Source organism: Saccopteryx bilineata, chromosome 6 (genome assembly GCF_036850765.1).
Source record: "Saccopteryx bilineata isolate mSacBil1 chromosome 6, mSacBil1_pri_phased_curated, whole genome shotgun sequence".
In the NCBI taxonomy this organism is placed as follows: domain Eukaryota; kingdom Metazoa; phylum Chordata; class Mammalia; order Chiroptera; family Emballonuridae; genus Saccopteryx; species Saccopteryx bilineata.
In genome coordinates this window covers 25,691,564-25,835,422 of record NC_089495.1, presented here as the reverse complement: position 1 = coordinate 25,835,422, position 143,859 = coordinate 25,691,564, and the positions used below count along the sequence as shown (strand labels likewise).

Below are 143,859 nucleotides of genomic sequence, written 5' to 3'. Positions count from 1 at the left end.
TGTATGGAGCCAGCGCAGGCAGAAAACAAAGGGGTCACAAAAGGGTTTGGAGAAGTGCTCATGCGAGGGCCCAGGAAGCCTGCTAGGCACGACCTCTACAGGGAGGATGGTCACACCACTCCGTGCCAGATTTCAGCTACTTTCCCCATGTTCAGACCCCTTGTCTTGGTTTTTCACAGAAGAAAAGAAGGCCCTTTTACCCTTGGGTATACTCTCTGAGCTGGCAGACGATGGATCTGACAGGTGTACCCCTCAGCACTGACTCTAGCAATAGGCCATTCCTATTCCTTTCCCACCTGTGCCTTCAAGGTCACCTAACCCATATTCCAAGGCCACCTTCCATAGCCACAGACCCTCCTCAAGAGTGTGTTTGTGGCTGTCTGCAGTACAGAGAACCACAGATATCACTGGACACAAGACTACCTAGAAATGGCTGCATTTTGTCCCTGTTGATGATATCTGTTATTATATCGTAGCAAGTTCAGACGTTTCCTAAGCCCACCTCTACAAGAGTAATTCAGTTGAGATAGAGGGGGTTGTATATATGGACAAAAGGCTAGATTTAAAGAGTGCAACTGACCACATACACCATTCCCTCACCCTTACTTCCAGCACTGATATCTGTCACCTTGCCAAGTGCATTAGGCTAGAATGGGTTAAAACACATTCTTCAAGAACGGCACTGCCCAGAGGACATTTCTGTGATTATAGCAGTGTTTAGGTCTGCACTGTGCAATTGGGGGCGGGGGGGCCTAGCCTTTGAGCAATTAATTAAAAAGCGGTAAATACAACTGAAGTACTAAATGTTTAATTTCATGTTATTTTTGGTTAAATTTAAATAGTCACACGTGGTTAATTACTACCATACTTTTATGTTTTTATAAAATAGAGTGGTACCTTGAGATACAAACAGACCAACATACAAATTTTTTTTTTTTTAAATTACGAGCTGCAACTTGTTCCATATTTTTGTTCGAGAACTGAGCAAAATTCCGAGATACGAGTTGTGATTCGGGACGCTGCCACTAGTTGGCGCGTTGGTGCAAGGGTCCAGTATCGGCAGGTTGATATACGAGTTGACTGACTTACAAGCTCGGTTATAGAATGAATTAAATTCATATCTCAAGGTACCACTGTATGACGTTTCTCTGAATGGTAAAGAAACCGCTAGAACTTCATTTTCTTAGAGTCTAGATCACATTGTGTGTTCAGGGTGGATGAGGGGGGTCCTGCCCTATCTCCTCACACTGCCCCTTTCTTTCCACAGCAGACCTGTGCAGTCTGTCTGGAGGACTTCAAGGGGAAGGATGAGTTAGGTGTGCTGCCATGCCAGCATGCTTTTCATCGGAAGTAAGTGTCCCCAGGGGGGATGTGTGTCCAGGGTGCCTTTTAAAAGAAATAAGCAGGAAGCCCTGGCCAGCTAGCTCGCTTGGTTAGAGCATCATCCCAAAGTGCAGAGGTTGCCGGTGAGATCCCTGGTCAGGACACCTACAGGAACAGACTGAGGTTCCTGTCTTTCTCTCTCCCTCCCCCTCTCTCCCTTTCTCTCACACTAACATGAGTAAATAAAAATTAAAAAAAGGAAAGAAAAATAGGCAGAAAGCATCTTCTAGAACAGGGGTCCCCAAACTTTTTACACAGGGGGCCAGTTCACTGTCCCTCAGACTGTTGGAGGGCCGGACTATAAAAAAAAAAAAAACTATGACCAAATCCCTATGCACACTGCACATATCTTATTTTAAATTAAAAAAACAAAAAGGGAACAAATACAATATTTAAAATAAAGAACAAGTAAATTTAAATTAACAAACTGACCAGTATTTCCATGGGAACTATGCTCCTCTCACTGACTACCAATGAAAGAGGTGCCCCTTCCAGAAGTGCAGCGGGGGCCGGATAAATGGCCTCAGGGGGCCGCATGTGGCCCGCGGGCCATAGTTTGGGGACCCTTGTTCTAGAACCTCCAGTCCCTGTCCCCTCCCATCTACCCATAGTCAGCGATGTCCTGCATCTTATCGGGACAGCAGGCAAGCTGGAGGGGTTAGCTCGGGCAGTGACAGGGGTGGTCTGGTTCTCAGAAGCAGCTGGGCTCTGAATGACAGACCGCCGGAGCCGGCTGGGGTGGCTCAGGCCTTCTTCTGCCCGCAGGTGTCTGGTGAAGTGGCTGGAGGTGCGCTGTGTCTGCCCTATGTGTAACAAGCCCATCGCCGGCCCCACAGAGGCCAACCAGAGCCTCGGGATCCTCCTGGACGAACTGGTGTGAGTGCTGCCTTACCACGAGGCCCGGGGAAGACCGCTTGCCTCGTGGTGCCTGGTCCATCTGCAGAGCCGCAATGAGCACGACGTTGGGTGTTAGTGGTCATGCGTACCTGAAGGGGGGGGAGGTAGGACAGGGCTGGTCTCCCACCGTCAGGGTGAGACCAGACTTGCCCCACCTCCCTGCCTCCTGCAGTCTTCTTCCCTGCCACTCAGTACTGCAGTCACTGTCCGTCAAGACCGATGTTCCTGGTACTGGATGATTTACCTGCCTGTCCCTGCTCTGGGGAAAGAAATCCACCGCTATCTGGCCAACATCTTGGGAGTACACAGTAGAGATAGAGACTGAATGACCCACAGAGCCCTAGAAGAAGGGATGAGATGGGCTCTGTTCTCCTCTCCTCCCCACTCTTTCCATAGGAAGGTTAGGGAAGGAAGGAAGGAAAGATCGGGAAACCAAGTGCCTCCAGTGGAAGTAAGGAGGCTCTGTAGGAAATTAGGAAGAGCAGGGACATATGAAAGCAAAGTCAATGTTTACACGGGACCTATGGAAACAAAGGCTGGCTGGCCAGCCCGCTGGCTGCAGGGTGAGGGAGGGCCGTTCCCTTCCCTGCTAGGACATGAGGTGCTATCGACTGCTCTTCCTCAGTCAGTCCCAGAGCTTCCTGTTCCTGGTGGGGTCTGATCACCCCTCCCGAGGAAGGGCTTGTTCTGCACTCAGATGCATTTCCAGGGGCTTTTTCTAAAGGAGCAAAAGGGGCCTGGGAATGGGGGTGTCTGAAGGTTAAGATAGCAACAGATACCTTCTTCCCATTTGTAAATAGTATTTTTGTACTTCATCCTCCCCATCTCAGGATTTATATATGGAACGGAGGGGGTGGGGGTTTCCGTTCCTCCCGGAGTGGGTGAGGGTGGGAGAAGGTGTGTATTTAAAGAAAATTAAATTTAATAACAAGTTTCTCTACCCTTCTGCCTGTGGTTGTGGCCTGCGTCTGTTGGCTCTTTTCCACCGACAGGGAACAAAAGTTCTATAACCGCCTCTTCTCAACTTCCCAACATTCAAGGAAAACACGCACCCAATTTCCTAATCCTTACAAAGACAATTCGGTAATAGAGTAAGGAGTACCTGGGCAGGGTGGGTTAGGACTGATGTCAGTGTGCTTCAGTACCTGACTAAGCTAGGCTTGTTCATTGTGTTTCTAAAAATATTTTTAAGAAAGTTGGAACATCACCGCAGTGTTCTCTCGACTAAGAATTAATAGAGCTCTACTTGTAATCTAAGTATAATTGTGCACTTAACACAACTGAAAAGGTTTAGGTTGCTTCCGTAAAGGCTTGACCTCTTTTCCCGTATACTTTCTTACCTACCAGCTGATGCCACAGAAGTGGGACTTCACATTTTCTGCCCCTGTGTGTACTCAGACCTTGGACACCCTGTCTTCTAACTTTGCTCTGTTCGTGTCCCAAGGGGATGCTGGTTCAGTAATGGATTGCAGAACGGAATGAGTGCCAGGAACAGCTTGGCTGCAGTCACTCCCTGCGTGGTGGCAGAGGGCCATGCAGTGGTCGCCGGGTTCAGCCCTGGGTGCTGTGCGCAGGAAGAGCATTTTAAAGCCCTTATACCCTTTGCCTATTGCTGCCAGGTTTTTCTTCATTGGGGCACCACTTCTAGTCCCGGCCTCTTGCTTTAGCGTGGGGAATAAAATGCATTTCCTAAGCCAAACTGCCCTCCCGCTGGTGCCTGCCTGCTCCAGTGGGGACACCTGTGGACTGCAGAATGGCTTCACCATCTACTCTTCCCTCGAGGGAGAGTTGTCAGCATTGGCAATAAAATGTCTGTTTCTCCTGGAATCAAAAGACAGTAAAAATGCCTTGGATTGCTCTCCGTGCTTTAGGACAGCAAGGCAGAATGGTACTAAGAGCACAGAGAAAGGAACACTAGATAGATGTTTGCCTGATCAGACATGAGCTGTCAGCAAGCAATCACAAGTTAAATAGTAACGAGTCCCGAATCTGTAGTCACTGGTGTCGTCTTAGTACTCAGGTCAGCGTTCCTAGAGCTGCTGTCCCCTGGGCCAGGCACCGTAAGATGGAGAAGCCTTGCTTGGCTGAGCAAACTTGTGGCAGACACCCTCAGCTCACCTGGTGTGGGAATGACAGTAGGGTGTCTGCAGGGAGATGATACCTGAGCTGAGTCCCGAGAGACTGACATGGACAAAACTCCAGTGTGAGGTTGTGGTGAGAGGCTGGAAACCTGGGACTTGGTAGGATGAGAATCCTCAAGTTTCTATAGATCAGGCTTTTTAAAGTTCTGGGGCACCATTAGGGAGCTAATCCAAAGCTTGCCTTCTCTACACAAAAAACTCATGGGCAACTACAGTACACCAGGTACGATTCCTGTTACCAAAGAATTTGCGCACTAAATGTGTCTCAAGGGGGGAAGAAACTGAAGGAAGCCGGGTGATAATCTTGTGCCAGGATTCCAGTGATGGATGTCAAACACCATTCAGTCAAGAGACAATGAGCCTTGCCCTGGCTGGTTGGCTCAGTGGTAGAGCATTGGCCTGGCGTGCAAAAGTCGGTTTGATTCCCGGCCAGGGCACACAGGAGAAGCGCCCATCTGCTTCTCCACCCCTCCCCCTCTCCTTCCTCTCTGTCTCTCTCTTCCCCTCCCGTAGCGAGGCTCCATTGGAGCAAAGATGGCCCGGGAACTGGGGATGGCTCCTTGGCCTCTGCCCCAGGCGCTAGAGTGGCTCTGGTCACAATAGAGCGACGCCCCGGAGGGGCAGAGCATCGCCCCCCGGTGGGCGTGCCGGGTGGATCCCGGTCGGGCACATGCAGGAGTCTGTCTGACTGTCTCTCCCCGTTTCCAGCTTCAGAAAAATACAAAAAAAAAAAAAAAAAAGACAATGAGCCTCAGCCACCATGCCTTCCACAAAGTACTACTTGCTCTCCTTTCTGTATATTTCCCTCTGCATTTAAGGTTAGGAAAAGAGCGTTGACAAAAGTAAACGCCTTACTCGTAATTACACAGATAAGCATCAGGACCAAGGCACAAACATTGTACAGATGTAAGTCCAACATTGGCTTCACTGACCCACGATAGCTTGGGAGGCAGACTGCTTGAAGACTCGAAGTAGCCGGTACTATTATCTCCTGGGTAGATGCAGTCATGGAAGGCAAAAATCCCAGATAATTGTCAATGATTTTTATGCTTGCCATTATCTACAACCACAGACTCTTTAAAAAAAAATTCCGCGGTGGATTACTTCTTTTAAAGAAACTTATGTGAATCAACCACTTCCAAAGTGGGTGATTGAAGTAAAGGTGAGAAGCTCAAAGCAGATTTTGAAAAATCACTGACTTTTATAGGTTGGCACAATGGGTGCCTTGAGGAATTGTGCCCTCCTGCTCCCCAGTCTCCTGTCACTTTTTCCATTCCAATTTGAGGCCAACCATTCCTCATCAAGACTTTTCCCATTCTCACAGGGGCCTGTTATGCCTCCCCAGTTTTGCCATGATTGACCCCGAACTCTGCCCTCCATTCCGCCACCCTCTACTGTCTGGGTGTCAATATCTGGGATGACCCTGACCATATCACTCATTCACAGGTGAATTCTCTTAAAACCATATGCACAGATTCAGAGCAATAGATAGCAATTTGGAAACAAGAACAAATGGATGACCAGTCATACAGGCATATACAAAAATGCTGTTAGTTAAAACAAAACTTGTCACACCTCAGACCATCAACAACAACACTGAGTCCTCTTTTTTCCCCCTTCACAAATCATGCTCACTTAATTCCTCCTTTGATGAATTGGCATACTATGTATATAGACAGGACGTGACCAATGTCACCTTCGTGTCTTGCCGTGGTTTTTGATTCTGCCTGTTAGTGACCGTCTCAACAACAGAAAAGGGCTTGTGCTCTGTAGACGAAGGGGAAACTTGCCGGCACCAGGTGGCTGTTTCAGTGGCTCCTGAGCACTCTTCAGTCTCCCCCTCCCCCCCCCCCGAAGTGAGAAGCGGGGAGGCAGACAGACAGACAGGCTCCCGCATGCGTCCCACTGGGATCCACCCAGCATGCCCACCAGGGGGCGATGCTCTACCCATCTGGGCCGTTGCTCCATTGCAACTGGAGCCATTCCAGCACCTGAGGTGGAGGCCATGGCGCTTTGCTGGTGTGCCCTGGCCGGAAATCAAACCCGGGACTTCCCCACGCCAGGCCGATGCTCAACCACTGAGCCAACGTGCCAGGGCCCACTCTTCAGTCATCATCACCTTGTCCCCAGGGTTGTACCACAGTACGTTATCTTCTCTCCTTTCTCGTTCCTTTTTTCTCCCTCTTCATTTCTTTACCTTGTTTTTTCTTCTTCCCAGCCTGTTCTCTAATGTTACTGAGAGCACCAAGGTTATTGCAGAACCCTCCTGATGGGCCAGGACTGTCATGAATGGTTCAATTAATGATACACCAATTACTAAGAGCTTCTATACCCAAACAATGCTGTGAGCTTCCCCAAGGGCCAGCTCTGAGTTTCTAAATGAGAAGAAGGCCAATGTCCTCAAAGACAGGAAAAGGATTCTTGGTGACCAATACATTAAAGACATAATGCAAAGTGAGCGAAGCCAATAAATCCTAGCCCCAAAGAAGGAAAGTCCGGATTTGCATTGGTGTGGGAGATATCAATCCCAGAGCACAGTGGACATTAAGTTAGGCTTAAGTCAGAAAAATCCAAACAAACCCACCTTCCTAGCCACAGAATCATCCTCTGCCTTCTTCAGCGTAGACCAAAATTCTTGGATTATTTTACTCAGATTTTATGTCTTCAGAGAAACAGACAAGCTATAAAAAGTCCCTGGAGGATTTGGAGGCAAACAAATTAGTGGGGATCTTCAGTATTATGTTGTTGTGACCATGAATCTCCATTACAAACTCAAATGTTCCAGAAGTGTCTTGTTTTCTTCCCTTTTAAATTGCCCTTGTTTCTGAGCCACCAACTTTCTCCTATCCGCGGTGCTTTCTTTCCTTCCAAAATAATTCACAAGCATCAGAGTCACACAGACGAACCTTCCCCACACTTCCGTGTACACTGTTTAACCACTGAGCTGTCTGTTCTCTGAGTCCCCATAGACTACATGGATCGTCCTGTCCCAGCTTGGTGTGAGAAGCTTGTTTAGGTGTCAAGAGAACAGGTTGCCCTGGTCCCACACAGTTCCCTGTACTGGCAGCATCTCAGACTGCTAACTGGAAGCAAAGCTGCAGGTTGAAGTTGTAGCATGAGCCACCTGCATCCTGTAGTGGACATTTTGCAATATTTATTTTATTGCGTATCTATCCATCTAGCTTTAATCAAAGTATTTTTTTAAACCACTAGATTTTAGAGACAGAAAAGCATCAACTCATTGTTCCACTTAGTTGTTCCATTTCATTTGGTGCTCATTGATTGCTCTTGAACATGCCCTGATGGGATTGAACCCATGACCTCATTTTGCCGGGTTGACGCGTCAGCCAGTGAGACACCCGGTCGGGTGTAATTAGTGCATTTTTCAATGCACTTCAAAGTAAGCTTCAAATACCAGTATACTTTTAATGTCATTTTTCTTTTTACCACTACACTTCTTATATTAAATGTTATAGCTAACATCTTGTTTTGCAAGTGAACTGAGAATGACCAGGAGTTAGCCTTGAATATGAAGAAAAACGTTTTCTGATAATTTGCTGATATATTTTGAAAAGTAGCTCTGATTTCAGGGTGGTTTTAGAAATCATTCAGGTATGAAATCATTTTACATTTAAAATGTGGTGCTGATGGTGAAGTGTTCCTCACTGCCTCTGGTGACTTCACCTTGCTAAATTATATGTTGTATGTCAAGGCAGAGAAAGAGAGAGAGAGAGAGAGAGAGAGAGAGAGAGAGAGATGTATCAAGAGTGTAGAACGTCCTTCCCTTACTGCACATATTTACATTCCTTGCACAATTAGCCATGGGATATTCTTGTTTTGCACTTTCTCCACACCCTAAATTGAGCCAGCTAGAATTATCTTTTAGAAACCACTTTAGGCAAACTTTTTTTAAAAGAAAAGTGCCCACAGAAACAAATTTGCATTTCTCAGTGGTTAGAATGCAATGTTCTCAACTTAATTGTTCTGCAAAAAAGCAAGTTCTTTATTATATTGAGGATATAGAAAAGATTGTAATTCAGTAAATTCATTATAGGTTGTTCTTTTTTTATTTTTCTTCTTTTCCAAGTGAGACGAGAGGATATAGACTTCCACATGTGCCCTGACAGGGATCCACCTATCAACCCCTGTCTGGGGCCAGTGCTCTGCCCATCTGGGGCCATGCTTGCAATTGAGCTGTTTTTAGCACCATGAGCGATGTGCTCTCAAACCAATAGGGGAAAGAATTGAGCCATGGCTCAGGGAGGGGAAGAGAGGGAGAGAGAGAGAGAGAGGAGGGGAAGGGGTAGAGAGGCAGATGGTGGCTTCTCCTTGTTCCCTGACCAGAAATCGAACCCAGTACATCCACACACTGGATTGACACTCTACCACAGAGCCAACTGGCCAGGGCTCATTACAGGTTTGTAAGGTTAAAAATGTCTATATTCAGCCTGACTAGGTGGTGGTGCAGTGCATAGAGTGTCAGACTGGGACACAGAGGACTGAGGTTTGAAGCCCACGGGTCACTGGCTTGGGCATGGGATCATAGACATGACCCCATGGTCACTGGCTTGAGCCCAAAGGTTGCTGGCTTGAAGCCCAAGGTGCTGGCTTGAGCCCAAGGTCACTGGCTTGAAGCCCAAGGTCACTGGCTTAAGCCCAAAGGTTACTGGCTTAAAGCCCAAGGTTGCTGGCTTAAGCCTAAGGTCACTGGCTTGAGCAAGGGTTCACTCAGTCTGCTGTAGCCCCCAGGTCAAGGTACATATGAGAAAGCAATCAACAAACAACTAAGGTCCCCCAACGAAGAATTGATGCTTCTCATCTCTCTCCTTTCCTGTCTGTCCCTATCTGTCCCTCTCTCTGTCTCCATCACCAAAAATAAAACAAAAATAAAAACACACACAAAAGACAAACAAAAAAACCCACTGCTGTATTCAGACTGAGAACAGGCAGCGCATTTCAGGCATTCCTGCTGCATGTGTCTGGCAGAGGTGAACATTGAGTTGTGTGCCTTAAATGTGCCAGCCAGGAGAATTTCAGTATTAGAAAACATTCTGTTGAATTCTTAAATGAGACCTTAAGAACTTGTTCGATTTTAAATTTATCTTAAAAAATCGGTTTTCTTTAAGTCAGACGCACCCATAAACTACAACAGAAGCAATTTCTTTAGTCTGGCCTAAATTGAGAAATGCAGAAAGCTGTTTAGAGTCATTTCTGTTCATAGTTATTAGTTTTAAGAAAGGGGGAAAGCTCAGTATTTGAAAGTATGTTGACTGGCAAGTCAGTGATGAATTGTGGCTGTGTTGTGGGAGATCGTGGTTACTTTCCCTTCTGCTCTTCATTTTGAGGTTAATTTGTATGGTGGAATAAACAAAACTAGCATTGGAATTCAAAGAGAGGGTTTTAAACCCAGCTCTGCCTCTAATTAGCTGGGAGACCCCAGCCTTGTTCCATGGTATCTGTGCCTCACTTTTCTCCTCTGTAACATGGAGACCTAGTGGCTGCCTCAGAGTGTGATGAAAAAGCGTATAGAAATAAATATTTTATTTTATTTATTTATTTTAGTGAGAGAAAGGGAGGCAGAGAGACAGACTCCCAATATGTGCCCAGACTGGGATCCATCCAGCAAACCCGCTAGGGGTGATGCTCTGCCCATTTGGGGCTGTTGCTCCATTGCTCAACAGTGGAGCCATTTTTTAGTGCCTGAGGCAAGAGGCCACAGAGCAATCCTCAGCACCAGAGACCAACTCTCTCATACAAATAGAACCATGGCTGCGGGAGTAAAGAGAGAGTGAGAAAGAGAGAGAGAGAGAGAGAGAGAGAGAGAGAAGGAGGAGGGTTAGGGTGGAGAAGCAGATGGTTGCTTCTCCTGTGTGCCCTGACTAGGGGTTGAACCTGAGACATCCACACGCGGAGCTGATGCTCTACCACTGAGCCAACCAGCCGGGGCCAGAAAAGAATGTTTTATAAAAATTCAAGGCCTGACAAGATAACTCAGTTAGTTGGAACATGGTCTTGAAGCACAGAGGGTTTGGGTTGGATCCCAGGTAAGGTCACATACAGAAACAGATCGATGTTCCTGTCTCTCTCTCTCTCTCTCTCTCTCTCTTTCTCTCTCTCCCTCTTTCCCTGCTTCTCTCTACAATCAATAAAATAAACATTTAAAAGAATCAAAGTGATAGTCAAAAATAAGCGATTTTTGTTTCTAAAGCCCTTCCCTTAAGGGGCCTAAATGAAGCCTGTAAGTAAGCTTGTATATTTCCCTGATCGTCCTAATTCACACAGTGTTTGTTCTTTAGTGAACATACATTGTCATGGGTGCTGCAGTCAGAATGTGATTTGCTTTACTTCACTGCGCAAAGCTGATATCCACTCAACATGCCATTTGCACAGAAGCCACATATGAATCATTGTGCTAGAGTCAAATACCGAGGAATACATAGTTCTTCTAACTTGCCTCTAGACTTGTTAATAGCTTGCATGTGGGGAAGGAGGGAACAGCAAGAATGACAGTTAGATTTCTGGCCCAATGACTTGGTGGATGGAATTCAGTAAGAATGGTTATTTGGTAAGAATGAAATTGTAGAAAGAAAAGCTTTGGAAGCTTTTTCAAAGATTTAAATTTTAGCTCAGAAATATAAAACTTGCTCATAAGACATACAAAAGAAGATACTAGATAGGAATTTGAATGTGTGGTTCTGAAGGTTAGCCATGGGCATGGGCTGGAGGGTCATAGCAGCGGCTGAACACTTCGGTGGTTGAAGGATGCGGGAAGCACAGGATCACCTCCAGAGGGAATGCTGGCCATGACAAAAGGCTCAAGGCAAGTCCTAAGGAATTCCAGCCTTTCAAGACCAGGAGAAAGTGGAGGATGTGGGAACGGAGAACCAGGAGGGATGAGCTCACCACAAGCAAGATAAGAAGGTTTTTAGGAAAAGAAAGGTCAAGAGTAAAATGTTCTTTAGAGATAAAAGAAGAGGGATAGAAAAGTGTCCCCTGAATTCAGCAATGAGGGCCTATGGGTGGCCTGAATAAGAACAATTTTGCTGATTGGTAGGGTGGAGGCAGAGTTGAGTGGGTTGAAAAGTGAATGGGGAGAAAGAATAAGTCATTCCTACAAGACTGAAAAGAAACAAAGGTAAATGAATCTAACTGTATATCAAATTGGTAACACAGCCATATATATATATATTTCATTCTTACCAAATAACCATTCTTACTGAATTCCATCCACCAAGTCATTGGGCCAGAAATCTAACTGTCATTCTTGCTGTTCCCTCCTTCCCCACATGCAAGCTATTAACAAGTCTAGAGGCAAGTTAGAAGAACTATGTATTCCTCGGTATTTGACTCTAGCACAATGATTCATATGTGGCTTCTGTGCAAATGGCATGTTGAGTGGATATCAGCTTTGCGCAGTGAAGTAAAGCAAATCACACAATATATATATATATATATATATATATTGTGTGTGTGTGTGTGACAGAGAGAGAAAGAGACAGGGACAGACAGAAAGGGAGAGAGATGAGAAGCATTAATTCTTCATTGTGGCACCTTAGTTGTTCATTGATTGGTTTTCTCATATGTGCCTTGACTAGGGGACTACAGCAGACCGAGTGACCCCTTGCTCGAGCCAGCAACCTTGGGCTCAAGTTGGTGAGCCTTGTTCAAATCAGGTGAGCCTGCACTCAAGCTGGCGACCTTGGGTCTTGAACCTGGGTTCTCCGTGTCCCAGTTTGATGCTCTATCCACTGTGCCACTGCCTGGTCAGAGAAAAATAATTTTTTAAGTGACTTGAAACATAGAACTTGATTGTAATTATTTACCAGATCTATCCTAAAGGCAAAAAAGAACAGCAAAGAGGCCCTGGCCGGTTGGCTCAGTGGTAGAGCATCGGCCTGGCGTGCAGAAGTCCCGGGTTTGATTTCCGGCCAGGGCACACAGGAGAAGCGTCCATCTGCTTCTCCACCCCTCCCCCTCTCCTTCCTCTCTGTCTCTCTCTTCCTCTCCCGCAGCTAAGGCTCCATTGGAGCAAAGATGGCCCGGGCGCTGGGGATGGCTCCTTGGCCTCTGCCCCAGGCGCTAGAGTGGCTCTGGTCACAACAGAGTGACGCCCCTGAGGGGCAGAGCATCACCCCCTGGTGGGCAGAGCGTCCCCCCCTGGTGGGCGTGCTGGGTGGATCCCGGTCGGGCGCATGCGGGAGTCTGTGTGACTGTCTCTCCCCGTTTCCAGCTTCAGAAAAATACAAAAAAAAAAAAAAAAAAGAATTTTGCTATTTTAATACCTTTATGTGTATATTTAGTACAAAGCAAATAACTAATGATGTTGATGTTATTCGGAACTAAAGTTTCCAGTGAAAAGAAGAGATATATGCCTCATATTAAAAAGTAGAAGCCTGGAATCTTTCATTTGAATTACAAATATTAATATGAACTCATGATTTATTTTCTCTTTCTAAAGAACATATAATATTTCTTAGATGTGTCTGCTGAACCTGGAAGCCTAAAATTAATAACCGTTCAGGAGTAATGGTGTCCCACTGTTTGGATTATAGCCTTGGGAAAATAGTTGATTCAACCTTGCCATTCTAGAAAACAAGGAAGAAATCCAAGATGACTGAGTCATGTCAAAAATGGCATAGCCAAAGTGAAAAGACTCCCATTGTTCCATGGCTGGTTGGTTCAGTGGTAGAGTATCATTCTGGCATGTGGATGTCCCGGGTTCGATTCTGGTCAAGGTAAACAAGGGAAGTGATCATCTACTTCTCCACACTTTCCCCTCCCCCTTCTCTCTCTCCCTCTCTCAATTCCTCTCCCACAGCCATAGCTCGATTGACTCATTCAATTGCAGTGGCCCTGGTTGCTGAGCATGGCCCCGTGGAGCCTCTGTCTCAGGCACTAAAAATAGCTTGGTTGTGAGCATGGCCCCAGATGGGAGTTGCAAAGTGGATCCCAGTGGGAGTGCATGTGGCAGTCTGTCTCTGTATCTCCCCTTCTCTCACTTGGAAAAGGAAGGGAAAAAAAATAAAAGACTCCCATTGGACTAAGCATGTGTGGGAGCAGGGAAATGTGGAAAACCTCTGTGCCTCCCACTAAATATTGCTAAAACTCTTCTAAAAAATAAAGTATGTATCTTAAAAAAAAAATTTTAGACTCCCTCTGGCAAAAGGTAAGACAATTTGAGTATGAAAAGAATAATGACAATGCAAGAAAACTATCAAAGCTATACAATTCTTTGAGATTGAAAAACAACAACAATAAAATAGGTTTTCATGGAAGGCTGGTTGGGAACAAAACTCATTATTCTGAAAATTAGTGAAGGGGAAGGGTCAAGCACTTATCCAGCTTTTCTTGAACAAACTATTTCAGGGCGATCAAGTAACTATTATAGTTGAGGGAAAAGTCCTATAAAAAGTAGAGTTTCAGCCTGACCTGTGGTGGCGCAGTGGATAAAGCGTCGACCTAGAAATGCTGAGGTTGCCAGTTCGAAACCCTGGGCTTGCCTGGTCAAGGCACATATGGGAGTTGATGCTTCCAGCTCCTCCCCCCTTCTCTCTCTCTGTCTCTCTCTCTCCCTCTCTCTCTGTCTTTCCCTCTCCTCTCTAAAATGAATAAATAAAAAAAATTTTTAAAAAGTAGAGTTTCAGGTAAAACACCCTTAATGAACTACAAGAATTAAGCAATGATCATCCATGGCTGCTATGTCACCAAGGGAGAAAATGATGGGTAACTTTATATCAGAGAAATCTCTCTTATCATCAATAAAAGTGGAACATTACATGCCTCCTGTGATACAGCCAGGAGTATTCAGCCCCGCCCCGCCCCGCCCCCCCCTCCCCCCCCCCCCCCCCCCCCGCCAGACACATCTGAATAATCCTGTCTCTAGATCGAACTAACTAGAGAAATTAGGGGAGATAGAGGGACAAATTAAATGACATCAAGAAACAGCAATCTGCCAGACCCAGCGTTTCAATCCTTTTACAGCACGAGTGGCCTTGTTCTTCGATAGCATTTTAAAGAGAGGAGGCTTGTTAGAGCTTTGAAACTTACACAGTATAACCAGGTACAAACTTTCCATAATAAAAAATTAATAATTAAGTGAATGACGGGTAGGGAACTGAGGTCATGTGCGAGTTTGTTTTGTTTTTTGTTTTAAGACATTTTGCTGAGCAGAGAATAGGGGGTGTTGCTGAGAAATATGGCATCAGAATAAATTTTTTTTTTTAGTGTTTAGTTATTAATTTTAGAGAGAGAGGAAGAGGGAGAGAGAAAAATATGAATTTGTTGTTCCATTTATTTATGCATTCCTTGTTTGATTCTTGGATGTGTCCTGACCGGGGACCGAACTCGTAATCTGGTATACTGTATACGGACAATGCTCTAACCATCTGAGCTCCACAGCCAGGGTCAAGAAGAACATTTTCATGGTGGAACAGAGTGAGCACTTTGGAGCACTAACAGGAGTAACCGAAAAGTGAGCATAGAAAGGGAAGGCCACTGGAATGAGGTCCTCGAGGGAAACGAGGCAGGAGTCCTGTAAGCAGGACGCCCCCCCACACACACCGCCCGCCACCTCGATGTAGAAGGAGCAGTCCTTGGGTTAGATGTACTCAGATCATATACTACCTTATTAAAAACTAAAAAAATTTAAAAAATTAAAAACAAAAACTCTTGGAAATTAAACTAATGGCACAGGCACGGAAAGGGAACTGGGGGAGCTTAGCCTTTCGGAAAGAGAAAGGTATACTAGCAATGTAATTCTCTTAACCGCAGGAAGAGCCCACATGTTTAGTCAGATTTTCAATGTTGTTATGACTTTTTTTTTTTTACAGAGATAGAGAGAGTAGAGAGAGTTAGAGAGAGGGATAGTTAGGGACAGATGGAAACGGAGAGAGATGAGAAGCATCAATCATCAGTTTTTCGTTGTGACACCTGAGTTGTACATTGATTGCTTTCTCATATGTGTCTTGACCATGGGGATACAGCAGATCGAGTAACCCCTTGCTCAACCAATGACCTTGGGTCCAAGCTGGTGAGCTTTTGCTCAAACCAGATGAGCCCGCGCTTAAGCTGGCGGACTCGGGGTCTCGAACCTGGGTCTTCCGCATCCCAGTCTGATGCTCTATACACTGCGCCACCACCTAGTTAGGCTTGTTATGACTTTTTAAATTTTGATGGATGTGGCATGTTTGTGAGATTCTTTTGTTTATAGCTCTTTACACTATTTCAAACTATTTTGGCTCATGAATAGTGACCATTCAATGCTTGTTCTACATGTCTTATAAAAACGTGAACCTTCAAAGCAATTAGTATGCTCTTTAGCCCATACCAGTCGTTATAATCAATGTTAAAATGTTGTTTCATATGCAAATGAATAGAGTGGCTGCCTCATTCTCCTCAGTCATTCAAGGGTTGTAAATATTGTACTATCTTTTTTTCCATTTGGCCTGTAATCAGAAAAGTAGCTCTGCTGCAAGCAGTGATTATCTTACAATGTGTTTCAAGATCCTATTATTAACCACACTTAGACCATATGAACCTGGCGAGACTAGTTGGCATGCTGTCAGGCTGAACTCACATCAGCTGTTGCTCTCACTAGGGTGAAGGGGTGCAAATACTTCTTTACTTTCTCTCAATTTTGCTTTTTCTTAGCAGGAGGTTTTCAACCCAAATTGTTAAGCATATGGTCTTTGAAAAACTGAGAGACATTGCTAGATGTTTAGCCACAAAATCTCTGGAATTTATTGCATTCTTCCATTTCTCCTTAAAGGAAATACTTTACAATTTAATCTTGTTATACATAACCACACTCATACTTAATTTTCCATATATATATTTTATATATACATATGTGCATATATACTTTGTAAAAGGGTGTGGTTATTTCTTTTTCTTCTCATTCTTTTTGTTTGGCTTGGCTCCTCCATCTCCCTCTCTTTCTCTTTTCCTCCACTTCAGTGCCTGTAAAGCCAGTAGCCACGGCCACCATCACAGCCGCCTGGCCCGTGCAGGTTCGCATTTGATTTGGACAGATGGTAATGAAACAACAGAGCCAAGAACTAAGAACTGGTGGGCCATTACCTTTAATCCTAGCTCACACCCGGCGGGCGAGAAATACACACAGTGGGAAAATACTTCCCCTTCCATTCAGGGCTCCCAAAGCCACTGACTCATTTGAGTTTCCTAGAATCAAAGGTTTCTACCTCACCAGCTTTATTCACCTCTGTTCCCCATCTCCTTCTCTCTGCACAAACTAGCTTCTGCTTCAGCACTCCGCCATCTTGGCTGCTTCTCCTCTCTAATGCTAATTTCAGGAACCGAGAGAGAGCAAGTCCCCCATCTGCCCTATTTTATAGTGTAGAAATCAAAACCTCTAAGCCAATATACAAATAAGGAAGTCTCTGATACAAAATCACTTATCTGAGGCATAAATGGGATTCCTCATGGAGTGCACCACCCCACATCATGCAACAGTCAAGGATGTGGGGAAAAGCTTAGTTTTGAAAAGATCTTAGTATTAACAGGGCATGAAAGGCTTAGTCTTAAAACTAAGCCTTAGGCTATAATGACTTTGCTGGCTTACAACCTGTCTCCCACACCCAATGCAAACTATAAGCGAGCAAACCTATATACCATATTTACAAACTTATTTGACCCACAATGCCCAAGGTCACCTATGCTGAGAACCTGAGATAGCCTCCCGTGTTTTCTCCTTACTTAAGTATTCTTAGACCTACACGAAAGTATGTATCTCTAAACGGGATCACAGCATCTCCTACATTTCCCATTCACCGTGGACCAGCACCTGGTGGCAACCCCTCCCAGGCCTCCTGTTAAGCTCCACTTCTTTCACTAAATGGCTGGAAGGTTCCCTAGTGTGGCTGTGCCCTTGATAAGCCTTCCCTTTGTCGGGTTTTGCCCTATGAACAGCAGTGCCACAGTGAGTCTCCTTGTTTATCTGAGTGGTCTTGAACCCATATCCTTACTTATGGTTATTCGTATTTGATAAATTCTCAGTAGGAGAGCTGCCACTAAATTTATTCATTCTTTTAAGAGATGTTGTCCAAGTACTTTCCAAAAAGGAAAGAGAAAGTCAAGGAGAGGAAGATGAATGTGGATAAAACATTTCCTCCCTGACTTTAAATTGTGTAAATTGAAGGAGGGGACAGTGCTGTGTAAAGACCAACCCAGCCCAGCTGACATTATTAGTAATTCTTCTAAAGACCCCGGATTTCCCTAGGTCACTGCCTGCGACTCTGTGGATGGGGGCCTTCCCGAGATGTGCATTGAGTGACATTCTGGGACTGTGTACTTGGAAAGATTAGAAAGGAAGGGTCATGTTGTGAAAAACACAGGTTTGGGGAGCGGAAGGGACTTAACTTTATGTCGCAGCTTTATCACTGTCTGCTGAGATCTTGGGCAAGTGACTCAACTTTCAGACTTCACTTTTCTCATCTGCAGTATAGCGATGGTGACACCAGCCTGCAAGCGTGGCTATGAGAGGAGGGCCTGGCACTCATTAAAAGTGACAATACTTCTCAGATGCCTTCATTATAACTCTTTCCCCCAGCAGTTGAAAACTTGTTGAAGCAAGAAACGGTATTGAATTCATCCTTTCTTCGATATATAGCCAATCTCTAATTTGGTTTTCCCTCCTACTGTCTCAAGGTCTTTTGCTCAGTTAAACCAGCATTGATTAAAAATAAAGGCAAGCCTGACCAGGCGGGCAGCACAGTGGATAGAGCATTGGACTGGGACGCAGAGGACCCGGATTAGAAACCCCGAGGTCGCCGGCTTGAGCCGCTTGAGTGCAGGCTCACCGGGCCTGAGCACAGAGTCACTGGCTTGAGCGTGAGATCATAGACATGACCCCAAGGTCGCTGGCTTGAGCCCAAAAGTCGCTGGCTTGAGCAAGGGGTCACTCGGTCTGCTGTAGCCCCACGGTCAAGGCACATATGAGAAAGCAATCAATGAACAACTAAGGAGCCCCAATGAAGAATTGATGTTTCTTATCTCTCTCCCTTCCTGTCTGTTGTCCCTATCTGCCCCTCTCTCTGTCTCTGTAAAATAATAATAATAAATAAAGGTAAAAACAAGAATTTCTTATTCTGGAAAGTTTTGGATTTAAAGTAAAACAGAGTGATCTAAAGAACCACCAGGATCCACTACATAGACTCAACAGGGTCAGCAGGTTGATGATCTTTATTCATCCATTTCACAGTCACTCCTTTCCACCAACCACCCTTCCCATGGAGTATTTTAAAGTGAAACCCAGAAATTATGTCAATTGTTAATACTCACGTGTATTTCTTTTTTTTTTTTTTTTTATGTTTTTTTATTTTTTTTTATTTTTTTATTTCTGAAGCTGGAAACAGGGAGAGACAGTCAGACAGACTCCCGCATGCGCCCGACCGGGATCCACCCGGCACGCCCACCATGGGGCGACGCTCTGCCCACCAGGGGGCGATGCTCTGCCCATCCTGGGCGTCGCCATGTTGCGACCAGAGCCACTCTAGCGCCTGGGGCGGAGGCCACAGAGCCATCCCCAGCGCCCGGGCCATATTTGCTCCAATGGAGCCTTGGCTGCGGGAAGGGAAGAGAGAGACAGAGAGGAAGGTGCGGCAGAGGGGTGGAGAAACAAATGGGCGCTTCTCCTGTGTGCCCTGGCCGGGAATCGAACCTGGGTCCTCTGCACGCTAGGCCGACGCTCTACCGCTGAGCCAACCGGCCAGGGCCTCACGTGTATTTCTAATAGTAGTTCTCAAAACGCGAGCCGGAAACCTCTGAGGGTCTCCAGCACTCTGTCAGGAGATCAGTCAGTCAACACAATTTTGTTGTTGTTGTTGTTTTGTTGTTATTTTTTTACAGAGACAGAGAGAGAGTCAGAGAGAGGGATAGACACAGACAGGCAGACAGGAACGAATTGATGAGAAGCATCAATCATTAGTTTTTCGTTGTGCATTGTGACACCTTAGTTGTTCATTGATTGCTTTCTCTTATGTGCCTTGATGCGGGCTTACAGCAGACCGAGTAACCCCTTGCTCGAGGCAGCAACCTTGGGTCCAAGCTGGTGAGCTTTTGCTCAAACCAGATGAGCCTGAGCTCAAGCTGGTGACCTCGAGGTCTCAAACCTGGGTCCTTGACATCCCAGTCCAACGCTCTATCCACTGCGCCACCGCCTGGTCAGGCTCAACACGATATTTTTCATAACGATAGTAGCATTTTGCTTGTCTTTTTCACTTTCATTCTCTCATGAAAACACAGTGGAGTATTTCAACACAGACTGAATGCTACAGCAGGTCTGAGAGTCCAGCTGTCTCCGACTAAACCAGATTTTAGAGTTGCCATTTTTTTTTTTACAATCTGTTTACAAAGTGTTAAACAATGTCACTGTTCTCTATTTTTTGTCTGGAAAAATAAAATTATTCTTTTACATAAAAATAAGTACTTAATATGTGGTGGGTTTATGTTTTGCTATTTTATAAAGAATTTAATGGAAGCCTGATCTGTGGTTGCACAGTGAGTAGGGTGTTGACTTGGAATACTTAGGTCGCCAGTTCAAGGCCCTGGGTTTGCCTGGTCAAGGCACCTGTGGGAGTGGATGCTTCCTGCTCCTCTACTCCCTCTCTCTCTCTCTTTCTCTCTCTCTCTCTCCTCTCTAAAATAAATAAATAAAATCTTAAAAAAAAGAATTTAATGGATATTTTAAAAGTTTATCAGTTTTACTTTCTAATATAGAATAAAATACAAAGCAAAGCTTTTTGAGGTCTTTAATACTTTCTTAAACTAGTTTTTAAATTGAGATTCAATTCACATACCATAGGATTCACTGTTTTTTAAGTATATAATTCAGTAGGTTGTAGTATACTTACAAGGTTGGGTAACCATCACCAGCAGCTAATTCCAGAACATTCTTATCACTCTAAATTGAAACCCCATGCCCTCTAGCTGTCACTCCCAGTTCTTTGTCACCACCCCCTGAGAACCACTAATCTACTCTCTGACTCTATTGACTTGTCTGTTTTGGACATTTCGTATATATGGGCTCTTTTGTGTCTGGCTTATTTCATTTGTCATAATGTCTTTAAAGTTCATCCATATTGTGACATATATCAGAACCTCATTCCTTTTTATGGTGGAACAATCGTCCACTGTACCCATATACCCCATTTGGTTTACTCATTCATCAGCTGATAGACTTTTATGTTGTTTCCGCTTTGGTATACTATAAATAATGCTGCTGTGAACATTTGTGTCCAAGTTTTGTATGTTTTTAGTTCTCTTGGCTATATCCCTAGGAATAGCATTGCTGGGTCATATGTTCAACTCTATGTTACTCTGTTTTTTGAGAAACTGTCAGACTGTTTTCCACAGCAGCTGCACCATTTTATATTTGAATCACCAGTATGTAAGCATTCCAATTTCTCCACATTCTTGCCAAAATTTATTTTCAGTGTTCTTTAGTCTAGCCATCCTTGTATGATTCAGTAATTTTTAAGAGTGTAAAAGATTCTGAGACTAAAATGTTTGAAGGTTGATTTTCTAACAAATAGTTTTTAAAAACACTAAAAGAAAACCCCCCCACACAACAATTCATAGACACAGGACCGATTAGGGGTTTCCAGATGTAGGGTGCTGGGGAGCGGGCAAAACGCCTGAAGGTAGTTTCAAGGTACAAATGTCCAGTTATAAAACAAACATCCTGGGGATATAATGAACAGTATGGTGAATATAGTTAATAACACTGTATTGTATATTGTAAAGTTGCTAAGAGAGTAGGTCTTAAAAATTCTTATCACAATCCCTGGCTGGCTAGTTCGGCTGGTTGAAGCATCATTCTGAAACACATTCCCTACCCCAGTTCTGAAACCAATCATTTCCTAAGGAAGTGCTGGTTCCTCTTAATGAGAGGTGGCATTTAGATTATGAATTTGGGCACTAGGGTTGCTCACAGCCATTAGATTGTTACTGCTTCTTGGCTTTTTCAGTGAACACAGCTAGGACATATGTAATTTGTACAAAGATAAAACGCAATCATAAATTTATACTATGATTGCCAATTCACGTTTTCTTTATAAAAAATTTTTATTGTATTTTAGAAAAAAGAAAGGAGAGAAACATTAATTTGTTGTTTCAGTTATTTATGCATTCATTGGTTGTTTCTTATATGTTCCCTGATCGAAAATCAAACCCACAACCCTGGCATACCGGGATGATGCTCTGATTGACGGAGCTATCCTACCAGGGCTGCCAATTCAAGTGTTCGGTTTTGTTTGTTTGTTTGTTGTTGTTTTTTACAGGGACAGAGAGAGAATCAGAGAGAGGGATAGACAGGGACAGACAGACAGGAATGGAGAGAGATGAGAAGCATCAATCATCAGTTTTTCGTTGCGACACCTTAGTTGTTCATTGATTGCTTTCTCATATGCCCCTTGACCGTGGGCCTTCAGCAGACTAGTAACCCCTTGCTCGAGCCAGCGACCTTGGGTCCAAGCTGGTGAGCTTTTTGCTCAAACCAGATGAGCCCACGCTCAAGCTGGCAACCTTGGGGTCTCGAACCTGGGTCCTCGGCATTCCAGTTCGAGGCTCTATCCACTGCGCCACTGCCTGGTCAGGCCAATTCAAGTTTTCAATTACAGAATTTACTCCCGACTTTACTGATTTATCTTTTACTGAAGACTCTAACAACATTAGAGTTCTAAGAACATTAAGACACTTATTTGCTATTTTATATACATATATGTACAATATACATAATGTACACAATAGCATCTATTAATAAATAAAAATACCACTATGATTGCTAACAAATATTATACCTAAATGCAGTTTGGTTTCTTTGCGATTCTTTTTTGTCACTGGGCTATGTCACAGTAAGGTCATATAGTAAAAAGAATGAGTTTTAAAATCAGCTTCATATCGTTCTGTGTGGTTAGAGGAGTAACTCCATTAACACTTGGATTAATGGCTTTTTTCCTTTTAAAAAATGCTTTGTTATTTTCTTTTTAAAATTATGTAAAACATATAGTCAAACTATAAAATACAATATATAAAGTCTAGCTTCCACCTCCATTTCTCTCACCCTGTTCTTCTATGTGTTACCATTTTTAAGTTTGTAATTTATACTTCCATTGCCTCTTCTATGAAATGTGAGCAAATCACACTTCAAAGAAGACAGGCAACATAGTCTCAGCCTTGCTTTCTTCACTGAATGTGTATGAGAGTTCCATGGTCTTCCACAGAGATGGTCTTCATTCGTTTGTGCAGCTGCGCAGAACGGCATTGTGAGGATGTAGCATGGTTTATTCAGCCAGTTCTCTTTGATGGTCATATGGGGTTCAACAAACATTTATTGCACAACTGAAATTGTGCCAGGCACTGAGAATAACTACATGGTCTCTGGCCTCAGGAAACTCTGAGTGTAGAGGGGAGATCTCTGCAGTACAAGACTTTCCTCATAAGGGAGATCTTGGATCAACTTAGCACAACGGGCCCCTGGAACAGGGAAGGCAGGCTCCTACACAGGACAGCAATACTTGTCTGTGGGTTGGTGTCTTTCTGGCACACAGACCTTACTTAGTATAGGAGAATCCCCTTTGGAGGAAAATAATTTTTATCCATGTTATAAATTGCTTAGAAAATCATGAGTGCCACCAATTGGTCAAAAAAGGCAAGGCCAAGTGAAAAAAGGCAGAGAAGGGTCCTAACCACAAAAATCCCCCCCCCCCCCCAAAAAGGAGGAAAGGTAAATTAATACGAAAGCTGTGGTTTCACAAGCTAACACTTGTGTATAACTTATCACTGAACAGAGAGTTCTCTAAGTAGTTTACATGTATATATTTAACTCCTTTTTTTTTTTCTCATAACAAGCCTAGGAAATAGGGACTATTATTACCCGCATTTCACTGTTATGGAAATGACCTAAGTTTTGCCCAAGGTCACACAGCGAGGGAGGGAGTTAGCAAGGAAGGAATCACTTGAACTTGCAGAGTGCCTTCTCCAAGGTAGAAGTATAATACTGTACTTCTCTCTGCACCGTAACCACTCCCTGGGGAAAACAGACTCGCGATCGCGCGCGCGCGCACACACGCACGCGCGCGCGCACACACACACACACACACACACACACACACACAGCTTTTTCTGGACTCTTGAGTGCTGAGGCTGGAAGAATCCCAAAGCCAGTCAGCGACCTGTTGGGTGACGGGCGGAGGCTGAACCCGCGGCGCCCGTGCACCCAGCAGCACAGGTCTGCGTCCGACGCCCACCACTCTGCGCCGCTGCCCACAACTTGGCACCACGAAGTTTGCTATCCAAGGCTGCTCCTGTATAGCTTCATTTAGGAAGCTGTATGAAGTCACGGACGAATTTCCTCGTTTGGCCAGGCACCCTGACAGGCCCTGGGGAACCCAAAGTGAATTGGACATAATCCTATTCCCAGAGGCAGAGCGGGGCACAAGCAATGCCGACGCGGTGTGAGACCCGCTCTGACAAAGGATGGCGCGGGCCCGTGGCTCTTTTTCCCATTCAAAACCGAACCCAAGTCTTGCTGCTGAGTGAAGCTGCCCGCTCGCTCAGGCTGGCTCGCGGTGCCTCCTGCTGTCCAGAACCGGCGGCGCGCTCCGCTGCCCGAGCGAGATTGTTCCCAACTTGGGACGTGACATTGGCATTAGTCCTCCCAAAAGCCAACACCTTTGAATAGCCCGTTGCAAAGGAAATGCTCAAGTGTGCTCAAAACTTCGCCACAACCTGAAAGCCAGACAGCGCGGGAGTGACACTCATCATCCCTAAAACATAAAGTACAAAGTAACAACCCTGAGATCATCTTCAAACAAATAGATCCTCCAAGTTCACGTCAGACGGGTAATGTGCCGACGTCGTAACAAGTTTTGAGGGAGGCACATGTCACACAAGAGTGTGAACACCCAATCATCACACTTATGAACCGAAAAAGGATCGTCAAAAAGAGTTGGATAAAAGTTCTTTAAGACAAACCACTAACTTTACAGAAAGGGTGATATACAGAGCCCATATGTATTCGACCCTGACACACAATATCCTCTATATTTTCAAATATCACCGATATTCCGGGACTTTTCCTTTGTTTCTACCTAATAAGCGAAAACAGATGCAAAACTAGTGATCGGGTCACTCTCTATGCAAATATTTCACCATAGCTCCACCTCTTTATTACACCTGACTCTCCTGCTTTACGACAATTGGTCGTGAAATGACGAGGCGTGGACGCCGTATTGGCGGATGCTAGCCCTGTGCTTTGCGGCAACGACGTTAGCGAGGTCCGTGTCCTGATAGGCTCGGGATGTGCTGGAGGGGTTGCAGGTACCGGTCGCCGTTTTCCTGTCATGCTTTGGGGTTTATACATTAAACTCTGAGTTTCTTTGGTTTTTGCTTTGAGTTTTCACGTAGGCAAGAGTAGTTTCTCCACGTCCCCGTTGGGAGTCTGAGACTCGGTTCTTACCCCCGAGAGGCCCGATCCCTTTCGTGCATCTTGCCCTTCACGCACTCTTGACTCTGCGGGTCCGACCTGCCCTCCCTCCGCCTGGATGCCTCTCCGTCTGGTCGGGCTTTAGAGCTGTGTTTGCGGGACGGCATCTCCCGGGGACCGTCCGGCCCTCTTTAGCGGGTCCCCTCCCGCCCCCGTCTCCGTCCTCCGGGGGGACCGGCCGTCCCCGGGCCGCAGGCGGGAATGGAGCCGGGCGGCGCTCGGGCATCGGCCCCGCAGGCGGGCTCCTGCGGGCCGGGAGGGCGGCCTTCCGCCCTGGGACAGGCCTTCTCCCGGGTCCTGAGCCGTCTCAGCGGCCAAGAGTCCCGACGGGGCCCGGCCGGCAGCGCGGCTCTTCGAGACCTGGGCGCCCTGCTGGACGCCACCGAGTGGGAGCGGCTCTGTGACGGGGGTGGCGCGGCGGCCGGCGGCGGGCCCGCGCTGCTGGGGGCGGTGGCCGAGGCGCTGCGGAGCCATGCCGCCCCCGCCGCGGAGCCGGACGGCAGAGGGGACGAGTCCCCCGCGGTGGCGGAGAGGGCGGCCGCCGTCGGGCTCCTCTTGATGAAGCTGTTGAGGAAGGCCGAGGCAGCCAAGCCTTCCTGGGCCCTGCCTGCGTGGAGGACAGCCCTGCGCCCCCTGGCCGGACCCGTCTACCTGTTCGCCGCCACACACCGCCTGGAGCAGCCGTGGACCGGGCCGAGCTCCCGGGAGGCCGCCGGAGAGGTGCTCGCCTCCCTGCTGCGCGTCACCGAGTGCGGGTCTGTGGCCGGGTTCCTGCGCGGCGAGAGCGAGGACGAGCCCGGCAGCTTTCCTGTGATCCTGGGGCTCCTCCAGCCCGACTTGGATAAGTGAGTACCCCGCCATGAACCGAGCCTCAGCCTGTTCCAGAATGCTGGAGCTCGGAGGGACCTGGGTTTCTTCATCCGGAAGATCAAGGTGTGGAAATAGCAGATCTCTTAAGACCTGGAAGGGTCGGGACTTGCTCTAAATAACGTGACTGGAGAGCAGTCAATTTGACTTGAGCACCCGGGTCTTCAGACTCGTCTTCTAGGCTCCTTCCCGTCCTCGGGAGGACTCCCTGGAGATGGGAAGGTCTGTCTCATTTCTTTAGACTGAACTCGGGTAAGGTAGGCGAGGGTGGGCACTTGGAGAGGATTTAAACTTACGGTTTGAAGTTTAACTGAGGGATCTTGACACTCATCGCTCGTAGATATAGTTACCAGATATGGAAGCAGTGTTTGGAATGAAAAATAAAAACTTTAGATTGTTATTAGATAACGTACTTTTGCGAGTGTTCACTTGCTACTGTGTATGATTAGCGGACATTTGTTCCTGTCCAAAACAACTGGGGAGACATCTGATTCAGCCAAAGGTCCTTGAAATTTGGTCCTGTCCAAAACTTCCACGAAGACATGTGAATCGTGCCAACCCACCTACTTAACCCCATGTGCCATTACCGGTGAGGCTATCCAGTTTACAAGGGTTGGCAATACAGTTACAACATAATTATTGGACTCTGTATTGATCCTGTGAAATAGTATAAATAAATGCGATGGCCTCTTTGAGCTCAGGGACATTTCCTAAGCGTGGACATTGTTAACAGGACCAAATGTCAAGGACCGTTTGTCATAGATCAGATATGCTTATGGATGCTTTGCACAGGACCAGATTTCAAGAACCTTTTGTGTGAACAAATTCTCTACAGATATTTTTGACAGGACCAAATAAATGTCCTGCAAAGTTATCTGTAACTGTGGAATTGGGGAAAAATATGTATATAACTGTCATTTTACTAGGAAGTTGGAATTAAAAGGCTTAGTTTTGAGGCCGATGGGGCTTTCTTTTATTGCTTCTGAGTAGGACCAGGCCAGATAATCTCTCTGAACCTGTTTCATTATTTGTAATATAAAGATAACATTACCTATTACATTTATTTTGAAGATTAGTTGAGTAATGTATGTAAACTCATAAGCTACAAATTGCTGTTCAAATATTGATTCATTTGTTCCCTTCTAATAATAGTAATAATAATTTCAAGACATCTCTGTTACTCATCTAAGTTATTTTGATCCAGATCTTAACATGTATGTTAATAACATAAGGAGTTACCTTATGTGGGATCTATTTTTTTTTCAAAGACAAGGAAATACTCTGTTTAGCTTAATTTTTGTTGCTAGTTACCACCGTGCCACTTTACTTAACTTGGTTTCACATTCCCATTTAGGGAGTCCTGGAAGAATAATCCTGCCACCAAACACGTTTTCTCATGGACTCTGCAACAGGTCACTCGACCCTGGCTGAACCAGCATTTGGAAAAGATACTTCCCCCATCATTGCTCATCTCAGATGACTATCAAACTGAGAACAAAGTCCTGGGGGTGCAGTGCCTCCATCACATTGTGCTTAACGTGGTGAGCAACCTCTCCTCTGTCGTCTGCATTGCTGGGGCAGACCGAATCATGGCTGTTCCCCAGTCCTGATACCAGTGTTATTGTTACCGATGTTTATATCTTTTATTAACTGGCTTTCTGTTAATGCTGTTTTGTGACTATATTCACTTATATTTTTGCTCTTTATACTGATTCCATCTGCTAACCTCGTAGAGGTTGTATCTCATAGGTAATAAATGTAGGAAACATTCTACTGTCGAATTGAATAGCCAGAGTTTGGGTAATAAACGGTTGATTTTCAAGGAGAAAAAAGAAAAATCAAACCGAGCGGGATTACACCCACATGTTTAAGCAATTACTCGAGGAAGTTTGTTTGTTTCTTTCTTGGCTGCATATCATGGAGCTTTTGAAATATACACAGTAGTAGAGTAGGATAACGAATCCCGTAACTCAGGTTTTAAGATGATCAACACTGTGCCAACCTTGGCTCACCTTAACTGGGTCACTTGTCCGGTTGCAGCCAGCCGCGGACTTGCTGCAGTACAACCGGGCCCAGGTCCTCTACCACGCCCTCTTCAACCATCTCTACCTGCCGGAGCACGGCCTCATCCAGGTACTGGGCAGGGTTGCTGGTAACTGTGAGTCTTGAGTTCTCAGCTTTGAGTGGAATGTGGCATTATGTGAATAAGAAGAGTTGGGAGATGTTTTCTTGGAAAGTGAGAATGATAACAATTGGAAATGACTGAGGTAACAACGATCAGTGAGAACACCTTGATACCAGGCAGGCATGCACCTTCTTCAGTAGCCACAGAAAAACCAGTTTTGTCTTCCCTTGGGGCAGCTTTATCTCTGAAAAAGTTGTTTTTATTAAGTGTCCTTCCTTCTGTGCTGCTTTATCAACACTCACACCTGACACCCCTTGTATGCTGGATACGCTGTATCATTTATTCTTGCCTCCAGGAGACAGGGCCAGTAACCGCTGTCGGCCCAAGAGTGAGTGAATCCGACAGGGCTTCTGGCCCCAAGAGACCCTTTGGGTGATGTTTATGTAAACATATGAATATCTATACATAGGCCTACAGTACACGGTGACAAATCTGTTAAAAGAGGTTTGAATGGACCCTGGCCAGTTAGCTCAGCCAGTTAGATGTCATTGCAAAACACCAAGGTTGTGGATTCGATTCCCAGTCAGGGCACATAGAGGAAGTGGTCAATTAATGTACAACTGAGTGGAACAACAAATGAATGCTTGCTTCTGTTTGTCTCTATAAAAGCAATCAATTAAACAAAAAAGATGTTTGTATGAAGTAGAGTGAATGTCCAGCAATAGGCAACTAACCAGGTTTGGTGGCGTTGGGTGATTGTAGGGTTCCAGAGCAGGTGGTACTTGCTTTTTTTTTTGTATTTTTCTGAAGCTGGAAATGGGGAGAGACAGACTCCCGCATGCGCCCAACCGGGATCCACCCCGCACGCCCACCAGGGGGCGACGCTCTGCCCACTAGGGGGCGATGCTCTGCCCCTCCAGGCGTTGTTCTTTTGCGACCAGAGCCACTCTAGCGCCTGGGGCAGAGGCCAAGGAGCCATCCCCAGCGCCCTGGCCATCCTTGCTCCAATGGAGCCTCACTGCGGGAGGGGAAGAGAGAGACAGAGCGGAAGGAGAGGGGGAGGGGTGGAGAAGTGGATGGGCGCCTCTCCTGTGTGCCCTGGCCGGGAATCAAACCCGGGACCTCTGCACGCCAGGCCGACGCTCTACCACTGAGCCAACCGGCCAGGGCCGGTACTTGCTTTTAAAAGATCAATGAGTTTCTTATGAGAGGGAAGAATATTTGCAAGACGGGAGAAACAAGCTCATATTTTATCACTACCCACCACTAACCCCTCCCTTTGCCACCTTTTTTATTTTTATTTGTTTTTAGTGAGAGGAGGGGAGACACAGAGACAGACTGCCACATGCACCCCAACCAGGGTCCACTGGCAACCCCACTAGGGGGCAATGCTCTGACCATCTGGGGCCCTTGCTTTCTTGCATCTGGGGCCATTTTATTAGTACCTGAGGTGGAAGCCATGGAGCCATCCTCAGCTACCCCGGCCAACTCCCCCAATTGAGCCCTGGCTGCAGGAGTGGAAGAGAGAGGAGGGGTGGAGAAGCAGATGGTCACTTCTCCTGTGTGCCCTGGCCAGGAATTGAACCTGGGACTTCCACCTGCTGGGCCAACACTTTACCGCAGAGCCAACTGGCCTGGGCCTGCCTTTCTTTTTTAAGTGTTGTAAGGCATTGAGAATCCAGGTTCTAATGGCCAAAACATGTAAGTATCAGACTCAGTAGTTTAGTGACAATAGACTCAGACTCCTAAAATTTGGGTTCAAGTCCTAGTTCTTTCTTCCCATTTTATAGTTTTAGCAGAGAACAGTGCTGAGGAGAAAGTATTAACTTATTTGAGACCATTAGATGGAGATAATGTAAAGGAAAATACAATATAAAGTAACATACACTTAATGTATTTCTGCTAGTACGTTGTGGAATTCTGTGACATAGGCGTCAAGACTAGATTACTGAAGTGGCTGGAAACCTCGGTGCAGATGGGTGACTGCAGTTCCTCCCCATGACTTTCTCCTAGGCTGTGCTCCTGTGTCTGCTGGACTTGTTTCCGGTCCTGGAGAAAGCCCTGCAGTGGCAGGGAGGTGCGGCCCGGCCCACCACGCACTGTGAGGAGGTCCTGCAGCTGGTCCTGACCCACATGGAGCCAGAGCACCGCATCCTCTTACGCAGGACCTACGCCAGAAACCTGCCGGCCTTTGTGAAGAGGCGAGTGCCGGGGCTGCGGAGCTGACCATTCTCTCGACCGCCTCGCTGTGGGCTCACAGCTCCTCTTTCGTTTGTAGGCTGGGGATCCTAACTGTCCGGCACATGAAGAGGCTGGAGCGAGTCATCCTTGGTTATCTGGAGGTTTATGATGGCCCAGAGGAAGAGGCTAGACTGAAGATCCTGGAAACCCTAAAACTTCTCATGCAGTACACTTGGCCCAGGTACAACAGCCGAGCGGATGAGTGTGGTAGGAGGTGCAAAACCCAGACTTCCTCTCCAGAACCTGCCCGGGGCACATGCTGTGCAGAGTAGTAAGGACGTGCCATAGATACATTCTGACCTGAGAAAACAGCATTGAAAAGATCAAGTACACCCACTGTTGCTTCAGGTATACATCTCCCTAGATTAATAACACGTTCAACTATAAACGTCCATTTAGAAGTGCTACAATAAAGGCATGCCTGACTTTGTTCATCCTAATGTTTTCTTACATCCAGTTGAGACCAGAGCACTTCATAGCATTGTTGAACACTAATCAGGAGAATACTAATTTAGGACATAATTGCTTAGAAAGCATTTCAGCTCGGGCTAGGCAGGTGTGAGGAGCAATCACTGGTACTCAAACGTGTTAAGGCAACAAAAGGCTTTTGTGCATGAGACAACCAAGTTTAATCCATGTGGAGTCCAGTGCCTCAATGAGTGTTACCTTCTTTAAATGTATCCCAGTCCTTCCCTACATCCTGCTTGTAGCCAGGTTGCAGTTGTTGACTTTCTCCCCTACTGACCTGTAAACCCCAGGAGGACGGAGGAGCCCTTTGGTAGACCGAGCACACCAACGTTTACTCATATCTGTATTAACGACACAAATACTGAAGAATAAGTGGACTAAAGTAAAATAGATGAGTGGAACTGAATCAGATGAATACTGTCAGGCCTTACAAGGGCAGGGATGAGGATTCCAAGAAGAGCCAGGCGAGCACACACGGGTTAGAAAATGCATGGGATGTACTGCGGAGGGCGGCTCGGGAAACATATACCGAGCCAGGACAGGCGGAAGACTGAGCAGCACACATTATAGGAAACCATTTAATACCTGTTTTGTCAGGGTAGGGATGCAAACTTTTCCCAGTCATATTTCCCCAGAAATACGTTTTTTTAATGCACATTTTCACACTACAAAACTATTTTCTAGCTCCCATTAAGGCTTTTTAGTTTTAATGGTGGCTAAAAAAACCATGCAATTTGTTAATTTTAAATGTACAGTTCAGTGGCATTAAGTATATTCCAAATTTTGTGCAGCAATCACCACTGTCCATTTCTAGAATAATTATTTATTTTTAATCAAGATAAAACCTTTGACAGGATCTTGGAGTCCAGCGCCTGCAGCCCCTCTGGTGTCTGTGCTGTACAGCAGCCCCAGGGAGGCTCTTGATGGAAGGGGTACAGAAATACGCAAACGAATTGATAAAAATAAAACCTTTGGGACAGGCTAATAAATATAAACAGACTGGGTTATAATTGACGGTAAGCTAGGATCTGGAGTGACATAAAATTCCATTTGACCCAACTCCGAGAAGCTAAGCTTTTCTCCCTCATTTGTTCACTCCCCGTACAAGTTCCAGGACTGTGGGCCAGCTCCTGTTCTCTGGCCGGAGGTGCAGGTCCCTAAGGGCAGTCCCAGCTCTCCCGGCAGGAGCAGACATTTCCTTAGAGTGGAACCAGGCTTCTGGAGGGGAACCAGGTACTCAGGCCAGTGTGTGTAGGTGGGCAGCATTCTGTGGGGAGAAACAGCCTGAAGTTAAGAAATCTTTAGTCTGGTCTCTAGTTGTGCTTCTAGCTCTGTGGTCTTTTAAGTCATTTGAGTTCCATTCCTTCATTTATGAAATGCGGGCTTAATACTTGATGGCCTCTGAAGTCTTGTTGACCATGCTGGTTTTGAGTACGAACAAAGATTTTCTTGATTCCAGAATTTCCTGTAGGCTCGTGGTCTTGTTGAAGGCGCTCCTGAAACTGATCTGTGATGTAGCCAGAGATCCAAACCTCACACCTGAGCCTGTGAAGAATGCCTTGCTGGAGGAGGCCACAGGCTGCCTGCTTGTCCTGGACCACTGCTCTCAAGGACAGGTGCAGGTGAGGGCCACTCTGCAGCTTAGTTTAAGCTAGGCCTCGTCACCCTGGACTGATCCCCAACATTGATTCTAGTTTGCTGTTCCCGTGCCTGACCGAGTCTGTAAGTGAATGTGGGGGTTCGGGTCTCCACCCCAGGACCCTCTGGCCGTCAGTAGAGTTTGAGCAGATGTATTCAGAACTGTTCAGATGAGAAAATCTCTGGGGCTAGGCCAGACAATGGGCAAAAGGATCACTGTCAGTTTGTAAAATTTAAGTTCTGTTCTAGACACTGAGTTTAATAAAAGGTGAAATAATGGGCTAAAGTCACCACGAAGTAATAATATAGGTCAAGTAATTCAGCTCCCAGAAACATTTCTCATCTTTCAGGGGCAACTGTTTTTCCATATTCTTATTTAGCCACATGACCAAAGAATTCTTTCTTTGTTCTCATATTCCACAGAAGTTAACTTCTCAAAGCCATTGCATGTAATAGCTGTATGAGTATTTATATATATTTCATAACTTGCCTCATTCCGTATCCCATTTAGAAATCTTTCGTTGAAAAGATATAGCATGAAAAAAATTTATATCCTAAAAATATTTAGAGATAGTGGTTTGTTGTTTCATTAGTTCATTAAGATTAGATTTCATCTTGGCTCTTTAACCTGAGGCAGCTTTCAAGCCCTAGCTCAACCTACTTTGCCTTGGCTGGTATTAAGCTGCTTCTTCGTGAGCCAGCAGGACATTTCCAAGTATGCTGACAGTTTTTACAGTTACTCGTTTTGTGAACTGTCCCCTAGTGTCATCCGTTCTTTGTGGCACCAAGAAAGAACCAAAGTAAAAGGGGAAAAAAATAACAAAATCAAAGCCTGTTTGGTTTCATATTTCAGGGTCTCCTGGCCAGAGTTCTCCAAAGCTGCGAAGACAAGAAGGTGGTGGACTGTCTCAGGAAAGTGCAGCTTTCCGAAGGCGCCCCCCTGCAGAGGGACGTAGGCTCTGTTTCACTCTCTTAAAGAGAAGAGGATTTTCTTTTTGTGTAAATGGAATTAAGGAAAAGGTATTTTTATACTGGACACTCTGTTTGCATTTTTTCTCCTTTCCTTTTACTCCCTTATTTGTAGGGAAAGAAGAAAGAACTGAAACCTGGATATTTCTGAACAGTTGTTGGGGCACCAAGGGTGGGTCACATTTACAATTCAGAAATATTCACAACAGTCTTGTCTGTTAAGTTTCCTGAGCTTGCTGTGCAGTCACTTCCACACATGCCAAAGCTATAAAAATACTCTGTTTACAACTTTAAAGATTTCTTCCATTCCCTCCCAGATTTCTTGCCCCACAGAAGTGGCATAAATATCAAAACCACAAATATTGTGTTAAATACAAGAGTAAAATCTAGAAGTGTGTATGTAATGAGGATAAAGTTCAAAATGTGCAGTCCTGTTGTACATGTCTGAACAGAGTCACGTGCTTTTGGCCTTGGCCACAGGCTCTGTCTCCTGCTCATACTCGATCTCCACATAAGCTCGTTTTCTCTGCAAGGGGCCTTTCAAGGGGGTTTTGCCTTTGTGTTGGGCATCAAGGGCCTCTTCCTCCTCCTGATCCTCGTCACTGCTGGCATCCAGTTTATCCATGTCCTAACACAGGAGGGAAAAGACAAGAGAGGAGATGCTAGATTCATTTCCCAAACCCTACAGTCCCCTCAATTTAGAACAAATTAGAGAATTGAGCTTCCTCTGTGTGTTTGGAAACTCTCTCACCTCAAAATCACTTATGTCACTCTCATCCACTCCATCGTCTTCCACAAACTCTCTTTTTCCCACATCCTAAAATAAAACATAACAGGTTTAAAAATACATCATGAAGGCCTGACCTGTGGTGGCGCAGTGGATAAAGCGTCGACCTGGAAACGCTGAGGTCGCCGGTTCGAAACCCTGGGCTTGCCTGGTCAAGGCACATATGGGAGTTGATGCTTCCAGCTCCTCCCCCCTTCTCTCTGTCTCTCTCCTCTCTCTCTCTCTCTGTCTGTCTCTCCCTCTCCTCTCTAAAATGAATAAATAAAAATTTAAAAAAAAACACAAAAAAACATCATGAAAATTCAACTTAGACATCTAGTTTATTCTCTGATAAGTAAATGCACAAATAACCAGAATCAGAATCTACTTACCGGCAACGAAAACCTACCTATTGCCAAGTTTAATACTTCTGGAATTAGTATGTAAGATTTGCAAACAATTCTTTACACGTGCAACTAAAATTATTACTTTCAAATAATAAAAAAAATAGTTTACTATACACTATGATTAAACATCTACTTGCTAAATCTGCTCTTCTCCTACAGACACTATCAAGTTCCTCCTGTGCTTAACAGTAAGGTTAAATCCTGTACATTTCAGTAGGTTTCAAAATGATATATTCTATCAGCTATGAGGGTTACTTGTCCTGCAGGAAAAGTGTTAGAATGCCCACCAATAAGATTAAAATCGTCAATGCAGAGTTAGCTGGACCTGAAGAACACAGCAGCCACTGCTGAACCAGAATTAATCTCATGATAGAAAAATAGGATCAATTAAGTACTTCTGGTTAGGGGACTGAAAATGACACCGTCTCTCCCGTCACATCAAAGCAGATCTGGTCCTATAGGTTACTGCTTGACAAAGCAAATATGCAGACAAGGCTTACTTCCTCATCATCTTCATCATCTTTTTCCTCCACATCTGAAGAGTCACTGTCTGCCTCCTGCTGTTCCAAGGCCCTGTCGAAGGCGTGAATGGGGAAGTTGTAGATGTCGCCATACTGAAGAACATGAACAGATTAGATTGGCTTTTAGTTTGCTTAGCTATTACACTTAAAGTCCACTGTCTGACAAGCATATGATTTTTTTCCTCAGTCAAATGAGAATACTTAATTTGATGAGCAATATTTCTACTTTGTTTTCAAGCATTGAGCTGGCAGTGTCTTTAAAAAGCCCATTTCGACATTTAAATAATCAGTGGTTAATACTGAACTGGTAACATCTATGAAGGGTGGAAGCAGATCACTTAAGACTTAGTAGTCTATAAAACCCATGGATTAGAACAAATGTTAAATTTTGCTGACAAAAAGGAAATAATAAGGAATAATAAATCTTATCCATATTGTCTCTATAAAAGACATTAAGTCATAAAAAGAGAATAAATAAAAGTTCATTTTAAAGAGCCTTAAAAGAGGAATATGCCCTGGCTGAGTAGCTCAGTTAGAGCATTATCCCCACTATACCAAGGCTGCAGGTTCAATACCTGGTCAGGCCACATCCAAAAACCAACCAACGAATGTATAAATAAAACGGAACAGCAAATTGATGTTTCCCTCTCCCGTTCCTCTTTAAAATCAATTTCAATTTTTTTAAAAAAAGGAGGTTAATAGGCAGGAGGATCAAAACTGTATGGCTGGGAGAGATCTGGAATTGCTGCCTTTTGGGAAGAGCTGGGAATAACAGTAAAGGCAAAGGCCTCTCTCATACTGAATGGAGGGTGAAGGACAACCAAGAGCAGCCAGGACCAATGTTATCTATTTGTATTAGGAATAAAATCAAGGTGAACATCTTTCTAGTATCTAACAATAAAACCCATTTCCCACTGTTCCCACATCTTCTTGCACGACAGTACCACCTAAGAAGTAGTGACCCCAAGCTCCTGGCTTTCTTACCGTCTCTTGCTTAAGCCTCTCTAGCAGCTCCTTTTCAATGGCGTTGTCCAGCTGAGCAGCTATTAGTGCCTTTTCCTGTGAGAGAGAGCAGAGCTGTTTACTTCATCAGCCTGTAGAAGTAGAAGAGACTATCAAGTTCTCATAAGATGCAATCACTTGACCCTCTTGCTATTACTAGGGCTTCTGCCTTTCAGCCTGATAGATTTCTTCTTTACCTCTCAAACCTTCTTGGGAACTTTTCAATTAAAGAAATCCCTAGAGTTTTTTTATAAATAGTATTCTATATTAAATTCTAAAGCCTCTGATATACAAAGCTGGTAGGTCATTATACGTTTAAGTATAATATTTTAGAAGATTAGCAGTCCTGAAGCAGACCTAAAAGGAACAGAGACCTTCACTCATTTGTTTTCTGAAAGCATCAGATCTCATGATAGACAAACTATCAGTTAACAGTTTATTGTGTTTTACATTGTTCTTTAAAGTGAGCAGGTGCTTATACCTCAAGAGTGAGCCACTGAGGTATAGGGAGAAAACACTCAAAACGAAAGTTACAGATCTATGCATAATAAAAGGACATTGTGTCTTGACTCTGTCCATAAATCAAATAGCTGTGTATCAGATACAGTGAACAAAGTATCCTAAGGGAAAATACTGCACAGGATTTGAAAGTAGTGATCTCACTCCTTGATTCAGATTATTACAACATATAGCTGTTTACGTTTACCTGGTTAAGGGGATTTAGAGATGATTCTGAATTGTTTGCAGTAAGATAGGCAGTAGTTATGAAGGTATGCTGATTATTTAATGGTTTAATACTTAAAAATTGAGTTATAGAACGTAACCATGCATTTTTCATAAGAAAAATGTCTCAAATTTGCCAGCCTTCTCTAAAATGAAAGAAGGCTGTCAGTATTTAACAGCAGTTTTAAAAAGTAAATTCACTGCCTGACCAGGCAGTGGCGCAGTGGATAAAGCGTCGGGCTGGGATGCGTAGGACCCAGGTTCAAGACCCTGAGATTGCCAGCTTGAGCGCAGGCTCATCTGGTTTGAGCAAAACTCACCAGCTTGGACCCAAGGTTGCTGGCTCGAGCAGGGGGTTACTAGGTCTGCTGAAGGCCCACAGTCAAGGCACATGTGAGAAAGCAATCAATGAACTAAGGTGTCGCAACAAAAAACTAATGATTAATGCTTCTCATCTTTTTCTGTTCCTGTCTGTCCCTATCTATCCCTCTCTCTGTAAAAAAAAAATTAAAAAAAGTAAATTCACTGCCCTGTGGTGGCACAGTGGATAAAGTGTTGACCTGGAATGTAGAAGTTACTGGTTTGAAACCCTGGGCTTGCCCAGTCAAGGCACATACAGGATGCAACTACTATGAGTTAATGCTTCCCGCTTCTCCCCCCTTCTAAAAACCAATAAATAAAATCTTAAAAAAAAAAAAAATATATATATATATATATATACACACACACACATATATAAAAATAAAAAGTAAATACACTTGCCCTGGCCAGTTGGCTCAGTGGTAGAGCGTCGGCCTGGTGTGCAGGGGACCAGGGTTCAATTCCTGGCCAGGGTACATAGGAGAAGCGCCCATTTGCTTCTCCACCCCCACCTTCCTCTCTGTCTCTCTCTTCCCCTCCTGCAGCCAAGGCTCCATTGGAGCAAAGATGGCCCGGGCGCTAGAGTGGCTCTGGTCACGGCAGAGCGACGCCCCAGAGGGGCAGAGCATTGCCCCTGGTGGGCGTGCCCGGTGGATCCCGGTCGGGCGCATGCGGGAGTCTGTCTGACTGTCTCTCCCCGTTTCCAGCTTCAGAAAAATACAAAAAAAAAAAAAAAAGTAAATACACTTAACTGTTCTTTCAAGAGGAAGTTTAAAATGAAAATCGTTCTGTAACTAAATAGAACCTTTTAAACAAAAAAGGGTTACATCTATAACTGACACTGCTGAAACACGTCTTCTATAAAAATGTCAATAACACACTTTAAAAATTTGGAGACATAATTTTTCAATCCATTAAAAAATCTTCCAAATTCACATTTCTAGAGAGATTCAAAATTATTTGGCAAAAACCCAAAAATTTAATTTCTTCTAAAAGGTTTGCATGAACACCTGTTTAACAATTGGTGAATGTAAAATAAAGAGCAAGTACTTAATGCAACCAATCCACAGTGCACTTCCCTAAGTATCTCTGACATAATACCAATTATGAGAGCCCCTGAAGACAAATTTATACTCAGCTAAGAGCCAGAACATCACAATTACACCTATGAGTGCAAGTATACATGTGTGATATTTACAAGTGATATACTGGGGAGTGTGCAAAATTTTATTGACAGGGTGAGTGATCAAAAAAGTTTAAAGGCCAATGATAAAATAGATTTGAGATACAGAGGTCTGTGACTAGTGCAAACATAAGCATCAAATCATTGTTTATTTCTTGTCAGGATATGACAAATGATCAGGTAAATGTCTATTGGCTAGAAGGGAGGTAAGCAAAGCATATACCTAGAATGAAAGAATATTTGAACTAGAACTTGACAGGAAAAGCTAACTCCTGGGTCTTGAACAGCAAGAGAAACAGCCTGAGTGAAGTACCAGGTGGAGAGGTACACTGCCCTGCGCCAGAGGCTGGAGGCTCCCGACCAGATGTTCCATGGAGAGCAGACTATTCACATCGCTACTCATTACTTTAATAACAAAGCTGCCTAGGTTACCGAGAAGAACAAGTACACTGTAGTCTCAATCAGTTCCTTACTAACAACTTCAACCATCCCCCCAAACAAAACCCCGAATATAACCCAAACTAATAAGTGTCTACTTAACAAACATTCTTCTATTTCACTGCAAAACTACTAGTGCATTTGATTAGAATGCTCAAACCCTGTGGAGGGTAATATGTAAAATCAGTGACGCAGCAAAATTCTGAATTCTAAAACATTTGACCTCAAGAATATCAGACAAGGAATTGTGGATCTCTATTTAAGGTCTTCTGTCTGTCCTCTATAAGCTAACTCCCTAAAGCACCCATATTTTAACTTTTGTTGTAAGTCATCACCTTAAAATATGGAGTATCATATCTTATTCAACCCTTATCTATTAGTGAACCATTATCCAAGGCCTGAACAATTCACAGACAATGACTGAATCTCTCATAAGCCCTACCTACACAGCCCTACCCTCAGTGAACATACAGACCTATACATATCAGAATAGTACGTTACCTCTCTTCTTTTTTCTCTCCGTTCCACCTTCTTACTCAAAGGAACAAGTTTCCTCCTATGGAGAACAAAACATTTTTAGAAAAACCAAGTAACATGTGCTGTGTTCCTTTAAAAAAAATAAGAAGGAAAAAAAGGACCAGAATTCATTTTGTAGGGTTCAACTCAATATAGCAATATACATGAAATTTTCTAGATAAATCTAATGCTATATAACCCCCCCCCCCGACATTTTTACATATTAATGTGGCTGTTTCTGTTTTCTTTAGGCGTTCTGAGGCCTCTAAGGACATTCACTATGCAAACAGGGATTCAGTGAACTAAGAAACAGGAAATATCTGTGGAAGACTGATGCAGGTCACAATTCAATTAAGTCTGTGGATTTCATATAATTTTTAAAAATGAGTTTTCATTGAATTCAGATTAAGTTCTTATATTCCTGTTTATTCACATTTTTTTTTAAGTGAGAGGAGTGGAGATGGTGAGATAAGACTCCAGCACGCACCGGATGGGATTCACCTGGCAACCCCATCAGGGGCAGATGCTTGAATCAGTCCACTGGCTGCGGGAGGAGGATAGGGAGAGAAAGAGGAGAGGGAGGGGAATAAGAAGATGGCTGCTTCTCCTGTGTCCTGACTGGAATCACACCTGGGACGTCCATATTCTGGGCCAATGCTCTATCCACTGAGACATCGGCCATTGCCTTAGTCACATTTTTTAGGTCATTATTAAATCCCTGATTTTAAGATTCCCTCTGGGAGTTAATAAACAAAATTTTCTGAAGCTGATTTTCAGATGGGGTGTATGCTGATGATCAAGTTGTACTATACTGCTTTTAAAATCATGCAAAATCAAAGGGCAGGCCTTTAATCTGAGGTCAAGTTTCTTCTTAGCTTATCACAAAAGGTTTTCCAAAGTTGAATTTTATAGAAAGCACTACTAGAGATTTCACAATCTCTCAGTTTGATAACATCCATGAAAAAATATATTTAAAAATAAATAAATGATCTAAATACTTACTGTCGCTTTAGTGTAAGTTTTCGAATTCGAATTAGGTACTGGGTGATTTTGGTGAATCTCTGCTTACACTTGTGGCGAATGAAACGGGGCCAGTAAATTAGATTTTCGTCTATTTGCTCCAGAGCTTTCTCATAGTTTTTATGAAGCCGGACCTAGCAAACAGGAAAAGGAAGCTTGAAGGGCAAGAGGAAACGATTAGATCTTCCTGTTAACACCACCTATGGCACCGAATGAGGATGGCTTCAAAAGCCTTGTCTAGATATGGTCAAGAGAGAGATAAACGTGGCATTTTTGCTCCTGATCAATGGTTTTTGTCATTTTATGTTCCAGGTCTTCTTACCCGTTCCCAGAGACGCCTAGGAAAAGCTGCTCGTTCTATAACCTTCATATACAAGTAGCACTGTCCTGCAGGATAAAGTAAATGCCTTTAATATCATGTAGATTTAACATCTCTTTAGAAGCTGCTGAGTAGTCTTCATGGAAGCTGAAATTGGGGAGTTACCTTTCTCTTCTTTGATAGTGGCATATTGACTGTTTGCCAAGGGACAGGACGACCGATTACACAGTCCAGTCAGGCTATATTCATTTCTGCAGAAGCCCTGTGTCTTGGTTCTAGAATGGGAGGGACAGCGTGTATTATAAGATGGGCCGCCAAGAGGGCAACTAAAGGAATCTTTGTTAGGTTAATAACTGTAAGGTTGCAAATCGAGACTCACCTTATTTTGAAGGAACAAAATTGCTTGTTTCCTAGTGTATCCCAGATGACCTGCAAGACAAAGTATAAGCCTATTTCAACTGCTCTGCCCCAGGACATGGCAAGGGAACCCAAGAAACAGTGCTCTGGGGCAGTGCACGGCTCTAGTGAGGGCAAGTCTTTGAGCAATGAGAGGAAAAATGCTTTGTAAAGTAGTTTGACTTCTTTTCTTTATACAAACAACAGATTCTTGGAGAAAAAATAAATACAAATTAACAATAACCATAACCCCATTATAAAATTTCATGAGTATTTTGTAAATACTTTCAAGTTTTTCTATATGTGTGTACATTTCAAGAACCAACATGCCTATATTTTCAATATAATGAGATATTATATATTTTGTAACTTTCCTTTTCTACTTAAAATATTCGCCATCAATTTTAAAAGGTTGCACAGTACTAGACTTTTGGATATACATACTATAATTTCATTTCATTGAGGGCAAAGAAAATCATCTACTGCCATCCTCCACTAACGGGTTCTTCATTCATTCAACACTTATTGTATACTTAATGTAAGTAAGGCACCAACATCCTTAAGTGCTGACACACAAGAGGCACTCAAGTATTTGCTGAATGAAGGAAGGTACAGTCTTTTTTTTTTTTTTTTTTTTGTATTTTTCTGAAGTTGGAAACGGGGAGGCAGTTAGACAGACTCCCGCATGCACCTGACTGGGATCCACCCGGCATGCCCACCAGGGGGCGATGCTCTGTCCATCTGGGGCCTTGCTCTGCCGCAACCAGAGCCATTCTAGTGCCTGAGGCAGAGGCCACAAAGCCATCATCAGCACCGGGCCAACTTTGCTCCAATGGAGCCTTGGCTGCGGGAAGGGAAGAGACAGAGAGGAAGGAGAGGGGGAGGGGTGGAGAAGCAGATGGGCACTTCTCCTGTGTGCCCTGGCCAGGAATCGAACCTGGGACTCCTACACGCCAGGCTGATGCTCTACCACTGAGCCAACCGGCCAGGGCCTTTTTTTTTTTTTTTTTTTTTGTATTTTTCTGAAGTTGGAAACCGGGAGGCAGTCAGACAGACTCCCGCATGCACCCGACTGGGATTCACCCGGCATGCCCACCAGGGGGCGTTGCTCTGCCGCAACCAGAGCCATTCTAGCGCCTGAGGCAGAGGCCATAGAGCCATCCTCAGCGCCTAGGCCAACTTTGCTCCAATGGAGCCTTGGCTGCAGGAAGGGAAGAGAGACAGAGAGGAAGGAGAGGGGGAGGGGTGGAGAAGTGCTTCTCCTGTGTGCCCTGGCCGGGAATTGAACCCCGGACTCCTGCATGCCAGGCCAACGCTCTACCTCTGCGTCAACCGGCCAGGGCCAAGAAGGTACAGTCCTTAAAGAGTGTTATCTAGCCAGTCAAGGAGGACAATATTGTACATACACAAAGCATCACAAAGCAGCAGACTAAGTACAAAAGAGGGATATAAGGGTACGAGAACTTCTAAGTGAGCTGCCTGGAGGATCCAGGAAAGGCTTTAAAGGGGAAAACGTAATTGTAAGGTATGGAACAATATTTTTGGAATTTTATACAAGGTTTTTGGCAGAGGATGGTAGGAAACAGGTCAGAGGAAATGAAACTGGAAAAGTAGGAGCTCAATCTGACTGATGGCCTCAAATATCATCTCTAAATTGATGACCACTAAATTGTTATTTCCTGGTCAAATTACAGTCCTGAGCATCAGGCCTGTATATACATGTAGCTGCCTACTTGACATCTCCACTTGGTTGTCTAAGGCATCAAACACATTAACATGTCAAACAGAGCTCTCAATTCCACACCTGTCAAAAGACTACTGTGCTTCTTCCCTAGTCTTTTCTATCTCCAGAAATAAAACCACCATTGAACCATTTGTTCAAATCCAAATATCCTTCATTTCTCCCTTTTTTTTCATTTACCCATCACCAAGTCTTGTCGATTAAACCGATAAGACATCTCAAATTTATCCACTTCTTTTCATATCCACAATGACTACCTTAGTTGAAGCTACTTTCATTATATTCTTTCTCCTTGCTTTCATTCTTTCTCTCCTTCAAAAATCTTTTATACAACTACACAACTTTTCACAAATGTAAACCTGATGCCATTTCCCATTAAAAGTCACAAAAACTTCATACAAGACTTGACATGATCTTAGTGTCCTTGAATACATTCCTTCTCTCCTACCTCCAAACTTTGTACTTTACTAGTAGTTTCTACTGCCTGGATTGACTGCTTTTCCCTCCAGCCATCCAGTAGCGGCTCATTCTCATCCTTGAGATCTCAGCTCACGTCTTCAGAGAAACCTCCCCGATCAGGCCTCTCAGTCTCCCCTAATTACTCTCGACTTCATCATCTCTGGTCTTTCTTTCATAGTATTGTTACACAGTGCTACTGCTTCTATTTGTTCACTTGTTCATTATGTCTCCCTTACCAGAATGCTCCAGGAAAGCAGAAGTCTTTGTTTGGCTTATTAACCAAATCTCTAGTAATTACCACAATGCCTGATACACTGTAAGCACTTGAAACATTTCTCCTACAAATTGCTAAATGAACGAATCCAGGATGCTTCCAAAATTATAACTTGGGCAGACAGTGGAACAAATGTAAAGAAAAATCTAAACACAGAAAAAGCAGGCTGAAAAGTAACGTGCACACACATGGAAATGATCGTTAAATTTGATGTCAAACTTCGTCTATCGCCCCCCTGCCGCCGACCGCCTCCTAAGTCCCCAGGTACCACGCGTGAAGCCCGTCACAGCCAGGCACCACGGGCTGGCCGGCCACCGACCCTTTGGATTGAGCTGATGGTGTCCTGGCTCCCGAACCCCGCTCGGACAGACACGTGAGAGCCCCACGCCCGGAAACCGGGTTCTGGGAGCCTCGCCTCCCGAGCCACACGAGGCAAATGGGCCAGCTTGCTATGCGGCCCTTATTCGCCTAAAGAGGGCGAGACACCCTGAATAAACCCCGGGTGGCTGAGCAACTGAGTACTCACATCATCAGACTGCATGGTGTCGCCAATTCAGTGTGCGAACCCGGCCACATTCCGGAAGCAGCCGTGCTACTTCCTGCGAACCACTTCCGGGATGCCCAGCATCACCCACCGCGAGAGCTCCAGTTTCTCAGACTTGCGCACAGCGCCGTCTGGCGGTCTACCTGGCGCCCGCGCTTTCACGTGCCCTGCTACGTCCGACGGTCCGGGCGCCCTCGCGAACGTGGATCTGGTCCTGGGGTCACCGAGGGACCGCGGACACGGCTAAGGGCCCGGTGCAGCCCCAGGCAGAGGTCTGCCGCGTCCGGGGCGCCCTTGTCCAACGTGCAGTTCAAGACTGGCCAGCCCCCGGGCCTCCCGTCTGCGCGGCGCGGCGCTCGGGAGAGGCGCGGACGGCTGCATTGCATTGCTTTTGCTCCTTCGCCTGTAGTTGGATCTCAAACTGCGTCCTTGTTAACGGTAGACCGCGCTCTGCACTTACCGCCGCTCACACCGCAGACACCCGTGTTTGGTGCGGCATAGGTGCTGACTTTTGAAATTCATGGATCTGATATTTCAAATTTTTTTGATGGCCTAACAACTTTTTTTGAAAGTCTTAACAGCCTATTTTGACGGGGGAGGAATAAAACTTTACTAGCTCACCGTTTTTCAGTAGAAAGACCATTTTAACACCAAAGGTGCAAGGGAGGCACAATCTCAGAATAAGAATGGGCCCTGACTTTGCATATCACATAAAATAATTCAGTGTATCATAAATAATGTAATTTTACTTCATGCAGGTGAAAACTATGAATTAGAACCACCCTGTTAGCGTTAGTTGTTGTTTGTTTGTTTTTGTAGCCAAACTTGTGCTATAAAAACCAACTAGCTGGCCTGACCTGTGGTGGCACAGTGGATAAAGCATCGACCTGGAAATGCTGAGGTCGCCAGTTCGAAACCCTGGGCTTGCCTGGTCAAGGCACATATGGGAGTTGATGCTTCCTGCTCCTCCCCCCTTCTCTCTCTCTCTCTCTCCTTTCTAAAGTGAATAAAAAATAAGAAAACAAACAAACAAAAAAACCGACTAGCGCAGTGGATAGAGCGTTTACCTGGAAATGCTGAGGTTGCTGGTTCGGAACCCTGGGCTTGCCTGGTCAGGGCATATGTGGGAGTTGATGCTTCCAGCTCCTCCCTCCTTCTCTCTCTCTGTCTCTCTCCCTCTCTCTCTCCTCTCTAAAAATGAATAAATTAAATAAATAAATAAATAAAAACCGACTAGCATTACCTAAATATCTTTGGGCAAGTCACTTAACTTTTACCATACTTTTCCACTTGAATAATAGGGCTATGTGAGGAATACCAGTATGTTATATTGATTCATAAAAAAAATTGTGATCTCACTGGCCTAGGGCCCTAGGCAAGGCTGGTTTCCAGACCTAGAGTAAAGGCATGCATACACAAGCCCTCTATGTTAGTAAAAGCAAGTTGAACACAATGTGGAAGAGTCAAAAGCTGGACCATACGCACCGCGTGTACCACACCACACTCGCAAACTGTTTCTAGGAGGGAAGTGGTGTATTTTTTCAGTTTATTTTAGGATAACACTCCTTTGCTGCCCCCTGCCCCCGCCCCAAACAGGTGAGTCCTGAGTCCTGAGAAGAATCTTTTTACTTTTTTTGATTGAGGTAAAATTGACATACAACTTTATATTAGCTTTAGTAAACAGCATGATTTGATACTTGCTTATATTGCAAAAGGTTCACCACAATAAGTCTAGCTAATATCCATTGCCATACATAGTTATTTATAACTTTTTTGTTGTGATGAGAATGTTTAAGATACATTCAACAACTTTGAAATACAAAGTACAGTATTAACTATAATCAACATGCTGTACATTATAGTTCCATGATTTTATTTATACTAGAACTAGAAATTTGTACCTTTTGACCCCTTCCCTATTTTGTGCATGCTCCCCCCACATGTTTTATCTTGAGTTCATTTGTTGTTTTTGTTGTTGTTTGTTTTAGATTCCACACGTAAATGAGGTCATATGGTACTTGTTCTCTGTATGACTTATTTTGAAACCAGGGCAATGACCTGAAGCTCCAGCTGCCCGTTACCAGAAAAACCTAACTCGTGAGACAAATGCTAGTGAGAAGGAAAGAAGTTAATTCAAGTGCTGGTAGCTTCAGAAGATGGGGGGACTCCTGTCCTCAAAAATCTTTTTTAACATCTCAGACTCCTTGGTCGGATTCTATGTGGGGATCACAGGGAAAAGGGGAACTGTGTAGTTCCTGCTCAGACCCATTCTTTCGTTCAGATGTTATCTTTCAGTGTGTGTCAACCAGGCACCTGCGGTTTGTTGCTGCCATCAACCTTCCTTATTCCTGGAACAGGCTATTTAACTGGAACAAGAGCTTGGTCAGAGGTGAAAGCGTAAGGTTGATTATATAATTTGTTTTTGTTTGTTTTTTGTTTATTTATTTTTAGAGAGAGAGACATAGGAAGGGAGAGAGAAAGAAAGGGGGAGATATGAGAAGCATTAGCTCGTAGTTGCGTCACTTGAAGTTCATTGATTGCTTTCTCATATGTGCCTTGACCGGAGGGCTCTAGTTGAGCCAGTGACCCCTTGCTCAAGCCAGAGACCTTGGGCTCATGACAATGATTCTGAGCTCAAGCCAGGTAAGCCTTTGCTCAAGCTGGCAACCTCGGGATTTTGAACCTGGAACGTCAGCATCCCACGTCAATGCTCTATCCACTGCATCAGGCTGATTATATATTTTTGATTTGTTACAGATTACATAACTTCTGTCACTACATTGGTAATATTAAGTCATGGTTACAAGAATAACAAGCTAGGTTTAACATTTAGGAAGACTTTGATAGTACATTCTCATTTAGCTCTATTCTATGGCTAGTCAGACTAATATGAGTAGTATAGCATATTTATTCATGCTTTATTCATATTTACCCTGTTACAAGTTCACATAGTATAATGCTCTCAAGGTCCATCCATGTTGTCATAAATGGCAAGATTTCATTATTTTTATGACTGTAGGAATCTGTGAACACCTGTTACAAGAAACAAAACCCCGAATTTATAAGTTACTTGCTAACTTCAGTTCTTGTAACAAGCAACAGAATGGACTCTGACCTTCAGATGCTCCAGCTCCAAGAGATATGTGGCCTTCAATCAGTTATCTGAACAAGCTGTGCTGAGTCCCCTCAGCAAAGAACTCTCAACCCCATCTTTTAGATTCCTTTGTTCTATCTCGGCCCCCCTTCCCCGGCCCTTCTCTCTCCTTAAAAAACCCGCGCCTGCCCCCAAAGAGCAAGATGTGTTTTTCTGAGGACAGAAACCTTACTGTCTTGTCAGGTGGCCGGCGCTTGAATAAACCTCTTTCCTTCTCATCAGCACCTGTGTCATGTAATTGGTTTTCCTGGAGACGGCTGCCAGACCTGTGGATCATTTTTCTGGTTTACCTTTGTTGAATCATAGATTATCAGTTAGTGGTTATGTCAGAAAGTTATGTATCATGTCCTATCTGACCTTGTGCATTAAGAAGCTTTACAACATCCACAATAAGTAGCCATCCAGGTTCTGATAAGAAAATTCTAGTGTCAGGAAAACTATTGATCTTGTCTTTGGTCTTCACACATGAAATTCAGGCAACTATACATCTCCACATGGAGCAGTTCCCTCTGCGGGCCATCCGGAAACTCAAAATGTCTTCCAAAGTGTACATTTCACATTCCCACCAGTAAGGAAGGAAAGCCTCTGTCATTCCACATTCTCATCAGCATTTGGGGCTGTCTTGTTATGTGTTTTGTCCATTCTAACAGGTGTTTAGTGGCATCTCAGGGTTGTTTTATTTAAAACATTTTTTTCAGGATTTTAATTTGCATCTTTTTCTGTGCTCATTTGCTGTCTGTGTATCTTTGGTGAAGTGCCTGTTTACATCTTTTGCTCATTTTTAAAAACAAAAAGGGTTGTTTGCTTTCTTATTGTTGAGTTTTAAGAGTTCTTTTTATATTTTGGATAATAGACCTTTATCAGATATTTCTTTTGCACAAAGGTGGATTAAGGTTGGTTAAGGCCCCGGGTGCAGAAGAATATATTGGGCTCCTTAAAAAAAGAGAGACAGGGAAAACAAAAATACATGTTAACCGTATTTTTAAATAAATAAAACATATATGTACTATTAATGTTAAAATTGTACATATGAAACCAAACTTAGTGTCATTAGAAAAAGGCATAAAGTTGGGGTTTTGCGGGGCCCTTCAGAAGTCGGGGCTCAGGGTGTGCCCGGTGCACCCGCTGTTAAATCCGCCTCTGCTTTTGCAAGTATATTGTACCATTTGTGGCTTGTAGTCTCATTCTCTGGACCTTTATTATTCTTTTAATGTCCATGGGGTCAGTAGTGATGGCCCCTCTTTTATTTCTGATATTAAATTTGTGTCTTCTCACTTTTTTATTGGTTAGCTAAGGATTTATCAATTTTATTGATATTTTTCCCAAAGAACCAGCTTTTGGTTTTATTAACTTTCTTTAATTCCCTGCTGTCAATTTTATTGATTTCTGCTCTAGTTTTTATTTCTTCTTTTTTTTTCTTTTTTTTTTTTTTTTTTTTTGTATTTCTCTGAAACTGAAAACAGGGAGAGACAGTCAGACAGACTCCCGCATGCGCTGGACCGGGATCCACCCGGCACGCCCACCAGGGGCGACGCTCTGCCCACCAGGGGGTGATGCTCTGCCCCTTCGGGGCGTCACTCTGCCGCGACCAGAGCCACTCCAGCGCCCGGGGCAGAGGCCAAGGAGCCATCCCCAGCGCCCGGGCCATCTTTGCTCCAATGGAGCCTTGGCTGCGGGAGGGGAAGAGAGACAGAGAGGAAGGAGGGGGTAGGGGGTGGAGAAGCAAATGGGCACCTCTGCTATGCGCCCTGGCCGGGAATTGAACCCGGGTCCCCCGCACGCCAGGCCGACGCTCTACCGCTGAGCCAACCGGCCAGGGCCTATTTCTTCTTTTCTGCTTGCTTTGGATTTAACTTGGTCCTCTTTCTCTAGTTTCCTACATTGGAAGCTTAGATAATTGATCTTAGATCTGCCTTCTTTTATAACATTCAATGCTATCATTTTCCCTCTAAGCACTGCTTTTATTGTATACCACAAATCTTGATTGGTTGGTATTTTTATTTTTATTTTGTTCAAAATATTCTTTAATTTCAAGAATTCTTCTCTGACTTATGTGTTATTTAGAGGTGTGTTGTTTAATCTCTAACTAATTTTGGAATATTATAAAATATTCCCAATATTTTGGGATCTTTCTGTTATGAATTTAATGTACTGATATAATCAGTTTAATTCCATTGTGGTCTGAGATAATATTTTGTATGATATCCATTCTTTTAAATTTGTTAAGGTGTGTATTATGGTCCAGTATACCTGTCTTTTTTTTTTTTCTGTATTTCTCTGAAGTTGGAAACGGAGAGGCAGTCAGATAGACTCCCATATGCGCCCGACCGGGATTTACCCGGCACGCCCATCAGGGGTCGATGCTCTCCCCATCTTGGGGTGTCTTGCTCTGCTGCAATCAGAGCCATTCTAGCGCCTGAGGCAGAGGCCACAGAGCCATCCTCAGCGCCCAGGCAAACGGTGCTCCATTGGAGCCTTGGCTGCGGGAGGGGAAGAGAGAGACAGAGAGGAAGGAGAGGAAGGAGAAGGGGAGGGGTGGAGAAGCAGATGGGTGCTTATCCTGTGTGCCCTGGCCGGGAATTGAACCCTGGACTCCTGCACGTCAGGCCGATGCTCTACCACTAAGCCAACCGGCCAGGGCGTATACCTGTTTTTTGATGTACATATACCTGTATGCTTATTAGGCATATACCTAGGAGTGGGGTTTGTGGGTCATAAAGCATGTATACAATTCTATTAGATACTGATAGGCAGCTTTCCAAAGGGGCTGTAACAAGTATTCTCCCACCAACAGCAGGTAAGAGTTCCAGGTGCTCTTTGGCTTTGCCTTTGCTCTGCATTGTCAGCTTTAAAATCCACAGCCAGCCTGACCTGTGGTGGCGCAGTGGTTAAAGCGTCGACCTGGAAATGCTGAGGTCGCCGGTTCGAAACTCTGGGCTTGCCTGGTCAAGGCGCATATGGGAATTGATGCTTCCAGCTCCTCCCCCCTGTCTCTCTCTCTCTGTGTCTCCCTCTCCCTCTCTGTCTCTCCCTCTCCCTCTCTCTCCTCTCTAAAATGAACAAATAAAATTAAAAAAAATAAAATATAAAATCCACAGCCATTTTGGTGGGTTCTTAGTAGTATAGCATTGTCTTATGAATTTGCATTTCTCTGATGCCTAAAGAAGTTAAGCATCTTTTCACACACCTAACAGCTCCTCAGATTCCTTCTTGGTGAAGTGCTGTGGAAGTCTTTGGCCCTTCCCTCTGCTTTTAATTGCATTCTCTCTTTATTACATTGTAGGACTTCTGGATATGAATTCTTTGTTAGATAAATGTATTGCAAATATCTTCTCCTACTTGGTGGATTGTTTTTCATTCTCTTACTAGTATATACTTTTTAAAAAATTCTATTATTTATTTATTTATTTATTTACAGGGACAGAGAGAGAGAGTCAGAGAGAGGGCTAGACAGGGACAGACAGGCAGGAACGGAGAGAGATGAGAAGCATCAATCATCAGTTTTTCATTGCGACACTTTAGTTGTTCATTGATTGCTTTCTCACATGTGCCTTGACTACGGGCCTTCAGCTGACCCAGTAACCCCTTGCTTGAGGCAGCAACCTTGGGTCCAAGCTGGTGAGCTTTTTTGCTCAAGACAGATGAGCCCGCACTCAAGCTGGTGACCTCGGGGTCTCGAACCTGGGTCTTCCGCATCCCAATCCGGTGCTCTATCCCCTGCGCCACCACCTGGTCAGGCACTAGTATATACTTTTGATGAACAGAATGTATTGCAAATATCTTCTCCTACTTGGTGGATTGTTTTTCATTCTCTTAATAGTGCTTTTGATTAACAGAATTTCTTACTTTTAATGATATCCAATTTATCAATATTTTCACTTGTATTTGGCGTTTTCCAGAAGTCGATACCATTATTGTCAACCCATTCATACAGCGAGGATGACTGAGGTACTTGGCACCGGAGCTCTGCAGGACCGGACTAGAGAGAGGCAGGCCTAGGGCAGCGATCACTCTCTAGTTCAGGCAGGTGCGCCCTGCCCTGGCCTGGCCCTGAGAGTCAGGGCCTCCTCAGCTTGTGAGCCCTGGACACCTCACTTGCCCTGAAACTATTCCCAGTCCTTCCGAGGTCTTTAATTACTTCCCTAGCTTAATCACTTCGTGTCTAAGACTAAGGCAAAATAATTTTAATTGGTTATCTAAATTTGGAACTCAATAGCTTGAAGTCAGTTTACCTTCACCAGCAAAAAAATAAATAAATAAAATAAAATAAAAAATCAAATGATCATCGTGCTCAGTCTACCAAACACTGGCACCTGACTGAAGGTACCCAGGCCTCTGCTTGGTTCTCAGTTTTCCGGAATAGGTGACTTTGATTTGAATGTGATCCACCCTTAGTTGAGTTTGAGAAGCAGAAAGTGCCCTGTGACTTGCTTTAGAAGAGAGTCTTAGGAGCCTCCCAGGACTTTCAAGAAGGTTTCCCGGGTTTCCTGGAACCAAGGTCCCACTTGCTTTTAAATGGGAGGCATCAGTGAAAACCTGGATGGAGGATCGCTGGGCCTGGACGCGCTGGGAGTTATCCCGCCGTCTTTCCCCAGTCTCCCTGCCGTGTCTGCATCCGAGCCCCGGGCAAACTGAAAGTGAAAAGCCCGGGATGGCTGCAGTGGGCAGAGCAGCCTCCTTCCCCGCGGAGAGGTGAGTGCGTGCGCCACTGGGTCCTGCTGGAGCGATGGCCGGGTGGGGGCAGGGTCGGGTGCCGAGAAACAGACTTTTCTGGTGCCCACGGAAGCTGGGACGCCGGGACTCGCAGCAGGAGGAAACCCCTTCTCTGTGTGTGTGAAAGACGGAGTTGTGTGCTGGAAAAGGCAGCGATTTCCTGAGACCTCGCCTGAGATTTAAACCCATCTGGCGGCTGAAAAGGCCCTGGTGGTAGACAGCTGACACGCAGGGGCCCCCCCGCCGGACTCCTACCTCCCATCTGCCACGATCCTCCCAGCCGCGCCAGTTCCAGACCCCGACTCTGCTACTGTGTGCTGGGAATCGCCCCCCCCCCCCACCCCACGTCTGCACTGAGAACCACTTGTTGCCAGAATCGTGTGCTGAAGTAGCTGTACAGAACGTTGTGCATTTGATGGAGGAAATGCCCAGGGAGAGCCCCCGGAACAGCAGGCTCTGGTGATCTGCTTGCAGGCCCTTTCCTGAATGCAGTTAGTGCCCTCAGAATAGAGAAATAACATTGTGTGAGATAGAGAAATAACATTGGTGGGATCTTTTAGTGGTTCTTGAATATATAGCAAATACCAAGCAAAATGACTTTTTCTTAGCGCCAGGGCTCCAACAGGCCGCTCCCTGCGCACCGCCAGGCTCCTGGAAGTAGTTCGGGGCAGTTAGTAAGTTGTGACTTGGATTGTTACGTCAATAATGGAATGCATTAGCACACTCTGCCTGGGCACGGTTTTTAATATGGCAAGTCGGGTGTTCTGGACTTCATCCCTCTTATATATCCTTCTTTCTCTCAGCATGAAACACCCCGAAACTCATGACCAGTCTTGGGCTTGCTAGTGATGTTGCACTACAACTAGGACACTATTTCTCCACGGTCCTTTGTGGTCTCAGACGGAGGGCTTTCAGATGGGGCCTGGCCATCGGCGTTGGATAAGCAGCCCGAGTATTTGCACACTCAGGTGGCCGAGCCGCCAGTGTAGACAGCACCCTAGCCTCAGTTTCAGAGCCTTCCTCTTCTGTCTGTAGCCAGAGGCAGTGTCCTAGCATCCGGGAGTCATTAGGGTCCGTTCCATTTTTTAAATTGCTGTGGTAACTACTCTTCACGTGCCAGCCGCCTGCTAGGTGGCACTGTCTGACAGTGAATTAAATGCCTCGTCTCAGCTGTTCCTGTGGTCATGGCTCATCTTTTATTCTTCAACTTAAAAAAAAAAAAAAGGAGGACGTTTTCTAGTTTTATCTTACAAAGAGAACATTTTTGAAAAATACTTGAACTATGGTTAAATTTAGGAAATAACAAAAAGTTTGGGCAAACAATATGTTATTGACATAAGTATAGTTCATGATATAGACATTTTCATGACATAAGTATAGTTCATGATATAGACATTTTCAACACATATTTAAATGCTTTCTAAATATGAACTATAAAGAGTTGATTTCAGTAGGAAATGGAGTACCTAATTCAGTTGCCAGCATTCTACAATAAACATTTGTTATAGTTCCTGAACATGGGTTTTTAAAAATGAAAAGAAACAACTTTTTATTTACAATGTTTTTCATATATTTATTTTTTGAGAATAGTATTCATGTTCTCAAAAGGTAACGTTGAATTACTAGAAAGGAGAATGAAGATCAAGTAACCCTAAACTTGTTATATTGAAATGTTTATTGAATGTTTCCAGGAGTCTCAGCTTATGTAGACACAAACTGTCTTGATCAGTGCCTGTTTCCTTGACCAGTCTTTTTTCTCCGGAGAGTTTCACCCCTGGACACCATTGACGGGATTAGAAAGCTTAATTTTGGGGTGAAACCTCAGGAGATCATCTGGTCCAGCCCTTGTGTTTAGGCATGTGAAGTATTCGCTGCCCTTGGTCAGTGTTAGTTAACCAGTTCCTCATTCATGATTACATAAATGATCAAAGCAGATGAGAGATTTTATTTACTTATTATTTAATTAACAGGGATGACATTGGTTCTTTTGTTTTTTTGTTTTTTGTTTTTTTACAGGTACAGAGAGAGGGATAGATAGGGACAGACAGAAAGGAACGGAAAGAAATGAGAAGCATCAATCATCAGTTTTTCATTGTGACACCTTAGTTGTTCATTGATTGCTTTCTCATATGTGCCTTGACTGCGTGCCTTCAGCAGACCAAGTAACCCCTTGCTCAAGCCAGCAACCTTGGGTCCAAGCTGGTGAGCTTTTTGCACAAGCCAGATGAGCCTGCACTCAAGCTGGCGACCTCAGGGTCTCGAACCTGGGTCCTCCGCATCCCAGTCCAAAGCTCTATCCACTGCGTCACTGCCTGGTCAGGCGACATTGGTTCTTAAAACCATTCAGGTTTCAAGTGCACAACTCAACAAATCACTCTCTGCCCACTGCATTGTACGCCTGCAAATGTGGCAGCATTGTGTGTGCCCCTAGCAGCGTCTCTTCCTGTCCTCATTTACCCCCCCCCCCCACCTTCACCTAACCTTCTGCACCCTCTCCCTCTGGCATCACCACGCTGTGGTCTGTGTCTGTGTGTTGTGTATGTATATTTTTTGGCTAATCCCTTCACCTTTCGCCTCGTCCCCTACCCACCTCCCCTCTGACAACGGTCAGACTGTTCCATGCATCCATGCCTCTTCTAGACGTTTTAGTTCAGACCTGACGGGTAGGAAAACTGTTACAGGGTATCCAATAAGCCCTTACTGGAGAAAGAACAGCAACTAAGACCTTATAAGGAAAACGATGAGAAAGAGTCCTGTGCTGGAGGAGCTGGCTCAGTTCTTCCTGAGGTACAGAATCTGCGGTCTTCTGCCCCTCCCTCATCTAAAAACTGGCTCCCTTTGAATGCTTCTATTCAGGGCCTTAGCTCAGTCCTTTGTTTTTGCTTTTTGGTATAGGTATGTATTTTTATTTCATTTCTATGATAAGTAGACCCACTAAGTGAGATTGTATTAATACTGAATAATTTGAGTACTTGGCTGTGTGCCTAGAATTTAAGAAAGGCATCACCTTCAGTTTCCTATAGGAATGTGAAGGTGGTTGGGCTACCACTTCTGCCCCCCCCAACCCCCCATTAATCACCTGTCTTGATTCACATGGCTACCAGTATCCCTTTCTCTCTCATTAGTCTTTGTTTGTCTTGCTGGAAATGTGTACTTGGCTGAAGAGGATGACCTTCTCAGATAGAAATCTGCAACCCAAAGCACTCTTTACATAAAAATAAATGCTCAGCAAAATACGAAGTCCATTAAAAAAAAGAGCAAGGAATACATGAACACAAATAAATGTTAATAAAGAAAATTGGGTGAGCCTGACCAGGCGGTGGCACAGTGGATAGAGCATCGGACTGGGATGCGGAAGGACCCAGGTTTGAGACCCCGAGGTCGCCAGCTTTTGCTGTGAGCAAAAGCCCACCAGCTTGAACCCAAGGTTACTGGCTCCAGCAAGGGCTTACTTGGTCTGCTGAAGGCCCACGGTCAAGGCACATATGAGAAAGCAATCAATGAACAACTAAGGTGTTGCAACGCGCAATGAAAAACTAATGATTAATGCTTCTCATCTCTCTTCGTTCCTGTCTGTCTGTCCCTGTCTAACCTTCTCTCTGACTCACTCTCTGTCTCTGTAAAAAGAAAAGAAAAGAAAAGAAAATTGGGTGAAAGTGAAAATTATGGAACCATCATCACATGTTTGTCAGGTGACCAAGGGACAGTTGCAGCACCAAGAAAGTCCTGTGCAAATTAACAGAATAGGTCAACTTTTCAATGTTCAACAGTTATTTTATAGGCACCCAATAAAGCAACATTAGAAAGTGTCCTGAAATCCCCCTGCTTCCTGCATCTGTCCACTGCTGCAATAGAAACAAGCATGCAATGATAGGGATCTAGGTCTCCAGACTTGGCATTGGGGAGGAGTAAGGCTTCCCACAGGCGGCCTTGAAAGTCTTGTAGAATGGCTAGGATAGCGAAAGAGGTTTGGATGTTGTAGGTAGGGAGCAGAGCACAGAACAGGAAGCTACATTCCAAGAATGCAGGACCAGAGGGCATGAGTGGTGGAGGAAAAGGTAAGGAAGCCAGAGGAGTGGGCTGAGGCCCAGGCAGTGTTGTTTTCTAGCCTAATGAGATTTATCTGTACCGTGAAATCTTTGGGAAGCCATTGAAGGATTGTATTAATCAGAGGAGAGAGAGCCAATCTGCATTCCAGAAGCAACTCTGCAGCTAAGTGGAGAGTGCAGGGGTCCGACTGGTGGAAACTAAGTTATCAGGCTTTGGGAGTAACCAGGTAGGAAGGAAGGACTGTTGGCAAGGACAAGTAGAGTTGGAGGGCAGTCGTTGAAAAGTGCCTGGGGAGCTGTCCAAAGGCCCTTCCACCCCTCCACCAAGCCTGCCCCATCATCTGTCTGTGCCAGACAGCCACCCTTGGAGGGGGGGGGGGGTTCTGAGAATTTATACATTATAAAATGAAAACATTTGGGGAGAGTCAAACCTAAGAAATTATACTTTAGTATGAATAATTTAAGTTTATTAGTTAGATACATGCCTTTTAAAGACTCCCTGGTAGCCCTGGGTGGGTAGCTCTGTTGGTTAGAACATTGTCCTGATACACCAAGGTTGTGGGTTCAATCCCTGGTGAGGGAACATATAAGAATCAACCAATGAATGCATAAATAAATGGAACAACAAATCAATATTTCTCTTTCTTTAAAATCAATTATTTTTAAAAAAGCCTCCTTGGTAGAACCTTAAGCTCAGTTAAGACAGTTGCTTATTCGCCCAGTTGACTCACCAGTTACAAGAGGAAAAGGGTCAAAGGAGTCTTCTCAGAACTCTGTGCCTCTTCCCGCACCTCTGTCCCTTGCCAGACACACAGACTGTCAGGGTAGGAGAACTTTGCATCCCTGAGGGTCAGTTTCTCATTTTACGCTCAGAGGTGCAAGGGCAGAGATCATTCCATGCTGAGACCCTTAACCTGCAACCTGGACTGGCCCTGCCTGGCGGAAATCTGAAGCTGACATTCTCAGGCTGCTAATTCAATTGAAGGTATTTAGTCTCACTTCTGTCTATTTTAATTCAAAATAAAGTGGAGAACTTTGAAATCATTTTAAGGTGCAAGTGTTGCTGGTTTGGATGGAGTAGCACTTGTTAGGAGTATGAGGTAGTCACGCCGGCTCCAACTCCCTCTCTGGGCAGCAGATGGCCAGCCCCAGGGTGTGCACGCCAGCTGCCCAATGCAGTTCGGCAGCTCAGCTCCAGGGTCTAGAGGGTGGGCCAGAGAGAAGCCATTTCACATGTTACCTACCATGGTTGTCTGAACAAACACACATTGCTCCACCCCGGAAAGGAGTGTTCGGGGGTGAGATTCACCCTGTGGGCAGTGATGAAACAGAAGGGAGCTTTCCTCTTGGCGTCCCACGGCATCGAAGCTTGTTGTCTTTGACAATGCCCTCTGCAAACCCATCTGTCCCACCAGGTGGGGGACCGCTGACTTGATAACAAACTCCTGGGTAATTAATACCATATATTAGATTGATATGCCTCAAGGCCTGGTTCATGGCTCCATGCTGTCAATCATAATACCATCTACATTAACTGGCTCTATTCTTTAGTCGTGGCTATTTAACCACAGCTTGGTCCCTGAGCCCCCATTCTACTTGTAGCTTTGAGACTATAATCAATTGAGATTCTTTGGCTGGAACAGCATTTGTAAACTTCAAATCCTCTGTCATAATTTGTATAGCCATGTAAAGACTTTAAAAGCCCCCAGGATAGGCCTGAGCTTTGCAGTAGCTATAAAAATATCCCAAGCTATGTTCTCACATTTCCTTTCCATATTGTGTTGTCCCACATTCCTGACTCTTGTACTCTTAACAAGCTGACACTGTGTTTCCTCTTTCTTTTCCACTGATCTTGCAGTCAGGTGACCTGATTTCTAGACCCACTGCAACCTTTAAAAACTATGATCTTGGACAAATCACGTAAACTCACCGAGGCTTGCTTTCCTTACTTGTGGGCACTGGGAATACTATGTACCTTGCCTACTTCACAGAATGGCTATCAGTAAGATTGAAGGGAGTGAAATATCTAAAAATCTTTTTTTTTAAATGATATAGTTTTCTGCCCATTTAAGATGGGTTACATTAACCGTAGCTCTAATAAATTGCTTTTGCACATAAAGTAATACTTGGATCTTTCTGTTATGCAAGGGAAACGATGATAGTTAGCATTTCTTGTTTACGGTAGGGAAATGGAGGCTTAGAAAGGTTTAGCAACTTGTCCAGAGGTGTGTTATGTAAAACGACAAAGGCAGGATTGGAACCCAAAGTGCTAGCTCCACATTTTGTGAAGTTAGAGCTACTAATGCCTGCTGAGCAGAAGGGGAGGTGCTTTTCAGGGTCTTACTGATGTTTACTGCTTTTATCTCTAGTGTATCAGCTGACAGAGCTATTCTGCATAGTTTTCCTTTCCCCCTGTGGTTCAGTCAGATAACCCTTGAGTGTTGGCATTATCTGGTAGGGATTTTATAGTCTTAGTGTTGAAGAATATAAAAGGATACATGAACTTCAGGCTCTGACTGGTTTCTGGTTGTAGTACTTATCAAAGTTATAGTCTTGGGCAAGTTACTTTACTGCCTTCAGTTCAGTTTTCTCACCCTTAAAGGTGAGGATAGTAGTCGCTACTTCGTGGAGTTGCTGGGAGGGTTGAATAAGCTGTGTGTGCTGTGTACTTAGGAAAGGCCTTGCTCACCATAGGTCACTCAGCAGATATTAGTGATCGCCTCTTTTGGCAAAGTGAGTATTTCCCCTTTTGGTGTTCCAGTTGATCGGGCAGCAGCATACTTTATATGAATGCAACTGTCTTTCCACTTAAAGATATAATAAAAATTATAATAATGTTTTAAAATAAGATAGCAAAGAGTTATTGGACATTTCTGTACCAGACTCTGAAACCAGTATTTTATCAATCTTACATAATTGTCACAATGCCTCTTGGATTAGGTAGCATTATTATCTACATTTTGGAAGTTCATTTATGGAGAGACTGGGTTAAACCAGCTGGGGCATTGAGTTTTGAATCCCTGGAGACTGTCTCTAGAGCTCATTCTCTTAGTCTCTGTGGGTTGCAGGAATTTGTGAAGAAGAGAAGAAAAATGTGCTTTTTGCAACTTTGAGACTAAGAGTCATTTAAAATTTTTTTTATTGAATTTATTGGGGTGACATTGGTTAATAAAATTATACAGGTTTAAGGTGCACAATTCTACAATACATCATCTGTATATTGCATTGTGTGTTCACCACCCCAAGTCAAGTCTCCTTCAAAACCATCTATCTGTAAGGGTTTTTTTCCTTTGCTTAGTCCCTTCACCTTTTTCACCCAGTCCCCCAACCCCCATCCCCTCTGACAGCTGTCGGTCTGTTCTTAGTATCTATGAGTCTGTTTCTATTTTGTTTGTTAGTTTAGTTTCATTGGATTCCACGTATAAGTGAAATTATATGGTACTTGTTTTTCTCTGGCTTATTTCTCTTAGCATAATAATCTCTAGGTCTATCCATGTTGTTACAGAAGGTAAGATTTCCTCTTTTTTACGGCTGAGTAGTATTTCACTATGTACTACAGCTTTATTTTTATCCACTCCTTTACTGGTGGGCACGTGGGCTGCTTCCAAGTCTTGGCTATTGTAAATAATGCTTCAGTGAACATGGGGTGCATATGTTTTTTCAAATTAACATTTCAGGTTTCTTTGGATATATTCCCAGAAATGGGATTGCTAGTTCCATTTTTAATTTTTTGAGGTAACTCCATACTGTTTTCCACAGTGGCTGCACCAGTCTGCATTCCCATCAACAGTGCACGAGTGTTCCCTTTTCTCCACATCCCTGCCAACATCTATTGTTTGTTGATTTTTTGATGATAGCCACTCTTTTTTTAAAAATTAATTTTAAAGGGTTACATTAATCAATCAGGATACATAGGTTCAGAGAAAACATCTCCAGGTTATTTTGACATTTGATTATGTTGCATACGCATCACCCAAAATCATATAGTCTTCTATCACCTTCTATCTGTTTTTCTTTGTGTCCCTCCTCTCCTCCCACTGCCTCCCTTCCCCTCCCCACTCCTGGTAACCACCACACTCTTGTCCATGTCTCTGAGTCTCATTTTTATGTCCCACCAATGTATGGAACCATATAGTTCTTAGTTTTTTCTGATTTACTTATTTCACTCAATACAATGTTATCAAGATCCATCCATGTTGTTGTAAATGATCCGATGTCATCATTTCTTATGGCTGAGTAGTATTCCATAGTATCTTGAACCACATCTTCTTTATCCAATCATCTATTGAAGCTTTTTGGTTGTTTCCATGTCTTGGCCACTGTGAATAATGCTGCAAAGAACATAAGGCTGCATATGTCTTTACGTACCAGTGTTTTTGAGTTATGGGGGTATATTCCCAGTAGAAGGATTGCTGGGTCATATGGTAGTTCTATTTTTAATTTTTTGAGGAACCACCATATTTTCTCCCATAATGGTTGTACTACTTTACATTCCCACCAACAGTGGATGAGGGTTCCTTTTTCTCCATAGCCTCTCCAACACTTGTTATTACCTGTCTTGTTGATAATAGCTAATCTAACAGGTATGAGGTAGTATCTCATTGTAGTTTTGATTTGCATTTCTCTAATAGCTAATGAAGATGAGCATCTTTTCATATATCTGTTGGCCATTTGTATTTCTTCCTGGGAGAAGTGTCTTTTCATGTCCTCTTCCCATTTTTTATTGGATTGTTTGCTTGTTGTTCAGTTTTATGAGTTCTTTGTATATTTTGGATATTAGGCCCTTATCTGACCTGTTGTTTGAAAGTATCATCTCCCATTTAGTTGGATGTCTGTTTGTTTTCTTTTGTCAGTTTCTTTTGCTGTGCAAAAACTTCTTAGTCTGATATAGTCACATTCATTTATCTTTACCTTCACTTCCCTTGCCTTTGGAGTCAAATTCATAAAGTGCTCTTTGTAACCAAGGTCCATGAGTTTGGTACCTATGTTTTTCTCTATGTAATATATTGTTTCAGGTCTTATATTTAGGTCTTTGATCCATTTTGAATTAATTTTAGTACAAGGGGACAAACTGTAGTCGAGTTTCATTCTTTTGCATGTGGCTTTCCAGTTTTCGCAGCACCATTTGTTAAAGAGGCTTTCTTTTCTCCATTGTGTGTTGTTGGCCCCATTATCAAAAATTATTTGACCAAATACATGTAGTTTTATTTCTGGGCTTTCTATTCTGTTCCATTGGTCTGAGTGTCTATTTTTCTACCAATACCATGCTGTTTTGATTATCGTGGCTCAATTATTTAATATAATTTGAAGTCAGGTATTATAATGCCCCCAACTTCATTCTTTTTCCTTTGGATTGCTGTGACTATTCGGGTTTTTTTATAGTTCCATATAAACGTGGTGATTTTTTGTTCCATTTCTTTAAAAAATGACATTGAAATTTTGATGGGGATTGCATTAAATTTGTATATCACTTTGGGTAATATAGTCATTTTGACTATATTTATTCTTCCTATCCAAGAACAAGGAATATTTTTCCATCTCATTATATCTTTTTCGATTTCTCTTAATAATGCTTTGTAGTTTTCATTATATAGGTCCTTTACATTCTTTGTTATATTTATTCAGAAGTATTTTATTATTTTTGTCGCAGCTATGAAGGAGATTTTTTTTGAGCTCGTTTTCTGATGTTTCATTGTTGGCATATAGGAAGGCAATGAACTTTTGTATATTAATTTTGTATCCTGCTACTGTATTGGTTTATTGTTTCTAGTAGTCTTTTTGTGGAGTCTTTGCGGTTTTCAATGTACTGGATCATATCATCTGCAAAAAGTGAAACCTTTACTCCTTCTTTCCCAATATGAATGCCTTTTATTTCTTTCTCTTGTCTGATTGATCTAGCTAGAACTTTCAGCACTATGTTGAATAAGAGTAGAGAGAGTAGACAACCTTGTCTTGTTCCTGATTTTAGGGGAAAAGTCCTCAGTTTTATGCCATTTAATATGATGTTAGCTGATGGTTTATCATAGATGACCTTTATTATGTTGACATATTTTTCTTCTATATCCATTTTGTTAAGTGTTTGAAACATAAAATGATGTTGTATTTTATCAAATGCCTTTTCTGCATCTATTGATAAGATCATATGGTTTTTTTTCTTTGTTTTGTTGATATGGTGTATTACGTTTACCGTTTTATGTATGCTGAGCCATCCTTGTGATCCTGGGATGAATCCCACTTGATCATGATGAATTATTTTTTTAATGTGTTGTTGTATTTGATTTGCTAATATTTTGTTTAGTATTTTAGCATCTGTATTCATTATAGATATGGTCTGTAGTTTTATTTTTTTGTGTTGTCCTTGCCAGGTTTTAGTATGAGGGTTATGTTGGCCTCATAAAATGTGTTTGGAAGTATTGCTTCTTCTTCAGTTTTTTGGAAGACTTTAAGTAGAATTGGAACCAAGTCTTCTTTGAATGTTTGATAGAATTCACTAGTATAGCTGGCTGGCCCTGGACTTTTATTTTTGGGGAGGTTTTTAAGAGTTGTTTGTATTTCCTCCCTGCTTATGGGTCTGTTTAGGCTTTCTGCTTCTTCATGACTCAGTCGAAGAAGATTATATTGTTCTAGGAATTTATCCATTTCTTCTATATTGTAAAATTTGGTGGCATATAGTTTTTTATAGTATTCTATAATTCTTTGTATATCTATGATATCTGTGGTGATTTCTTCTCTTTCATTTTGGATTTTGTTTATATAAGTTCTTTCTCTTTTTTCCTTGATGAGTCTTGCCAAGGGTTTGTCAATTTTGTTGATCTTTTCAAAGAACCAGCTCCTTGTTTTATTAATTTTTTCTATAGTTTTCCTGTTCTTTATTTCATTTATTTCTGCTCTGATTTTTAATATTTCCTTTCTTCTGCTGTTTTTGGGTTGTCTTTGTTCTTCTTTTTTTAGTTCCTTGAGATGTGAAGTTATGTGGTTTACTTGGGCTCTCTCTTGTTTGTTCATATAGGCCTGTAGTGATATGAACTTCCCTCTTATTACTGCTTTTGCTGCATCCCAGAGATTATGATATGTTGTATTGTTATTTTCATTTCAGAAATATATAGAAAAAGTTCTAAAACCTCATGCAACAGAAAATGAAAAAAAAATTGTTTCCCAGTGTAATCTAATGGGCCTTCCTTTATATGTTGTATTCTTCTTTTCCCTGGCTGCCTTGAGAATTTTTTCTGTCATTGGTTTGTGCCAATTTCATTATGATGTGCCTCGGAGTAGGTTTGTTAGGGTTAAGATAACTCGGTGTTCTGTTTGCTTCTTGAATTCAAGGCTTTAGTTCTTTTCACAGGCTTGGGAAGTTCTCATCTATTATTTATTTGAATATGTTCTTCATTCCATTTTCTCTCTCTTCTCCTTCTGATATGCCCATTATTCTTATGTTGCTCTTTCTGATGGAGTCAGACAATTTTTGTATGGCTATCTCATTTTTTTTTAAATTCGTGAGTCTCTCTCCTCTTCTCTATGTAGTACCTCTAGTTGCCTGTCTTCTACAATATGTCACTAATTCTCTCCTCTATCTAACCTGTTCTATTGGCTAAGCTTGTTAACTTGTTTTTCAGTTCACGAATTGAGTTTTTCATCTCTGTTTGATTCGTTTTTATAGTTTCAATTTCCTTGGTGAAGTATTCTTTCTGTTCATTGAGTTGCTTTTTAAGCTCCCTAAATTGCCTTTCTGTATTTTCTTGTATATCCCTGAGTATTTTTAGGACTTCAATTTTAAATTCTCTGTCATTTAACTCCAAGATTTCTAAGCTATTGAAATTTTTTCTATAGCTTTTTCCTCATCTATCTGAGCTACATCACTGTCTTTTGTATCCATGATATTCAATTTTTTTTCTTTAATGGCATTTGAGAGTGTTATTGTTAATAACACTAATAAGAGTTGATAAGCTTGACCAGGAGGTGGCGCAGTGGATAGAGCACTGGAATGGGATGCAGAAGACCCAGGTTCGAGACCCCAAGGTCACCAGCTTGAGCCCAAGGTCACTGGCTCCAGCAAGGGGTTACTCGGTCTGCTGAAGGCCCACGGTCAAGGCACATATAAAAAGCAATCAATGGGCCCTGGCCGGTTGGCTCAGCGGTAGAGCGTCGGCCTAGCGTGCGGAGGACCTGGGTTCGATTCCTGGCCAGGGCACACAGGAGAAGCGCCCATTTGCTTCTCCACCCCTCCACCGTGCTTTCCTCTCTGTCTCTCTCTTCCCCTCCCACAGCCAGGGCTCCATTGGAGCAAAGATGGCCCGGGCGCTGGGGATGGCTCTGTGGCCTCTGCCTCAGGCGCTAGAGTGGCTCTGGTCGCAACATGGCGACACCCAGGATGGGCAGAGCATCGCCCCCTGGTGGGCAGAGCGTCGCCCCTGGTGGGCGTGCCGGGTGGATCCCGGTCGGGCACATGCGGGAGTCTGTCTGACTGTCTCTCCCTGTTTCCAGCTTCAGAAAAATGAAAAGAAAAGAAAAAAAAAAAAAAAAAGCAATCAATGAACAACTAAGGTATCGCAACAAAAAACTGATGATTGATGCTTCTCATCTCTCTCCATTTCTGTCTGTCTGTCCCTATCTATCCCTCTCTCTGGCTCTCTCTCTGTCTCTGTAAAAGAATAAATAAAAAAAAATAAAGGGAAAAAAATGACAGAAGAAAAAGTATTAAAAAAAAAGTTGATAAAAAAAATTTTTTTAAATGCATTGATAAACTGAAAATTCTATTGTGCTAAGTGGAAGAAAAATACATAGAACAGAGGGCCTGGGTTGGGGGGGAGTGACAAAGAGGCAAAAAATGAGGCAGGAACCCACTAAATGCCACAAGGAAAAAAATTTGGATCAAGAATAAAATAATTTGTTTGTAAATGATGATCAAATGTAAGAAATAGTGTAAGAGAAAAGAAAAAAAAAGAAAAGAAAGGAAAAAATACAGTGAAAAATGAAAATTCTATTGTATTAAGTGGCACAAAAACTATAGAATGGAGAGCTGGAGTTGAGGGAAATGCTAAAGAGATAAAAAGCGAAATAAAAAGCACACAAAATGCCACAAAGAAAAAATTTGAATCCAGAATAAAATAATTTGTTTGTGGGTGAAATTTAATGAGAGAAAAAATGAAAGAGAAAAGAAGAAACAAAAAGAGAGAAAAAAAATTTAGTTAAATTTTTTGGAATGTAACACTCAGAGAAAAAAAAAAGAATGGAAAATGTAACACCTATGAGTAATAATGTTCAAATGGAAAAGAAAAGAATAAAACAAAAAGAGGATAAATTGACCAAGGTGGAAGGAAAAAAAAAGATAAAAAATACAAGAAAAAAATGGAAAAAGTTATGAAGACTGTGGATTTTTCCTGGTTTTGAGAAGTTATCTTCTTCCTTTTTCTTTCTTCTCTCTCTTTTTGGCTGGTGGTGGTGTACCCTAGGTTCTGCCCCTGTGGAACTCTTAGGCAGAGATTTGCTGTTGTGTTGTTATGATGATGACATAAATTGGGCCTCAGCCCCGTTGGTAGGTGGGCCTTGTTAGCGTTTGCAGGCTCCGACAATGGGACAGTCCGTTTTCCTGGACTCTCCTTCAGCAGCCTGGATACCCAGCTGTGAAGTTGCCCCAGCCACTGCCTGGAGAGCAAGAGGCTCTAAGAGCTGCCAAATCCTCCTTCTATCCCCACTCAATGCAGGGTTCTAGGTAAGGCTTTACCAGCCAGAACTGCCAGTATAATCAGGCAGGGCTGAGAGCTGATTGCCTTTCAGGTGTCTTTCTATGAGCCTCCAGGCATGTCTAGTTGCCTCAGCACTCTGCAGCTCTGCTCTCTAGAGGCTGTCTGCAAGCTGCCTGCACACCCTTCCCCCCACTGCTTTTGCAGTTCTCTTCCCCAGGAGTGTGCTTTGTTAGCCTGTATGGCTGGCGGAGGTGCCACGCCCAGACAGGTCAGGTGTAGGGAAGCCAGCTTTTGTGCACTTCCCGCATGCTGTTGTTTGGGAAGCCAGGATTATTCAGAAACTCTGGTCACAGCCCACACAATGGTCACTACTGACAGTCTCCAACCCAGCACTCCCATCTGGGAACGTGGGCACCCATGCCCGAAGCGCCAGGTTGATCCACTCACACACTGCCCATGCTCGCCAACCAAGATACCGGGAGTAAACAAGGCAACTGCTCACCCACCTCTGCTGGGGTCTGCCGCTAGCGTTAGCTCTGCATAGGCTGAGCCATGGGCACACTCTCTCCTTGGCTTGAACGTCTCTCTGCCCTAGCCCAGCTTTTTCCACACCCCCAGCCCTCGCTTTCTCTCAGTTCCAAGTGAAAGCAGCCCTTGCTCAGGTCAGTGAAGAAAGCGGAATATTCCATTCTCCATCTTATTTCCTTCAGAGTGGATTATATATTCAGCCACCTTTTCGCCCAATCGTACCTTTGTTTGATGTATGTGTATTTCAGATGCTCCTGAGATTGTTTTTCTGCCTCTAGTTGTTGAATTTGTTGAAGTTTCAGGGAGAGATATTGGGAGCACTCCTCACAGCATCATTTCTCTGACGTCACTCACCAATGATAGCCATTCTGACAGGTGTGAGGTAATATCTCATTGTGGCATTATTTACATCTCACTGATGATTAGTGACGTTGAGTATCTTTTCATGTGTCTCTTGGCCATCTGTATGTCCTCTTTGGAGAAGTGTCTATTCAAGAGTCATTTTGTTACTGAGAGAACAGAATATCCTGGACTTAAAAGTAAGTCAAGGTATATCTATGAGAGGAAAGCATGCCTTTAAGACCAGGGTTGTTTTTTTGTTTTTGTTTTTGTTTTTGTTTTTTTTATGTGCCTTGACCGCGGGCCTTCAGCAGACCAAGTAACCCCTTGCTTGAGCCAGCGATGTTGGGCTCAAGCTGGTGAGCTTTTTGCTCAAACCAGATGAGCCTTCGCTCAAGCTGGCGACCTCGGGGTCTCGAACCTGGGTCTTCTGCATCTCAGTCCGATGCTCTATCCACTGCACCACCGCCTGGTCAGGCAAGACCAGGGTTTTTAACCTGAATTCTACATCATTTTTAGGTTCCTAATTATATCTTTAATTTAATTTTATAGCTTGGAGATATACAGTCAGATCTCAGAATCAGATATTTGGAGTACTTTAGAGAACAGTTTACATTCTAGAGGAAGATCAATTCTTACTCTTTTTTAAAATCCATAGTGTCATTTGTCAAAGATATTTGACTATAGAACCCAGGAAATAAAAGGCATTCTATGGGATTTAGTTCATTTTACAAACTTTCTAAAAGATTATCCATTTCAGATGGGGGAAAACCCAGATGGGGAAAAAAATTTTTTTTTGAAGGATAATTCTTTATTTTACTTTTTTATTTCTTAATTTAGTTTATTGGGGTGACCCTAGTTAACATAATTATACAGATTTCCGGTGAAAATCTTATTTCAAAACTTCCAGAGAATCACATTGCCCATATAACCCCCTGCTTTATTACCTTTGCCATAAAAGACTAAACAAATAAAACAATAATAATAATTCTTTATTTTGTGGATGAAATTATTTTTCTTGGGAGTAGTTGGGGCCAATGGAGCATTGTCTATTTTTGATCAAAGCCTGAACCTGTTACTTAATTTTTTCCCTAATTTCTACAGGAGTGGGTGGATAGTCCTTAGTCCTGATAATTTCTGGCCCACATCTCTACTCCTTTGAAACCTAGATAGAAGAAAGTTACTACATCTGGAATTCAGTCTTCTGGTGGCAGAGAAAATAAAGTGGAAACAGAATTTTAGACTCCAGACCTGACTGTAAATCTGTCATTCTGCTCTGGTGGGCTGTCTGGCCTTGAGCTAGCCACTTCACCTCTCTGGGTTTGGGTTCCTTACCTACCAGTGAGGACTACCGGAGCTCAAAGGTTCCTTTTCGTTTTAAAGTTTTGGGTTTTCACATGATAAGCCCGAAAGACTACATCGATGAAATCTGCACTATGGCTAAAGGATGATTCATTTATTGCAGAGTTTTGGGATGCCTTCTGGCCTGAAGAAACTCCAGCTGCTCTGATGATAGCTTCCGAAGGCTGCCTGCTGCTCCCGCTCAACGCCACACCAGGCCCACTCGGAACCTCGACTCTCAGCCCTTCATGGAGACTGGGTCCCAGCAGGGATGGCGGTGGACGAAATTGACACCCAGATGGTTCCTCCACGTGAAACTGTCTCAGGCTCTGGGCCGACTCGGGAACACCTGGTAACCGGGCTCGCCCTCCGTCAGTCACCCCGGGCAGGGCAGCATGGTGCGGATTCCAAGGAGGAGGATTTTGGCATCCTGCCTGTGTGTCACAGCTGCCATCTTTCTGCTTGTCACACTCCAGGTACCCGGGATTTGGGCTGTGAAGGGCTGATTCCTGGGCCCTCGCCACCATTCCTGCCCCGCCCTGTTCTGTCCACCGACTTGACTTTTTGCTTTCTCTCTCAGGGTCAGAGATTTCCTGTTTCAGGCACTGGAAATTCTTTTTTAATGGATGAAAGTGAGGTAGTGAGAGGGTATGACAGGAAGAAGCACAGTTCAGTGAGCAGGGGATTGCTGTGGGAAACTCTTGTAGGGTCCTGATTTTGGAGGAAAGCAGAACTTGGTGTCTCTTACTGGATGGAAATTGGGTGGCTTCCTCCAAGTCCCCTGTCGCGATCATTTCTGCAAAATGTTGTTCTCGAGGTAGCAATGGCTGCTTAGAGAACAAGGTAGTTTGTTCTGCAGAGAGCAGACATTGGCATTAGTCAATTTGTTGTTTTTGACATACGCTACTGGACCAAGCACTGTGTGAAGGGGAACGACCTGAAACATTTCTGTAGTCCTTCCACTTACTTCATTTTGTTGGAGACTCTGAACTTCATTTGCTGATTTCAGTTTAAAGTAAAAATTACATAGCGACAGTAAAAGTATAGATAGGAGTTCATATATACTTAGCATGCTTTCATGTACCAGGTGTCCATTTCATAATCCCAAGGATATTTGAAGCTTATCTGGGCGGGTGAGTAGTTCAGGTGTGGGGTTAATGGAAACGAAGCCATTCTCTGGCCTCTTTCCCTCTGGAGGGTCCGTCCCCCTTCTGACTGGGACTGAATGGGATCATGCTTTTAGGAGGCAGTTCGGCTCTGCTTCTACCGCCTGCGGCCGCCGGACCAGGGTTCTGGTCAGAGGAAACGCTTGGCTCTTTTCTTGTCTGCCTCTTTCTTGGAGGTACTAGGACCTGCTTGAGCAGGAGGGGCGGGAGTTTCCTGCTCTTTTCTACGGGAATCGATGAGAGAGCTTTGATCTTATCAGATATGAACTTGAGCACTTTTTCCCGTTATAAGGAATGCCCGTGTCTAAGCGGAGAGCTCCCCTCTGATGTCAGAATAAATTGCCACGTACTTGGCATGCATAGCGTTTCTAAGCCCCGGAGCAGGAAAGGAGGTGTGGGTACTGGCGCTAAGCCGCCGGGACCCTGGGGACCCTGGTTTCAGCTCGCCGCCGGTCCTGTGGTGCGGGCAGCTCCCGGTCCCCGCTGACGCAGTGACTGCTTCAGTGTTCGGACTTGCAGCAATGCTGGGGTTTTTTTTTTTTAACCACTGAAAATACACAATGCCTATGTATTTAGGACTGTTTCTGATTTCACTGGTTAGTAGGCTAGGCAGATGAAATAATTTGCCGCATAAGTAAGGTAGAGGAAGGATAAATAAAAAAAAAAACCACGACGTGGATAGTGTTTGCTAGGTCAGCCATAATAAAGTACCACGCTGTGGCTTAAACAGCAAAGACTTATTTCCTCCCTGCTGTGGAGGGCACCAGTCCAAAGTCAGGGTGTCAGCATTCAGGGGGGTTTCTCCTGAGGCCCCTCCTTTGATTGTGTGTGGGTGGCCACCTACCCCTGTGTGGCACGTGGTCCTCCTTCTATTCGGGCCTGTGTCCTCATCGCCTCTTTTTATAAGGACACCAGTCATAATGGATCAGGGCCCACCCTCGTGACCTTACTTTAACTTAATTACCTCTTTACCAAACCTGTCTCCCAGCTTAGTCACGGCTGAGGCATGGAGGGTATTGCTTCAACGTATGAATTTTGGGGTGACCCAGTTCAGCCCATAACAGATCTCATAGATGATTAATAAGCTACCTAAACATGTAAATGTTACCCTGACCTACAGTTAAGCTAAAACATTGGGGCTCTCTGGAGGAAATCATTCATCTGAGGCATTGTTTTCCACTCACATTTAACTATATTTTGTATATACTACCTGTAAATTCTTGGGGGGAGGATATGTATACACACACACACAAAATTTTATTTAAAAATTTCTCTTTATTATTATTTTAAAACTTTTTTCCTGTTGATTTGAGAGAGAGGAAGAGAGAGAGAGAGAGAAGCATCAACTTGTTCCGTTTAGTTCTGCACGCATTGATTGCTTCTCATCTGTGCCTTGACCAGGGATCTAACCTGCAGCCTTGGAGCTCCGGTACGACTTTCTATCCTCTGAGCCACCCAGCCAAGGCTATCTTTAGTTTTGGAGTATTACTTTTTTTAAGTAATATTTTATTATTGTTATATATTTAAAACTTTTATTGAATTTATTAGGATGACATTGGTTAATAAAATTATACAGGTCTTGGTGTACAATTCTATAAGCATCATCTGTATATTGTGTTGTATGTTCCCCACCCCAAGCCAAGTCTTCCTTGAATTTTACTTTTTAGTTGTACAAATAATTCATAATACATTTGGAGTATTTTAAAGCAAATCTAGGCCATTATAACAGTTCACCTGGATTTACTTTAGTATGATTCTCTAATGATGGGAACTTTAGAGTTTATCAAAACCTAATTCTATTCTCATACCCAACAAAAATTAACAAGAATTACTCACTACCTTCTATAGCCTAGTAATAGCCAGGTAATAGTCCTGACTCTTATGGATTTCATAAAGAGACAAATTTATTTCTAGGCCATGTTAAATTTTTCCTGATTATCTCAAAATTTTTCTTTTCTTTTTTTTATAAAGTGTTAGTTTGTGGAATAAACAAATCCCACACATTGCATTGAGCTGGTACGTCTTTGTCATGGATTTGTTGAAGAAACTGCATCATTTGGTCTTCAGAATTTCCCAGATTTTGTATTTGGCTGATTTTATCCTCATGGTTTTCTGTAATATGTTCCTCTATCCCCCATATTTTCTACTACCTGGTAGTCCTGGTAGTGATATATAATGCTAAATATTTTTTTAAAAGTTGTTTGGCAGGAAACTCTCTTCTTTAAGCAATTCTTGTTATTTGGAAATGAACTTACACCTCATATAATAGACATTGAAGAGAAACAGAAAAAATGTCTTTGGAGATGTAGTCATGGCTTCCTGTAAGTCGTTAGATGTATTGCTTGTACATTTGCAGGGACGATGAGGCGAAAAGATAGTTTGTGGCTATAAGTCAGCTCTGATCTACCTAGCTACTGGGGAAGAGTCACATTATTACATTATTGTAACAACGCTGAGAAAGGTGTTGACGAAGGTTAGCTAGACTTGAGTTGTCAGTGACTGTTTTACTGTTCTAATGCTGACTTGGGTGCCACAGATGGTCCATGAAGTTTTTAAAGCTGATCTGATTCTTTTCTCCTTTTGGAATATTGCTTGGTGTTCACTCAGTGGTTTTTAATGTGTTTTTGGCTGGTGGATCCCTCAGAGGATCCAGTACAAGTTATGGTCCCTCTCGGGAGTTATAAACTTTGTATCACATTAGTGGGCAAGTGGCCCTGTTCTGACACCAGGGATTAGCAAGCACCTGAGGAAGGCACCACCCTTGACCATGGAGAGTGAGAGGGCAACCCTGGTCATGCCCTCTGTAAACTGGTGGTGGAGTAAATACATAAAAATGTGCCTTCCTTTAACTGCTTTGTGTGTTGCACAAGCTAACGTTCCAGTTGTATATGAGACAGACTAGCCCCAGCTTTTCTACTGCTTTCCATGACATATTTTTATAATGCCATATTCATATCAAGCCTTAAAGCGTGATGGAAAGGCAGCATTTTTGGAGAACAACTGTCCCTCTGACTGCAGCCGGCCCACCTTGTCCTTCAGATTATTGGCACTGGTGGCCCAGCTGTTCATTATCCACATTATCTTAAAACAAATAAAAACTTATTTTTACATGAGAGGGAGCTCAGAACTCATGGTCTACTTCTCCATCTAGATGCCATAGTAGGTATCATTAGAAATGTAAGACCCATGTTCTGACTCCTTTAACTATAATAATAAAAAAGCATTTGGTCATTTAACTTATTTTCCCTAGAATGCAATCTCTAGTAATAGCCCTAACTCTCATAGATATTTCAGTAAGAGACAACACTCTTTCTGAATACTGCATATGCCTATGAAATGGAGGAAGAATGTGTCTGTTATGTGTTTAGTAGACTAAGCATCTTTGTTGTAGGTATTTTGGAGCCTATATCCATGCCCTAAATCCCTGAAATCTATGAATATGTTACCTTTCAGGGCAAAAAGGACTCTGTAGATGGGAAATAAGGTGACACACCTTGAGATGAGGAGATTATCCTGAATTACAGCATTGCTGGATTTGAGGGCAGAGAAAGGGGGCCGTGAGCCAAGAACTGTGAGTGGCTCTAAAAGAGAAACAAGTGAACGGATCCCCCTTCCCCCCGAGTTCCAGAAAGGAATGTTGTAGCCTTGCTCACACCTTGGTTAGCCCAGTGAGAGCAGTTTCAGGCTTCTGACCTCCATATTATATGCTAAGTTTGTGCTAATTTGTTACCTCAGCTATAGAACCTAATAAATCAGGCTAAAAAAAGGCTAAATCATCAAGATGAATGGGAGATACGCAAAAGGAAGTGAGACAGCCTCACTCTGGTAATAACTGTCTTCTCTCTTAGGTGGTGGTTGAGCTGGGAAAACTTGAAAGGAAGACGTTTAAACATTCCAATTTGCGAGATGGGCATGCAAAAGCGGAGGAAGAGCCTGCCCATCTCTACCCAGTCCCTAAGAAAGAAGCTCTGGCCCTGACCAGGAAAAAGACATTGGAAACTGACAGCTACCCCGTCATGCTCTGGTGGTCCCCACTGACCGGGGAAACTGGCAGGCTGGGCCAGTGCGGGAAAGACGCCTGCTTCTTCACCATCAACAGGACCTACCTACATCATCACATGACCAGAGCCTTCCTCTTCTATGGTAAGCAGGGCTTTTGCCTTCCCCCTTTGTTTGCTGACATCCGTCTCTAGAGCTGAGTTACTGCTCACTTGCCAAGGGGGGGAGGGTGGAGGACTCCCCTTGAAAACACGCCAACATGTCTGATTTCCTCTGCAGAAGGCCTGGGCATTTAGCAAGTATGGTAAATAAATAAGCATCCCCAACGTAGGTAGCTAGGCCACTGGTAGTTTTGGAGAAGAGATGTTTCTTCTCACCTTTTGACAGTTGGGGCATGTGCTTACTGAAGTTAGAACTGAGGGCACTGGGTTGATCATATTGCTGACATCAATTCAGAAAGTCACATGGTAATTGGCACAGTATTTTGATTATTATAACAGAAGTTTAACTAGGCAGAAGCTAAGCACAGTGGTCTTTACTTCATTAGTCAGATTAATCAGAAATAAAAATAAAAAGATTACTCAGCACCAGCTGTAGAGAGCGAGTTGGTTTTCATCTCTTCCTGAGGCTGATTGAATGACGTGCTGGGATTGAAGGGGAACCAGCCCCAGCGAGGTGCAGTTAGCAAGATGCCAGCCGCTGTTAGAAAGCACAGCTCCGGAGCCAGTCAGAGAGTGACAAACACCACACCATCTCACTTATATGTAGAATCTAATCAACAAAGTAATTTAATAAACAAAATAGAAACGGAAGCCTAGATACATAGAACAAACTGAGAGCAGTCAGAGGGGAGGGGCTTGCGGGGCTGGGTGAAAATGGTGAAGGGATTAAGAAAAAGAAAGAAAGCAGACACAGACAAGCAGTATGGTGATTGCCAGAAGGAAAGGGGAGTGGGGGAGGTGGAAGAGGTCAAAGGGGGGATGCATGGTGGCGGAAAGAGACCTGGCTGTGGGTGGTGAGTGCGTGATGCAGGGTGCAGACAGTGTGTTATTGGATTGTACACTGGAAACCTGTGTGCTCTTATTGACCAATGTACCTCAATCTATTCAATAAAATTAAAAAAATGTGTTACCCTCCCCCCAGATTAGAGCTCCTTGGTGATAAGTGGTAGGGATAAGGGTGAATGCACTTGGGTAAACTTGAGCAAATATAGGCAAGGTTAATCAGTTAAATTAGAAGTCAATGAAAGGAAATCTGCTGTAGACTGGCATTTGTGTGTGTGTGTGTGTGTGCTTGTGTAAGTGTGTGTTAGTGTAGTGTTCGCATTGGAGAGGCAAGACTGAGACTGGGATGTATAGCTGAGTCATTCTTGGTGTTCTGCTTAACAACCACTTAAATAAAGCAGGGCATGAGTTTAGCAGGAACCAGGAATAAGGTGGGATATGTGCCCTGCAGTTGGTCAGGGTGACAGAGCAATGGGCACCAGTGCCCTGGTGTAGGCGAGGAGCCAGGGAAATAAAATAGAAGAGGTAGAATTAAAACCCTCTGTGAGCCCCTCTCTGAGCTCATCTTTCCCTCCTGTCCCAGAAAAAATTATGATCCTGAAGTTGGTGTGCATGTGTGTGTGTGTACGTACACAATAACATAAATGATATATGTAATTTCTATAAAAATTATGTAATTAGTATAATATGTTCACTGCCATTCTGTCACTTGTTTTTTCTCTTAATAGTTTTTGAGGTTCACTGAGGTTGGTTGCTCACATCCATTTTCCAGTTCATCCATTTTCACTGGTATATAGTATACCATTATTTTTATATATTATACTTATTAAATCTTTTCTTGTTGTTGGACATTTAGGTTATTTTATAAACCATACTTATGACAAACAGTGCTACAGAACACAACCCATGTATATGTGTGAGACTGTGTGAGGTTTTATACCCTGCCCAGCAGTGGCATTTATGTTCACGGCGGTCCCTCATCTATCATGGGGTGAGGTTCCAGAACCGCCTGTTATGGGCGAAAATCTGCAATGTGGCAACCTTATGTTTATATATTATATAAAAGGCTTTATAAACCCTCCCCACACTCTTATAACTCTTTCCTACATTTATTTTAATTATTTTGCCACAAAAATAATTAAAATAATAAATATATAAAAATACCTATATACTGCAAAATCCCACAATATAGCAAAAAATCTGCTATACAAAATTAGCTATATACAATTTAAACATCCGCAATACCACAATGTGGTGAAGGACAACTGGATTAGCTATTGCCCAACCAGGATCCAAAGTGGTTGCATCACTGTCACTGTCTTTTAAATATTTAAAATATTTTAACTTGTTACACATGCACAGATGACTCCTGTATTTCCAAATAATGTGCTTAGACTATTATCTTTTGATTTTTCAGTTTTAGATATTATATATTGATTCTTACTATGGAAGATGGGTATTTAAGTTTCCTTCCTCACCTTGGGCCCAGTACACACTCAATTTCTCATTCCCATATCCTTCCCATAGAGTCATACATTTTAGGTAGAATAATATTCAGTGTTGCATTATTATGTAGTTTCAGTGAACCAAGACTGCTTGTAGTGTACTAAGATTCGTTTTTCTATACAACTTGTTGGCCGTGGAGTAGCAGCAGATAGTCTTTCTATTATTTTATTTTATTTCTTTATTTAAATTTTATTTATTCATTTTAGAGAGTGGGTAGAGAAAGAGAAAGGAGGGGGGTAGGAAAAGGGGGGAGGAGCAGGAAGCATCAACTCCCATATGTGCCTTGACCAGGCAAGCCCAGGGTTTTGAACCAGCGACCTCAGCATTTCAGGTCAATGCTTTTATCCACTGCGCCACCACAGGTCAGGCGCATCAGATACTCTTAAAGAAATGTCTCCCAGAGATTCCTGACATGCTCTCGTCTCGCGCGTTGGTCCTTTCTGTCTGGGCAGAGCTGCTGTCCTGGCTCTCTGTCCTTCTGGGGTTTCCCTGTGCCTCCCTCTTGTTTTGGATTTTCTGTTACCTTTACCCCCTGTCTTCCTCTTTCTTAGTTAATGTCTTTATTTCTGTGGGTTGTGAGAAAGGTTCAAGGAAGGTAAGTTTTTAGAGACCTTGTATTTGTGAACAGGTGTCCTTTTTACCATTACTTTCATCAATGGTTTGGCTCAGCCTAAAATTCTAGGTTGGAAATTTTTTTCTTCCTAAATTTGAAAGCTATTTTCCCACTGTCTTCTAGCTCCCAGTATTACTGTTGAGGAATCTGAAGTGGTTTTGATTCCCCAGCGTTTGTGTGTAGTGTGCTTTTTGTTTTCACCTTCTCTGGAAAAATATCCAGAGATCCTCTCTTTCCCACCAGTTTGGAACTTTCGTACCGATTGCTTTGGTGTGTGTCTTATTCCCTTCCTTTCATTGAGATGTGGCCATTCCTTTTACTTGACTATCTGGTTGCCAGGAAGTCTGCAAAGCCGTATTTAGCTTGGTGACTTTTCTAGGACTCACAGACCTACAGGTTCACACACTTCATTTTATTAGCACAGTAAGATTTGATTCTTCTCTCAGGGATGGACGTGCCTCCAACTGAATTCCCAAAGACTAATGTGTTAACCAGATTGCTTCTGATTTGATTTTTCCTGTCTTGGATTTTGTTACTCTCCAGCTCCTTAGCCCCCAGTGACTCTGAGAACGGAATGTGTACCATTTTCATGGTGCCGGCTCACAAGGCTCCATCAGCCCAACACAACCAGCCTCCTTACCTTAACTCTCACTGATTATCTATTATCTACTAAACACTTCGTTTGGAAGTTCATGTGGAATAGTCACCAATGTAGGCATAAGCCACAAGTGTTCCTGACATAGCACCACTGTCTATTCCATTTCTATGTCCAGGAGGGTCCTTTTATATTTGTCCTGTCAAAATAATGTACTGAATACCTACCATATGTTTGGCAAGGTGGGTGACTAATATAGTGTCTGAGGTCACAGAGGAGTATATTGAGATAAAGATATTATCCCACTGCAGTGCACAGCTAAATGGCATATGTACCATAAGAGAAATGCCAGCAAATCTTGTGGGAAGAAAGAGAGCGTGTATGATTGGAGATCTCAGGAAAGGCTTCGTAGAACCTCCTTGATAAAAAGGAGAAGTTTGCAGTGGACCTCGAGGGATAATAGAATTAGATTATGTTGGAATTAGAGAACATTTCAGTATGAATAACAGCATGAAGGGGGCGTGGAGGTGGAAATTTGTGAGAGATACCTGAGGTACATTAAGGCTATAGCATAGTTTTGTGTGTGAGAGAGATAGAGATTGAAGGGTATATTGAAACCACAGCATAGAGAATGTTGAACGGTAGTTTAAGATTTTATATCAGATTAGGAGATGGTGTTAGGGAACTGCTGGAAGTTGAATGTCCTTTTAAAAACCAACTCAAATATAGCCCCTATAAACCATCCCCGATTCCCCTCCACTAGATGCAGCCTCTCTTCTCTAAATGGCCATAGAACATTTTATATATCATTTATGTCATTAAATTGAGCATCTACTATATGCCAAGCACAGTGCCAATCACAAATAAGGTAATTATGGCATTTGGTTTTCCCCTGTATGACCTTGTCTTCCCCAGTAGTGTTTAACATTCTTTACTTATTTATTTTATTTTAATTTTTTCTCAGTGTGAGCAAGAGATGTAGGGGGACAAGAAGACCGGAAGGGAGAAACATGAGAAGCATCAGCTCTAAGTTGCAGCACCTTAGTTGTTCATTGATTGCTTCTCATATGTCCCTTGGTGGGGAGGCTCCAGCCAAGCCAGTGACTTCTTGCTCTAGCCAGTAACCTTGGGCTTAAAGCCAGCAACATTTGGGCTCAAGTCAGTGACCATGGGATTATGTCAATGATCCCATGCTCAAGTCAGTAATGCCACACCCAAGCTGGTAACCTTGGGGTTTTGAACCTGGGATCTCAGCATCCCAGGTCGACACTCTATCCACTGAACCACCACTGGTCAGGTATATAACATTCTAGGCAGTATGAATTCATTTTAGTGCCTCCCCTGCTTACTATATCTAGCCTGGTGCCTTGGACATGGTAGGTACTCAGGACATATGCATAGAGCCTTAGTACTGTAAAGGATCCGAGAGAGAGAGCCTAAACTCTTTGTAAAGGTGAGAAGACCAAGGTTCAGGAAGGTTAGGGATGTGCCAGGACTATGTAAGAGTTAGCAGCAGAGTTGAACAGAGAGCCAGGGTTACCTGACACCTGATCCTGTTTTTGTTTACCTATACCATATTTGGATGTACCACCCGTGAGTATAATTAAACCTGGATATTTGGATTTTGAAATTGCTTACAGTGTATAGATTTTTTTCCCTTACAGACTGAATTAGAAATTCAGTCTAAAATAAGGTCTGTTGAGCAAAACAGAATGAAGACAACACACTTTTCTGTCTGCGGATTCCAAACTCTAATTAAATAGGTCACTTACAACAGCAAATGGGACTCTGGTGCAGTGGAGTCTGGAACAGAAAAGGCAGGGAAGATGATTCAGGTATCAGAAGCTGGCCTAATTAAGGAAAACGCAAACTCAAAGGATTATGTGACCTCGAAACTTTTGTAAACCAGAATATTTTTTAGTTTGTTTTCTTTGTAGCCTACTTTCTTCTTCCTCGAGATGATGTCTTTACTTACTATAAACACATCTGGAGGTAATAAAGACTTCCACCAGTGAACTATGATGAATGCTGAGTCTGGTTTGAGCCATTTGTGAAATGCGAGGCTGTAGCTACATTAACCACCCTCTCAGACAAAAATTAGGCAGTCGTAAGTGAATAAGTTATTTTTTTTTAAACCAGAAGTCCATAGAGTTACCAGAGTTGGTGTTAGGCACTGTCACTGTTGTGATTTCAAAACACAGCTCTGTGTTTTTAAACAATTCTCTTGAAACAAACCTATCGTGATAGAAGGGGTTGGCGTACCCTTGATGAGAATGGGTGGTTAGGGTAGGGAACTGCTTATGGTTTTTGGTGAGCTTCTAAATGGAAATTTTAGTAAATACAGGCTCATGGAGAGAAAGAAGAAAAAGTAGCTAGGGAAATATTGTACTTCCTTAGGAGTATGGATGTGACCACAGCTGGAGGAAGGCTAGAGGTTGTGAAGAGGAAGAACACCAGCTGCTCTTTGTCAAGGGACGGCTACAAACCAGTTCTGCGGGACTGAACCCCATGTGGTTGCTGGGAGGCCTAGTACCTCCACCCCTAGTGCAGCCCCTTGTCCCCCCCACCTAGGTTTCCCCAGCACTTTCTTGAATGGGATCTCATTTGCTTTTGGAAACAGCTTTATGGCGATGGAGCACATCTATTTTGATGAAGAGGAAACTAAAGCACTGTGCTAAAGGGCTTGTCCTAGGTCACTTATTTGGGTGGTAGGAAGTGGAACTTTTTCTTAATGGAAAAGTGTGAGGTAAGATGGCCCGCATTATGTTTCCGACTTAGAGTAAAGGAGTCATCAGCAGTGGGAAGTATCCTTCTGGAAGACTTCTTGAAAGACATGAGTTATTGAGGAAGGTTTTTAGAAAAGAGGTGGTAGCTACAGGAGGAGAGTGTGGTCACAACAGTGTCCTGAGCAAAGGAACAGAAATCAGTGATACGGTGAACTTCGTGGCCTGCCGTGTGAATGACCAAGGTGTTCTGCTCTTCAGAAGGTCTCCTGAGTGATAAGGATTGCACACTCTCTATGGATTACCAGTTCTCCGAGACTTGTAATAAAATGCATTTGGAACAAGTGATAGCAAACACAGTAGACTCTTCCTTTGTTTCAGGGACGCTTTGGGATTTCTCCATGTCTTGGGGAGATCGTGTGTCATTAAAAAGAGAGGCATGTAGGAGAGGGAGCCCAGCTGCTAGGGCAGGACCTCTCAAGGGTCAGCCCTCAGGTGGAGTCCTCATCTCTCGATGTCTAGTCAATTTTTTCAGTTCATCAAGCATTAGTCAGACTACTGAACTGAATGGTGTCAGTCTGAATAGGAGATTCATGCTTATACCAAAGAGCTGATTTATTGGTGTATCTTTACTAGTTACAGGAGTACTACTGTTCACCATTCAAGATACCTCTTCCTAAACACCTCGCTGGCTAAAAAATGAAGTGAGAAGCATAGGTTGCTTAGTGAACTTAGACTTACAGTAAACGTTTTTTTTTCTTTTTTGTTTGTATGTTTATTTTTTTGTTTTTTGTTTTTTGTTTTTACAGAGACAGAGAGAATCTGAGAGAGGGATAGATAGGGACAGACAGAAATGGAGAGAGATGAGAAGCATCAATCATCAGTTTTTCGTTGCGACGAAAAGCTTAGTTGTTCATTGATTGCTTTCTCATATTGCGTTGACTGCAGGCCTACAGCAGACCGAGTAACACCTTGTTCAAGCCAGCGACCTTGGGTCCAAGCTGGTGAGCTTTGCTCAAACCAGATGAGCCCGCGCTCAAGCTGGCAACCTCAGGGTCTCGAACCTGGGTCCTCTGCATCCCAATCTGACACACAATCCAATGTGCCACCGCTTGGTCAGGCACAGTAAATGTTTTAATGGTCTTAAAGGTTGGAAGAGAGAGCATGATCAGCTTCCTCTGTCCTTAACAAAATGTAGTAATGATCATTGTTATTATTAGTACCTACTCTGTAACAGGGGTCCCCAAACTTTTCACACAGGGGGTCAGTTCACTGTCCTTCAGACCATTGGAGGGCCGCCACATACAGTGCTCCTTTCACTGACCACCAATGAAAGAGGTACCCCTTCCAGAAGTGCGGCGGGGGATAAATGGCCCCAGAGGGCCGCATGCGGCCCGCGGGCCGTAGTTTGGGGACACCTGCATACCAGGTACCAAAGAGGCCCTCTCCATGTATTCTGTTACTTAAAGTCATCACAATACTGTGTATTACCCTAGGTATTTTAGAGATGCAGAAACAGGCCCAGAGAATATAAGTGATTTGCCCAAGTTTACATAGATGGTAAGTGCCTGAACGTGTACCCAAACCTGAATGTCTGAGTCTACAACTCATGGTCTATTTATTAATTTTTACCCCACTGTCTACACTGGAGGCTATAAGCGTGCATGCTAGATTCACCAATTTCCTCCTTTGGAAACGCAAGATAAACGGTGAGTCCTGTTATTCATCTCTCCCTCTTCTGGTTTCATTCAGCCATTTACTCTTTTGTTTACTTGTTCTGTTTTAGACATTTCATTTGTTTGTCTATTCAGTCATCCATTCATCTGTCCATTCATTCACTCATGGTCCATGTGATGGATAAACATGGTGTATGGCATGAAATAAACAGGTTTGAAAACAAAGAAAATAAATTTTTAAGAAAGAAATTGTAACTCTAATGCACTGGTTTGGTGTAGCAGTAAATAATTATTAGACTTGTACTAATGAAAGCACTTAATCAAAAACTAGTGGAAGACATGTATGTGAGGAAAGGGTGAGAGAGGAGACTTAAACCTACAGCTTCTATCACAGCAAGACATTATCTATCTGAAACTGAAAAATCAAGAAATAGCACATTAAGCATGTTATTTAGATATTTTTGAAGTATATACACAGAAGAAACACATGAGGGAATTGGAGTAGTGACTTCTGGTACGTGGAAATAGGGTGTGGGGTGGGCAGGCACTGCTATCTCGTGTTATTAGCCTAGTACGACTTTACTTTTCAAGCTATGTACAATGTTAATGTGACGTAAATAAAAATGTAATTAACAGAAACATTTTTTCTGAGGAGATAGTTAAGTACAAAGACGGAAAGCACAGTTGTTAATAAATTATCTTATTTTGGTCCTGGCCAGTTAGCACAGTGGTAGAACGTCAGCCCAGCATGGAATGTCCTGGGTTCAATTCCTGGTCAGGGCACACAGGAGAAGCGACCACCTGCTTCTCCACCCCTACACCTCTCCCTTTTCTCTTCCTCTCTCTCTCTCTCTCTCATCCTCTCCCACATCTATGGCTCGATAGGTTCGAGTGCATAGGCCCTGGGTGCTGAGGATGTCTCCATGGAGCCTCTGCCTCAGGTGCTAAAAATAGCTCAGTTGCGAGCATGTCCCCAGATGGGCAGAGCATCTGCCACAGATGGGGGGTTGCCAGGTGGATCCTGGTTGGGGTGCATGCAAGAGTCTGTCTCTCTATCTCCCCTCCTCTCACTTGGAAAAGAAGAAAAAGAAGTTATCCAATTTCCAGACTTTTTTGCTTTATCAAGATCCCTTTTGGGAAGAGTGTTAGCATACAGTGGCATTAGTATTTCTTTTAGCTAAGGTACTCATTTCCTTCCATGAATAAACTGCACATTAGTATTATTTGATTTTAAATCTTTTCAGTTAAAAAAAAATAAGTCAACTGAATTTTGCTAGATTTAGTTAGGTAAAAGGACAAAGACTTCAGTAAGCCTCCTAATCTTTAGTTTTAAGAGTTGTTCAGTCGGGGCTAGGAATCCCCTTAGCCTCCCCTATCCTTCAATAGGCTGGTGATAATATAAAATGAAAGGAAGAGCAAAGTGACTGAATATCTGAAAGCATTTCTCAGGTTAACATTAAAATCTGAAGAGAAGCTCAGAAGTTGACTAGTGCCAGAAGTCGAGCCCTTCCCTCGCGGCTGGCTTCAGGAGGCAGTGACAGATTTCATTCTTGTAGTTTCAGCAATTTGGGCAAATGGATGTGCTGGCAGCACTCCAGCTCTAGGCAGATTCTCTGACACCCGGGAATCCTTTGAGACAAGCTCACAGCGCCATTCTTTAGCGAAAACAACCCCATCTTCTAGGCACACAAAATAAAACTATGTAGCTTTAATTGGTATGCTTGTCTTTGCTCTTAAAAATTAACATACAAAACAAAGTGAAAACAACTGAAGCTGAAGAATAAGTATAGCAGGCCCTGTGCTGTTTAGGATCTGCGTTATCTAGGACCATTCTGGCGCACAGAGGGGTGTCTCCTGGCCTTTGGGAGATGGGGCTGGTAGGGAGAGTTGTGCACCTGCTGAACAAGAAAGACCTGCGTCTCTCTTTCAACTGGTCTTGTGTTATATATAGACTTGTCGCACATGCTGGAAATCTCTTGAAATATTAAAAGTTTTGTTTATTAGTGAAAAAAATTCTCTGAAGGAAGTACAATACTAGTAATAATAATGACATGAAGATTGATGACGTCAGAGTAATGGCGGAGTAGGAAGCGATACCGATAAATCTCCCCCAAAACTCAACAAGATCTTCAACCAGAAACAGAAAAACCTATACTTGGAGCTTCCAGATTCTTCGCAATACACCCAAAGGTATGATTGAGTGAAAAATTGGCTAAATATATAACCAAACCCCGAAGGAAATAGGGAGTAAGAAATGCTCCGCCTTCCTCACTAACCTAAACAGGGCGGCTCTCTCTGGTAACTGTGAATATAGAAACTGAGGCGGGCAAAGGGGGTGAATAGATCCAGGCCGCCGCAGCAAAAACGGCCGAACCAGGCTGTGGCTCAGAGATCCAAGCCGAGGAAAATCTGATCCTGTGGCAACCCGGGCAATACAAGCTAACACTCGCGCCAAACCCAAACAAAGAAAGACAAGCGGAACGGCCATTTTACCCGGTCTCCTTGTCGGTGCACAGTTAGTGGAAGAGAGATTTCTTCCTAAGCCACGGAAGTGGGTGCCCGTGTTGCCCCACGGAGAGGCAGGGTCAGAGGCCTTTCTGTGGGCTGAGGGCAGAGTCTCTGGGCAGCCCCAGCACCCTGGGAAAGCCACGCACGGGAGGGAGTGAGAACTAATCCCAACGGTGGAGATTTTCCGTGCTGGAGGCTGTTTCACTCAGAGGGAACTGCGGCCGGCCTCATATCCTGGTTTGCGCGCGCAGATAAGGAGTGAGCGATTCCTCCGAGTGCCTCGGCAGTGCGCGCCCGTGTTATCGCACAGAGGGGCAGAGTCAGGGGCCTTTGTGTGGGCCAAAGCGGAATCTCGGGCCGCCCCAGCGCCTTGCAAAAGCCGCGCACGGGGACGGAGCGAGACTCAATTCCAACGCTGCAACTTTTCCCTGCGGTTGGGGGTTTCACTCAGAGCGTGAGACTGCTGGCCGGATATCCTGGTTGCAGACAGTGAGTGAGAGTTTCCTCCAAGCGCCCCGGAAGTGGGCGCCCGCTTGTGTTACCGGATAGAGTGGCAGAGCCAGAGGTCTTCGAGTGGGCGGAAAGCCCGCCTGATTATGCTAGCAGCTCTGACTGACTGAGCCTTACCCAGAGCCCTGTGCTGAGTGGAAATAGAGTGGGGAGTTGCCAGCAATTTGAGCCTCTTACTATTCAGGCAGAGGCAGCAGCAACCCCATACCTGGACTATCAGGCTACTAATTGAGGAAGGAAAGACTAGGAGAAAGGCTCCAGGAAAACGGACTCTCTCACTGTCGGAGCCTATAAATGCTAATGAGACTCGACTCCCAACGAGAATAAAGCACAATACATGACATTGCCATAGAGACTTATCAACTGCAAACCTCTACCTGAGCGTGCCAAAGGGGCAGAACCCGGGGTACAGAGTCACCGACCAGGAAGAGGGAGAGAAAAGAAAAAGCAAGAAGATAACCTCTCAAAATCAAGAATAATCTGCAGACTTTATAACCTATCCCATTTTATTATATTTGTTCGTTTGTTTCTCTTATCTTCATTCTTGAGACTTTTTTTTCCTCCTCCAATTTGGCCGATTAACTCTCTACCGGTCTTACTCTCTCCTCTCCTTGAACTACACTACCCATAAGTGTTACATCTCCCATTATCATTTCTCTTCTCTTCCTTTCTCTCTATGAGGATTGCACTCCAAAACCCTTAACTCTCTCTCTCTCTCTCTCCTTTCTTTTTTCTTCTTTTAGTGGTTCCCTCTTTTTTTCTCTCTCTCTCTTTCTTTTCTCCCTCTATATTAGTTTCTTCCTTTCTCCTTTACATCTCCTCTCATTCAAACCTCAATAACAAACAAATTATCTTATCTGGGACTCAAACCTATGTTTGTGGCATTTTGGGGGGTTTTTACTTCACCTTTTTAACTCACTAGCAGTGCTCCCATCCCTGGCTCTCCATATTATCTAGTTCTTGTTCCACTAAATACAATAGTAAGTTTTTAATTTGTCCCCTCATTTTTCCATTTTCCTCTTATTCCTCTCATCATAACTCTTAGAAAACCAACACCTAAAAGCAAATCATTTTATTCTTGACCCAAATTTTTTCCTTATTTGCTCTTTGTGGGTCCATACACTCTATTTTTTTTCTTTTTTCTTTTTTTTTTTTTTTTTCCTTTTTTTTTTTTTTTTTTTTTTCTTTCTCTCTTTTTTGCCCCTTTATTACTTTTCCCCAATTCAGGACCTCCATCACAGGCATTGTTTGTTATAACTCACAGTCCACCACAAGATTTTCTCAAGAAAGAGGGGAGAGGAGAGGAGAGGAAAAAAAGAGGGGGGGAATAATTTCCTTTTTTAAAAAATTTTTATTTTATTTTATTTTTCTTTATTTCATTATTAATTTTTTTTTTAAAAAAACAACTCTTTTCGATTTGTTATTTTTTTATTTTTTTTAACTTTTTATTCTTTATTAAATCTCATTAATACTATCAACAAAACCACCCTCAGATGCCATTAAGGAAGAGAAAATCGAATATCATGGATACAAAAGAAAGAGAGGTAACACAGCTAGATGAGGAAAAATCTATGGAGAAAAAATTTAATATATTGGAAACCTTGGAGCTAAATGACAGAGAATTCAAGATAGAAATCCTAAAAATCCTCCGAGATATACAAGAAAACACAGAAAGGCAATATAGGGAGCTCAGAAAACAACTCCATGAACACAAAGAATATATGTCCAAGGAAATTGAAACTATAAAAACAAATCAAACAGAGATGAAAAACTCAATTCACGAGCTGAAAAACGAAGTAACAAGCTTAGCTAATAGAACAGGTCAGATAGAAGAGAGGATTAGTGAAATAGAAGACAAGCAACTTGAGGCACAACAGAGAGAAGAAGAAAGAGACTCAAAAATTAAAAAAAATGAGATAGCCCTACAAGAATTATCTGACTCCATCAAAAAGAATAACATAAGAATAATAGGTATATCAGAGGGAGAAGAGAGAGAAAATGGAATGGAGAACATACTTAAACAAATAATTGATGAGAACTTCCCAAGCCTGTGGAAAGAACTAAAGCCTCAAGTTCAAGAAGCAAACAGAACTCCAAGTTTTCTTAACCCCAACAAACCTACTCCAAGGCATATCATAATGAAATTGACACAAACCAACAGCAAAGAAAAAATTCTCAAGGCAGCCAGGGAAAAGAAGAATACAACATATAAAGGAAGGCCCATTAGATTATCATCAGATTTCTCAGCAGAAACTCTACAAGCTAGAAGAGAGTGGACCCCAATATTTAAAGTCCTGAAAGAGAGGAACTTTCAGCCACGAATACTATACCCATCAAAGCTATCCTTCAAATACGAAGGAGAAATAAAAACATTCACAGATACAGAAAAGATGAGGGAATTTATCATCAGAAAACCCCCACTCCAGGAATTACTAAAGGGGGTTCTCCAATCAGATACAAAGAACAAAAAAAAACAGAGCCACAAGTAAAAGCTCCAAGAAGAACACAATAAAACCAAATTTAAACTGTGACAACAACAAAAAGAAAGAGGGGGAGAAGACGGAGTTTAACAGTAGCAAAGGACGATGGAGTGCAAAAGTACTCACAAAATAGTTCGCTACAATGAACAGGGTAGGGACCCTTTTCATTACTCAAAGGTAACCACCATTGAAAAAACCACCACAGAAGCACATGAGATAAAAAAGATAGCAACAGAGGAAAGATGTATGGAATACAACCAAATAAAAACAAAAGATAGAAAAACGAAAGAGAAGGATCAAACAAGACACAAAACTAACAGAAAGCAAGATATAAAATGGCAATAGGAAACTCACAAGTATCAATAATTACACTAAATGTAAATGGATTAAACTCACCAATAAAAAGGCACAGAGTAGCAGAATGGATTAAAAAAGAAAATCCAACTATATGCTGCCTACAGGAAACTCATCTAAGTAACAAGGATAAAAACAAATTCAAAGTGAAAGGCTGGAAAACAATACTCCAAGCAAATAACATCCAAAAAAAAGCAGGTGTAGCAATACTCATATCGGATAATGCTGACTACAAGACAGGAAAAGTACTTAGAGACAAAAATGGCCATTTCATAATGGCTAAGGGGACACTGAATCAAGAAGACATAACAATTCTTAATATATATGCACCAAACCAAGGAGCACCAAAATATATAAGACAGCTACTTATTGATCTTAAAACAAAAACTGACAAAAATACAATCATACTTGGAGACCTCAATACACCGCTGACGGCTCTAGATCGGTCATCCAAACAGAGAATCAACAAAGACATAGTGGCCTTAAACAAAACACTAGAGCACCTGGATATGATAGACATCTACAGGACATTTCATCCCAAAGTGACTGAGTATACATTTTTCTCCAGTGTACATGGATCATTCTCAAGAATTGACCATATGTTGGGCCACAAAAACAATATCAGCAAATTCAGAAAAATTGAAGTTGTACCAAGCATATTTTCTGATCATAAAGCCTTGAAACTAGAATTCAACTGCAAAAAAGAGGAAAAAAATCCCACAAAAATGTGGAAACTAAACAACATACTTTTAAAAAATGAATGGGTCAAAGAAGAAATAAGTGCAGAGATCAAAAGATATATACAGACTAATGAAAATGACAATACGACATATCAGAATCTATGGGATGCAGCAAAAGCAGTGATAAGAGGGAAGTTCATATCGCTTCAGGCATATATGAACAAACAAGAGAGAGCCCAAGTGAACCACTTAACTTCCCACCTTAAGGAACTAGAAAAAGAAGAACAAAGACAACACAAAACCAGCCGAAGAAAGGAGATAATAAAAATCAGAGCAGAAATAAATGAATTAGAGAACAGAAAAACTATAGAAAAAATTAATAGAACAAGGAGCTGGTTCTTTGAAAAGATCAACAAAATTGACAAACCCTTGGCAAGACTTACCAAGGAAAAAAGAGAAAGAACTCATATAAACAAAATCCAAAATGAAAGAGGAGAAATCACCACGGACACCGTAGATATACAAAGAATTATTGTAGAATACTATGAAAAACTTTATGCCACTAAATTCAACAACCTAGAAGAAATGGATAAATTTCTAGAACAATACAACCTTCCTAGACTGAGTCAAGAAGAAGCAGAAAGCCTAAACAGACCTATCAGTAGAGAAGAAATAGAAAAAACCATTAAAAACCTCCCCAAAAATAAAAGTCCAGGCCCTGACGGCTATACCAGCGAATTTTATCAAACATTCAAAGAAGACTTGGTTCCTATTCTACTCAAAGTCTTCCAAAAAATTGAAGAAGAAGCAATACTTCCAAACACATTTTATGAGGCCAACATAACCCTCATACCAAAACCAGGCAAGGATGGCACAAAAAAAGAAAACTACAGACCAATATCTCTAATGAATACAGATGCTAAAATACTAAACAAAATACTAGCAAATCGAATACAACAACATATTAAAAAAATAATACATCATGATCAAGTGGGATTCATCCCAGAATCTCAAGGATGGTTCAACATACGTAAAACGGTTAATGTAATACACCATATCAACAAAACGAAGAACAAAAACCACATGATCTTATCAATAGACGCAGAAAAGGCTTTCGATAAAATACAACACAATTTTATGTTTAAGACTCTCAACAAAATGGGTATAGAAGGAAAATATCTCAACATGATAAAGGCCATATATGATAAACCATCAGCTAACATCATATTAAATGGCACTAAACTGAAGGCTTTCCCCCTTAAATCAGGAACAAGACAGGGTTGTCCACTCTCTGCACTCTTATTTAATGTGGTACTAGAGGTTCTAGCCAGAGCAATCAGACAAGACAAAGAAATAAAAGGCATCCATATCGGAAAAGAAGAAGTAAAGGTATCACTTTTTGCAGATGATATGATCCTATACATCGAAAACCCCAAAGAATCCACAAAAAGACTACTAGAAACAATAAGCCAATACAGTAAGGTCGCAGGATACAAAATTAACATACAGAAGTCAATAGCCTTTCTATATGCCAACAATGAAACAACTGAGAAGGAACTCAAAAGAATAATCCCCTTCACGATTGCAACAAAAAAAATAAAATACTTAGGAATAAACATAACAAAGAATGTAAAGGACTTATATAATGAAAACTATAAACCATTGTTAAGGGAAATCGAAAAAGATATAATGAGATGGAAGAATATACCTTGTTCTTGGCTAGGAAGAATAAATATAATCAAGATGGCTATATTACCCAAAGCAATATACAAATTTAATGCAATTCCCATCAAAATTCCAATGACATTTTTTAAAGAAATAGAGCAAAAAATCATCAGATTTATATGGAACTATAAAAAACCCCGAATAGCCAAAGCAATCCTAAAGAAAAAGAATGAAGCTGGGGGCATAACAATACCTGACTTCAAACTCTATTATAGGGCCACGACAATCAAAACAGCATGGTATTGGCAGAAAAATAGACACTCAGACCAATGGAACAGAATAGAAAGTCCAGAAATAAAACCACATATATATAGTCAAATAATTTTTGATAAAGGGGCCAACAACACACAATGGAGAAAAGAAAGCCTCTTCAATAAATGGTGCTGGGAAAACTGGAAAGCTACATGCAAAAGAATGAAACTGGACTACAGTCTCTCCCCCTGTACAAAAATTAACTCAAAATGGATCAAAGATCTAAACATAAGACCTGAAACAATTAAGTACATAGAAGAAGACATAGGTACTCAACTCATGGACCTGGGTTTTAAAGAGCATTTTATGAATTTGACTCCAATGGCAAGAGAAGTGAAGGCAAAAATTAATGAATGGGACTACATCAGACTAAGAAGTTTTTGCTCAGCAAGGGAAACTGATAACAAAATAAACAGAAAGCCAACTAAATGGGAAATGATATTTTCAAACAACAGCTCAGATAAGGGCCTAATATCCAAAATATACAAAGAACTCATAAAACTCAACAACAAACAAACAAACAATCCAATAAAAAAATGGGAAGAGGATATGAATAGACACTTCTCCCAGGAAGAAATACAAATGGCCAACAGATATATGAAAAGATGCTCATCTTCTTTAGCTATTAGAGAAATGCAAATCAAAACGGCAATGAGATACCACCTCACACCTGTTCGATTAGCTGTTATTAGCAAGTCAGGTAATAGCAAATGTTGGAGAGGCTGTGGAGAAAAAGGAACCCTCATACACTGTTGGTGGGAATGTAAAGTAGTACAACCATTATGGAAGAAAGTATGGTGGTTCCTCAAAAAACTGAAAATAGAACTACCTTATGACCCAGCAATCCCTCTACTGGGTATATATCCCCAAAACTCAGAAACATTGATACGTAAAGACACATGCAGCCCCATGTTTATTGCAGCATTGTTCACAGTGGCCAGGACATGGAAACAACCAAAAAGCCCATCAATAGATGACTGGATAAAGAAGATGTGGCACATATACACTATGGAATACTACTCAGCCATAAGAAATGATGACATCGGAACATTTACAGCAAAATGGTGGGATCTTGATAACATGATACGAAGCGAAATAAGTAAATCAGAAAAAAACAGGAACTGTATTATTCCATACGTAGGTGGGACATAATAGTGAAACTAAGAGACATTGATAAGAGTGTGGTGGTTACGGGGGGGAGGGGGGAATGGGAGAGGGATAGGGGGTGGGAGGGGCACAAAGAAAACAAGATAGAAGGTGACAGAGGACAATCTGACTTTGGGTGGTGGGTATGCAACATAATTGAACGACAAGATAACCTGGACTTGTTATCTTTGAATATATGTATCCTGATTTATTGATGTCACCCCATTAAAAAAATAAAATTATATAAAAAAAAATAATGACATGAAGACAAAGAAAAGTGTTTTAAGAATGAATGGTTATGGGGCAGAGGATAGCTATTTAAATAAAGAGCAGAACACTGGACAAACTTATGATTTGGATCTGTGTGAAATAGTCCACATAGCTCCATTTTTAAAAGGAAATCATATATGACAATATTTGTGATTTGAGAGAATCTGAGGATGTCCCAGAACCTGTCTCTTACCTACGTCAGGGTCCGTTCTACATTCAGTTCTACAAATATATATGTAGCCATGTGCTAATTGCTGGGCTGTAGTGATAAACACAACAGGCTCTGCCCTTATGGAGCTTATGAAATATGTCAACTGAATGCTACTAGATAGAGATAAGCGTTTTGGCTTAGACAAAGTGACCAGGGAGGCCTCTCTGAGAATGTAACATTTGAGACTGTGACTTGAAAGGTGGGAGGACATTAATTTTGGGTATAGGGAACAGCTGATACTGATAAGAGTGGGATGGAGTTTGATGTGTAGGAGGGTCAGAAAGAGGTCACTGTGGCAGAACACCTTGGGTGCAAAGGAAGATAGTATGCCATGAGATTTGAAAGAAAGTCAGGGGCTGGCTGATAAAGGGCTCCATAAGACAGGGTAAGAGGTTTGGATATATTCTATGTGTAATGGGAAAATATCAGGAGATTTTAAGTGGGGGCGCTATGATCTGATTTATGTTTTGTGCTGTTCTGGTTTTTGTTTTAAAGAAGATCCGTCTGGCTTCTTCATGGAGAATGAATTGGAACAAGAAAGTGGGGAAAAGACACAGTTTTTATTAAATAAATGGAAATGATTTCCCTGGTTTAGGGAGGGAGACAGTGGAGAAAGAAAGATATGGGTAGATTTGGGATGTGATTTGCAGATACAATTGACATCTTGATATCTTAGTGGTATCTATTTTCTTTTTTAAAATTATATTTTATTTTTTCAAATACAAGTTGACATGCAGTTTTTATTAGTTTCAGGTGTACACCCCAGTGATTAGGCATCATATAACCTACTAAGTGATCATCTTAGTAAATCTCATACCCATCTGACACCATACCTAATTATTAGAATGTTACTGACTTTATTCCCTATGCTTAATTTCACATCCCCATGGCTATTCTGTAAGAACCAATTTTTACTTCTTAATCTCTTCGCTGTTTTCACCCAGCCGCCTAAACCTCACTCCCATCTGGCAACTGTCAAAATGTTCTCTGTATCTATGAGTCTATTTCTGTTCTACTTGTTCATTTATTTATTTATTTATTATTTTTTATTTTTTTGTATTTTTCTGAAGCTGGAAACGGGGAGAGACAGTCAGACAGACTCCCGCATGTGCCCTGACCGGGATCCACCCAGCACGCCCACCAGGGGCGACGCTCTGCGCGACCAGAGCCACTCCAGCACCTGGGGCAGAGGCCAAGGAGCCATCCCCAGCGCCTGGGCCATCTTTGCTCCAATGGAGCCTTGGCTGCGGGAGGGGAAGAGAGAGACAGAGAGGAAGGAGGGGGCGGGGGTGGAGAAGCAAATGGGCGCTTCTCCTATGTGCCCTGGCCGGGAATTGAACCCTGGTCCCCCGCACGCCAGGCCGACGCTCTACCGCTGAGCCAACCGGCCAGGGCTGTTCATTTATTTTGTTGATAGAAATGTATTCATTGCCATGTTATTGTTCATATTTTTAATTTTCTTCTTAAAGAAGATCCTTTTATATTTCATGTAATACTAGTTTGGTGGTGATGAACTCTTTACCTTTTTCTTGTCTGAGAAGCTTTTTACATGTCCTTCAACTCTAAATGATGATTTTGCTGGGTAGAGTAATTTTGGTTGTAGGTCTTTATTTTCATTACTTTTAATATTTCTTGCCACTCCCTTCTGGTCTGAAAAGTTTCTGTTGAGAAATCAGCTGACAGTCTTCTGGGAGCTCCCTTGTAGGTAAGTAACCTCTTCTCTTGCAGCTTTTAAGATTCTTTCTTTCTCTTTAACCTTTTGCATTTTAATTATGATGTGTCTTGATGTGGGTCTCTTTGGGTTCATCTTGTTTGAAACTCTCTGTGCTTCCTGGATTTGTATGTCTATTTCCTTCACCAGGCTAGGGAAGTTTTCTGTCATTATTTCTTCACATAGGCTTTCAATTTCTTGTCCTTTCACTTATCCTTCTATCGTCCCCATAATGCAAGTGTTGGTATGCCTGGAGTTGCCCTAGAGGCTCCTCACACTATCCTCACTTATTTTAATTCTCTTTTCTTTTTTGCTGTTTTTGATTGGGTGTTTTTTGTTTCCTTATATTTCAAATCTCTGATTTGATTCTCAGCTTCATCTACTCTATTGTTGATTCCCTGTAAATTATTCCTCATTTCAGTTAGTGTATTCTTTATTTATGACTGATTCTATTTTATGGTTTCTATATCCTTTTTCATGCTGTTGAAGTTCTCACTAAGCTCTTTGAACTTTCTTATAACCATTGTTTTGAACTCTGTATCTGGTAGTTTGCTTGCCTCCATTTCATTTAATTCTTTTTCCAGAGATGTCTTTTGTTCTTTCATTTGGGCCCTATTTCTTTGTCTCTGCATTTTGACTGCTTCCTCTTGTTTGTTTCTATGTATTAGGTAGAGCTGCTATATCTCCTGGACTTGATTGCGTGCGTGATATCTATTTTCATAGATGCAGCTGTCCAAAGATAAAAATTAAGTGTGTATATTCATTTAACTCCTTGGCCTCTCAGACACTTTGTTCAACCTCATGTTATCAACTTACCACAACTATGATGCATAAGAAACATAAATGCAGCTATTCATTTCCTTCCTGATGGGTGAGGAAAATATGTCAGTAAATTATTGATCACTAAATATTTTGCTTCCACAGGAATATAAATATTTAATCCTTTAGTTTATTGACATTTGCTTTTTTTTTTTTTTTTACTTTCCTGAGTGCAGACATCTAAGTTTGATATCCAAATCATTGGTAACTCTATATTTCAGTTCCATGTGAGGAACAGTGATTAAAATCTTAGTGTGCAAATGGTAGTCATATAATTCACTGTCAAAAACATTAATGGCTGGAAATGTAAATACAGGTTCATCAGACTCATCCATTTACTGATGAAGCCATTGGCATTTAATTAGTAAGTTTAGGAGAAAAATGTCTATTGTCATTTATATGGGTCACCCCCCTCCCCCACCCCAAGAGCCTTTTGAAAGCAGTCAGTCCTTTCTCTTTCTTTTCTTTTTTAATTGAATCTTTTTCCTTTGTGTTGTAATAGTCACTGATTATTTAGTTCACTCTTTGTCTCAGCTAGAGTTCCCTGGAGCTAGATCTCTATTAGAGATCTGCCCCCAGGAAGCCAGATTGAGGGGAAAAGGGAAGTGGTGCCTGGAAGGAAGAAAAGAAATACAAGATGGTACAATTCACCAGAAAACATAGCTGCGAGAAGTCTCTGGAGGGGCCATGTGGAAACATATGTTGGCACTGGGAGGAAGGAGGAAGAAAAATTTGTTTACCAGTTCCTGCCTGGCTCCTTCCTGTCTTTCTTGGGAGTGGTACTACAATATAAGTGTACATCTTAATCACCTGGAAAAACGAAGAGAAAAACACAGCATTTTGTTTCCCACCCCATGACAAATGAACATCTCTGGAAATGAGGCTTGGGGCTCTGCTCTTCATCAAGCTTCGCAGGAAATAGTGATGTGTCTAGTCTGTGTGTGTGGGTATTTGGGGGCGGGGTAAGGGGGACAGCTCCTAGATGATCTCTTAGGTGGCTTCCACCACTTAGGTTTTTATGACTTAATATAAAATGCCTTAAATTCCATCGTGGGAATATGTAGCTGTATCTTTGGTTTTATATCCTGTTGTTTCTCATGTATGCCTATGAGTTATGAGATGCTTAGTCTTTGATAACAGAATATCCAATTCTAACATTATGCCTTTGGGAAAATAAAATCTTCTTCAAGACATCTGCCTTGTGACAAAGTTTCTGAGAATGTTTTATGTTAAAATTGGAAAACTGTAATTGAAAATGTGAATTTTGATGATTTGTTCATAGGAATTATGCAATTAGAGTGTTTTTTTAGCCACATGGGCACAATTTAGTCTTTCAGGAGCCCTTGGTTATTGGACTAATACAGCATCTGGTGATGTCTGCCAGTGTCAGAACCAGGGACCTCTGCTTAGAATAAGATTCTTATTACTTAGCTGATGATGAGCAAAACTCCTGAATCCAGGGGGCTAGAAATCCTTCTCTGATGTCTCTAGCCAGCAGTGCACAGACTCAGAATGCACATTTTCTGAGTGTGGAAATTGCACATATTGCCATAAAAGTGTAAATCTATTGAGACTGAAGGGGGCTTCGGAGTCATTTGACTTAGCTGTCTGCCGCAGAGCACATGTTCCTAGATTCCTTTAAAACAATACTTTAAAACCCCCTGTGATCAATGACTATAAAGCTCTTGGTTTCAGAGACTCAATGGTTTGAGTGGCCCATATTCTCAAGGCAACAAAATTCTAGTTTTTCTTTTCATGCATGACATTAAGCAGTTTGCAAGTTTCCTAGTTAAGTTGTCCTACAGTTTTAAATGAAGGCGGATACTCACACTCTAATCTAGTTTTCCAAGTACTCTCTGGTTGGGTCACCAATGTATGGAGAGGAGTTGAAGGCATAAAGATGAAATGTACATTTTTGTTTTTCATGGCAACCGAGTAACTTCTGCTTTTTCTCGTCCTATAACTTTGATCCCCTTCAAGGGTCATATCGGAGTTTGGTGCCAGGACACCATTATGCTCATACAGGTCATTGGTGTCCTCACTCATAGTACATAAAATGGTGGTTGGTAGTGGTGTTGGTGTGTAGGGGTGGTGAGCTTTGGCATATGGAAAAATTTTGCTAGGCTTAAATATGAACTGGATAACTTCTTTTCTTTTTAATTAAGATCAAGTGTCTTTTCTTCTTGTTGCCTATACTTATACCTCCTTTGACTTACTGGTCAACAGTTCTGTCATTGTCTCCTCTTCAATTGCCTCATGCATTTCTGTTATCAGCTATAGAAAGAATATAATATATCTTTGTAACATCCCGTCATGCTATATTTTATTTCATGTCACATTATTCCAAGTTGTTTTACATTAGCCAAACTATTATTAAATATTCTGACCTACAGAAGGACTTCTCTTTTGATGAACAAAGGCAGTCTAATTTTATACATTTTCACGTATATTTTGCAGAGCTAATGGTGGTATTTTATTTATTTTTTGGCAGGAAGAGGGTGAGAGGGTGGGGTGAGCTATTCCATAACCAAACTATATACTCCAAATTGAGAAACTCTATGGTGTAATAGAAGGACTAGGGATCTGTGAGTCAGTAAAAGAAAGGCTGAATTCATCTCTACCACTTGTTACATTTGTGATGTCCATTACTGAATCTCTTTAAGTTTCTTTTCTCATTTGTAATGTGAAGACAGTAATTTCATTTTATTTAAGGTTTTTGTGGTATATAAAGAGGATTCATGTAAAGTGCACAACATATTACATGGGGTATGCTAGATGGTTCATAAATAATGACAAAGTTAACATAATATTTTTATGTTGATAGTATTTCTTTATTATCATTTTGATGCCCATGAGATCTATAGTGATGTCCCCTCATTTATTTCTGATGTCAATAATTTGTCACCTGTCTCTTCTTTTCATACACTGGCTAGTGGCTTATTAATGTTATTGATCTTTTCTAAGAATCAATGTTTAGTTTCATTGATTTTTCTCATTTATTTCCTACTTTCAAAGTCATCAATTTCTGCTTCAATTTTTATTATTTCATTTCTTCTGCTTACTTTGGATTTTATATGTTCTTTTTCTAGTTTCCTAAGGTGGAGATTTGGATTATTGATTTTAAATTTTTCTTCTTTTTTAGTATATGCATTCAATGCTGTAAACATACCTCTAAGAATGACTTTCTTTCTATTTCACAAAGTTCGATAAGTTGTGTTTTCATTTTCATTTAGTTCAAAATATTTTAAAATTTAGCTGGTGGTTTCTTCTTTGAGTCATGCTATTTAGAAGTGTGACATTTAATCTCCACACATTTGGGAATTTTCCAGTTACTTTTCCATTCTTAATTTCTAGTTTAATTCCATTGTGGTCTAAGAGCAAACATTGTATGATTTCTGTTCTTTTCAATTTAAGGTGTGTTTTATGACCAGAATGTGGTTTGTTGTGATGAATGTTTTATGTGAGCTTGAGAAGAATGTGTGTTCTATTGTTTGTTGGATGAAGTAGTGTGTAGATGTCAATTATATCCAGTTGATTGATGCTGCTGTTGAGTTCAACTATGTCTTTACTGATTTTCTTGTTGATGGATCTGTCCGTTTCCATAGAAGGCTGTTGAAGCCCCCACTATAACAGTAGATTTATCTATTTCTCCTTGCAATCTATCAGTTCTGCCTCATGTAGTTGATGTCTTTTGATAGGTTTATACATGTTAGGGTTGTTATAATGTTTGTTTGATAACAGATGAGCTAATACGAAGTTAAAGACCAATAATAATAGGTTTATACTTGATTTAAAAACTAAACTAATAGAGATTTTTTGGGGGTAAAAAGGAGTTGTTTTTTTTCCTTTTGAGAAGGTTACTGTCTGCCTTGCTGGTCCATCTGTTTTAGAACACTGTTACAGAAAAAGAGTTTGACATTTGTATTCAACTTTGACATTCACAATAAGGTATTTCCTGTAAGATAATAACAGTGTTTTCCTGTCCTCACTCTGGTGCCTCAGTGGCACTTGTCATCGTTAACTGTGTATTCCTTCCCTAGATGCTCTCTTCTTTGCATCTCCAACCCAGCATTTCTCATGTTTCTCCTCCTTTGTCTCTCTGCGCTGCTGGTTCACTTGTTCTATCAGTGTCAATGCTCACTTATAACAGCATGTAGTTAAAAACAGGTAATGCCCTACCTGTAATATAAGGAAACAGTTTATGTTTAATTCTATTTTCATATGTGTGTGCTTGACCATATAGGAGGCATGATGAAGTAGCCGAATGCTGTACTTCTGTGTCGAATCACTGATTGTGAATAGGGTGTTCTCTGTGTAGGGCTTACACTGTGGATGACTAGACGAGTGGTGTATGGGATTCAGTTCCATGGGCAGTGACACGATTTCCTGAGATGGTCAGTAGCTCTTTGCAAATACTAAGCATCAGTCCACTTTTCCCTTGATTTGCATTTCTAGAAAATTCAGTGTAATTGCAACTAAGCAAGAAATAAAAGCCTTGGTGTTCCTCTGGGTGATGGAGTTAGATTCCAGGCCCAGGTCATTTAAAACAGGTTTTTAGCTTCCATGGCATGTGGGACTTGGGACGTTCCTTTTCTGTGTACTGTGCTGTGCCTTGCAAGGTATGTAGCACACCAGGTCTCCTCCCATTGAATGGCAGTGGCAATTTCCACTCACTGTAAGATACCTGCCTTCATTTCTCTGCTTCTGAAAAATCCCCAGAATCCCCCTGTGCGGTCCTGCGCAGTAGTTAAGAACTGCTGCACTAGGGAGTTTCCTCCTTGTTGGGGGCTGCAGCACTGAGAACTTCACTCCAGACCTCTCTTCTGAGCTCTATCTCTGAATAACCAGTTGTCTGCTTGGTATCCAAGCTATGGGTCACAGAAGTCACCTCCAAACTCAGATGATGGCTGCAGTGTCCCTCCGGTTGTGCAGGTCAGGAAACTAGGTGTTGCCCTTGGAAACCTTCTCCCCCTTACTCTCCGTGGATACCCAGTGCATCACAAAATGCTTCTGATTATGTTTTCTAAATACTGAAAATACCTTGTAAATGTTTTTTTGAATCTCTTTCCTCTCCCAGCCTCTGCCTTAACATTATTACTCTAAACTACCATAACCTCTTACCAGGAACCCACGGCAGCCTCCGGCTTGCCCGGCGACACCCACCCAGCCTCTGCGGTGTGCGTCCTTCGACTCTTTCTTCCTCTGGCTGCACTCTTTCTCCTGTGGGCCTTCATAGTCACCATACTCTGTAACGGAGCTACCTCCCGCCTGGAATGTTCCTTATTCCTCTTCATTCTGTTTATTCCATTCATTCTTCATTCTTAGCCTGTGTCACCAGCTCTAGAAAGCCTTTCTTGACCTTTCTAACAAGCTCAAATCCCCTATTATAATAGGTTGTCATTGAATTTCAAAACACATGTCTGAGTTCTAACAGTACGTTTACATATATGATTAATTGATTAATGCCAGCCTTTTCCAGCAAAAAAAATTTCTGATTTTGCTCACTATTGTATCTCCAGTACCTAGCACAGTGCCTGGTACGCAGGACACCCTCAATAAACGCTGAGCATTCCTGAAACCTGAAATTAAATTTTTTGTGGCCAGAGCAGCAACCTGTTCCATTTTACGACAAAAGGGGGCAGCAGAGAGCTGCCAGAGGAGCGGCCTCTGGTTTGTCTTTCAGGTTAGAAAATCCAGTTTGTCAGGCTGCTTAATCAGGATTGCAGAAAGGGAGAGAGAAATGTTGAAGAGGAAACTGAGAGGCAAAAGAACAGATAATCCAGAAGGGAAGTGGAGCCAGAGTAAGTAACTGGAGTGAGGAGACTGGAAAGGGCTCTCCAGTGTGACCTGGGCCTGGTATTGCTTCTCCCGAGACCTCTTTAGGGCTGGAGGGAATTCTGCCCCGGTATACCAGAAAGTCACAAGTATGCAGACAGGGTCGCCCAGGAAGGGGACAAGCCAGTTCCTTCTTGCTGGCCACAGCTTTGTTATGGAGGCCTGCAGCATGGCGGGCGGCGGTAGTTCCATCACCTGGTGGAGTACGGGACTGGCAGGAGGGACGAGGGACACTAAGAAGAAGAGAAGGAAACTAACATGTTCTTAGTACCTTTGGGGTTACAGTCACAGAATAGTCTTGTAAGGTCAGTATTTTCCTTTTGCAGAAGTCAAGGTTGCTGTGGCCCAGAGGTACAGTAATGCACTCCAAGTCACCTGGGTAAACTGAGTCTTTAGCCCTAACTCCCTTGGCTCAAGTACCCATGCTCTTACACAGGTATTCTGGTGACTTCTTAAAGATCCCGGAAACGGCTCTTCTTTACTTGCTGTGCCTACAGAGAAATAGACCTATTTCAAATATGTGCCATATTAGTAGGTTCAGAATTTATACCAGCAACTGTCATCTCTGTGTATGCACTTGCTGGCTCTCGGGCCACTAAATGTGCCATAAACACAAAAGATTGCATTTTAGCTGACAGTTTATAACCTCTGATTGCCAACAGACTCAGACTTTGAAGTGTCCAAGTTGTATACGGCATGTTTGTGAAGGCAAAAATTGCAAGAATTGTTATTCTGCTTTAAATGGAAGGATGCAAACTATTCGTGAGGATTTCTTAGTGTTAATCAAGTGAATACTAATGGAAGAGGTAGGATCTCTGCTCACAGATCATGAACCAAAATTAGAACTTAAATTTAAAGAATTTCTAATCTTGACTATAACTACCAGAGAAGGAAAATTCTTGTGAAACCCTTTAAGAGAGCACTCCTCCGTAGGCCACAATCCACGCTATTGTAGCTTGACTTGAACACCCCAGTCCAAGCCCATCTCTTTGTGATGAGCAGAGCCAGGGTGCGACGGGAGGCGTTAGGGCTCAGGATTGAGGAGAACTAGAAAGCAGTGAAGTCAAGGGAAGCACAGGGCATTCTCCCTCTTATCTAATAGCAGAGCAAAAAATCTTAATCTTAGAGCTGAACATTATGAAAGTGTTGGCAGGGAGAAATGTATGATTTTATCAAATAGTAAATAATGCTTAGAACAAAAATACATTCTTCTCATTGCAAAGAAAGGAGTGTGGTGAACAGCAGATGTGGTTTGTTTGTTTTTTTCCTTTCAGATGGGGGAAAAGCATCAGGGTGGACCTTTAATTATTTAATTTCTTTAAGCCTGTAGCCATTTAAGCTTTCCATGTTCTTCCCCAGGAATGATTTAATCATGCCATCTGCGTTGCCTTGTCTATATTTGTTAAATACTTGGTGCAAGCAGTTATTAATGACAATAAGTATCACTTTCTTATGCACACTTCATCACTTAAAAGAGTACTTCAGATTGCCCACAAATACCAAAATGAGTTCTGAAAATCAGTCACTTGCCAGACTCAATGTTTTCTGAGCATCTACCTGTCAGTCTTCTGTTTGGCACTATATTTGATTCCACATGCATATACCCTCAAGGAATTGAGGACATGGCAATCAAGTGGGTTCTTTGCCCCAAATGGACAAGCAGTTGTTTAGGACTCAGAATACATTTCTCTATTAATCATAATCATGTTCTAAGACCCTCCCATCAAAACTTTTTGAATCCATAACGAAGCCATTCTATAAAGCAGATAGACCAATTCTGAATTCTTGGTCCTAGAAATAAGTGACTGAACCTGGAGAAAATAGAAGATCCAAGACTAAGAGAGAACATGACATTTGAAGATTTAAGTAAATTTCCATTTATAAAATTTAAGATGCTTTCCCATAAAGTGACACTAGAGGGCAGTATACGCAGACAAACCTCATAGTGGAACAGGCTGCAGAATTCTTAACTGTCCCCAGTTACACTTTTTTTTAAAATATGTTGCTGTACCTTTTTACTTTTTAAATTTTATTTATTTGTTTGTTTTTTTTGTGTGACAGAGACAGAGAGAGGGATATATAGGGATAGACAGACAGGAAGGGAGAGATGAGAAGCATCAAGTCTTCTTTGTAGCACCTCAGTTGTTCATTGATTGCTCTCTCATATGTGCCTTGACCCGGGGGCTACAGCAGACCAAGTGACCCCTTGCTTGAGCCAGTGACCTTGGGTCCAAGCTGGTGAGCTTTGCTCAAACCAGATGAGCCCGCGCTCAAGCTGGTGACCTTGAGGTCTTGAACCTGGGTCTTCCGCATCCCAGTCTGACGTTCTATCCACTGTGCCACCGGCTGGTCAGGCTCCAGTTACACTTTAAAAAAATTTTATTTATTCTTTTAAGAGACAGAGAGAGTCAGATAGAGAGATAGATAGAGACAGAGAAACAGAGAGATGAGAAGCATCAATCATCGGTTTTTCGTTGCGACACCTTAGTTGTTCATTGATTGCTTTCTCATATGTGCCTTGACCATGGGCCTTCAGCAGACCGAGTTACCTCTTGCTCGAGCCAGCGACCTTGGGTCCAAGCTGGTGAGCTTTGCTCAAACCAGATGAGCCCACACTCAAGCTGGCGACCTTGGGGTCTCGAACCTGGATCCTCCGCATCCCAGTCCAACACTCTGTCCACTGCGCCACTGCCTGGTCAGTCCCAGTTACACTTTTTATTGTTCAAATATCACCTCTTAATTCTTTTCATTTCATTCTATAAATAAGGAGGAATACACTGAAATAATATACCACCATAACAAAAATATCTTAAAAAGATGAAGGTTGTTCATTTTTAGTAAAGTAATAACTTTAATATAAAAAATTATATGGTAATAAAAAGTTTTTTGGTTGAAAAAAGACATCTGTCCTGTAGCTTCTTCTTGAGTCTGTGTCCATATTTCTAAGTAATATGTGCATACTTACATTTTTGAGACAAGTGGTTATTTGGTTTATTTCTAATGAATTTCCGCAGACATACGTATTTATACTCCCTCCAAACCTACCAAATATAGCCAAATTTTTATTATATCAGAAGTCAGTTTGCTATATAACTGTTACAATTTTACATTTTTATTATGATACTTTCACCCAGTTTCAACAACTATTCATCTTTTCTTGTGTTTATCCCCGTATTCCTCTCCTCCCTCCTGATTATTTTAAACAATTTCCTGACTATGCAATATTGCTGAACATAGAGCCAGTGATTACATTTCCTTTTTTGATATTTTATTTATCTAGAGCTCATAATTGTCTTTTAAAAGTTGCTTAGTTTTAATTACCATTCATTGTATTTTAACAGTATTCCGTCAGAGCTAGCAAATACCAGTATTTGCATGTAGCATTTTTATGTGTATAAAGTACTTTTAGGTGCATAAGTAAAATTTAAATAAGTAGTCTGATAATCTATCAATTTCATATCTTCTCAGGGAACATTTTTTTTTTTCCTGCAGCCCCCCCCCCCCCCCCCCCCCCCGCGCTTTAATCTGGACTTATTCTCTAATCCTGCTGTATGTTCTCATCCTGGAATTTCAGATATCCTAGAAGGTTTTTTATTTTCCTGCTTTCTGATGGATTTCCCAATTCCCAGGTCTGTTTTCCACTTTCTTGATGTACTCCCTTGAGTGGCTGCTGCCCATTTTTGAGTTGTTCCTAGGAATAGTGCAAGGGAGGTTTGGAATTTGAGGCTGGACATCATTTGAGGCTCCTCACAGAACTTTCAGGGGTTTGCTCCATTGTCTTCTAGAAGTCTAATGCCATTCTGATTTCTTTTCCTTGTAAGCGAACTTTGTGACCAGTCACACAAGCCAACTTAATTAAGGGACATTGGATTGCTGATTTTGGTTAATGATGGTGCAGCTTTATGTCTTTGAAGGAAAGATACCATAAATACTAACTAAGGAGTATTGTGGTATCTGGAATTCGGTTTGTCTTTTTATCGGGTGATTAGTTTTTCTATCTGGCGGTATTTTGCTTCCTGTTTTTTACAAATAACCAGTTTTCTAAAAAATTCATTGTCTGATAGTAGAGCGAAGGTAAAGTGGCCACTAAAACACGGAGGTATCTTGAGACAGAAAAACAAGGCAGATGACACAATAGAATAGAGCAGAATTTATTTTGGGATAAGTTTCTTACAGGGATAGGATCAGAACTGAAGGCAATTCAGAAGTCTAGGCAATGGAGACAAACCTCACTACCAAACAGTGGTTACAATAAATGTTTTATAGTATAGCTAAGGCACTAATGCAGTGGTTCTCAAAGTGTGCGCCAGGGCGCACTGGTTTGCCCTAGAAGATTTCCAGGTGTGCCCTATGGTATTCCAGAGAAATATGTGCCTGTTGGGGACCAAAAACCAACAGGGTTTTTGGAGTTTAGATTTTTAGGGGACAGAGGTGTGGGAAATTGGCTGTAAGCTGACAGTCTGCCCAACCCCCCACCTAACTTGCCTGATTAGGTTGCAAAAGGTTGTTAAGCTGTGGTGCTGGATTGTTTACACTACCCCCATGTTCCCCGGAAAGACTGGAGGTAAGTTTCTTCTATCCTTTGTTTTGTATAAAGTTAAGATGATATGTATGGTGGGGGTTTTCTGCACTCAACACAATTCAGAGTAAAAAGAGAGGAATTCTTCAATGTATTGAAGAGGAAATGAGAGTTTGCCTTTCAAATATATGCCCAAACAGTGAAGAAATCGCTAGGACACATCAGGCTCATGTTTCTCATAAACACAAGAATGAAAAACTTAACACATTCGCTCCAGGATCTGCCAAATTTACTAAATGTTACTAAGAATGTATTTATATATATTTATAAAGATAAGTTTTTTTCGTTTTTTAATTTTTTAACCCTTCTTCTTTACGAATTCTAAAAAGCATAACTCAAAAAATGTAACATAAAAATGTTTTTTAATGTCAGAATAAATTTAATTTTGTTGTATTTATTTCATTTAATTATCATAAAAGCATGCTTGGACTTTATACATGTTTTTTTAATATTTGACTTAATTATTATAACATATTTCTCAGAAATTTGTGTATAGTGTGCCTACAATTATTTGTAGGATTTTAAATGTGCCCCAACTTCAAGAAGTTTGAGAACCACTGCCCTATGACTGACAAGACAAAGGGACAGAGCATGTGGTATGTGCCAGGAACCACACATCTGGCGGTCTTATGATGGAAGATTGCTTAGACTTGGTGCTAACACCAGTTTGATATTTGTCTCGGTTGTTATGCCACTCTGGCTATTAGTGACAGGAATCTTTATGGTTACACTGTGTAAGCTTACAGAACCCAGATAATCACTAACTATCAGGCTTGTGTAGGCTGGCTGAAAATATCAGTAGTTAGGATAGTCAGAGGGCACAGCATGAAGAACTTGAACAAAAAGAAATCAGGGCAAAAGATGGAGTCAGTCTTGCTCCCATCTACATCTGTACATTCATGGTTCATGTTGTGGCTTTATGTGCATCTTTTTCTTTCATTAGGATGAATACTTAGTAACCTTTCAGTTTGGAGGCTGTGTCATTCAGCTCCTGAAATGTATTTCAAGATGTTAATCATGTCATCCCTTCTGATCTCTATTTTGAAACTATTAACTGGATCTTAGACCACCTAGATTAATTTTCTACACTTAAAATTTCTTTTTTTTTTTAACACTTTGTCATTTTATTCTGGTTTTATGAGATTTATGTTTTATTTTCCAACTCCTCCATTACTATTAAAATTTTTATTATATTTTAATTCTTTTTTTTTACTGTTTTTGTTTCATGGATGGAATAATGTACCATCTCTTTGATTAAATATATACTTAATACTTTAAGATTATTTCCTGTATTTCCCTTTTTTGAAATTTCACTTTTGTTTATTTAATTCTCTCTGATTCTGTTAGAGATTTATTATACATTGTCTTGATTGTTTTCGTTATGGAGCAAAGCATGAAGAAGCTGATAGGCAGGTTTGGGAGATTCTTATTAGACATGAGGGTTTTGTAGGAGGCTGATTGAACCTGTTTCTTCCCTTTAGGGAACCACTAAATGTTGGGACAGTAAATGTGGGTCATTTTTTGGGAGCCGCTCAGTTTCTGAAGGGAAATATTTGAGGAGCATAAACAGGCTTTCAGCATTCTGGGAGCTGGTGGGGGTAGGTCCTGGGGCTTTACTCCCCTCATTTCCTGTAATTCTCCTTTTTACCACGCAGAATGCTACTCTGCTCTGTATTGGCCTCTGTGCAACCCTGTGTGGACACTCATTTGAAAAATATTGAGAGAACAAACCTCCACTTCCCTGGCTGGGAGTGTATCTGTCACAGGCTATACGTAAGAGGGAGGGGCCTGGGATTTCACTGCTTTGTAATTAGATTCTTCATTAATCCTAATATTTTCATCCCTCAGCCCTGCTTTTCACAGTCCCTGTCACTTGTCACTTCCTGGTCCTGTGCTTCGCGAGTGCTGGGCTCAGTCAGCTCCCTCCCCTGCTCCGGAGCCCCATCCTATGCTGAGTGCACCCGCTCTACATCTTTCAAAGGGCCTTTAACTCCCTCCTGTGACTTACCGTTTTTTCGTTTTTTCCAGTTCGTTGTCCTTGTAGGTTATATATTTTTCTTTATGATCTTGTAGGCTGTATTTTTTTAAATCTCTTTTTTTTACGTGGGGTTTGAAGATAGGGAAGAGATGACCAGTGTTTAACTAGCAGATCAGAATAGTTACCACAATGAGCCAGGCACTGAGCTCCTAGCTCAGTAGAGGTAGGTGTTGCTGAAAAAAAGAAAAAGGTATGGGGACTGTGGCAGTGGGTCTTGCCCTGAGGGAGAGAGACTGGGGAGACAGCATGGACAAGTGAGCATTTAAAGCTGAGGAACAGAGTAGGGGCAGGTGGATAGAGAATTGTTAGCAGGAAACATCAGAAGTGAGGGAGTTCTGCCTAAACCTACCTAACAGGAGTTTTGCTGAAGGCAGGCCAAGGTAATCGACACATGCTGAGGGTGGACAGTGAGAAACCCAATCAGATGTTAAGAGTGATCGATACGGAGGATGGAGGATTCTGGCTAAACTGACAGGATTTTTGCTAAAATTAGACAGTGAAGAAACAGTCATGGGAAACCGAGAGTCAGAGCCTAGTTTAAAAAGAGTTCAGAGGGGCTGGATTAGTGTTTGGTCAAGGAGAGAATCATCGTCAGCCTCCAAGTCAACTACTGGGGGTTAAAAAATAAAAGGAGGAGGAAATACAGTAGTGCATTTTGGGGGAATAAAAGAAGACAGAATACAGCTAAATTAAGAAAGATTTATTTGTTATGTTAGCTTAATAACTACAGGGCTTATGCTCTTTGGAGGAAAGATACTTACCACAGTGGAGTTATTCTGCTCAGCTCACTTTAGAGGGTGCGGTCCACACGGGGGACTGTTGCATTAGGAACCTACTTTGTTTTGATGGGCTCTTTTGGCAGAGTGGACTTATGCCTTTAGACAGCGTCCCTGTGACATTGTTCACGTAAACCCTCCCTGACTTACTTGACACAATGAGCACATTTACCAGCGTGACCGGAGAAGGACAGAGATGGAGGAGGAGAGAGACAATGTGATTGTTTTCCAAGATATGAGCACCAGCACTTAAAAAATATATTAACAGCATCGACCTGGCGTGTGGAAGTCCTGAGTTCGATTTCTGATCAGGGCACAAAGAGAAGCAACCATCTGCTTCTCCACCCCTCTCCATTCTCTCTCTCTCTCTCCTCTCTTCCCACAGCCATGGCTCCAATGGTTGGAGCAAGTTGGCCCTGGGTGCTCCATGGCCTCGCCTCAGGCGCTGAAATAGCTCAGTTGTGGTGCAATGGAGCAGCAGCCTCAGACAGGCAGAGCATTGCCCCCTAGTGCACTTGCTGGGTGGATTCTGGTAAGGGCATGTGCGGGAGTCTGTTTCTTTTCCTCTCGGCCTTCCCACCTCTCACTTAATTTTATACACACACACACACACACACACACACGTAAACAAATGAGTAAATACAATGATAGAACTGATATATATATAAACAAGTAAACAAATGAGTAAATAAAATAAACAGAGCTGTTCTGGTCCTGTGTCCCTAGGAAGTAATATGTTTATTGGTTCGTACTTTTCCATTCTCTTGTGCACAGGCCCCTGGCTCCAGCAGCTGGGTGCCCATGGTCTCCTAAGAGATGTGATTAGTGATAGGAGGGAAGGTGTTCCCTTGAATAGTTGCTGGACTTTAAACCAGCGCATCTGCTCAGACCAGAGCAGCAGTGAGGCCAGGTCCCAGCAGCTCCCACACGTGCCCTGCAGCCAGGCGGACCCTGTGTGTGCATGCCAGGCCCCGTGTTCCCTAAGTCTTGCCTTGCCTGGCTTGGTCCTGGAGAGTGAATTGACTGGGTAATATCGTATTACTGAACGCCAGTTTTTGAGGCCTTTAGATGTTTTCACCCTGGCTTACAAGTGATTCCCAGTGCTTTGCTCTTGTTTTCCTGTCTTTGACAACATTTGGAGGCCTTATTCAAAAAAGTAACGTGCTAATGACTTCAAAGGTGGTGAGTTTTTCTACTATCGAGGATTATGTACTGTCCCAGGTCTTGAGCCTCAAGATGATAAAATGCTTATCAGTAAGGATAGCTCTTCAGTACAACGCACAGTTATTTTATCAGTGCTCAGGTGTTCACTCTGCTAAAACGGTCTGTGTTGCCTGCACGGGGGTGGGGAGAGGTGGGGGGTGGGGGTGGGGGGGTTGCGATGAGCCAGGACTCGATGTCCAGACTCGGGAATTGTCTGGCATCTACTCAGAGCTGCAACGGGCTGGGTCTCAGCGCTCTCTGGCGCTCCCAGTGGTACGCACAGGTACTTCATCTAGAGCTGGTCCTCAAATGCTGTCCAGAATCCTCCCTCTCCTGTTGGCAGGTTGTTTTAATCCAAAATGAACATTGTTTTAAAGATTCTTTTCCTTATTCACTAATGGTCCTGTGCAGTATTTCATTATGAGATAGAGCCATGCAGTCAGGTTGAAACCAGCACGTCCCCTTCGGCGTATATGTTAGGGAACAGATGAACAGAAAATAAAAACACTTCTCCGCGGTTCCTCGTGGCCCGGTTCCAGTTGTGCTGTATCGAGCCGCTTCAGCGCTTCCCTGTCCTAAGCCGTCTTCCTGACTCGGTGTCATCGTGTCTTAATTTTCTCATGTACCTTGGATCAGTGAATGTGCTGTTTTTCTCATAACGTCATTCACCGGTTCTAATCCTCTAATTCCTTTCATGCAAGCTCCGGGATCTCTGAGGTGCCATTATTTTTCCTGAGCACTAGCTCCAAGTTACTAGGGGAGGATTTATTTTCAAGGCTTGGCATCTGAATGGCCTGGACCATAACACCCAACAGCCATCCACTGCTCATTATTAGACAAAGGGGACTCGATGATATGGTAGGAAACCTAAGAGAAATGGCTGTGAGGTGGTCACCAGGAACGGGCAGCTTGCCTGGAGGATCTGGCTTGGGCAGCCGGTGCCGCCCTGGGGACCCTGCGTGCCAGCTCAGCTCTTGGGCTGCAGAGGACGGACTTGGCTCCGAGGTTTCACTGGGCCAGGATCGCTGCTATGTGCTAGACTTCATTACACACCACCAGAGGGGAGAGTCACCTCATAGCTTTCCATTTCCCAATCGGGAAGTAATTCTGTGAAGACATTTGGCTCTCTTGGCGCAGTTTGGCTAACAGGAATCAGCAGACATTTGGCACATGGAAATGTACACGCATGCCCACACTCAAAGGCTCACAAGTCCTGTCCCTTGCCAGATCTGTATCGAGTGGGAGACTCTGGCTTTTCACTTGAGAAATTTCCAGTGTAAGGTTTTGTGGGGTTTTTTGTATTTTTGTTTTTTGTGTGTGTGTGTGTGTGAGGGGAGAGAGAGAGAGGCAGGAAGGGAGAGAGATGAGAAGTGTCAACTCATAGTTACGGCACTTTAGTTGCTCATTGATTGCTTCTCATTATGTGTCTTGACCAGGGGGCTCAAGCCAAGCCAGTGACCCCCTTGCTCAAACCAGCGACCTTGGGCTTCAAGCTCATGACCTTTGGGCTCAAGCCAGGCACCTTTGGGCTCATTCTAGCAACCATGGGATCACGTTGATGATCCCATGCTCAAGCTGGCGACCCTGCACTCAAGCTGGTGAGCCTGCACTCAAGCTGGGGACCTTGGGGTTTCGAACCTGGGACCTCAGTGTCCCAGGTCGACACTCCATCCACTATGCCACCAACAGTCAGGCTCCAGTACAAGTTCATGGATGTTTCTCTACAAGCCTTTTAAAGGCACTCTTCTCTCACGATTGCCACCAGCAGGTAGCACCTTCCCTCCTGCAAGTACTACGCTCCTATCTCAGGACTGTTGAGCAACAGCGGATTCCATCTCAGGTAGTTCCAGCCTCAGGTGCCGACTGTCTACAGTGCGCCCCAGTTGCCCCAGTTGTCTGGGCGGTGTTAGAATCACAAAAGATGCGGGGAACTGAAAAGTGATAGTTTCCTTGGATCAGGGCAAGATAACACTCTAAAAAATCAAATACTCAGAGAGCATTTCCCTGTGGAAAGGTCACTTAGTGATGCATTGAAGGACATCTGTTTGGGTCCTCTGGTCCCTCTCCTAGGCACTTCCATCCTGAAAGTCTGTGCCTCTATTCCCTAATATCCAGCCAGCTCTCAGATGTTACTGACCTTGAAGTAACTAAACAAGGCATCAAGGTCAGAACAGAGATCACTTCCTGAGCGAAAGCCATCTCACACATTTTTATTGGACAGGTTCCCCCAGCCAGGATTATCTCTGTCCTAGAAGCTGTTTCTGTTGGGCTGCTCTATTGCATTATTTAGAGGCGCTGAAATCTGCACAGCCTTCCAGGCTATTGTGCCTCTGGTCTTCTAGTCTTTTGTAGTTATAGCAACAAAATAACGTAAAATTGGAGACATTAGTTACACTTTTCTTTCTCTATTTCCAGAGAAGTCTGTACAATTTCCTGGGATGAGGGACTGTAAGTGCTGAGGGGATCTTGAGTTTAATGTACATTGGGAGAGGGGTAATGTGCTGCTCCTTTAGAGTCCTAGACTTGAAAGTAATCATAGATATACCCCAAGCTTTATGAACTCACCCAACAGCAGCCCCAGAAGATATCGTTCCGGTCTGTCCTGAGTCTTTAGGGTGATGGAAGGCCTGACTTTCCTTTTTATTTCTCTTTTTAAGACAAATTCTTGTAAGGTGAAGTTTACATGTAACAAATGTACACACTGGAAGTCGGCAGTTGGTGACAATTTACCAATCAGGATACAGAGCATCCACCCACTCCAGAAAGCTCCTGTGCGCCTCCATAGTCAGTCAGTCAGTCTCCCCTGACTTCCCACCTTCCATAGTCAGTCAGTCAGTCAGTCTCCCTGACTTCTCACCCTCCATAGTCAGTCAGTCAGTCTCCCCTGACTTCCCACCTTCCATAGTCAGTCAGTCAGTCAGTCTCCCTGACTTCTCACCTTCCATAGTCAGTCAGCCAGTCTCCCCGACTTCTCACCTTCCATAGTCAGTCAGTCAGTCTCCCCTGACTTCTCACCCTCCATAGTCAGTCAGTCAGTCTCCCCTGACTTCTCACCTTCCATAGTCAGTCAGTCAGTCTCCCCTGACTTCCCACCTTCCATAGTCAGTCAGTCAGTCTCCCTGACTTCCCACCTTCCATAGTCAGTCAGTCAGTCTCCCTGACTTCTCACCTTCCATAGTCAGTCAGTCAGTCTCCCTGATTTCCCACCTTCCATAGTCAGTCAGTCAGTCTCCCTGACTTCTCACCTTCCATAGTCAGTCAGCCAGTCTCCCCGACTTCTCACCTTCCAGAGTCAGTCAGTCAGTCTCCCCTGACTTCTCACCTTCCATAGTCAGTCAGTCAGTCTCCCCTGACTTCTCACCCTCCATAGTCAGTCAGTCAGTCTCCCCTGACTTCTCACCTTCCATAGTCAGTCAGTCAGTCTCCCCGACTTCTCACCCTCCATAGTCAGTCAGTCAGTCTCCCTGACTTCTCACCCTCCATAGTCAGTCAGTCAGTCTCCCCTGACTTCTCACCTTCCATAGTCAGTCAGTCAGTCTCCCTGACTTCTCACCCTCCATAGTCAGTCAGTCAGTCTCCCTGACTTCCCACCTTCCATAGTCAGTCAGTCAGTCTCCCTGACTTCTCACCTTCCATAGTCAGTCAGCCAGTCTCCCCGACTTCTCACCTTCCAGAGTCAGTCAGTCAGTCTCCCCTGACTTCTCACCTTCCATAGTCAGTCAGTCAGTCTCCCCGACTTCTCACCTTCCAGAGTCAGTCAGTCAGTCTCCCCTGACCTCTCACCTTCCATAGTCAGTCAGTCAGTCTCCCCTGACTTCTCACCTTCCATAGTCAGTCAGTCAGTCTCCCTGACTTCTCACCCTCCATAGTCAGTCAGTCAGTCTCCCTGACTTCTCATCCTCCATAGTCAGTCAGTCAGTCTCCCTGACTTCCCACCTTCCATAGTCAGTCAGTCAGTCTCCCCGACTTCTCACCTTCCATAGTCAGTCAGTCAGTCTCCCCTGACTTCTCACCTTCCATAGTCAGTCAGTCAGTCTCCCCTGACTTCTCACCTTCCATAGTCAGTCAGTCAGTCTCCCCTGACTTCTCACCTTCCATAGTCAGTCAGTCAGTCTCCCCTGACTTCTCACCTTCCATAGTCAGTCAGTCAGTCTCCCTGACTTCTCACCCTCCATAGTCAGTCAGTCAGTCTCCCTGACTTCCCACCCTCCATAGTCAGTCAGTCAGTCTTCCTGACTTCCCACCTTCCATAGTCAGTCAGTCAATCTCCCTGACTTCCCACCCTCCATAGTCAGTCAGTCAGTCTCCCCTGACTTCTCACCTTCCATAGTCAGTCAGTCAGTCTCCCTGACTTCCCACCCTCCATAGTCAGTCAGTCAGTCTCCCTGACTTCCCACCCTCCATAGTCAGTCAGTCAGTCTCCCTGACTTCCCACCCTCCATAGTCAGTCAGTCAGTCTCCCTGACTTCCCACCCTCCATAGTCAGTCAGTCAGTCTCCCTGACTTCCCACCCTCCATAGTCAGTCAGTCAGTCTTCCCGACTTACCACCCTCCATAGTCAGTCAGTCTCCCTGACTTCCCACCTTCCATAGTCAGTCAGTCAGTCTCCCCTGACTTCTCACCTTCCCTAGTCAGTCAGTCAGTCTCCCCTGACTTCTCACCTTCCATAGTCAGTCAGTCAGTCTCCCTGACTTCCCACCCTCCATAGTCAGTCAGTCAGTCTCCCTGACTTCCCACCTTCCATAGTCAGTCAGTCAGTCTCCCTGACTTCTCACCTTCCATAGTCAGTCAGTCAGTCTCCCCTGACTTCTCACCCTCCATAGTCAGTCAGTCAGTCTTCCCGACTTACCACCCTCCATAGTCAGTCAGTCTCCCTGACTTCCCACCTTCCATAGTCAGTCAGTCAGTCTCCCCTGACTTCTCACCTTCCATAGTCAGTCAGTCAGTCTCCCCTGACTTCTCACCTTCCATAGTCAGTCAGTCAGTCTCCCTGACTTCCCACCCTCCATAGTCAGTCAGTCTCCCTGACTTCTCACCTTCCATAGTCAGTCAGTCAGTCTCCCTGACTTCTCACCTTCCATAGTCAGTCAGTCAGTCTCCCCTGACTTCTCACCTTCCATAGTCAGTCAGTCAGTCTCCCCTGACTTCTCACCCTCCATAGTCAGTCAGTCAGTCTCCCTGACTTCCCACCCTCCATAGTCAGTCAGTCAGTCTCCCTGACTTCCCACCCTCCATAGTCAGTCAGTCAGTCTTCCCGACTTACCACCCTCCATAGTCAGTCAGTCTCCCTGACTTCCCACCTTCCATAGTCAGTCAGTCAGTCTCCCCTGACTTCTCACCTTCCCTAGTCAGTCAGTCAGTCTCCCCTGACTTCTCACCTTCCATAGTCAGTCAGTCAGTCTCCCTGACTTCCCACCCTCCATAGTCAGTCAGTCAGTCTCCCTGACTTCCCACCCTCCATAGTCAGTCAGTCAGTCTCCCTGACTTCCCACCTTCCATAGTCAGTCAGTCAGTCTCCCCTGACTTCTCACCCTCCATAGTCAGTCAGTCAGTCTTCCCGACTTACCACCCTCCATAGTCAGTCAGTCTCCCTGACTTCCCACCTTCCATAGTCAGTCAGTCAGTCTCCCCTGACTTCTCACCTTCCCTAGTCAGTCAGTCAGTCTCCCCTGACTTCTCACCTTCCATAGTCAGTCAGTCAGTCTCCCTGACTTCCCACCCTCCATAGTCAGTCAGTCTCCCTGACTTCTCACCTTCCATAGTCAGTCAGTCAGTCTCCCTGACTTCTCACCTTCCATAGTCAGTCAGTCAGTCTCCCCTGACTTCTCACCTTCCATAGTCAGTCAGTCTCCCCTGACTTCTCACCCTCCATAGTCAGTCAGTCAGTCTCCCTGACTTCCCACCCTCCATAGTCAGTCAGTCAGTCTCCCTGACTTCCCACCCTCCATAGTCAGTCAGTCAGTCTTCCCGACTTACCACCCTCCATAGTCAGTCAGTCTCCCTGACTTCCCACCTTCCATAGTCAGTCAGTCAGTCTCCCCTGACTTCTCACCTTCCATAGTCAGTCAGTCAGTCTCCCCTGACTTCTCACCTTCCATAGTCAGTCAGTCAGTCTCCCTGACTTCCCACCCTCCATAGTCAGTCAGTCAGTCTCCCTGACTTCCCACCCTCCATAGTCAGTCAGTCAGTCTCCCTGACTTCTCACCTTCCATAGTCAGTCAGTCAGTCTCCCCTGACTTCCCACCCTCCATAGTCAGTCAGTCAGTCTTCCCGACTTACCACCCTCCATAGTCAGTCAGTCTCCCTGACTTCCCACCTTCCATAGTCAGTCAGTCAGTCTCCCCTGACTTCTCACCTTCCCTAGTCAGTCAGTCAGTCTCCCCTGACTTCTCACCTTCCATAGTCAGTCAGTCAGTCTCCCTGACTTCCCACCCTCCATAGTCAGTCAGTCTCCCTGACTTCTCACCTTCCATAGTCAGTCAGTCAGTCTCCCTGACTTCTCACCTTCCATAGTCAGTCAGTCAGTCTCCCCTGACTTCTCACCTTCCATAGTCAGTCAGTCAGTCTCCCCTGACTTCCCACCTTCCATAGTCAGTCAGTCAGTCTCCCTGACTTCCCACCCTCCATAGTCAGTCAGTCAATCTCCCTGACTTCCCACCCTCCATAGTCAGTCAGTCAGTCTCCCCTGACTTCTCACCTTCCATAGTCAGTCAGTCAGTCTCCCCTGACTTCTCACCCTCCATAGTCAGTCAGTCAGTCTCCCCTGATTTCTCACCTTCCATAGTCAGTCAGTCAGTCTCCCTGACTTCCCACCCTCCATAGTCAGTCAGTCAGTCTCCCTGACTTCCCACCCTCCATAGTCAGTCAGTCAGTCTCCCCTGACTTCTCACCCTCCATAGTCAGTCAGTCAGTCTCCCTGACTTCCCACCCTCCATAGTCAGTCAGTCAGTCTCCCTGACTTCCCACCCTCCATAGTCAGTCAGTCAGTCTTCCCGACTTACCACCCTCCATAGTCAGTCAGTCTCCCTGACTTCCCACCTTCCATAGTCAGTCAGTCAGTCTCCCCTGACTTCTCACCTTCCCTAGTCAGTCAGTCAGTCTCCCCTGACTTCTCACCTTCCATAGTCAGTCAGTCAGTCTCCCTGACTTCCCACCCTCCATAGTCAGTCAGTCAGTCTCCCCTGACTTCCCACCCTCCATAGTCAGTCAGTCAGTCTCCCTGACTTCTCACCTTCCATAGTCAGTCAGTCAGTCTCCCCTGACTTCTCACCTTCCATAGTCAGTCAGTCAGTCTCCCCTGACTTCCCACCCTCCATAGTCAGTCAGTCAGTCTCCCCGACTTCTCACCTTCCAGAGTCAGTCAGTCAGTCTCCCCTGACTTCCCACCCTCCATAGTCAGTCAGTCAGTCTCCCTGACTTCTCACCCTCCATAGTCAGTCAGTCAGTCTCCCCTGACTTCTCACCTTCCATAGTCAGTCAGTCAGTCTCCCTGACTTCCCACCCTCCATAGTTAGTCAGTCAGTCTCCCCGACTTCTCACCTTCCATAGTCAGTCAGTCAGTCTCCCCTGACTTCCCACCTTCCATAGTCAGTCAGTCAGTCTCCCTGACTTCCCACCCTCCATAGTCAGTCAGTCAGTCTCCCCTGACTTCCCACCTTCCATAGTCAGTCAGTCAGTCTCCCCTGACTTGTCACCTTCCATAGTCAGTCAGTCAGTCTCCCCTGACTTCTCACCCTCCATAGTCAGTCAGTCAGTCTCCCCTGACTTCCCACCCTCCATAGTCAGTCAGTCAGTCTCCCCTGACTTCTCACCTTCCATAGTCAGTCAGTCAGTCTCCCTGACTTCCCACCCTCTGTTCAGTCCTGCTCCCCACCCTTGCCCAGGAAACCCTGATCTGATTTCCATCACTATACGTTAGTTTGACTAGTTTAGACATTTTCTATAAATTGAATTGTATGTTATGTATTCTTTCTTCCTATCTGGCTTCCATCACACAGTATGTTTTTGAGATTCCTTTATTTTATTATCAAGAAAAGATGAATCTCTGATTTTTAGCCCATATTGTAGACTTATATGACCAGGAATGAGACTTGACTAACCATAAGCCACACCCCTTCTGCCTACGCTGAGGCTGTTGAAGGCTAGAACTTGTTCTTTGACAGGCGTGAAGTCTGGGAAGGCACTCACTGTCCTGGGTTGCTCAGGACTCAGGGCGTTGTTCAGATGCAGGGTTTTACCAGTTGTCAGTGGTAAAACTGGACAAGTCTCAGGCAAGTTGGGACTAATGGGTCACCTTAGCTCCCTCTTAGTAGGTACCTTAAAGGACACTAGGGCACAAGGGTTGTGAGCTTCTAAACAATAGAGGACAGACAAGAAAAATAGGCATTGATGTTTCTTTACATTGAGGCTCACAGCCACAAGGGCCCCACCTCTGGGAGCATCCTTCTGGAATCCATTGCCAGCTGGGCTCGCCTGCATCATTTACCTGATTTCAACTGAGGTTTTTCTAAACGTTTCGTATAGTTTGGTTTCCTATTTTATTAAGGACATATTATGTTTTATTACTTTTTTGCTTTCCAGAATACTCTTTTAAGAGCTCTGTCATTGCCAACATTTAGTACTTGGAAATGTGATCAAGATTGTGAAATATGTATTTAAAAGCACTAAGATGAACAAATCAAATTAATAATTATTATCATTGCACGGTGTTTGGTTTGTTGGGCTCCAGCTTGATTATTTTGATATGTTTCATTTTAAAAATCCAACCATATTGTTTTCAACTGAATTACAAGGCACTGTTCTAACATGACTTCTCTGAGGATACATGCTCCTTTTTCATTTTTATCTGAAATAATTCATTTGCTGGAAGTTAGCAGAACACGCTCACCTGTTGATGTTCATGTAATCTATAACCTGTCAGGTTTCTTTAGGGCATATGAAATCCCTGGAAGTTATCTGTGCCATATAACTCTACACATGTACTCTGAAATATGATACTTATAAACACACGGGATTCCAAGGGCAGTATTTCCCAAGCAGCACTGCAAATGATACGCTGGGTTTGGAGTATATCTGTGAGTCTTTACACAGTATACAAAGTCTGGGAGGCTTTTTATTTTTTCTTTCTTTCTTCCGAAGCTGGAAATGGGGAGAGACAGTCAGACAGACTCCCGCATACGCCCGAACGGGATCCACCCGGCACGCTCTGCCCACCAGGGAGCGATGCTCTGCCCCTCTGGGGCGTCGCTCTGCCGCGAGCAGAGCCACTCTAGCACCTGGGGCAGAGGCCAAGGAGCCAACCCCAGCGCCCGGGCCATCTTTGCTCCAATGGAGCCTCAGCTGCGGGAGGGGAAGAGAGAGAAAGGAAGGAGGGGGGGGTGGAGAAGCAAATGGGTGCTTCTCCTGTGTGCCCTGGCCGGGAATCAAACCCGGGTCCCCCGCACGCCAGGCCGACGCTCTACCGCTGAGCCAACCGGCCAGGGCTGGGAGGCTTTTTTATGCTTCTTTTCAGAGAAATCTTTCTTTTCTCCTTTAATTTTTTTTTTATTTTTAAAAATTATGTAAATAGCTCTGATCCGATAGCTCTGTTAGTTAGACACATGCCTGAGGTGCAGAAGTTGCCAGTTCGATTCCAGGTCAGGGAATATACAGGAGCGAATTGATGTTCCTGTCTCTCTCTCTTCCTTCCTCTCTGGCTAAAATCAATAAATAAAAATTAAGAAAAAAAATGTTATGCATACTTTAGGTATGACTTGGTTGTGACTCAGTGGATAAAGCGTCGACCTGGAATGCTGAGGTTGCTGGTTCGAAACCCTGGGCTTGCCTGGTCAAGGCACATATGGGAGTTGATGCTTCCAGCTCTTCCCACATCCTCTGTGTCTCTCTCCCCTCACTAACATGAATAAATAAAAAAATTATGTAAATAATGCAGAATACATCACTAAAGCAAAATTTATTTATTTATTGTTTATTTATTTATTTTAGAGAGAGAGAAGAAGGGCAGAGAGAAACATAATTATGTTGTTCCACTTATTGATGCATTCATCGTTTGATTCTTGTATGTGCCCTAACTGAGGATTGAACCTGCAACTTTGACATATCAGGACAACACTCCAACCAACTGAGCTACATGGCCAGGGCTCACTCAGGAAAAATTTAAACAATAATGAAATCTAGCAAGCAAAAAAAAAAAAAAAAAAAAGAAAGAAAATTTATCTTTTCTTTCTCAATTCTTATCCCAGCCAGATGAATGGCTATTTTTCCAGAATTTTTATGTATAATTGAATCCAGCCTGTGGTTTCATCTGTTTTTTTCTTAAACTGTATCATAGCATAGATATAAATTTTTTTCATCTAAACATATGTTTTAAAGATTATTTTCAGGTTAGACTATATATGTTTGCTTCATTATTTTTAAAGCCATGTTGATTCAGTAGTGTGGAGGCTCCTAATTTATTTAAACATTTCCCTGTCAGTGATTATTCAGGTTGTTACTGTTTTTTGTTATGAACATATTGTCTGTCTCCACTCACACGTGCTGTTATTTCTCCAGATATCTGAGAATGGTGTTGTTGTGTCAATGGGTAAATTAAATTAAAATTTTGGTGCATGCTGCCAAATGGGCCTTGAAAAAGCTATACCCACTTTGCCTCGAAGTTTGCTTCCCTATTAGCATGTGAAAAATTTGAGACAGAATAAAAATGGATAATCAAATTTTGCAAGCCCAGACGGCAAATTCATAATTTTCTCTGCTTTTAGTAAATCATTTTTATTGCTTACTTATACATTTGATTTGTATAAAGCCTCTCAGTCAAGTTTAAGACATTTGGCTTATGGATTTATTTGCTAGTTATAATTTCATGGACTTCATGTGAGCTCAGAATTAGCATGAATTTTAATTTTGTTTTTCCAGGACTGACTGCTAAGATGTTTTTATATAACGAACACTAAGGAAAACGTGGTCAGCATGGAATAGTCAAGAAATCACCTACAATTAAAAATCTTTCATCCCAAAGCCCAGGTTGAATCCAATTCTTGAGAATTTTCTTAATATCCCTTTTTTATTTTTATAACTCACTAATTCTCGCCTGACTAGGCAATGGTGCAATGGATACAGCATCGACCTGGGACTCTGAGGATCCAGGATTGAATCTCCGAGGTCGCCGGCTTGAACTTGTGATCATAGACACGACCCTATGGTTGCTGGCTTGAAGCTCAAGGTTACTGGCTTAATCCCAAGGTTACTGGTTTGAACAAGGGGTCACTTGCTCTGCTGTAGCCCCCCGGTCAAGGCACATATGAGAAAGCAGTCAATGAACAACTAAAGTGCTGCAACGAAAAATTGATGCTTCTAATTTCTCTCTCTTTCTGTGTGTGTCCCTGTCTGTCCCTCTTTCTCTCTAAAAAAACCCAAACCAAAACAAAGCAAAACAAAACAAAAAAAACCCACCTCACTAATTCTTAAATCATTGGCTTTTTCACAAATTTTTTTTGCAAAGAATTAATTGGATTCATAAATGCCACCATGTTGCTAAGATTTCATTATTTTTTATGAGGTGGTTAGTATTACTTGCTAGTCTACCATGAAGTGTTATCATAAGTAATTAAAATGAAACTATACTGCTTGCCAGAGTAAATGGGGCAGGAGAAAGTTCCTAAGACGAGGTAGTGATGCTCTCATCAATGCATTTCACCTGTTTCTCCCTGACTTAGCGTGTCCTGTTATGCTTACAGAAACCTGTGAACCTCGTTGGGTGGAGATGCGAGTAGTGAAATCAGACAGCCAGGAATGTGAACTGAAATTCCTGTTTGCTTCTGAGGGGTCAAATATAACTTGTAGATGACACGTGTGTAAAGGGCTTTTCATACCTTGTCTCAATCTTAAGACTGTTTAGAATGCCCAGTGATTCAACTACATTTGAGCTCTGTCCCCTCAACAGATACTTGGTGTTACTACCCAATTTCCGGTTTTCCTGCTTGCTCTCTACCTCTAATTGCCAAAGTAAAGTAAGGCCTGACTTCTGCAAAATAAAATCTAAAATGTATTTACTTATTCTCCAAGTATCTTTGAGTGCCCACTGTATTCCAGGCTCTCTGTTAGGTTCTATAGGCAAAAGTGAACAAGTCCTGGGTCCCGGAAGGGTTCCTGCCTGGTGGGGTCAGAGAGGCCCATACATAATGCCACTGAGTATGCTACATGCTGGAGTTGAGGTCAAAACAAAAGGCCACAAGATAACTGCATAGGGAACAGCCAAAACGAGGAGTTGGGCAACCTGGGAAGCTCTTCCTGAAAAGCATTCACCTTAAAATCCACAGTCAGTAGCCATTTAGTCTGTTTTAGAACATGAGCATCAGAGGTCTCATATACAGCACTGCTTCTCAGTGCAGCGGCATGCAGGTTTCCCATTCATCAGGACACAGACTAATGCCATCACCATTCAAATGCGTTAGGCTGCAGGTAAGAAAAGCCTGACCAAAGGTGGCACCACCATCCAGGCATTTACTTATTGAGTCAGCCGAAGCCTGGGGTAGGCAGACCTGCTTTGTTCTGCAGTTCTGCAGTTCAGCGGGTTACTGAAGACGTCCTCCCACTCTGCCATTTCTCCACTTGGTCATCTGAGGGCTGTGGCAGCCGGGAGTTCTGTGACCTCACCTACCTGAGCACATCCAACCACCCCCACACCGTGTGCAATGTTATCCTTGTCTGGGCACCTCATTTCCTCACTCCTGTTTTGTGCTTTCACCCCTGTGCACCTGCTCACCTTCCCACCTGCCCTCCTGCCCACCTGCCCATCCGCTTACCTGCCCACCTGCTCACCTGCTCACCAGCAGGCTGGCTGCTCACGTGTGCTGCAGCTTTGGAGGACAGAGGCACCTCGCCTAGTAGGCCTCCCTTGTCGAGATTAGATACATGAGGGAATTTTCATTTCCAGTTCTGGGGCTCATTCTGTTCTTTCTTTGACCCATAATCTCTACTGAATGAGTTGTTTGGAGGCAAATGTCATCTGTCTTTGAGTATGAACAATCTACTGTAAACTAATAGCACTGTAAATTCCTTTTCTAAGACATCAGTAGTGACTATATGGGAGAGTGATAGTAAGAGTGTTCTCATTTGGAACTTATGAACAGTCTCGCACACTAACACCCTGAGCCACACCGATGTTAACATGACTTTTCTTTGGGAACATGGATGATGTTTCGTCTTCTTTCTGCCCTCTTCTCCCTCTTTCATGCTTTTTTGTGCAATATAATTTTTGGTATTGAGCATGTCTTATACTAGAAATCTGATGAAAAAACTTTTAAAGTTTGAATAAAATAAACATTATAGGAAATTGTTTATGTCCTTTGCTGTATGTGTTTACTGTCTTACTTTTTTGATTGCCAGAGGAGAGGTGGATGTTATTTACTTATAATATCACACCTTGGCCTATAAAATACAATTTATACATTGTATTACTGAAGATTATTAATGTAGACTAAAGTCCTTGACCAAATTTGTTGTCTTGTTGTTTCTGTGATGAGACGTATGTAAATACATCAGGAAATCAAGGAAGGAGTGTCCTGAACACGGTTAATGCTGGAGGGCAGTTCTTTATTCTTCACTGTTTCTCTCTTAGGTAGAGAGACTCTAAGATGATTAAATGGAGTGGGACACTGGATCTTTTGAGAATAAGAGTTTTTTTTCAGGTCATAGCTTCCAATTAAGGTCAAATGTGGCCCAGAGGCTAAGTGGAACGTAATGAATGATTTTGCAGTTCCATATCTACCTCTGGATAGACTCGCTTTAGAAAAAGCACTCATATGGTGTCTTGATCACTCAGAGGATATAATGAACTTGGAGGTTGACTGCTGTATTCAGGATTAACTTCTGAGAAATGCCCCTCCAGCCAAGAGTCTAGGTAAGAACATGGATAGTGTACGCTGAAGTTTTAGTCGTTAGTGAAGGTGTCAGCCATATTGAGTGCCTTAGGGGACAAAGCTGTTTCTTGACCCACTTTTCAGAGTTTAGATTTGTCTTGCAAAGTAGAAAAATTGGGAGAATATAGAAGTGACTGCATACACTCACTGGAATTATGCTACATGCTCATTGGAAACAATACTGTAGCTCTGTGTGCACTGATATGGACACACCTCTCCATGGACATGTCTCTTCTTAGATAATGTCACTTTCACAACAGTATGTTTTCATTTACATGAAAAAATTTTTCTTAGTTGCAAAAAAAACATTTTTCTTTTTCAAATTTTGGCATCTCTGAAATCAGCATGTATTTTGCGGTCGATAGCCTGCCTCCCTCAAGCACAGCCAGTGGGCAACAGCAGTGATGTGGTTGTGATTGCTGGTGTGGGCAGGACCGGGTCGTCCTTCCATCTGGACAGTGGGGCAATGACAGCCCTATGACGTTGCTATCAGCAAACCCTTTAAGGACCATTCGAGGAAAGAATATGAGTCAAGTTGTCCTTGACACCTGGTAATGCCAAGAAAGCATAGGCATCCAAGCTTGAAGAAGGGTGTGAGTGGCTTAGAAGAAAATCTGAGAGATGACAGTGGAGCACTCTTTTAAGCAATGTTGTGCTGTAACAGTCTTAAAAGCACAGAGCAAAATATTGTATTAAAAAACACTGACGTCAAAAATTCAGAGGAGTTGGACTCTGAATGTGCAGATATTTTAGATACTTTAGCAACAATTTTGCTTGTATTTTTTCTAAGCATTGACAAGAGTGAATAAATGTTAACCATCTATAAGCAAATGTAAAAGAGTTCTTTCAATAAGTATAAATAAAAATTCTAAGTATAAGAAAGCATTATACCATAGTTTAGTTGAGAATAGTTTTCTTGGTGATATAAAAAATAATAGTGCATCTTATAGTTATTTTTTTCTAGATTTAATTAAATGTGATTTCCTTCCTTCCTTCATCTTCTGTTCTTACATCCTTCCATCCATTTTTTAAACAATGTCGAACACACAAGAAACTGTTCAGAGGGACGGGACCTGGGTTTCTGGTGCATGGGAACACTTTTCCTATATAATCTTTTGCTCACTGTATTTTTATTTTCTATCAAAGCTATACATACTCCAAGTTTAAATAGCGAATAGTTATTTTCTGAGGTTACCACTTGCTGGACTTTTATCTTACCTTTTTGGTGATTATCACCAGATCTCTAAGTAACATGGCGATATTGCTATTTCTAGATTTTTCAGTAATAGGTGTTATCTATTGACTCAATCTTAGAGGATGAGCATTTACTCTCTTACCCTATCCTGCTCAGTACACATCCTTTCCTATTTCCCTTCCACTGCTCACTTAAATTACCAGATTTGATAGGTCAATATTTACTCTACATTATTACAGCTATGCAAATAATACTCATAGATGAACCAGATAGTACATTGATTACTTTTCTTGTTTGCCCTGAGTTAATAATTGGGTCATATTTATTTTCTTTAATTGTTCTTTTTTAAACATACTTATCAGAAATTCAGCCCAACTCCAAACAGACAGAATAATTCCCTTTTTTCTCCTGCTGGGGCTAACAGTATTTGTGTTATTCTACTTTGAATTTTAGTGAACGATTTAACATTTACCTTCAGAATCATAAGACCCCTAGGGCTTATTTTGTTCCTCCTTGATGCCTCAGAGTGCCCAGCTTCATACTTTCCAAGTAGTAGGACTCAGTAAAAACTTGCTTTTTCATAGTGGCTGTGCTTCTCGGAGTTGGTGGCTGTGTCCCCTGTTTCTGGGTGTGTTAGCTGCAATAGAGAGTCAGAATGTGAGGCTTTGATAACAAAGGGTAAATTCTTCACATGCCCTGGGAGGCAGCACAAACCGTAATCCAGGGTTACAGAGCTTTGCCATCAAAGTTGCATGTCAGGTTTCAACAGAACAGTCTGGGACTCGGCAGTGGCTTTGCTAACAAGCCCTTGGTGACAGCAGCTTCTGTCTGTTTGGAGGAGGGGAGTGCCTTAGGCTGCATTGCAAACTGTCTCTTCTGCTCTGATTTCTTCTTGGTCTTCACAACACCCAGGTCTCACTTTTTCTAATCACTACTGTGGAAGCAATTTGATTTCCCTTTGTGTTTAGATTTAGACACTGCTTGAGTACTTTAATATGCTGCTAAGCTTATACTTATAGCACGGAGGTAACAATTATAATAGTTATCTTGAACACTGGAAGTTGTTTGAGCTGTATGAAACAAATGATTTAATCCAAGACAGGAAATTAAAACAAACTCAGTGAGGTCACTATGAGTTTAGCTATGACTGAGGTGATTAACAATCAATGTGATTTATGAACTACTACTATCCTCTACAATTGTGTTTTGCCCATTGTTTCATAAAGTTTAACCTCTTTTGGCCTTTGAGGTTTTCATTTCCAATGGGTAAAAGGCTCTGTAATAAGATCTTTTAGCAACAAGAAAGTCTTTATCTCTTTTTACATTAAATGTCAAGAAACACAGTGGAGAGGATTTGTAATTCATGATAAAGCTTAGAATGAGGTCAAATACAGTTTTACTGAAGACCTTCACCTCCACCTCATCATTCTTTGTAGTTACCTGGGTCATCTGTATTCTGTATATTTTAATTAGCTGCTCAGAGAAGGAATTTATAACATAGTACCTGAAAGAGAACTATGCTATTGGTTTCAAGTAATTTTTCGGTTCCTTTCTTATAGAGAGTCTCATTTTCCGATTTAATATTTTCCGTTCTTAAATGAGAGACTTGCATTTTTTCTGCTTCTACATTCTCACCAGATGGACTAAGAAAAAAAATAAACAGAAAGGTGATTCTCTGGGGGTAAAATAAGAACCCGGGATGGTGGTAACAAGGGGGAAGAACTGTGAAGAACCAGTATTTTTAGAAGTTACGGAGCCAGAGAGCAAGAGAAGACTTACAGCACAACTTAGAATAATAAGTTGCAGTCAGATGGAAGTCCCAAGATTTTGCAATGGGCTTCTGTATTAATCAGTCTCATAGGAAGACAAATTGTTCTAGGTATTTCAAACAGTGGGAATTTATTATGGGAATTGATTACAACGGGTTGAAGGACTAATTGGAGCAAAAGAGGAAGTTGGAAGGTTATGCAAAAGGAATAACAAGAAACATCTCAGGGGGAAATCATTTACCCCAAAGAGCAGGGCTCCACTTTTGGAGGTGAGCAGGAGCCCATGAGCCAGCAGTCCCAGGCCACTGCCATTGCTGCTGGGGCTGTCACCACTCTCCACATGGCTCGTGTTTCCACTACAGCTGATGTGATCGCAGTCCTCAGTGCTGTGGCTCCCTCCGCTACATGAGAAGGCTGTAGGAAGATGCTTCTTCCTCCCTCTCACCTTCCAGTCTCCCAACAGTGCTTCCATTGGTGGAACTAATTGCAAAGCCCATTGACAAGACATTCTGAGAAATGTTTACAGTGTCTCCCGCCTTGTACTGTACAGAGCATAATATACCAAATAAATAAATAAATAAATAAATAAATAAATAAACAAACAAATCTGACTTTAGGCCCTTGGTTTAAGGAATCACAAAAGATATATCAGGCCCCTGTTTAGTGTCAAGCATGGATTCTAGTTGCCAAGGAACCATGCTTCGGAAGGATGAGATGCCTTAAGTCACTCATCCTTCAGTAGAACCCTTAGACTTGGCCACGAGGAGTCTGTCCACTGTGGCCTTCCTCCAACTGTGCTGAGTTGATGGGCCACAGTCACATGCCCACCCTTGACCACAGGGCCCATGCCCTTCACCCTAAACACCACACTGCAACTACCAGGACTCCAAACTTCTCGGCCTCAAAGGCCAAGTTGGAGCCCACTCCAGAGCTGGCACTGGCCGCTACCCTGGTTTATCATCTCAAGGGCAAACGGTCTGGAAGACTGTCCGGGGGTGACTGCAAAGGTGTGAACTGTAAGCAAAATATATTGTGCTGGAAACTTGTAAAGACAGCAGAAGAGGTTTTATTGAGCTGCTACAATAGAGGAAAGAGTCTGCACCAAAGAACTGAGCTCAGCTTCCACCCTCACCCCCGAGAGGAAGAGGAAATGGGGGTTTCACCTGTGGGGTCCTGAATGACTGGCGGAGGAGGTTTCATGGATCAGTGAGGGTGAGTCAGCAAGTGAAGGAGAATTCTCTTTTCCTCTTCTTTTCACCCCATGCCAACCCCCAAAGAAAACGATGCATTGTGGCAGAGAAGGATGTCGGTGTTGAGGATATGTTACCCCTCTTGGGTGTGAACCATGGTTTTTCACATTTAAATAAAATCATGATGTATATATGTTAAAGTAGAAAGACAAAACATGTATCAGCTTGTTAAATTGATCTGTAGGTTTTAAGTGTTTAGGCATATGGTGGGTGGGCCACTCTTGTACTGTCAAGGAGGGGACTGCAATGTTATTGACTGGCCTACAGCCCAGGCTTAACAAAGCAGCTGGGGAAATTTTCAGGCCCGGGGATAACATGGACAGAGGCCTAACTGAACATGTATGTATAACCGAGAGAGGCTGTAACGGCTATAACTGAGAGAGCACTATGTGAAGTAGAATTGATTAAGAGGCAGGCACAAGGACTCATGAAGAGAGATGTTGGGAAAGAGGGATGAACATGGGTCTAGAAGTTAGCATGAGAGTGGTTTGAGTCCAGTGTCCTGCCGAAATCTGTATGAATTGGTAAGAGCCAGGCTGTGTCCCCCAGGGCACATGTGTGGCACGAACCTCTGGTGCCCTTGGTCAGGATTGAGCCTGCAGTGATAGGGGCCTTTCCCAGTTACCAACACCATGCCTTCACATTTTTCATTAACTCTCAGAACCTTAGAGAAAATAAATGACTTTGCGGGCTTGTGAGGGACTGTCGAGAAAGTTCACGTGAAATGGCTTTAAAAGTAGCAATGAACTATGCAAATGCTGGATGATGATACAGGAGGCAGCCCCTTGGCTTAAATGGTTTTTTCTTCAAAACTTTTAGTTCTCTCTATTGGGACTGGTTTTTTGTGGTACCACCTTTTATGAGACACAGTTTTATGGTTGAGATCCTTCTTAAAAACAGTAATTACCTCGGAAGGTCGTTTTGTAGGAGCACTTTTTTTCTCGACTCAAGGCATGCTGTCTCCACAGGCAGACCGGGTTTAAGCGGGGTCATATTTTGGTGGGTTTACTTAGGAGCGCCAAGGGTAAGTTCTACAACAGAATCAACATTGTAGCAGGGTCAGAGATCTCAATCTCTCTGGTCCTTTACCATTAGTCAGTCTGAAAATTCTGGTCCCCACCAGGGGTGTTTAGCTCCAGATAAATGACTTAAACTTGGTTAGTCCAGTGCAGTTAGTACCACAGTGCTTTCTGTTTTCACCAGTTTGGGAATCTCAAGAGAGCATATAACCCTGCAGAAGGGAAGGCACACATAGACACGTATCGTGAACGATGGCCTCTCTTCTGCTTGTCTGTTGAAATTCAGTCTCCCTAGTCAGCAGTCAGGCGTCATTAGCCAGCATTAATTTTATCCCATTTGTATTCCAAGTTGCAATTTCCTTTATGATCTATTTGTCAGCAGTTATTTAAAGGAACAAATAAATTTGTCAGTGTTCAGTAAACACAAAATAACCCAGAGAAAAGAAAGGTTGAACTGAATTTGTTAAATCTAAGATCTAGTGAAGATGACTAGTAACCCAGTCACATGCAACTTAGTTGCATTTTTTTATATCATAGTTTACTTGATTTTCATTTCTTTAAAGACCTGAGTTCCAACTCTTATTACCATAGGCATTTCCCGGGAGTTAGAGAGAGCTAAATATCAATAACTGTTGTTTACTGAGCCACATCCAATACCTTTTAGAAATTGCTCAATATCGACTCATGTTCTAGGCCAGAATGTCCTCAGTAAAGTGTTCTAGGTCTGTTATGGTTCTAATATTAGTATTCTTGAGGATTTATCATCTGAAACTCTAGGTTTAAGGAAGGAACTCACTGGGAAAAATGACTTTTTAAAAAAAGTCTTCCTCAGAGAATTTTAGTTTGTAAGAATATAGAAAACCCATTTTAATGTGTGCATGTGTATGTGTTTGTGTGTGTTGTGTGTCTTAGGGAAATCACGAGGAAGTACAGTACCTTTTAAGGTAGAAAATAATGGCAAGTATTTCTGGAAAGTTAGGTCCCTTTAACTTCCTCTCTGTCAAAGAGGCATTTGCTCGCTATTAAAGATACAAAACCCCACTCCTACAAATTAGACCAAATCCAGATGGTCATATGAGAACCTCACACTCTAATTTTTAAAAAGCTGTGTTGCTTTTTAGTACCATGCTTGGGAGTGCCAAGCACTAAAATCAGTGCTTCTTGTTTAGATTCCACCAGCTTTTTTTGCTACTGCAGATTGCGCATGGGAGGGACTCATGCTCTTTTCCCCGCGTCCTTCCAACATCAAGGTTTCTGTAGCAGCTTGGCAAAAGGCACAATGAGTGTGGAAGCTCTCATCTCCTCGTTGTAATGAATGAAAGGCTCATTATAACTGGTGCCTGTTTCAAATTTGAGTCCCATTACCAACACAGCCCAAGTGGATCTCAACAGCTGCCACGAAAGGTCTACTCACAGCCATTTGTAGTGTCTGCTGTACTTTATTGATTTGGACAAGAAGAGATGAAGCACTGGAGGCAGGCTTCGTGTCTTCCTCTTTCCCTGCTCTGCATTTGGGGTCTTTCCTGTGGCACACGCAGGGTGAGCCAGGTGAAGAATCAGCCGTGTGCCACGTAACTAGTAGCAACAGACAGCTGGTGTCTGAGTCACCCACTCAAGACAGCTGTATCTGATTGATTCCCAGTTAGTTCCAGCCCCTGTTTTGTGTTAAACATATCACCTCCAGTCTCTGATCTTCCAGTTTGATGCTTACCTCTGACTTGTTAGGGTTGGACTATAGTCCTTCCTCTCCTAGGCAGGTGGCCTTGATTCTGTGTTGTGCCATCAGCGGAAACTTTATGTTCTAACTCAGGTTTCATGGCCACTTGACCAGCCTAGAACCTTTTAGAACAGCCACCATTTCAATGCATTAAATTGCCTAAAATTCTCTTCTCTCTCGTGTCTGCATGTTTCTCTCTTAACCTTTGCTGACCATACAACTCTATATGCCATTAACTCTCAGATGTATGGACGAGTGTTCTTTTTGATGTCACAGGTCAAATATAGCAAATGCCAAGTATACAGTTACTCAACCATTTTTAGATGTTAGTCTTTCATTCCTGATCATTGAGAATAAAAGCCTATTATCAAGACAGTAGTACTTTTTTCAGCAATTTCTCTGGCTCAGTATATGTCTTCCAATAATAATCTTATTTAATCTTTAATTGTTTAGAAGTCTTTCTTGATTAATTGATTTCTCACTGGTGTACTGTTGGCACCAAAGAGTTTATATTTACTTGAAAGTGTGCAATGGCATTAAATAACTAATTTTTATAAGTTCTACTGGAGAATGTTTTATTTCACTAGGAGCATTAATTTGGCATTTTTCTTCCCAGTGGGTGTTGGAAGATAGATCCCCCCCCCTTACATTTAAAATATTGCAAATCAAGGGCAAACGCATCATCAGTGTCAGGAACACTTTAGAAATTCTGTGTTATATACTGTGATATTGTCTTAATTTTTCTCTCTCGGTTATAGAAATAAATTCTTCCTGATTGGGTCTCCACCCATGCAGCCAGGAAACAGTTGCTTACCACATCCATCACTGCTGTTTGCACTGCACGTTATCATGTTTCAGAGGCTTCCCAATTAATCCTGGGGAAGCTTGAATCGCTCATAATTATAATACTGTTATGCCTTCTTTATTTCTTGATATGCTTGTTAATTCATGTCCATCCTGCAGTGGTCTGTAACATAGTGCTATTATCAGCCTTTTCGTCTTTAAAAGCCTCTTGTCTACCATTTTGACCAAGATTGATTAACTGCACTTTGTTGAAATCGATCATTTGGATTAAAAAATCTATCCCGTGTATTTGTTCTGGCTACTTTTGCAACATTTCGCCTTTTTCCAGTTAATCAATCTGCCAAGCTGATTGCTTTTCCCTTCTTGGCTTCCTTTCCCTTACTCTGTCCCTTTTTTAAGAACTGTCTATCTCTTTATTTCTTGTATCCTCTCTCATGCAACACCCCCAGAAAGAAAAGCCAATTGTAGGAGGCAGCGGGATAAATTCTCCCTTTAGATCCTGGCTAGACGCTACTCCCATTTCCCTTTTCGTTAATGAGACAGAGGGTCCTCTCCATAGTGATTGTCCCCTGAAGCAGTTTTCGGGGTAAAAGCTTCATGGTTGACTGCCAGGCTCTTTGCAGACACTGTAACGTGCTTTTTACGTACAACCCTAAACTCCTCTGTATTCTGATCTTACCAGGTGAACTCAACTTGAACACCAAAATTCTTTAAGATGTACTAATACTGTTTTTCCTCCTCCCAGGTACTGACTTTAACATAGACAGCTTACCTCTGCCTCGGAGAGCCCACCACGACTGGGCCCTTTTTCATGAAGAGTCTCCGAAAAACAATTACAAGCTCTTTCATAAGTCAGTCATCACGTTGTTCAACTACACCGCCACATTCAGCAGGCACTCCCATCTGCCGCTAACCACCCAGTACTTGGAAGGCATAGCAGTCCTGAAGTCACACCGGTACCTGGTCCCTTTGCCGTCCAAAAACAACCTTCGCAAGAGACTTGCTCCGCTGGTGTATGTACAGTCAGACTGTGACCCACCATCCGACAGGGACAGCTATGTTCGAGAGCTGATGACTTACATCGAGGTCGATTCCTACGGTGAGTGTTTACACAACAGAGATCTCCCTCCGCAGCTGAAAAACCCGGCCTCCATGGACGCCGATGGCTTTCACAGGATCATCGCCCAGTACAAGTTCATCCTGGCTTTCGAGAACGCGGTGTGCGATGACTACATCACCGAGAAGTTCTGGAGGCCCCTGAAACTTGGCGTGGTCCCGGTCTACTACGGATCCCCCAGCATCAGGGACTGGCTTCCGAGTAACAGAAGTGCTATTCTCGTATCAGACTTTTCCCACCCCAGAGAGCTGGCGCGTTACATCAGACAGCTGGATTCTGAGGACAGGCTGTACGAAGCCTACCTAGAGTGGAAGCTGAAGGGGGAGATCTCCAACCAGCGGCTTCTCGCGGCTCTCCGGGAAAGGACGTGGGGAGTGCAAGACGTGAACCAAGACAACTACATTGATGCGTTTGAGTGTATGGTGTGCAACAAGGTGTGGGATAACATTAGGCTTCAGGAAAAGGTAAGTGAAGCAAGGTTTGGCAGAGAGGCGCGAGGGTGGCTGCTGTGATGGTCTCTGCCATTCCACGTCCTTCTGTTGCTGCTGCCCCGTTACTGCTCCTCCTTCCTGTCGGAGACGCGAGCCCTGCAGCCTGTCGAATATTTCCTTACTATCCTTTGAGGATTGCCATGAAGTTCACTGTCACGTTCTCCTTTCTGAAGGCCGTACACTCCCCTTTATTATGTCTTCCTGAGGACACCATGCTGCCGGTGCTGGGAAGTGAGACAGGAGGCTTTATTTAACACATTTTTACTTAGAAAATCATTTGTTTTAGGCCGAGTGGCTTGGTCAGCAACAGGAACACTTAATATTACATCATCCTTCTCGGGGAATGCATCCTGATTTCCAGTGACTTCCTCTATGGCCTGATTTACGGAGCCACATAACAGCAAAGAACACAATACACAAATTACTGTAAAAACCCATGAGAAAGTAGAAACCGTAGTAATCGCCCATGCTATACCAATTATGTATTTTCAAAATATGTCAAGGCAGAAACAGAACTTCTGAGGGTGGTGATTTGCCTACTCTGTATGTCACAGTCCTTTCTAGGTTTGGAAATAATAGTCACGGGAAACTGAAAGAACCACCCAAACCCTACCTGCTGGGCACCTCACAGAAGCCCGTTAGGGATGATCGCTGGGGTCTGGCAAAGAGGGCGTGACAACACGTGTAAAGAGCTTCATGAGAGGTACAGGAGAATGTGTACGTTCCTGCGTTTCCAACAGAAACAGCTAGGTTTTCAGAGTGCTGGAGGGTAGTGTGATCGACTGTCACCTCTTGTGAATCTTTGAAGAAACATACAGAGAGTAAGCTCTCCTCCACTGTGCTCTCCTTCTTCCCGGAGTATGATCACAAGGCTTTGCTTGCCTTTCAATGAGCTTGCTACATTTCTCTAAAGCTAATGTGCTCCTTTTTGAAAAACAAAACAGAACATACCATGAAGGTAAATTAAGGGGGATGAGACCGTTGTTTTTGTTTGCATTTATTTTACAACACTTGTTACCACTTTTATTAGGCATGCCTTAACATAAGCTACTTAAATATGTTTATTTACTTTTTTCCCTTTCAGTCAAAGAAAAGCTGAAATAAATAATTTGATTTCTTCTATGATTATTTTTTTACCTTGAAATTGAAAATAGTTTAAATCAGTGTACTTAGATGAAGAAAATACTATTAGAATAGCAGATGTGTTTCCCTTTTTGTCTTCTGCTTGTCTCCTCTCCCTCTCATAAACATACAAACCAGTGTGTTATCTATTGCTGTGTAAACAATACTACCACCACAAAGACAGTGGCTTAAAACAACATATACTTGTTATATCACAGGTTCTGTGGGTCAGGATTCTGCTCATGGCTTAGCTGGGTTCCCTGCAAGGTGGCAGTGAGGGTCAGTCAGGGCTGGGTTCACGACTGGAGGCTCAGCTGGGGACAGGTCTGTTTCTCAAGTCACACGCCCATTGGCAGATTCGGGTTTTGGAGGTTGTAGGATTGAGAGCTTCAGTTTTGGGCTAGTTGTAGGCTGGAGGCTGCCTTAGCTTCTAGGGGCCACCCACAGTTTCTCATCATGGGGGCTGCCCCAACGTGGTGGCTTACTCACTTGAAGCCAGCCAGGGACTGAGAGAGTCCAGCAAGACCAGTGCTATAATCTTAAATATGTAATCCTGTAACATAATTACAGACATCCTCTTATCTTTCCCATATTCTCTTGGTTAGAAATTAGAAGCAAGTGACAAGTGACAGCCACTCTCAGGGGGAGGGGATTACACAGGCATGACTGCCAGGAGGCAGTGACCAAGGCGGCTATCTTGAGTCTGTCTTCACAGTGAATCTGAGTAGACTTATTCTTGGTGTTGCCTGCTTTACTGATGAAGGAGAAAGCCTTTCAGTACTGAAGAGACCACCCATGAGTTAATTCTAATCAGTTAAAGAACATATCGATAAATGCTCCTGTCCTCCAAGAGGCTAAAATGGGAGAGACAGTACGTAATCACAAGAAATATGACTTCATGTAATTGGGATAAAATTTAAAAGATGGTTTTATTCAGGGGTAATGACACTATAAACTGCATATATTTAAAGGGTACAATTTGATTAGTATGACATATGCATATATATACCTGTGAAATTATCACCACAATTGAGATGATAAACATTTCTGTCATCCCTGAAAAGTTTTTTCATGTTGTTCTCAACCCCTTTCCTTGGGCACCTATCTGCTTTTTGTCACTTCTGACAAAAAAGTTTAAGCAGTTTTCTATAAATGGAATCATGTAATGTGTACTCTTTTGTGTCAGGCTTCTCTGACTGTGTATGATGATATCGATATTCATCCATAACGCTGATACACATTTCTCTTTATTCTGAAGTTTGGACATACCAAAATTTGCTTATCCGTTCACCTGCTGATGGACGTTTGAGTTGTTTCCAGTTATTGGCCGTTACAAACAAAGCTGCTATGAACAGTTATATACAAGTCTCTGCAAGGACGTATGCTTTTATTTCCCTCTGTGAATATCTATAAGTAGAATGGCTAGATCATGTGGTAGATGTATGTTTAACATTTTGAGAAACTACTAAACTGTGTCCACAGTTGTTTTACCTTACATTCCCAACAGCATTGAGAGTTCCATTCATTAATAGTTGATGTAGTCAGTTTTAAAATTTTTGCCATTATGATGAGTGTGTAGTGGTATTTCACTGTGGTTTAATGATGTATTAGTTATCTCTAATAACTGATGATGTTGAGTATCTTTTAATAATTTGTCATCAGTGTTTTCTTTAGTGAAATGTCTCTGAAATGTATCTTTAAATCTTTTGTTCATTTATTTGTAAATTGACTTGTCTTCTTAATATTGAGTTATAAGAATTTTTTATATATTTTGAATACAAGTCAACTTTGTAATTAACAAAAGTTTTCTTCTAGGCTTTGGGTTTACTTTTAATTTTTTAAAAATTTTATTTTTAAATTATAATTTGCATTCAGTATTATCTTTTATTCTCTTGTGTGTGTGTGTGTGTGTGAGTGACAGAGACAGAGAGAGACAGAGAGACAGAGAGAGGGACAGACAGGAAAGGAGAGAGATGAGAAGCATCAATTCTTTGTTGTGGCACCTTAGTTGTTCATTGATTGCTTTCTCATATGTGCCTTAACTAGGGGGCTACAACACAGTGAGTGACCCTTTGTTCAAGCCAGTGACCTTGGGCTCAAGCCAGCGACCATGGGCTTCAAGCCAGTGACTTTTGGGCTCAAGCCAGCAGCCATGAGGTCATATCTATGATTCCACGCTCAAGCCAGCGACTCTGCACTCAAGCTGGTGAGCCTGCACTCAAGCCAGATGAGCTCCCACTCAAGCCAGTGACTTCGGGATTTGGAATCTGGGTCCTAGTCTGGTGCTATATCACTGTACCACTGCCTGGTCAGGCATCTTTTATTTTCTTAACAGTGTCTTTTGAAGTGTAAAGTTTTTATTTTGATGAAGTCTAGTTCATCAAATTTTTTCTTTTATGGTTTATGCTTTTTTATGATCTGCTTAGAAAGTTTTGTCTAACGCAAGGTCACTAATATTTTCTCCCTCAAATTTTGTAGCTTTAACTTTATATTTAGGTCTACAATCTAATTGGTGTTAATGTACTGTGATCTAAGAATTGAGGTTTGTTTACTTGGCTACCCAGTTATAGCCACATCATTTATTGGAAAGATTATTCTTTCCTGATTGAATTACCTTGGCTTCTTTTTCATATATCAGTTGTCCAATATCTGTATGAATCAATTTCTGAACTGATCAGTATGTCTATATTTGAGTACTGTAGCTGTATAATGAGTCATGAAGTGAGGTAGTGTCAATCTTCCAGCTATTTTCTTTTTCAAAAGGTCAGATGATTACTAGACTTAGTGTGATGATCACATAATAAGGCATATAAACATTGAATCATTATATTGCACACCTCAACCTAATATAATATTGTCTATAACTATACTTAAATAGTAAAAATTTTAAAAGGGTAGTTTTTACTTTTCATTTTTTCCTCTTTCCAGAAGCACTCACCTCCATAATTAGCTAATTATTTTAGAATTTACTCAGTGTTGCTAAATAACATGCTTAGACACTATATTTTAATATTCAGTGTTTATGTGATTATGATTATCAAGTGTTATTTAGAGGTGAACCTTGTTTTATACAATCATTTGTTTCCCTTGACTGTACAGCTCTTTGTTCCCCTCTAGTTAATAATTATCTTCTTGTTTGATTATTTTTTATGTACTGTACTTATCACTAATTTAATTCTTTGAAGATGTTCACATATACCAGTCATTCAACTCATGTCATCTTGTTGAAGAAATATCTCACGGAGTGTCTCACTACTCCAGCATATACTATATCTCCCCATATATATGATGCTCCCATGTATAAGACATACCTTAATTTTGCGATTTGAACTTGAAAAAAGAAGTATTACATAAAGTTATTGAACTCAAGTTTTATTCATCATAAAATTCATACAACTCCTCATCACTGTCAAAACTCCCATCCATTAGGTTGTCTTCATCAGTGTCTGATGATGAATCACTGTCTTTAACAATGAGTGCAAAAACAAGTGTGAAAAGGCGGGAAATGCAAGTAAAAAAACTACAACCCACTGTTAATGCACCCAGTTTTTAGACCCCCAATTTTTAGAAAAAAAGGTGCGTCTTACACACGGGAATATGGTACTTGCGGCCTTCTCACTTACTGTAGACCAACATCAGCTTGGGGTCTCCCTGCCCCAGCATTTTGGGAATTGCCTTTTTTGTCTTTTTCCTTTTGTGTTTACATCTCTGTTTCCTGTGTGCTTTTCTCTCTTTTTCCTGGCTTGCTCTCTTATTTTCGTTGAAGGGATATTTGGGGGATATCTGGAATGTCTTCATTCTACTCTAACGTTTAACCAATGGTTGAGCTGAGTGCAACTATTTTCAGTTTTTCTGAGACTTTCGAAGACTTTTTAAAATTGTTTTTAAAAAATCTTTTAATTTTGAAATGATTTTAGTTGACAGAAGAGTTACACATACAAGGTCAGGCAAAAGTGGGTTTACAGTTGTTCTTATGGGAAAATAATATAATTATTAAAAAGTAATATTACAAGAGTAACCTGTGTGTTTTGCATACTCACAACTGTACACCTGCTTTTGCTCCACCCTGTATGATACAGAGATCCCATATCCCCTTCATCTGGCTTCCCCTAATGTTAACATTTCATAACCACGGCACAGTTGTCAACACTAAGAACTCAACATTCGTACATGGCTATTAACTCAAATGCAGACTTCAGTCGTATTTCACCAGGTTTAATTCCGGGAGACCAGATTGTAGTTAGTCATCACGTCTCCTTAGTCTCCTCCCATCTGTGATTGTTGCTCATTCCTTCCTTATTTTTAATAACTTTGACAGTTTTGAAGACCACTGGTCTCTACATAGAGTTTGTCTCATGTTTTCTCATGTAAGACTTTGGTTTTGGATTTGGGCAAATAATACTACAGAGGGGAAAGGGCCCTTCTCTTCCCATCATACCAGGAGATGCATGATATCAACATGACATAACTGATGATGTTGCCTTTGACCACTTGACTAAGGTGTAGTCTGATAGGTTTTTCCACTGTGAGGTTACTAATTTTCCCTTTGTACTGAGCCAGTCACTCAGTCCAGCCCACACGGAAAGGAAGGGGGATTGAAGGAGAACTATGAAATAGTTTGTGAACATACATTAAAACTACCACAATAATTCATAAATGTTTGGGGGAAGATATTTTTGAGGCTGTGCAGATATCCTTTTTCTCCTTAAAGTTGTCCTCACCAATGTTAACCTTTATCACTACATCTTACCACTGCTTTTTCACTTTCAGTGTTACTGTCAAGAAATCTAAAACTATCCGAAAGATTGGACTTTTCTCTCAGGGAGGTGGTAGAATCTCTTCCCTATGTTCTGAAATTTCATAAAAATGTACTTTGGCAAGAGACTGTGCTGCTCTGAGCTCGTGGTGGGCCCTGTCTATCTGAAGTTTAGGTCCTTCAATTTGAGGGAAATTCATACCTTTAAAAGTTATTTCCTTGGATATTTCTTTCTACTTTCTTATTTGCAACCCTTAATATTTGTCTATTGGTCTTCTGAGACAATAACCAATCAGGTGGTCCAATATTCACATGCTTTTTCCATTTCTTTATCTTTTTCTTCTAATTTATGGAGTGTATCTCAGCTTTGTCTTTCAACCCTTCTGTTAATTCTTTCATTTCTCTGTTATATATATAATTTTTAAGATCCCATTTCTTTTGCTAATATTTTCTTTGCTGGCACCTGATTTTTTTCCCCCATTGATCTTCTCTCTCTCTCTCTCTTTGAAGCTTTCTAAAATTTTCTTCTTGCCTTACCTCTAGTTTTAATTTTGCTAACTTTTCTCAGATGATTTGTAATCTTGGTAACCTGCTCATATTAGGATGGTTTGATTGGCAGCTCTTAGTACTTGTGGGGCATATTGGCTATGAGCTTCATTATAGAGTGATCTGGCTGGGTGGTTTACTTACGGAATATGTGAGTTATGTCCTCTTGGACATATCGCATTTCCCAGAGGAGGAGCGTTCATTTTCCTGCCTGGATTGTGAGGCCGGGCTACCAGCACTGGGAGAATGAATCACAGAAACAGAGCAAGAGGGTCGCAATATCTGCTATTGCTGTGCTCACAGAATCCTTCTGTTTATAGCACTACACCACTGCCCTCAACTTTGCCTCGTGTTCTCTAGGTCAAAGATCTTGTGTTTTATCTGTCTGGGGAATAAACCTCTGGTCATGAGGAGAAGAGAAAGAAATTTGAGTATCTGAGTGCTTCGTAGCAGGCTCCCTATGAATTTTTTTTTACTGCCCTTTCCCCAACTTCTGGGAGTGACTGGGGCCTCTGAGCCTTCAGGGCTTTGCAGTATAACATAGACTGATCCCAGCTCATCCTGCTGCTGCCTTATTATTATTTTCTTAAAATATGTTAAGTGATTTACTACTTTTCCATCTGCCTTCAATTCTCTGACATTTTGTTACTTTTCTGCCCAATTCCATTCTCCTAGTTCTTACGGGTTAGTATCTTTTTAGAATAATTCTTTTACTCTCACTTTAAAGGTATTTCATGAGGGAATGAAATTAGATGTGTGTGAGTGCTTAATCTGCTGGAGTTTGTCTTTCTTTTATTTCTTTTTTTTCTTCCTTCTTCCCTCTCTTAGAAAATCATCAGAAGGCCAAGTCCTGAAAAGGTTTTGTAGGCTATTGTAAGGACTTGGACTTTATCTTGCAATGCTAATGGCTGCTGAGTTTAGCCCACAGTGGATCAAAGGTGAAATCAGGAAGACTAGTTAGGAGACCATGGAAATAATCCAGAACTTGGGACAAAGCTCACTGTGATATAGGTCTTTGTTAAAGCATTTTGAAGGCTGGGAGGTCTTATGCAAATGTCATGTGGTACTGTTTTGTAAACATCTTAGTGTAGGGAACAGTTGAGTGCAGTGGAAATACATGAAAAACAAGGGATTAGATGTACAAGTGGCAACATGAATACATGTAAAAACAGTATTTAATGAGAAAGTAACAAACAGAATAAGATATATAATAACATGTAAGTAAATTAAAAATAAGTGCTTAGAAAAATGAAAACACATTTTTTAAAAAAGACATTTAAATACAAGGACCTGTATTAATTGCACAAAATAGTTGGGGAGGAGAGTGGTGGCAGCAGAATATAAGGGAAAAGGAACTAATTAAATTACTAAACCAAGAACAAGAGGGAGGGAACTGTTTTAGAATCTGGAGAGAGAACTAGGTTCAGTCTCAGGTGTAAATTTATGTGACGTTTTGGAGCCTTAATTCTCAGCCCTGTAATATGAGGCAGTAGTATATCTAATTTGTTTGCCATGAGAACTAAATGAGACAATCTGTGTAAAGTGACTAGCAAAGTGCCTAGTGCACAGAACATTCTCAGTAAATGTTAGACATTTTCTATCTCCTTCAACTGTTTAACCTCATAACTACTGAGACTATGGAGTGAAGTATGAGCTGGGTTCTGTTATGTAAGGCAGGAACACGGGACTTGGCTTTCTTATCACGTGTTTTTAATTCTTTTTTCTCTTTCTCTCAATGCAGGGCTTACCGCCTAAAAGATGGAAGGCAGACGCCACCCACCTGAGTTGCCCGGAGCCTACAGTGTTTGCTTTCTCACCTGTGGCTTCAAGTTGGCGCTCTTTGCGAGAGATGTGGATACCCAGCTTCAAACAGTCCAAGAGGGAAGCCCAGGCACTAAGGTGGCTAGTCGACAGGAATCAAAACTTTTCGGCTCAAGAGTTCTGGAGCCTGGTGTTCAAAGACTAATTTCAAAAAGTATCGGAATGGTAGAGACTACAGAGTTCTTGAGGTTTATTTTCTAGGTTGCCTTAATATTTGAAAGTCTACGAGCTACTCTGTTGACTATCCTTTAGGATAAGAATTGCTGCAGTACTCATAATGAGCGTAATGAAATAATAGATATGAATTACCCTTAGGGGTTACCTCTGTATTTTTTATACTAAATAAAGGGTCAATACACTAGTCTCCCCTTATCTGTAGTTCCACTTTCCATGGTTTAAGTGATCCCCGGTTAACTGCAGTCCAAAAATATTAGTGGAAAATCCAGAAATAAACAATTGGGAAGTTTTAAATTGTGTGCTGTTCTGAGTCTCACGGTGAAATCTCGCGAGTCCTGCTCCATCCCACGGAGGATGTGGGTCTCCCTTTTACCCAGCGTCTCCACCTGACACCGCACAAGTTAGTCACGTGATCGCCATCTCAGTTATCAGTTCGCCTGGCGGGGTATCATCACAGTGCTTATACTCAAGTCACTCTTACTTGGGTTACTGATGTCCCCAGAGTGTGGGAGTGGCGATGCTGGCAATTGGGATGTGCCATAGAGAAGCTCTAAAGTGTGGCCTTGAAGTGAAAAGCTGCCAAATTCCCAGATTAAGACTCTTGATCATCTCACATCTAAGGAAGGGTGAATACAGGACAATAACATAGTTTGAGAGAGAAGCTACATTGACATAACTTTTTTATAGTATATTATTATAATGGTCCTATTTTATCATTACTTACTCTTGTTAATCTCTCACAGTGCCTAATTGATAAATTAAATTTTATCATAGGTGTGTATGGATAGGAAGAAACATAGTATATGCAGAGGCAAATTAAGGTCGTTTGAGGCCCCGGGCGCAGAAGAAAATATTGGGCCCCTTAAAAAAAGGAGAGAGACACGGGAAATAAAAATATATGTTAACTATATTTTTAAATAAAGAAAAAACATTATGTACTATTAATATTAAAATTGCACATATGAAACCAAACTTGGTGTCATTAGAAAGAAGTGTCAAGTTGGGGTTTTAGGAGGCCCTTCAGAAGTCAGGGCCCAGGGCACATGCCAGGTCTGAGTGCAAATAAGGTTTGGTACTATCTGTGGTTTCAGACATCCCCGGGTGTGTGTGTGTGTGTGTGTGTGTGTGTGTGACTTGGGTACATGCCCTGTGGATAGAGGGAACTGCTGTATTTCTCATGGACACTGGTCACCTTCAGTTTACATGTCTGGACCCATGTATCTGCTGCCCCTTGTGGAAGTTCACCTCATGTACAGTGAGTGCTTTCCTCTGTGGAAAAAAGGCAGAAGGTACAGCTTTGGGTTCTTGATTCTCCCCTCACTATTTGCAGTTTATTGGTATTTGGCAGACCCAGTGTCCGGATGGCGAGCATGAACGTGCAATGCATGAGAACTTGGCAGGGAGAGATTCCATCTGTTGGTTTACAGCAATGTAAGTGAGTAATACAAGCTGTGTGAAGTTTATCCATCTACTTCAAGTCTCTTCAAGTTGGAAGGACATAGGCTGTCTCTACCTTTTTTGTTCTTTCTGTAACCTTTCTAATTTTCATTTTGCTCTGCAGCCTCCCTGCATCCCCTTTGCATCCCCCCCCCAACACCAAAGCAGAATGCCTTGTGAAGACATTTCTCCTTTTGTGTTTTGAGATGTTCCCAATTCTCCCTTATACTGCTGAGCAGAATCATACTTGTATGATTCAGGCTGGACAGCCTGTACATTTTGGTCAATGTGCGAGTGGATGTGAATGCACCCAGGAGCTCCAATTATGTTGAAGCTGATTTGTCTTTTCTGTGTATGTGTACAGCCTGTAGTGGATGGTGGCCCGTTGGTTTGTGAACATTCCCTGTCGTTTCTGGTCCTGTCATGGACAGACCTCAGCTGCTTTGTCTGCTGGGGCTCCATGAAAGACAAGGAGAAAACACAGGCTCACATTTTCTAGCTGATGCTGAAGCTTGTGCCACCGGGTGTGTCCTGGCTTTGGTGTTCTCTGTTGTGGAAAGAGGAAAGCTCCGGGAGATAGGCAGAGTCCCTGACGGGGCATAAGGGGGAAAACTAGGGGATCCCTTTGGTACCGTCCTTTGTATCGCAGGCCAATGGCTCTCCGTGCCTGCCATGGGCAACCTCTTTCTTAAGCGGCTCTCTCTCTGGCTGGGCCATGGAAATGAGGACTGAAACCAGCCCATTCATTTAGAAGCAGAAAGGGTCACGTGGCTGTTGCCTTACGATTGCATTCTTTCTCAATCTCAGCTCTGCTGTTAACTAACTACGATTTTGTACAAATCCCGTCACCTCCCTAGGCCTTAGCTCCTGTACCTGACAAGAAATGATTGGATTGGTCTTTAAAGTTCTTCTCTGTGTAACATTCCTTGTTTATCAAAATGTAAGAAATTTAATTTTGTAGGTGGTTTACTTAAGACAGTAGCAAACCAGTTCATAGCCACCGTGTTTTTCAAAGGACGCACACTCTTCTATGGAAGAAAATCACACTTACTGAGTAGCATTGGGGATGGGAAGGAATTTCTCTCTCCACCATTTTATCTGATAATATTAAAGGAGAAAGGATTGGCAAGGCAAGTTGTTTGTTATAGACTACATTATTAAATATATTAGATGAGGTGCTTTTGTCATGCTCTTAAAAGATAGCCCAAGATAGAATTATGCCTCTGTTGGGCACTGTACCGAAGGCTGTCATGTATAATGGCACTTGGTTGTCACGATAACTATTTGAGGTAGATAATTTTTTTTCGCCTTACTAGTGTGTGTATATATATATATATATATATATATACACACATACATATATACCTTGCATTATATATATATATATATATAATGCAAAACAAAACTCCATTCAACTATGGTGGAGTGGATTTTTAAGCATTTTTAATTAGTAGCTTCTTCTTGTGGTAGAGATCTCCAGTCTCCTGGGTGGAGGTGATCTGCACTGGCAGGAACCTCTTGCTCAGTCCCTTTACATATGGTGATGCGAGGCAGGTGGACTTCCCTTCTTCCGGAGGAAGGGAGGAAGATTGTGTATTTGGAAAGGGTAGCATTTTCACCAAGCACCCAATCTAGGGAAAAGCCAAAACCTATTATGGGAAACAATGAAATTTGAGTAGAATAGGAGGCCTTTCCTCCTCACTTTAAAGAACCTGTTTCCCCACACACCTTATTTGGAAAAAGTTTTAGAACTGCACAAAAGTTGTCAGAGTAATATAATAGACACTTAGCTGTTCTTCAGTTAGATTCCTCTGAGCATGACATTTTGCCACATTTGCTTTATCTCTTTTTCTTTTAATTTTTTTGCCATGTGCAGATAAGTTGCTGACATTGAAACACTTCTCATCTCTGTCTTCTATAAAGGGTGTCATGACTACACCCTGAAATCAAACAATGACACAATATTTTTTAATACATAGTCCATATTCAGTTTTCCATTTTTACCAAGGATGAGCTATTATAGCTGTTTCTTTTTCCTTTTCAATCCAAGATCCACTTGAGGATCATGCATTGCATTTCTTTCTTTTTTTTTAAATTTAATTTATTGTGTCTACATAGATTCTAGTGTTGGCCCAAATGCATCCCCCCACCCCCGTATTCCCCTCAACATCTCCCTTGCCCCCTTCCAACATCTCTTCCCCCCTCCCTTCAGGTTTATCCCATCCTATCATCCCCTTTCCCTCTGTCCTCTTTTCCTCTGGTCCCTTTGATCCTTCCTCTGTCTCAATTCCGTTCTTCAGTTCACATTGTTCATTGGATTACTCGAATGAGGTCATATGATATTTTTCTTTCTCTGCTTGACTTATTCACTTAACATAATAGTTTCCAGGTTCATCCATGTTGTTGCAAAAGGTAATATTTCCTTATTTTTCATGGCCCCATAGAATTCCATTGTATATATGTACCAAAGCTTTTTAGTTCACTCGTCCACTGATGGACACTTGGGCTGTTTCCAGATCTCTGCTATTCAGAATGGCATTCATTAACAAAACAACACGATAGGTGCTGGCGAGGATGTGGAGAAAGGGGAACCCTCCTGCACTGCTGGTGGGAATGCAGACTGGTGCAGCCACTG

The 143,859-nt window shown here is 42.6% G+C and overlaps 4 protein-coding genes and 1 non-coding gene across 6 annotated transcripts in view; 3 read left to right on the top strand and 2 right to left on the bottom strand.

The window, feature by feature from the left end:
* Nucleotides 1–3,195, top strand: part of RNF122 (ring finger protein 122) — a 15,377-nt gene extending 12,182 nt beyond the window's left edge. The window contains exons 5-6 of the mRNA XM_066234978.1: nucleotides 1,268–1,350; nucleotides 2,149–3,195. Of these exons, the coding sequence (XP_066091075.1) occupies nucleotides 1,268–1,350; nucleotides 2,149–2,263 (198 nt within the window). The 3' untranslated portion in view covers nucleotides 2,264–3,195. The remainder of the gene's footprint in view (nucleotides 1–1,267; nucleotides 1,351–2,148) is intronic.
* A 21,076-nt stretch (nucleotides 3,196–24,271) lies between these two features.
* LOC136309869 (small nucleolar RNA U13) lies at nucleotides 24,272–24,375 on the bottom strand. Its single transcript, XR_010726497.1, has one exon. It is a non-coding gene; the product is annotated as a small nucleolar RNA U13 (small nucleolar RNA).
* A 244-nt stretch (nucleotides 24,376–24,619) lies between these two features.
* TTI2 (TELO2 interacting protein 2) lies at nucleotides 24,620–33,299 on the top strand. The gene is made up of 7 exons (XM_066234028.1): nucleotides 24,620–25,769; nucleotides 27,146–27,332; nucleotides 27,832–27,924; nucleotides 29,930–30,117; nucleotides 30,195–30,338; nucleotides 32,085–32,247; nucleotides 33,117–33,299. The coding sequence occupies exons 1-7, from the start codon at nucleotides 25,126–25,128 to the stop codon at nucleotides 33,237–33,239; spliced, it is 1,542 nt and encodes a 513-aa protein (XP_066090125.1). The 5' UTR covers nucleotides 24,620–25,125; the 3' UTR covers nucleotides 33,240–33,299.
* A 283-nt stretch (nucleotides 33,300–33,582) lies between these two features.
* MAK16 (MAK16 homolog) lies at nucleotides 33,583–43,979 on the bottom strand. The gene is made up of 10 exons (XM_066234029.1): nucleotides 43,884–43,979; nucleotides 40,867–40,916; nucleotides 40,653–40,762; nucleotides 40,491–40,555; nucleotides 40,151–40,302; nucleotides 39,134–39,188; nucleotides 35,911–35,985; nucleotides 34,906–35,019; nucleotides 33,984–34,049; nucleotides 33,583–33,860 (listed from the first exon to the last, which is right to left on the bottom strand). Exons 1-10 carry the CDS (start codon nucleotides 43,896–43,898, stop codon nucleotides 33,687–33,689), a joined length of 876 nt encoding a protein of 291 aa, XP_066090126.1. The 5' UTR covers nucleotides 43,899–43,979; the 3' UTR covers nucleotides 33,583–33,686.
* Nucleotides 43,980–51,572: 7,593 nt separating this feature from the next.
* On the top strand, nucleotides 51,573–140,081 carry FUT10 (fucosyltransferase 10). 2 transcript variants are annotated; one of them, XM_066237130.1, is made up of 5 exons: nucleotides 51,573–51,747; nucleotides 67,833–68,060; nucleotides 72,723–73,017; nucleotides 130,503–131,338; nucleotides 139,531–140,081. In XM_066237130.1, exons 2-5 carry the CDS (start codon nucleotides 67,980–67,982, stop codon nucleotides 139,753–139,755), a joined length of 1,437 nt encoding a protein of 478 aa, XP_066093227.1. In that variant the 5' UTR covers nucleotides 51,573–51,747; nucleotides 67,833–67,979; the 3' UTR covers nucleotides 139,756–140,081. The 2 variants fall into 2 exon arrangements, with proteins under 2 accessions (XP_066093227.1, XP_066093226.1); XM_066237129.1 differs by having other exon boundaries at nucleotides 51,574–51,747; nucleotides 67,833–68,184.
* The last annotated feature ends 3,778 nt before the right edge of the window (nucleotides 140,082–143,859 follow it).

Excerpts from the sequence above, each read along its gene's own strand:
- TTI2 (XM_066234028.1), top strand. The coding sequence starts at position 25,126 with ATGGAGCCGGGCGGCGCTCGGGCATCGGCCCCGCAGGCGGGCTCCTGC. Across the intron at positions 27,925-29,929 it reads CGGAGCACGGCCTCATCCAG|GCTGTGCTCCTGTGTCTGCT; the intron begins GTACTGGGCAGG and ends ACTTTCTCCTAG. Across the intron at positions 30,118-30,194 it reads CTGCCGGCCTTTGTGAAGAG|GCTGGGGATCCTAACTGTCC; the intron begins GCGAGTGCCGGG and ends TTTCGTTTGTAG.
- MAK16 (XM_066234029.1), bottom strand. Across the intron at positions 39,189-40,150 it reads AAACTTACACTAAAGCGACA|GAGGAAACTTGTTCCTTTGA; the intron begins GTAAGTATTTAG and ends TGTTCTCCATAG. Across the intron at positions 35,986-39,133 it reads GGAGAGAAAAAAGAAGAGAG|GAAAAGGCACTAATAGCTGC; the intron begins GTAACGTACTAT and ends TCTCTCTCACAG.
- FUT10 (XM_066237130.1), top strand. The coding sequence starts at position 67,980 with ATGGCGGTGGACGAAATTGACACCCAGATGGTTCCTCCACGTGAAACT. Across the intron at positions 68,061-72,722 it reads GGCCGACTCGGGAACACCTG|GTGGTGGTTGAGCTGGGAAA; the intron begins GTAACCGGGCTC and ends CTTCTCTCTTAG. Across the intron at positions 131,339-139,530 it reads ACATTAGGCTTCAGGAAAAG|GGCTTACCGCCTAAAAGATG; the intron begins GTAAGTGAAGCA and ends CTCTCAATGCAG.